The 144,179-nt window shown below is 38.1% G+C and overlaps 2 protein-coding genes across 8 annotated transcripts; both read left to right on the top strand.

The window, feature by feature from the left end:
- The first annotated feature begins 2,748 nt into the window (after positions 1–2,748).
- Positions 2,749–117,201, top strand: RFX3 (regulatory factor X3). 4 transcript variants are annotated; one of them, XM_032095698.1, is made up of 17 exons: positions 2,750–3,046; positions 58,966–59,090; positions 67,212–67,309; positions 76,438–76,696; positions 88,077–88,151; positions 92,171–92,352; positions 92,917–93,036; positions 96,184–96,305; positions 97,517–97,629; positions 98,413–98,528; positions 99,124–99,278; positions 103,979–104,076; positions 104,350–104,499; positions 105,972–106,180; positions 107,164–107,317; positions 109,409–109,451; positions 110,355–117,201. In XM_032095698.1, exons 2-17 carry the CDS (start codon positions 58,974–58,976, stop codon positions 110,591–110,593), a joined length of 2,250 nt encoding a protein of 749 aa, XP_031951589.1. In that variant the 5' UTR covers positions 2,750–3,046; positions 58,966–58,973; the 3' UTR covers positions 110,594–117,201. The 4 variants fall into 4 exon arrangements, with proteins under 4 accessions (XP_031951592.1, XP_031951589.1, XP_031951591.1 ...); XM_032095700.1 differs by lacking the exon at positions 2,750–3,046 and adding an exon at positions 3,277–3,353; XM_032095699.1 differs by lacking the exon at positions 2,750–3,046 and adding an exon at positions 10,836–10,983.
- Positions 117,202–136,601: 19,400 nt separating this feature from the next.
- On the top strand, positions 136,602–141,892 carry LOC116437948 (heat shock factor protein 5-like). Of its 4 annotated transcripts, none has more exons than XM_032096350.1 (2): positions 136,602–137,212; positions 140,919–141,892. In XM_032096350.1, the coding sequence occupies exons 1-2, from the start codon at positions 136,632–136,634 to the stop codon at positions 141,136–141,138; spliced, it is 801 nt and encodes a 266-aa protein (XP_031952241.1). In that variant the 5' UTR covers positions 136,602–136,631; the 3' UTR covers positions 141,139–141,892. The 4 variants fall into 4 exon arrangements, with proteins under 4 accessions (XP_031952241.1, XP_031952244.1, XP_031952242.1 ...); XM_032096353.1 differs by having other exon boundaries at positions 136,602–137,202; positions 140,919–141,037; XM_032096351.1 differs by having other exon boundaries at positions 137,759–141,008.
- The last annotated feature ends 2,287 nt before the right edge of the window (positions 141,893–144,179 follow it).

The following is a 144,179-nucleotide window of genomic DNA, read 5'->3' on the forward strand; positions in this document are numbered from 1 at the left end:
TGAAAAACTTTGATTATATTCTGATTATTCCTTATCCACATAGTAAGGTATAAAATTACTTTGAGATATGCAGCATATTCTGCATCTAAATACAAAACAAGAGGCCTTTAGCCTTTTAGCAACACAGCCACTTTTAATCAACACTGCTTTCATATTTAAATTTGGCAGGTTGTTTAATACTGTCATTAGTTACAAAAATTCTATTAATGGTGACTATTGAAGTGACTAACTGTTGAATAAGTCAAAAAAAAGGACTTCATCAAAAATTACAATGAGACATGCATTCTTTGATAAAGATCTAATCGATAAAATGTCGAGATAAAGATTTCCAGAAATTTATTTGAAATTATTTGAAACAGATTCCATTAGGTCCTGACTGATCCAAGTAGGTACAAATTAACTTTATAGATAGAAGCATGAAAATATTGAAATGATTAAATAATTTTCCTGTAACAAAAGTAGCTATTTCTCTTTGAGACAGAAATTTATCATGTTCTTATAGACTGAAATGCTGCTATAGATTAAAATATTTGCAAATATACTGGCTCAAGGAAAATATATAGGGATATTTATACATATATTTTAAATTTTTGCCAAGGCCTTGATTTTTTCTTTCCACACAGATAGATACATAAAGTTCTGTGATTTCAGGAAGAAAAACAACAGACCAGTGCTTTTATCCTCCAGCTTTACTGCATTTACCACAGCTCACCCTACTAAGGTTGCCAAGCACATAACAAGTGACAATTGACACAACAGAAAAGACAATATCCACAGTTATCCACAGTTAAAATACTTAAGGTCAACACTTCCTTTAGCAACATAGATGACATCAATGTTGCTAAAGCTTTACCATGGAATTAGGTCACATCACTCTGGTAACAATTTTCTGGTAAAACTACTCAGTATCTGACACCTCTATTTGGTTTTCACCCTGTTCATACAAAATTTTAAATTGCATGAAACCCAAATCCTAAAACCTTCCCATGTACCAGCTAAATTAAACTACCTGTATTTGCTAAATAGACAGAATGAAAGATGCTTATCAAAATACACTTCACCTTTAATTAATTGAATGCATTGCTATATATTTTTATTAAATTAGATTGCTTACAGTTGTGTCTCATTTTCATGTTTTTAAAAAGGCTAGTCATGCAAGTAAGTGTGAGCTCTTAAAACACCCAGACATCCTATGAGATTGAAGATCTCAGCTGAAGTTACTAGTTTAGCATCTCATGAAAATTAGGTTCCACAGCAGAAGTAGTAAGACATAGCCTCAGCTATAGGCATGCTTTAATTAGTTTTATTAATTCAAAATTTTTGTTATAGACTTTAAATCTCTGTCAGTCAAGATCTTGTTTGTATGTACTTAACCTTATTTCCCAGTATTTTTTAGTAAATAGTTGTTACAGCTTATGATGATTACACAGAGCCCTAAAATGAGAGTAAATCTACTAAAGTAAGAGCAATTTCAATTTGTTTCTGTAGGGACTGGTGGACTGGAGTTGATTGTAGGGCATTCCACACAAATGTCAGGTGCTTTTAGCAGGAGGTAGGAGAAAGATGTGACTGGTAAACCATGTGTTGGTAGAACATGTGACAACACAGACCACTACACAGGTCAAGAGGGAGCTCCATGGTTTACATGGATTACAGGCAAGCATTACTGGGCAGACAGACTGCTGCCAACTGTGTATAAAGCTTCAGAGATACTTTTCTGGTTAGTAAAGGGCGGCGCGGAGACTACAGGGAGACATAGTACCAGCCAGTAGATGCGGGGGCACTGTACATAACCTCAAGGTCATCTACCCACATGACAAACTTCTTTACCTTGAGGGTGGCAGAGCACTGGGACATGCTGCCCACCGAGGTCGTGGAGTTCTCCTCTCTCAAGACATTCAAAACCCACCTGGACATGTTCCTCTGTAACCTGCTCTGGGTGACCCTGCCTTGATCCCTTCCAACCCTGTGACTCTGTATACACCTGGAAGGAGAAGACAAAGCCTGACAGGAGAGCATCTGGTTATCACACGCAGTGGTAACCTCCCTGGAGGTGTTTAAGGAAAGACTGGACGCGGCATTCAGTGCCGTGTCTAGATGACATAGTGGCGTTCGGTCACAGATTAGAATCGACGATCTCAGCGGTCTTTTCCAGCCCAACCGATTCTGTGAGTCGGTGTGCCAGCTGGGACAACGGGCCAACGCCCGCACTCGGGCTGGAAAGCCACGTGTGCTGACAGCAGCCACCGGGCACTCCGGGGCCTTGGCTCGGCCCTCCGCAGAAGTCCAGGGTTGGCAGGGCTGCCGCGAGGCCACGGGGGAGCCGGCGGGACGGGGAGGACGAGAGGCACGGTGGCGGCCGCGCTCCCCCTTCCATGGCCGCCTGTCGCCGGCGACCCAATCCTCCTCCTCCTCTTCCTCCCCGCCTCGGAAAATGGCAGTGCGGGCCGCGGGCGGTGGGGGAGCGGCCCGGCCGCCGCCATCTTGTGGCGGGAGGGACGGCGATCGCCGAGCCCCTCCCGCCCGGCCTCCCGCCGGAAGTGGCGTCAGGCGGCCCCGCGCGGCCACGCCCCCCTCGCGGGCCCGGCGCAGCCGCCGCGCGCCCCGTCCCGCGTCGGGCCCCCCGTGTGCGCCCCCCCCGTGCGGGCGGAGAACCGGGCGGGCGCGTGCCCCGGGCCGCGGGGTCGCGGGAGCCGCCGCGCGCCAGCCATTACCGCAGGCCCCGCCCCTTCCGGGGCGCTCGGCCGCGCCGCCGCCCCCGCCTGCCTCCGTCCGCCCGTCGGTCCCTCCCTCCCGCTCCCGCTCTCCTTTTGTGAGTTATAGCAACCGTTGCCTTGTGAGTCGAGCGCCATAGTCACCGTAGTCCTGGCGACTGTTACCCATCAACAACAGCCTCTCCGCTCCCGCTCCTGCTCCTCCTCCTCCTGCCGCTGCTCCGCACCCCCTGCCTCACCGTCACCCACCACAACAACAACAACAACAACCGCAGCCGCCGCCAGCAGCAGCAGCGACAGCGGGAGCGCCGCCGCAGCCCGCCCCGGCACAGGTGAATGCGCTCGGCGGGCGCACCCCGGCCCTCCCTCCTCCTTCTCCGCGCGGCATCCGGGCCCGGGCTGCGCCCTCGGGCTGCGCCGGTGCTCGCGGGCCGGCGAGGGGACTCGGGGCTCCCCGCCGAACCCCCCCGGCCCTCCCGGGAGCACCGTGCGGTCGAGGGGAGAGGGGCGGCGGGGATACACGGGGATGTCGGGCGGGGAGCAGGGCCGGCCGTCGTGCGGGCTGAGGAGGAGGAGAGGCTGGGCGATGCCGGGGACGCAGGCACGCTGCGGGACCTCCAGGACAATCGCTGGGATGCGGTGGGTGTGCGTCTGAGTTGGGTCTCGTTTGTACGGGTCGGGAGATGGAGAAATCGGGGGACGCGCCTGCGGCCGCAGTCAAAGGTTACTGGCTTTAAACCTGAAAAAAAGCCGTAGGGTTGGGAGGAAAGATGCAGCCGGGGACGGATCCTGTTGGACAGCAAGAGTAGGGGTTGATTCCCCCCTTTCATTTACAGTGGCCTTGTTCTGATTTGATATGACTACTATATGTTGCAGGTTTTCGTGAACTTGCTGTATCTTTTAATGATACTCTCGTGCTATTGATCATATCAACCTTTTTTTTTTTTTGGTGCTTTCTCTGTGTAATTTTTTTCTTTTATTCATAATTGCGGTTTATTTTTGTGCAAGCTATATTTTCTTTGTATTGTGAAGTGGGGTTTTGTTTATTCAATACCCCTACCAATGCACACACAGAGTAGCAGGTTGGGGTTTTTTTCTCATTGCACTACTTCTGCAGGGAATTGTTTTTAATGGAACAGTGCATGTGTAGGTCTAGTTTATTGCACAGTGAGTTACGTTCATGTGGAGAGAATCCATTTGTTTCCTTAAACTCTCCACGATGAAGGAAATTCAAGACACGGACTGTGGGTTTCAGTGCGAGCAGCAAAGAAAGAAGAAAAAAAATATTATTAAAAAGAAGTCTGTGTCATTTTGTTATTGGGGCTGCTTTTCAAGAGTACTTTTGTGAAAGAGGAAAGGGGCAGCTCTTTACCTCTGGGGAGGAAGAGATGTAGTAGGACTCATATTATTAATGAGTATGGTTTGCTTCTTATTTTTAATCCAAAAGGCTTGCTTTCTTCATCCTTTTCGGGATTGCTTATTAAGATTTAAAGATTTGTGTTGTCATTGATGTCAAATCATACTTGATATACTTTTTGAATTCTTTGGATGAAGTGAATTTTTGGCATCTTTCATGGCAATGAAACATTTAACATCTGCACTCCCCCCTTTGACTTGTCAAATCATGTGATGTTTTGGCAGGCTTTCTTCTTTCTGAAGTAGTGGCTTATTTTTTTCCTTATTTATTTAGTAAAATAATTAGGAAAAAAATAATGCTCTTGTTTTTAATCTGAAGCCTCTGTTTAATTGTATATACACCTTTTCAATTTTTATATCTTTAGATATCCAGTGTAAGATATGAGATTTGTCTCACATTGGAACTACCAATGAATGTGACTGGGGCAATTTTTTCAAGCAGGTATTAACTACAAAATCTACTAATTAGTTAGTGCATTGTTGATACTGATATTCCTTGAGGTAAAGCATATTGGATTTTTTTTTTTTAGCATGTTTTAATACTTCATAGTTCACAAGAACTTAGAAAATAAATTATTTTGGATGATGACCAAAAGTGTCTACATCATCATCGTTTTATTTTTTTATGCCAAGATGAAACCACTGCTTGGTAACTTCATAGGTCCTGGTGTAAGTAAGTTCTAAATACATTAAGAATTTTCAGTGTGAGTTCTAGTATGGTATCAGTTATATGGCGCATCGAAGTCTTTATGAATTTGTTGTTAATTTCTGTGATTCATTGGTTTTGAAATAATTCCGGCATCTGCTGTTGTTGAAAAGAGAAGATGTCAGCTCTGCACCATACCTTTCTTGAGTAGCTGTCCTAGAGCAGCAGGACAGAATGCTGCTCAGGATGGGATCATTCCTGGGTGTTGAAATCTGTCTTTGCAGAACATGTATCCAGGCCCCTGGGTAGCAAAGGAAAGTGTGTGGCTGTGTGTGAGACAAAGGTTCTGTTCTAACTCCGTGGGGTGATGTGTTGGAAAAGGTCCGTGGACTCCGGCGGGAGGAGGAAGAAAATACAGTCCAGCCAATATGGTTGATAAAAGCAAGCTCCGTTTATTAGCAATCCAGAGGCACTTATATAGTATACCAGTTTGTTAACTCTTAAGTGGCTTAAACCTATCCAAGCGCGTTTCTCCTTCTACGTAATTAGACTACATTGGCAAGCTTCTACTAGTTATGTTATGATTAAAGAATTCAGAGTTCACCCTCCCCTCTCTGGGTCTTATCTGCACAGCTGCAAATCCTCACACTCCCTTTTTGTCCCCAGGCCTGTTTCTCACAGAGGGATTTTCTCATAGAGACAGTTTCTCACACTAACCTTTGCTTGCAGGCCTATTGCTTGTACAGTTCTTTTATTGATCCCATAATTCTATCAATGATCCATGTCCCGGATCCTCTAACCATTTCCCAACAGTGATGTGTACAGGTGTTTCTTAAAAGTCATATTAAAAATACATGATTTTGTCTAAAACCAAAGACCTTTATAGTACTATTAGGCTGCATTTTCCTTAGCCAGTGACTACAATTTGGAAATTAATAAAGGAGGTATAATCACTGCTTTTAATATTATGGACTTTACTGAGAAAAGTATTGACTTTTTATTCTCTCTGAGATACTGCAGTGACCATAAATGAGATCTGCATCATACATTCTCATTCCCTAATGCTCACAGCTGACAAAATAGTTGGAGTTTGTGATGCTAGCCTGTGTTCGACAATGACATGGCTTGTGATTTTTATGTATTTATTTATTTTAAATGCATAGGCTTTCATGACTATGAAAGAGTGTGACTATCTAATTTTGTTTCAACATATCCAAGCAGAACAGCATCAGGTGCTTTGTTCTGTTACTAGTAAGCTAACGTACATGGTACTAGTTTGGAGAAGTCCTTTCAGTGAGGTAGTGTAGGTAAATGAAATAAGCATCAAAGATACTGTTAAAAGTTGTTAAAGATTTTAAATTCATGATGCTTAATTTGATAATTGGGTTCAGCTTTGTTAGCACTATCCCATTTCGTGTTTCTGCCTGACAGGGTAGTTTGTTAGTCAAAAACTGCCTCCGGAAATACATGTTGCACTTTCTTTCCATTTACTAAACTTTTGAGAGGTAAGGCTGCTTGCTTTTGTTTTCTTCTCTTACTTGAAACATAAGCCAGTGTCTAAAATGCAATAGTACTTTATCATTGTAGTTCCTTTTAGTGTTGTAGCTAGTGTTTCTCATTTTCATGCTTTACTTTGAAAGGCTTTCTTCCCTCTGAAAATATCCTGTATTAGTTGTATTTTTTACCTGTAGTCTTCAACAGCTTACCATCTGCAGGTATGTGTCATACAGAATGCTTAAAAAATGAACAGGCTTTAAAAAATATGTATGACTATTAAAATGTTTTTTTTAAATCATTGTCAGTTGAAAAGACATGAATGCTCTACAAATACAGAATAAAAATAAGCTTTCAGTGGCTATGAAGTGTCCTTGTGGTTGGAGTTCCATTTCAAAATTGAACTCTCTGTCAAATGAGTGTATTATAGTACAAAAAGAAGAATGTTTTGAAATTATCAATGAAAATGCTTTTTTTTTTTTTAACTAAGAGTTAGGGCTGAAAAATTAATGAGGCTTTTAAAATGAATAAGTAATATTTCGGATGTTTTATTTCTATTAGCCACAAGTTTATTTTTCATGTATTTCGCCTACAGTTGGTTGTCAATCAAAACAATACTTCTTTTTTCTCACAGATGCTATGCATACCCATATTTTGGAAATTTAAGGATCAGTATATATACTGATTTGGCTAAATCTAGTTTTTAGGGACAGATGGCTGATTTAAACAGGTGTCACTTTCATTTCTTGTGCCTTGTGTTGAAACTTCCAGAGGTTTACAAAAGAGCTTCCTAAAGCAGATGGTGATCTCCACTTCCGTGATTAGAAAAATATACTTTTGTAGGAAATTATTTTCCCACTGACTAGGTGTATTTTAATAATTTGATGTGTCATATTATGCTTTAATGAGTTCATACTTTAATAGTTAAAATGTCATTGCAGAGTTTGAAGTGTTTAATATGTAATACAATAATTTAAAAATTTCTTTTCTCATTGGACTTTTAAAGGAGATGTGATTATTTTGGTGTGAAATTCAGCAGTTTGAGTGTGTGGATAGCTGTAGACCTAATAATTGTTATTCTTGCAAGATCAAGAGCAGATATATTGCTTGGTGTAACATTCTGTTTCACTATCTTTTTTACTTAAATATTACTTCACTTTAGGATATTTTTTAATAACAATGAATTACTGTTAAGGACACAGGATTCGTTTCAAACTTATGTATGTTTAACTTCTTTTTTTTCTGGCACCCTGCTGTATTAGCACATCTGCAGTTTTCTTTTAAAATTTTTTATTTAAAATTTAAAATATTTTAATAAGAAATAATGAAATTGGTCTTCTAATAATTTTTTTGTCATTTTGTTTCTAAGGATTCCTTTTTTCTTTTTTTTATGTTGACTTTTTTATCGCAATGACTGGTGTTTATTGTTAGTTGTTTTCTTTCTAGCAGATGCACCAGAGGGTGCTATGCTATTTGAAATACAAAAAAGAAAGAAAATCCTAAAAGTTTGTTCATTGAAATGCATTGATAATGCATATGGGACTTGAATAAATGTTACTGAAATTTTCACACCTTTTTTTTTTGTGCAATGCAATATAACAAACTTGCTGTTTTGACAATATTATGTTAAAAATCATAGAGGAAATTGGCTGTTCTGTATCTGGTTATGTCTGTGGGTGTAGATACACACACTTAAAATGCAGTTTCTGTTCATCAAAAGAAAACAAATATTTATATGTGAATTATGTCTGTATCACATATAGCTGAAACTATATAAGCTGTATACTTATTGAAGTACTACATTAACTTATCTGAGATACACATGCATTTTGGAGTGACCTTATTGCATGTTATATTTTTCATGTGTAAGTCTTTATTCACATTTTTTATAGCTTATTTGCTCATATGTGAACACTTCTTAAAAAATGCACGGCGGTATATAGAATTTTTTTCCTTTCTCACTGAAGCTCTTCCTAGATGAAACTGAGATTGCAGCATACCCATGTACTGATGAATTGCAAAAAGGACAGGATATTTTTCTCCATCAATCATTAGTTCTGGGAAAGAAAGCCACCAGCTCCCTCCTCAATATCCCCCTCAAAAAAAAAGAAAGAAAAAAGAAGAACCCAAACCAGCCCCAGCCTCTACATATTTATAAGTACTATTATGTTTTATTTTAAAAAATTCTCTATGGTTATATGAACCTGTCAGGTTAGAAATTAATTGTAATAACTTCTGTAGTTTAGTAATATCCATTTTTTTATCATACCCCAAAAGATTAATAAGGCAATATTTTTTTTCTGTGTGTAGGTGGTTAATGGAGTCTAGTTTAGTGTAATTTCCCTTTGGAAACATGAGAAAATATGCAAGCTGTGTCTAGGGTTGTACACCTTAAATTGCTTGGTTTTACACACTGTTGCAAACAGTTTAATTGTTCTACCTGTTCCACTATTGCAAGTTGTTTGGTTAGTTAGGAACTTCAGTTTTAGTGTCCTAAAATCAAGAGGTAGTGGATGGAATATATTGTAAATTCTATTTGATAGGGAGATTTCACGTTTTACAATATAAATTTTAGTAAGACTAGGTTAATTTCTAGCAATTCAGACTTCCTGTTTGAGTATCTAATTTATTTCTAACCTGTCTTCTTTAAATTCTTGCGTGACATTCATAGCAATGCTATGAGAATGCCAAATATTGTATATGAATAACTGAATTTGAGTGTACTTGTAGCATTTATAACTTCATTCAATCATCAAAGAGAGGAAAGCACATTTTTTAAAGGTCATTTCATTTACCCATAGACTCAGTATGTTCAGTACATCTCAGCTTCTCAGACCATCTCTGAGTAAACAGAGAACTGTGAAATAAATATATTTAGTTCTTTCATTTTCTTCTTATTGAAGACTGATTTCAAGTAAGTTTATAAGGTCTTTAAGGCAAGAACCATATATTTAGATTTTGTTCAGGCTTTGGATGCTGCTGCTACAACTAATGACTCAAAGCTGTGTTTACTGTTTATGTACCAAGTAAATGGATTCTCTCTTCTGTTTTACTTTCTCATTTTATTTAATCTAACTGTGCTTTCTCTTACATACCACCTCAGGGATGTTTTCTAAACTGAAAATCAGTATAGTTAAATCATGAAACATTGCAAAGTAGAAATAGAAACAAGCAAGTCTGTTAAAAGGTGAAGTATGTCACTTTGCAGGTGCCATCGAGTCAGATTATTCTACCTCAGTTAAGGTGGTCTGGGGTTTTTGTGGTTTTTTGTCTGATTATTTTTTTATTTGCTGTTAACTATACTTTCCTTACAAAGAACTTTAGAAGTATAATAGGATTCTGTGACAGAACTACTTACAAGGCAGTTATTAAGGTTACAGATAGCTATTTATTTATTCAAAAATTCATTTTTGGCTCCAGTGAGCTAGTTCATGTCTGCTGAATTTTCAGGTGATTCTTTAATACCTTAGGTCTGATTTTTCTTTCCCCCTCCCCAAAAATGCCTAAATGTGGGGTGGGAAGAAGAGAGACCAGTCTTGCTTATGTATCTCTCTTAATCTGACAATGATATTGGATGTTTATTGAACTTTAGAGCTGTTTCCTTTCTAGTGGGTTAGATGACCAGGACTGTCAATTTGTACTATTGTCTTTTGGTGTGATCTGCAGACTGCAGATTATCCACAAAGCATTTTAAAATGTTGCTGTTGTACTGTGTAGCCTCATCTTAACAAAATTAGAGTCTTACCAGCTGAGCTTTTTCTTCCTTGCATCATGGTAACATTCTGCACTGCAAAGGGCCGGGAGTGAAGTTAACAGTGAAAGTAACAGAATTGAATGGTAAAACGATAACTAGCATTTTCTGAGGAGGACAAAATCTATTCATTATTGGTAGGGGAAAGCAAAAATAACAAAATAACTGTAGTTCTCATGCCATTGGAAGCAGTGGCCAGTGTCAGGATTTCTGGCTTACATTAAATGTCTCATAAATTTGAAGACTTATTTTCTATTTAACTGCTGCAAAAAGTATTCAGGATTCTCCATTTAGAATCCTAACTGTTTTGTTTTCACGGTAAGATGTCTGCTGTATACTTACCTCTTTATTGTTCTGTGGCTTGAGAGTAGACACAAGAGTTACAGATTTAATGAAGGAGGAATATTTCCTACCTCGCATTTTTGCTGATGAGATGCACATTGTAGTTCTTCCATTAGGAAGGACATGAGGTTATACACAAAGGATTGTTAATTTGTCTTTCTAGTTAAGGTTTTATATATTGTGTTTATTATTGGAAGTGTTAATTACTTTGTATCTCAGAGAATTTAGAAGATACAATAAAGAATTAACCTTGCCTTGGAACTACTTTCTTTAATTAAAATCCCAGTCTTCCTTTTCAGTGTTTTTAAGAAAAATAGTTGCTCTATAATCACCATTTAAAAACTAAGTTTTCTCAAAATTTCAGATTGAAAAATCTAGAATAATTTAATGATCAGATGATACGCATTTTACAGTTAAGTTATAGAAAGTTATTGTTTAGATATATATAGTTCAATGGACTATTACAATAATTTATAAAAATACATGATTGATGAAAACTATTTAGATTACTTTTGCAGGGAAGTCCAGCTGTTTTCAAAGTTACATTAGCCGTGGATAGTGAGGAGCTGTTGAGCCACCTGTGTAGTAGCTGATTTATCAAATTGACTGTTAGCCATGAGGTGAGTTGACACACTGTAGTAGCTAAGATCATGTCAACATTTGTGTTTGTGTTTAGCATTTAGTTTGCTCCTATTTTGTTTTGTTCACTCTGTGTTAAACCACTTCAACTGAGTTGCAATTCGCAAAGGATTTGATAAATAACTCTTCCTTTTTCATTATATTGTTTTCCTGTCAGATTTAGTAAATGAAAAAATGTAGAATCCAGTATGTTTCTAATTCCTCAGAGTTGATTCTGGGTAATAGTAATAGCAACTCCCTGTAACTTCTAGGAATATTATTCGTTGGACTTTCTGAAAGGCATGGAAGCTCTTCTTTGAGCTATATCATCCTTGTTTTAGACAGTAAAACATGCTTAGTGTTAAGTCATAGATTTAAAGTTTAATATAATTATTATTTAATAAGTGGAGGTAAGTAGGGACAGAAATATGGCTTCAATCCCTTATTTTGTGGAAATACTTTTGAGCTCCAAGTCTGGGTTTTGAAGTGAGGGAAGAGTGAATTAATTAAGATAAAAACACAGCTCTTCATGGCATTGTCTCTTTTCAGGTGCTTTCTGACTGAAGGTTGTCATGAGTTGCTCTGGTTTTCTCCAACTCTGAAACTCCTTTCTAGTGTAAGGAGCACAGTCCTGAGAGGGTATTTCATGGAACACTAGTGGGCAAGTAAATGTGTAGAGATTTCAGTAAGCTTGGTCTGTAGTGGTGTGGAGATGAGAAATGCTTAGGGTTTTGCAAACCTTAGGCTAGTTCACAGAATTTAGGTTTTGTCCTAGCAAACTTATTTCACACCGAGGAAAGATTTATTTGCAGTAAACTCAGAATTAGAGATGGTCCTACAAAGCAATAGCATAATTTATCATGCAAGTAGTGATTCTGTCTTATGAAACAGACCTTCCAGTGTTTCAAAAGTTGTGGGTTTATGCTGATTCAGTTGTATCTGTTTGGTTTGGTGGTTTTTTTAATGCTGTTGTTTCAGGTCATTCAGATGGTCAGTTGTCAAACAGTATAACCTTATGAACTTGGGTGGTCTGGGATATCCAGATTTTATGTTACTGTCTTAAATCCATGTGGAGGCAGGTCCTACTAAGGTTTAAATTTCAGATATTAAAATTTTCTGTGGTGATCTTGATATGAGCCACTGAGTCAAATTTCCTGTCTTTAATAGGGCTTGGAGGTGTTCAGTATCTTCACTGCTTGTCCTACATTAGTATTTATTTCTCCTTATTGAATTCTGAAGAAACTGACATTACTCGAATTCAGGGAAGAGCTGGACACAGGAGCATGATTTCAGTGCAGTGACCAACTTCCATGACCTGATGAAGATAGAGTCTTCCTGTGGTCTCAAATCACAGGTTACGAGTTTGTTTGTCACAAACATGTTTCAGGCAACTGAGATGAAGAGGAGTTTTAGGATTACTTTGCATGTGAAATACTGCCACATAAGGGCTCCCACTGTTTGATTTCAGATGAAATACTAGGTTATTTGGCTAAGACTTGTAACAACTCAGTGCTGTAAGTCTCAGCAGCTTTTAATGGCTTGTGTCCTTAGCACAGTTGTAAGTCTGAGATACTCAAAAGTTCTTGTGTCAGCATAGTTGTGTTTTCAGTTACATGCTGTGATCCAAGGATGGTAACTCTTCAGACACAGCTGAATTTCTTGAAAGCTCAACGTAACAGACTGACCATCTGCAGCCTACTGAAAAAAAGGTTAAGCTAGAGCCAGCAGTTCATTTTTTTCCCTGTACTTGAAAATAATTAATATTTTGAAAAAATACAAGCATTTTCTTCCCATATTTTATAAAATGGGAAAAGATACAATGTCCAAGTCAGAAAAACGGATCTTGCAGATAGGAAAACAGAAGTTATGTTTTTGTCATCTGTGATAAAGCGGTGTACCTGTGTGTAAGTTTTGGTCAGAAATGCTTTAGTACTTGTCCCAGAGTTTGTAGTATAAGAAGGGGAAAGTTACAGGTTGTAGCCATTAAAAATGGCTTGAAGATGTAATTGGCTATTAATAGTGGGAATTGGGATGTTGGTTCATAATATGCTAAGACCTCTAATAAAATTACCCGTGTCATCTCCATAAAACAAACTGCATGGTCACAAGTATAACTTGTTACATAGATATGCTTCTGACCTCCCAGTGATCTATTCTCTTTGGCTAATATTTAGATTTTGTTTTTAAAAATATGTTCATTCTGTATGAAGTACTTCTGTCTTCCATATACTGATTCAAAAGCCTTTTATCTACTCTAGTTACAGCACTTAACTTGCTAGTATAGAAATGGTTAAATTTACCATAATGATGCCAGAATGATTTTTCTTCGGTATTTCCTTCATATATATGTATTTGTAGCTCTCTAGACTATTGTTGTATAGTTATATAGTTCCTAGGTAGCACCAGTACTCTTCCCTACCCTGATAGGCAGAAAGACAAAACACATTCTAGAGGCTCCAAGCCCCAGGGGTCCAAGGCCCCTATCCTGTCTGGGTTCTCCTTGGAAACCAAGGTTGAAACCAGCTCTTTGAGATACATTTTCATAAACAAATTTTAGTTCCTATCTAAGGTGGGGGCAGGGGGGGAATTAATAAAAGGGTAGAACCAGGAGGAATTACTTCATCGCTTGTACTTGGGGATTCTTTTCAATTATTTGCTAATTTGCTAAACTTATAAAACTGTGTTCACCCTATGCAGTGTGGGCATTTTTCCATACCTGCCCCTTAGAGGCCTCCAATAAAGACCAGCCATTATATTACCTCCTATACCAATATTGTCTCAAAAGTGTGTTGTTTATTTCTAGATCTTTAAAGCACTAATTAAACCAAAGGAACAGGAGATGCTTAGGGTACTCAGTGCAGTAGGCATGCAGTTTGTGGTTGGTTTGTATTTGGTTGATTGTTTGGGGTTTTTTTCCCTTGAAAAGTGAAAGAAATGTGGCAGATAATTTCGTAGGAATAGGAGTCATCTAGCAGGACATTTTATTTTAATCTAGGTGGTTCAACCTTGTCAAATAGAGTTACTTGTTTTAGGGCAAAGGGTAAAACTGGTGGTTTTCACATCACTGACTGGTATGTCATTTCTGTATTGAGCATATTTTCTCAAATAATCTGTTAACCATCCTTCACAGGGTGTTAGAAAGCTTATCTTTTTTTACAGCAAATATGCAGATTACTTATTATAAACACAGTTGTCTTAGTGAAATCTAGAACAAAGCGGTCACTGAAAAAAATACTCTTTTAACCTACTTCTACAATAATCTACTGGCCAAAAGGGAGAGGTATGCCTGTCCTGTGAAGCTCTCTAGGGCTTCACAGCCCTGTAGCTGTTAGTCTGCATACTGGGAACAGAGTGGCTGGGACTACAGGCTGGATGAGGCCATGAGGTCCATGGTGGGCAGGGAGCTGAACATGTGCTAGCAGTGTCCCTTGGCTGTAAGGAAGATTAAAAATGTGTCTCTTGGGCTGTATGAACATAGTTATAGGCAGGAAATTGAGAGAAATCTTTATCCAGCTCTCCTTTGTATTTATTATACAACTTTGCATCATTTCTGCTTTTCCCCTCACTCTTCTGTGGTTGAGGGAAAGCTGTTGGTTGGAGTAAGTTCAGCAAAAGGCTACTAAACAGTCAGAAACTAGAGTGCACATATCTGTGAGGAGGCACTGAAGGACATGGGCTTGTTCAGTCTTGAGAAGAGAGAGTTTCAGGGGTCCTAACAGCAGCCTTCTCTAGAAGTGCACTTCATATGGAAGTGCATGGTGGAAGGATGAGAGACAATTTAAAAAGTTGAAACAAGAGAGGTTTAGATTGGAGACAAGGAAAACCTTTTTCCCCATGAGGACAGCTCAACAATGCAGCTTGGACCAAGTGAGGCTTTGCCATCTCTGTCTTTGTAAATTTTCAAGCTCTGGCTGAATGAAGCCCTGGGGAGCTGGTCTAATGCCAAGGCTGAACCTGCTTTGGAAGGGAAGTTGGGCTTGGGAACTCCTGAAATCCAAGCAGCCCAAGCTATACTATGATTTTACTTGTGATTCTTGCTCTACACCAGAAGTTCCTAGACGTGATCTAGTTTGTCTTCTAGTCTTGTTGGCCAGTTCAGTTTCTTAGTGAATCCTTACATTTGAATTTGAATCCTCACATCTGGAGGTAAAAGTGGAGGGATAGAGCTAGAGTCACAAAGTAGTACTTGTGACATATATCACAAAGACCTGGATTGGGTGCCCAAGAGAGGATCTCCTTAACAATGCAGAACTCTTGGGCTCCTCTTTTTCTTCAGTGTGTTACACTTCTGTTATTTTGGTCCAACACTTCATTCTGTGGATTTTTCAAACTTAGGACTGAACATAGACTGAATTTCTCACATTTATTTATACCATATTTTAGAATGAAACCTCAAGACTTTTCACTGGAGTCCTGCAGAGGCAAAAAAATAAAAGCAGTAAACTGCAGTAGCAGGAAAAGAAATTTTTTAAAGTCTCTTCAGGAGAAGACAATGATGAACAAAAGGTTTTATAAAAGAAGAAAGGACCTTGGTTGAATACCTGGCAAAACCAAACCCCAGTTGCTGATTTCTGTGGACATTTATTTGCGTGCATTTATCAAAGTCTTAATCAGCAGTTTTTAATTCTTTTGTTGCAGCAAAAGAGAAGAATAAATTAGAAGAGGAAGAACTGCAAACAATGTTTTTTATTGGAAATTATTTAGAATAATAAAATAAACTGGATAATTTCCTTTCTTTGTTGAAACAAGTTCAGGGGTGTTGATGAATATTCTGCATTTGGCTAACTGCCTGGTGATTTGTAAGTGGTGCTCAATGTACATAACAGCTAGCAATCTGAAGAGGGATTCTTTTTTGTGATGAGGATATCTAAAATATTTTCCTGTAACTTGCCTATATCCCTGTTCATTTTGATAAGAACTGGATTGTGTCCAAATAAATGGATTTCAGAAGCAAGGACAATGTTTTTGAGTGTCTGTAAAGAGATGTTTTAAAAAAAATGCTTTATCATATAGCTGCAAATATAAAATTAATAGCAATTATAGAGATCAAGAGCGAGGATCTAAAGAAGTGTGTATTGCAGTAACTGGTAATTGGTGAAATCAGAAAAAATAGGTTGATAATCAATGCTTCTGTTGACTGAAGTGGTTCTCTTTGGGGGTCTTTTGTTTGTTTTGGCTGGAGTTTATCATGGTGGGACATCCATATCCATAGCTAAATTAATGTACTTTGATTTCTCTTACTCTTGTTTAGCACTGCTTGAGGGAAAGCAAAAACATACGTATACATTACTAATTATGATTAATGTAGTCTTGATAATCATGGCAGTATTAGAAAGTAATCCCTTTGTTTAAATGCAGATGTTTCATAGCAGCTAATAACCTGAGTTGAATCGAATGATTAAGGCCTGGATAAGCAAATACATTATTTAGAACTTGTGGTTTTTATTTTATTAATAATTTGTCAAACTTGCCTCTATCAAATTTGAGAATTTAAGTTAAAGAGGGATGTAGGATTTCCATAAAGTGTTTCCAGTGAATTTTTTCCAAGAAAAAAATCCTTCTTCTGATTGAACTGAATATGTGAATGCACAGTGAAACTCAAAGTGCCCTAAAAGATATAACACCATAACATAGTCAGTATCTTTTTCAAGTACCTCTATTTTATTGTGCTTTTCTTTTAGAATGTTCCTGTCAAGTCCTGCCTGACTTTTCAAAATCAGTGATTAGAATGAATATCGAGAAATTCAAGTGGTAGAAATCTTGCTGGGCAAAATAAAGAGCTGCAATAAGGAAAACAAGTGAAATAAACTTGAGCATATCTCGAAAATTATATAATTAGTGTTCAGTGTTGGTGTTCTACTTGTCATAGTTTAGATTTCTATGTTTCCATATTATAAATGAGATAGCTAATGGTATCTGTTTGATATTATTTTTACTGTTACTTGGCAATTATGGAAGAGCAATGAAATGGTATGTTATATAGTCATATGTCTTTATCTTAAGACTTAGAAATCAAATTCAGTTTCTGCTATTCATGACATAAATCTTGAATAATTGTTGCTGAATGTTCTTTATGTTGAATTGGTGTTTTATTCTCTATAGGTGCAGTAGGTTGGGACCTAATAAAAAAAATTACCAAATAATTATAATAATCAGTCACCATTACCTTTTGTCAAACCATCTTTTGAAAGTAATATTACTTAAACGTTCTGGGCATCAAGCTTTTTGTCTGGTTATATGAAGATTTCTGTTAGGAATGTCTTATAACCTTAGAAGCCAGAAAACAAGTAAACAAACATGCTTTGGATCCAATTGTGCAATTTTCAGTATTCAATTTGTATTAGAAGTACAATTACTGTGAACATAGAGATTAGTTAAGTATTCACTGTTATACAGTACCAGCTTAATTAATGACATTCTTTCCTCTTTTTTTTTATAATGAATGAATTTCCTTTAAATTTTTACTTTTTTATTATTTTTTATTTGCATTTCTGTGTGCTGGTATGTTTTTCATTATTCTTTATTTCACTTGGGTTTTACATTGTTCTTAATTTTTTTTTAACTCAGAGTTTTTTTGAGGGCAAAAAAGCCATTCTAGATAAACCTAGCTAATAAGAATTATTGTGTGTGTTTTCATTTTACATTTTCATGTTTTCAAATGCTTTCTACAGTCAGTCTTAGCTAAGTGCTTGGAGAACTGTTTCTTTGAGAGAAGGGTAGTGGTAAGTAAAGAGGATTTAATAATTTTTGGATATTATTTATAAATAAATGCCTGTAAACTGAAAATATAGGTTTAAGTGGTTTGTTCTAAGAAACACATGGAATAAAAATAAAATAATTGGTATCTATCCAGGAAATACAGGCTGTGGCTTGTTCAAATCACTATCTTTTCAGGTGCTCAGTACTGTTAGGTTGGAAAAGCAGAACTGAATGTTCTGTTTGGAACTGAGTATCTTTTACAGTGAGGTCAACAAAAAGCTGTGTGGGGGATTTTTTTGTATGTTTGGCTTACAGATTTTTTTTGGTTTAATTTTTGTGTATGAATTTGTATGTATTGTAAATGTAAAAATATATTTCATTTCATGTGACATCAAAAACAACACCAGTAGTAACAATGTCTTGTCAATAAGTATGTGCTTGTGAAAGCTAATGTATTGGGAAAGCTCACACAGGAAGGCAAACAAAGTTACAATTAATATCTTAAATAATGTTGTCAAGTGTAATAGTAAATTTCAAGCATGTTTGGTAAAATAGTATTTTTGGAGTGAGAGATTTTTTTGCCATTGCTTTCAATGTAATGCATTTCTTGTGTATTTCCTGTAGAATTGCTGGTGCTGATTTTGCTCTTAAATTGAGTATAAATTTCTTAAATAAAAAAAGAACATGGTAAACATAGTGAAATATTAGTTGCCTTGTTACAGTTACAGTACTTCAAATACATGTTTACAAAGCAAAGTGGTAGATTTCTAAAAAATATTTAAAATTCAGATGGTGGGGCAGGGTAAAGGATATCTATAGGACATAAAGCAGTATTTTATAATGAGACAGCTTTCTGTAAATGTGTTTCTAAATTTCTAAGTTTGTAAATGTTCCTTTCTGTCTTTCTTTATGTCAAATTAAAGTATATGCCAGTCTTGAAATTTTTTTTTATGTCAGCATTTTTTCCTTCCTTTGCAGTTTAGAATGTAGTCCTTTCTTGCTACTTCATTATATTATCATTGGTGACAGTGATATCTGCTCTACTTATATTTTGCAATTATTTTTTCAGTACTTTTGTGGCACTCACTTTTGGTTATTAAGCTCTGCACTTCAGTATCCACTGTTTGTCTGGTTTTTTTCCCTGTTCCTTGTTGGATGCCTGGCTTGCATGTGGTTTAATATTTAACAGTTTACCTGAGATAGTGGGGTGTGACAAGCCTGCTAAGCATCACACTGTGCTGACATATACCCAGTTGGTTGTAGGGATAACCTACAGGTGCCAAGATCGACTTTCAGGGCCTGCCTGATTTTTTATTTGCCAACAGTCACTTTGCTTTAATGTTTGCTAATCTCTAGCTTTCTCTTGGGATCCTTTAGCCTGCTTCATGGCAGTGTATACAAAATTGACACTAAAAATATGGAGGAATGTTCTTTTAGTCAGTTTGACGTAATTGGAAAGAACTTGAATTGAGAAATTCAGAATCTGTTTCTTTTACCAGCTACATGAGAACAGGTAAATCTTCAGACTCTGCGGAAAATAACCCCACTTATTGAGGAGAGGAATGCTTGAAGAATATCTTAAAATAAGATCTTTGGTTATTTGGGGGTTTTGGTGCTAGGGGTATATTTGTTGTTGTTTCAGGGAACTCAGGGGAGCAGTTGTGCATGTATTTGGTCTGGTCTAATTTTGGTGGTAGTGAATTATATCCTAAGAATAGGATTCTAGAATTATGTGAGAAACATTACCTTCTTAAGTCATCTTACTAATGCGGGATTTTTTCTTAGAGCCGAGGGAACGTTCAGCTTGCACCCCTTCTTTGAATGGCCAGTTTACAAGTGAGTTACCTTCTGTAGTAAAGGATGAAGGAATCTAGGGCTCCTCCTTAAGCTCATTATGGTGAGATTCTGGTCAAATTTCTTTTACTAAACTGTCAGTGAAGACAACCAGAGTGTCTCACCAGATTGAAAAAATCAAGGCCCTATTCTGTTTTTCGTAAAGAAACACTGATGTCTACAAAATTATTTTGCTTCAGTAACATTAAAGTAAATATACTTACAGAAGAACATTTAAGGAAAAATGGTAGGGGGACATAGCTTTGTATCTGTTCTCTTTGTCAAAGTCCTCCTTGTCTCTAATAAATTCTTGGGCAACACAGAAGTACTTAACAAAATGTTGACTGCAGAACTTAATTCAGATAATCAATACCTACTTTTTACTTCTAAACCTGTAGGTAGTTTTACAGCATAATGTGCCTCTATTACACTTTTAGCTATATCTAGTTGTTGGTGTTGTCCAAGCAGCCTGTCATCTTTGAGGTCATGATGACTAGGGTAACGTATTACAGTGATCTTTTTTTTATAAAATCATAAAAATAAACTAGCAATGGTGGTTATACACAGCAATTCTTTAGATTTATGGATTTGACTGTGGAAGTCGGTGGAATGTGTTTCATTCTGGCATTTGGTTGTGGGCTCTACTTGATTAGTGGCTATCAACTGTTCTAGACTAAATCCCTCAAGTACAGGGGGTAAGGCAAGTTTTTTGTTTGAGTGTTACCCAGACAGAGGTGAAAAGTTCAGTTTTGCCTTTGAAAAAGATTTCGCAGACTTTCAAGTTACGGAAAAGAAGCAAAGTTGTAGTTGGAAGAGTTTGAATTCGTTAATGCATTCTGCTGATATTTGCTGTTTTACCCCCAACCCTCTGAGATTTTTGTCTTCAGAACATGCTTCATATTTGTTATTGTTTTCAAAGTTCCCCTAAAAACATCAGCCACTAAGTAGTACAAAGCATTTTGAAAAGGATAAACCCTAGCATTTCCTTACCTGACTCTGGAATCCATTTTGTGGCACTGTCTGTTACAGCTGTTGTCTAGATAATGAATCTAAACATTTCCAATAACTTTTGGGACAGTGCGTGAGTTTCTTAAATTTGTACCCTTAGGGAAACAAAGTTGGTTTGGTTTTTTTGCTGATATGCCTGTCCATCTTATTCAAAAGAGGATTAGAAGTTTCAGAAAAACATACTAATAATACAAATAATTAGCTTGAAAAGGTAAGCAAAAATAGGTGCTACCCCTGAAGAAGAGGCATTTGCAACTTATTTTGCGCTCCCAGCATTCTGGAGAGTCAGGCAGGAAACACTCACAATCCATGCTACAGTGTTGTACAGATCCATTTAAAGGACCAAGCTGAAGGAAATGCAGTTGTCTTAACTCTGGTGCCATAGAACAACTTGTTCTTTGGTGCAGAGTAGAACAGCCTCAGATTATTAGAAAGAAAAGCCATAATAATAAGCTCTTTTGCATGTCATTTCTTAGCCATTCTTCAGCAGATTTACAAAAATATTGCTGAAAGAAATTAATCTGCAGAGATTTACATAGATGTCTAATATGTAGAATGTGTTAAGGTGACAAAGACACAAAGAACTCACTTGAAATCTGCTTAGAGGTTTGTTGGACATCTTTTGATATAGATTATAAATAAAAGTTATTCTGGCATTTTAGAGTTAATTAAGTTTTTTTTTCCTTGAAGTCCCACTTTTATGATCTAGAGTATGAAAATTGTATGAAAATATATTGTTCTGTCAAAAATTTATTATAAAATATCTTTGCAGAGCATGTTGAGCAACTCCATTATACTAGCTGGTTAGTATGTGAAGGTTAAACTTTGAAGGGGTTTGGACTTTACTGATTTTAATTTTGCTAATTTAAATTATGGATTAGAGGAAAGAGTGCTGTCTGCTTTGTTGTAGCATGCAGTATATGTCAGATATATTGCTTCTGTGTAATTTTTTGGGGTTTGTGTTTGTTTACAGTATTCAAATCTGTCATTGTAACATTTTTTAAGGGTATGCCTGGAATTGGGGTTGACTAAGGAGAATGTTAATGTATTTAAATAAACTGGTTAAAGCCATAGGAGAAGGCCTGTGGTGTTTTCAAGACTTCTCAGCCTGAAAGTGCCGCATAACCCTTTTAGGTTGCATAGCAACAGGCTCCTAGCAACAATAATAGATTGAATTTCCAATAGTGACCAGGCCGGATGTAATAATAAAGTAAGAGTACAAACAGTTGTCATGGTTTTCTTTTCACAGTAAACTAGTGTTGAATTTAGGGAGATTCTGTTTCTCAAAGTGGTGAACCTCTTTGCAAAATGAAAGTAATATTGAAAATTGTGGTACCAAAACGCTGACAAAGCTGCTTATAATGAATGACTTTGATGTCTAGTAGTTTGGAACATTGGGGAAAACAAAGAAACATTGAATTAGTTGTTAAGGAAAAAGAGTATTTAGTAATCACTTTAAACTGCTTTTAAATCTCAACTTCTTTTATAAATTGACCTGTACTGGATCTTCATAGAAACCCCTAGCTGTACCAATATACATGTTGTTTAGAAAAGTTTGGAAATATCTTGTCAGTATACTGTTAAAAAGGGTAATGAATAAAACTGAGTAACAGATTTGTTTTATGTCAATAATCTGTCAGTATTTCATATTTTCCAGACCTATTATGTGTGAAAGGTAGAAATACATGGATAAGGAATTGACTTGGAATAAGAGACAGAAATCACCTCATGAAATAGTAATAGTTGTAATTCTGGATGATTACATTTCAGTTTAAATGTTTTGACCTGGCTAGCAGTTGAAAATTGTAACACTGGTTGTTAAATAAAGGTGTAGATTGACACTAGATTAACACCTCTTTTCAGTTCCTGTATCTGTTTTTGGGATGGTGTTGAAGAGTCAGTATAGTAAAGGCCGGTTACCTTAACAAAGAGCCCAAATTAGTTATTTTTAATCTGCTATATTCCATTAAGATGGCACCCTTTGTTTTCTGGATAGATGAACACTGCTCTAAGAGTACAAAACTTTCATCTTTAGTTACTGATAAGAGGGGCAACTCTAGGGGCTGCGCAGTGTTGAAGGAAAAGAAGTTATTTGGAAGTTACGGACGTGACTTGAGATGTTTCACTGGATTTTGATGTTTCAGTATGTTCAGATGTTTATCAGTAGTGTTTTATTGCAGGAATTTTAAAAATTGAATTCTGAAAAAAGCTTTTCAGTGGACCTCTTAGGTCTGACTACATATGGTATTTTCCATTTTAACTCTTAATCTCAGCATTTTGATATAATCACAGAATATTAAGGGATTTGAGGGGACCTTAAAGACTGTCTAGTTCCAACTCCCCTGCCATGGGCAGGGACACCTCCCACTAGACCAGGTTGCTTAAGGCCTTGTCCGACCTGGCCTTGAACATTGCCAGGGTTGGGGCATCTACAACTTCTTTGGGCAACCTGTGCCAGTGTCTCATCAAACTCACAGTAAAGAATTTCTTACTAAGTTTTTCCTCATTTGACATTAGATTTCTCATGGTGAAGGGTCTTAGTATGGTGACGGAGATATTTTGGATATATTCAATGAAACAAGATGCTTTTATTGGATTGTATTAAAAAACAATTTAGTTGAACAATTGTATTGAGTTCTGTTATTTGAATTGTGAGTTAAGCGGTAGTCTGAACAACATTCTGAATTTGTATGATGTTTGTAATTTAGACTATCAACTGATTTAAACTCTTAAATTTTAAATCTTAAAAAATTATTTAGGAGTATAATCTAGTCTAAGTATGACATCTAAGAAAAAGCGTTTGATTAACGTTTGTGGATTGCTACTAACTTTATGCTCTATAGAGGTATTTATGTGGTAAAGTAACTACTGCCACAGCTGGAGACCTAGGAGAGTTTGAAAGATTTAGCAGAAGTAGAGATTTTTAACTTAGAATAAGGTTAAAAACTGATAATGAAACTATAGCTAGGATATAGAAATAGTATTGTCCCTGCCCTGCTCCATGGGGTCCCGCGTGCCCCCACAGAAGCACGGGTGGGTTCAGTGCTACAGTCGGTAGCAAAGAGTCCAGAAGGGCATTTGGGTGCGTTCTAGCAGGAGCATTCATTGCTGCTACACTGGCGAAGGTTGCAGAGGCAAATACGAACATGATCCCAAAGTTCACAGTTTTGTCCGGGGGCGGGGAAAAGGCAGGACCAGGGAACAGGGACCAGTGGGGAAGCTCTGGGGGGGTGACGAGGGGTAGAGGCTGACAGCCAACCAGGGAATCCAAACTGGGATAGATTAACAGAACAGAACAAGCATCTCGGGAGGAGCCCTCTTGGCCACCCCGATACAAAGTGGCTCCTGTGGTACGAGGGACTTGTCTTACTGAGAGCTCTCTGTCCCTTGTAATGTATGTTCACCGGCCACCACATATTAAATTTAAAAATACAGGAACATACCTTTTATAGTGTTCATAGATTGTATTTTTACTAAGAATTGTTTTGTGTAGTACAGTTGTGATATTTTCAGAGAAGTCAAAAGCATTTTAACCTTACATTATAACAACTAGTATCTAGTATTTATTATGGCAAATACATATTCTTAAATCAAGTAGATTACAATCAGAATTTCTGTAAGAATGTAGTTTACTTTCCAGAAGTGCAGTCACTAACGTTGTTCAGCTCCTGCCCTATCTCCTACATAGCTGATTTCTATATGTTGTATTAGTGCTTGTTTTTACTTTTAGACCAGACATGTTGCTTAGAATAGTTACTTACTAATATTGTTCTTGTTGGGCACGCCTAAATGACTGGATTTGTGGGTTAAGGCTTCTACTTCATCCAGACCTAATCTCTCAGGCTGCTTGCCTCATAATTTAAAAAAACAAACCCGTTTTCCATTCAAATCAAAAGAGCAGAGGTTAGATATTTGACACTGTGCCAGATATAATGGAAATCAGTATTTCTTTGCTTCCTATGCTTTTAGGGGAGTTCAAGTGAAATTTGCATCAGGAAAAGATACTTTTCATTTACAATTTTTGTGAAAGAGAAAAAAATTATTTAACATAATAACTAAAAACTGAGAGGACAGAAAACCTATTGTAGAGTCTTGTAGCATGTAACAATGGAAAATCTTGAGGAACAAAAATGGAAGATGAGCAAAAGAGAAAATAAAATACTTCAGATTTTATTTACTTCTTTATAACTGTAAGAATATGTAATTTTAGGAAATTCATTCAAGTGTTTGGAAATGTAAAAAGAAGGACTGGGAGGAAGTAGGTCTCTGAAGTTTAAAAGACAATAGAGAATAAGAAGTTTGGCAAAAAAATCTGTGTAGTCTGTTGGGCTGTACATTTATCCTCCTACTGAATTGCCATGAAATGTAATATGTTGTGGCATGGCATTGTGTGTTTACTCCTATTGTTTTTTAATTAGTGCTGTTGATATGCAAAATTATTTTCAGAATTTTCCATTTCATATAAACATATTCTATTCTCATGTTGATTTATTGTAACAATTACACTACAATTTAGTGTAAGAAGTCAAAACAATTATTTTTTTGTTTAGTGTCTGTAAGTTGAAAAGCACAGTTTGGTATAATTGACCAGACACCAATTCTGAAACAAATGTCTCATCTGCTTTCTGTTTATATTTTGTAGTGATGTCTTCCTTTTCTCTATACACTAACTATGACTAAAATAACAAATACAAACAATAATGTTGGTTTATGTAGTGTTACTGAAATGCCATGTAAAATTACATGTTTAAAAATGCAGAGTTTTTTAATGGGTAAAGAAAGAGGCTTAAGTAGTGAATGGTTCCAAGCAAAAAGCTCTATTAGCATTAAAAGTAATTGTTGCGTGGAGGACTACAAGGTCTAATTAATTTTTTGGACTTAACTGCTATTTATATGGTACTGGAGCATGTATGATACTCTTCTTGCATGAATTTACCCATGTACAATATTCACTGTTTGATTGTATATTGTTATTTATGCCACATTTATCTGCCAAGAAGAGTGAAGAATGTCAATGAGATGTTTTTCTGCTTAATTAAATACTTAACACCCAGCTTAATAGGTCTATATCATGTAAACAGCCTTTAATCAGATATAAGTACAGAATGCTGTTTGTGCATTGGACCTGAATTTGTGTGTTCTCAAATCTTCAAGGGTGTATCCGTCATTTTGATACACCCTTGACGATTTTAAAGTTATTTGTATTGGAGAGGTAGGTGTAGGAAGCTACTGTGCAGTATTCTTATGAATCAGACCTGCTTTTATCTAGAGTGGACAAAGATGTACAAAAATAATCTTTGATGGTGACTTTTTGAAGAGATAGATGGAATTTTCAGGTTATGAGATTTATGTCTGTTTATATGAGAGTTATGTCTTTTTATATTTCTGGAAAGTAGTTCTTGAGAATGCTCTTGTTTTACTTTTTTTTTTTACAAACCTGTCATTATTGGAAAATTCTGAGTTGCCTAAGATTTACAAATTTTGTTAGGTATTTTCCTATGTTTCTGACAATTGAGAATCTAAGATTTCTGTGGTATTCTGAGAAAAAAATATTCTTTTGCCATTTTTCTTCCAAATGCATTTTATGTTGTAATAAATAGGAGAGTATCTAAATAGTATTGCTAAATATTACATACAGCTTTACCTTTATAGTTTCATGTACTAATTCTTTGTGTTTCATTTGACTCATGTTTTTAATAGAATTTTTGACTTCTGAAAATGCTGACTATGATCATACAGTCTTGAATGTAGCCCTTGGGGCTGCCTATATTGTATTAGTTATTGATGAGAAAGATGTCATTAAGGACTTCTCTTTTAAGGATTTTACAGATATTGTGTGTGAATTGCTGCCTCTCATGATTTAATTTTTGAAGCATGCTAGAACAAAAAGCCCTGTGTTTGGAACTTGGGTAATTTCTAGGTCTTTGTAGAAGCACAGAAATTTTCTATTACAGTCATTGAAGGTGCTGACCTATAAAGCAAACCTTATTTTAATTTTCTCTTACTTGATCATGGAATATAACTACCAAGGCAAAATCAGTCAGTAACATGAAGTTATTCTTGCCTTGAAATAATATACCATTCAGTTTTTATGTGAATATGAGAATAGTGGTGATACCACCTTACAGTCATTTACCTCATTGAAATAAAATATATTAAGCCTCTAATCATTAGATAAATAATACTGTAATTACTTGAATTTTCAGTAGCTAGGCCTGTTTTTTCCTTTTCTGTAGAAAACAGTCTCTTTTGAACTTGAAGGTTGCTTTGACATGACAAATGTGACATTAAAATCAGTGTAGTTTCTTTGAATAATTAATTGGCATTCCAGTGCTCTTATAAAAGTGGCAAACATAGGACATATCTGGTGCTGTTATTTCAAAATAATATTAATTTATAACTGCAGTAATGCTCGTTGTAAAAACACAGTGTTATAGGTTCGGACGTACGTCAGTTCTCCTAAAAAGTTTCAGTTTCTTAATGTGTTTGACTAGGTTATTTTATCAAAATTTATGAACATGTTGTAGTGGGTTGAACCCGAGTTGATGGATAGTCTTTTAGGCTAATGATGCTTCTCACAATTTATATATTTAAACCACACGGAAAGGTGGGAATTGCCCTTCATTTGAGCTCACCTGCCGGAAGGTGCGGGAGCCTCTGAGCCTCCGGGCCCCACTCCTGCCCCCCCCCCCCCCCGCCCTTCCCCAAAACTCTGGCACGGACCCTGGGTCGCTGCGGAGGGGAATCTGTTCCAGAGCCTCAGGCAGCTAAAACCAGCCATGGACTGCTCACAGCTAAACCTGTCCGGCGCAGTTTCCTGGGACTGGCAGGTCCCTCTCCTCTCCATGTGGAGCCAACGGAGCCAACGGGCCTCACATTGGGCGCCACTAATTATTTGTGCCGGTTTGGGCAAATTTGCCTTCTCTGAGAGAAGGCAAGTTACGACCATCTCTCCCCCCACCAGGTTTGGGAAAAAAAAGAATTTTCCTCAAAGGAAAGTGAAAGAGATAAAACTATTTATTTAACAAATACACAGGAAAAAGATACTAATGCTAAATAATGAAACCTCTTGCTGTAGAGAGAAAACCTGGGAAAATTTCAGAGTTCTTCTGTAGTCTCTCTCTCTCCCCTCCTTGGAGCTGGGATGGGGTAGTGGTCCCACCTCCAGGGCCAAGACCTAAGTGGAAATTCCTCCTGATATATTCTGATGTTGAAACAGTCCAGCAGAGAAAATGAAAAAAAAAACGAAGTCCCAGGAAAACAAAAGTTCAACTCTCCGTCTCTGTCCGGAAAAAAAGAAAGCCAAAAATCTGGCTGGAAAGCAAGCAAGCCGAGTGCTTCCCTCCGCTCTCGCTCTCCTGCCGCAGCTGAATGCAGAGAGCCGTCTCTATCTCTGTGTGACCTTGAACAAGCTGCAAACTGCTTTGAAAAAGTACACTTTTCTCTCTCCCCTCTCAGGCTCAGTTTAAAGGCACAAAATTAATTTCTGGCCATAGGGTAGCGATATGGGATACATGTCATAAAGTCACCCCAAGACAGATGTCAATCGTGCTACATATTTGAGTTTGGGAGAAGGGAGAAAAGGGGTGTTCCCAAATAAATTTACTACTATTGCAGCTTTCTCTGATATTACTGTTTTTAATATCTGAAACAAAACCATTGTAGTGTTGAAAAAATATCTTTTACCAGGTAGTGATTCCTTAAATCTGGAGAGTTTGACTCCCAGCCATGTCTGGCTGCACCCTACAGTTCTTTGCTGCACTTTTTACTTCCATTCTGTATTTCTTGATCAGTATGTGAGACAAATGTGTAATGAAAAAAGGAAGTAGTTTAATTTTGAGCTGACTCAACAAAATATCAAACTATAGTTGTATGACTAAAAACAGTTGTGATGTCACGGTCTTGATACCCTGCAGTGAGTTTGATCACAAGGGAACAGCTGATCACTGTAAAAAATAAGCTGCTTTCAACACTCTCTTTGGGGATTATTTAAATATAGAAATGTGTGGAAGGGAGGATAGGGAATGAAATGTCCAGATAATAACCGAAGATGAGTTCTCTAGATGGAATTTGGGGCAGATCTAGTAGAAAAGGACATGGTAAAGGCCAAGGTACCCCAGGTACATTTTTCACCTTGGTCTTTATTGATAAGATCTGCCTTCAGGAGTTGCAGATACCAGTGGAAAACTTGTGGATCATGGAAGGTTTGCCCTCTGTGGAGGAGTATCCAGTTATGACTATTTAAACAAACAGGACATACAAAAGTCCATTGGTTGAGGGAAAATGCACACAGGAATGCTGAAGGAGCTGGCCGATGTCACTGAGAGATCATTCTTGATTGTTTGAAAGGTCATGGTGGTCAGGGGAGGTTCCAGGTGTGGGGCTGGGGATATGTGTTTAGCTGCATTTTTGATCTATGCTTCTGTTTGTAGACAATTACCACAGAAATTTAGTTGCTTTATGTATATTCGTACTAAAAATAACTACACTTTCTTCCACATGTCTTACTCCATTTTATTAAACCTTTTTTTTTTTTTCAAATTAATAGATATCTGTCAAGTGTTCACTTTTGCTTAGGATTGTACTTTCTTTTTTGGTACAATACTGATTAAAAACATACTAGCACTGGATAATTGAGCTATTCAGCTACCAGTTTCATGAAATTTATTCTGAATGCAACATGATATGATTTTGTTAATATGCTTTCAGTGCTGTTTTGCTATCTGGTTTATTAAAGATGCTTTAGGATAGTTTAGACTCTGCTAGTAAAAGACTAATGTAAGGAAGTAATTAAAGAATGGAATTGTTCATGATGAGTTGGATTTCATTAATTTAGTCAGTTAAATACCTTAATCAATTAAGCTAAATCTGAACTAAATGCCAGAGCATAGTGATAGTCTAGCTGCTAAAGTAAGTTGCATAGAGCTATTCCTTGCTTTTCATTTGTGCTGATATGATTAAAAAGATGTCATGTCAACGTTCCTGTGGCTTTGTCACTGCATAACTTACTGTGTGACCTGCTGTTCAGCAATGAGCTTATTCCTCGTGATTTGCTTTTAAATGGGAAATCTAAATTTTGCAGGTTATACAATTGCTATCATTGTCTATTAAGGAATATTTGAATTAAAATGATTAGGTATTTGGGAATTGCTTTATTGGTCATAAACATTAACCAGATCTTATTTCCATAGGAAATATTTGCCAGGACTCAATTACAGTCAACAGTTACAGTCAACAGTTTCAGTCCTACAAATCTGTGAATAATCCATTTTGTGCTGTATATTGTCATTTCTTTAATACTGGATATTACTGGTTCAGAGATGGGAAGGTTGATGGAGAGGATTGAATGGCTGAAGAGGCAAAGAGACATATCAAAGATCATGGAAAGGAGTGGGGGAAAACAGAGTACTGAATGTAAAGATTCTCAGCTCTTAGACAAGGATCTTCACTGCATGGGCCAGGACACCTGACAGTTATTTTGGCTTTTCTTGGCTAGAGGTTGTATAGAGAATGAAACATCTGCTGGATATATTGAGAAATTTTTTTTCTATGCTTAAGTCAGTGAAATACTTAGAACATACAAACCAGTAAATGGATAAATGGAGATAGATGTTCATTTTGTGTATATTACTAGAGTCTGGAGTTGAAGAGACTCATTTCTGCTGCTAGCTCTGAATTCAGCCCTCTAATGAGATGAATATACACACTTACGTATCACCTATTAGAGGGTTGAATTCTAAACATTCTAAAAAGGAGTGAGAAAAGCAAGAGGATTAGTACATTAGTTGCATTTTGAAGAAATTGGTTAACATCACCTGAGATTTATTTTTGTCATGTTGTACAGCACACACCTTCTGTAATGATCTTGCAGTTGTCCAAATCAGCAAATCTACTCAAATGGCATAATAAGCCACCACAATTTGTCCTAAAATGAAGTTTGTAAACAGCCAAAGTAGTGTTTCCATGGACTAGAACTTCTAGGATTAGCCACAGTTTAGGAACATTCTTAGTGTATTAAGGTCTGTGTAATTCACATGTTCATAATTGAATTTCAGAAGCTAATGTAATTAAAGTAATTTTTTGAAGTTTGTTTGTTCATGACTGTAAGATAATAGAGCTACATTGGTTTATCAGTTTGTCTTCAGTGATACTATTGGAATTGACCTAATAACATCTTCATTAACTAAATTTTAAAAAGTAAGTTTCATAAACTCAGTCACTGTAGGAAACTCTTAATGTAGTACATTATCTTGATGGTCAGATAACTGATTTATCAATATGATCTAGTATGGGAGAGATAACTACTCAAAGCATTTAAAATGACATGTGGGTAAGAAAGAGCATGCCAGTGATTATATTGTAATTTTCCATTATATTTCATTAATTTCAGATGTTTCATGTTTTAAAGAAATTTCTGCATACTACAACAAAAAAGATCAAAACCAAGCAAAGTTAAATAAATATTTATCATATGGCTTCAGATTCTCTGTAGGTATCAGTCAGTCTCCATTGGCAATCATGAGAAGGTCGGAAAAAATTAGGTGGTGGATTTCACACAGGCATGCATTTGGAGTTAAAAGGTGTGTGTGGTATTTCTGGTAGGTGCTTTTCATAAAAATAAGGATTGGTGTCTCAGCCTGATCTCAAATATCTCTACACTAGCTAATTTTATTTTTATGCGCTTGGTGTTTAAGGTTTCAGGGAGTTTAAAGACATCAACTTCCATGCCATTAACTGTTTAAGGATGGTTACGTAAGTAACTGTTTTGCTTTCTTTGAACTGCTTCTGTAGTTACATCATTTGCATACTATGGCAGTAGTGGTGATGGGCATTTTAGTTAGGAAATGTTAAGTTCTTATGTTTGGGGTTTTTTCTTTGACCTTGCTTGAAAACATGTAGACCCTGATTACTTTTTAGGCTGAACTGGAATACCACTATACAAATGCTAAACTAGAACAAAAACTAGGCAGCATTCACTGTAATAAAGATTTAGCAGAAACCCTGGAGTACGTGAACAAGTTTTTTTTAATTTAAGGGTAAGAGAGAACATACTTTGGGAACGAGCTATGCTTACTAAACTGCATCTCTAGATACTAGTTCTTGTAGAAAATGTATAGGAAGTATTCTTAACATTGTGTGGTTACAACATTATAATATACTACTTACCTAGTTTTCCACACTACAATGAATGTGTGAGGAAGCCATGTGAATAAATTGGTACCTTACCTCATTTATACACCTAACTTTTGTGTATGTGTATGAGGCTACTAGATGAAATGCTACTAACACTAGATACGTGTCTTCAAATGTGAGTCAGGAAGTTTTTCTTGGATTTGTGTGTGTGTGTGCGCGCGTGTCTTTTCTGCCACCCTGTGGGCCAATTTATTTTTTTTCTAGAATAAATTCTTCCTTTATTTACTAGAAAAGAACAGTTACGTTTTGTCTTACATGGATTTTTGTGCAGTTGTTTTCCATTCATTTTTGTTTTCAGATCTCAAGTTGAACAAAACTCCTCCTAGTGCTTTAAATTCAACATTAATATTCTTAGAATCCTGATCACTACAGTTTCTGCTATCAATGGCTGGAATTTCTAGGGATTCTAGCAACATGTTATTTTTTCAGCTAACTTTGTGTAGCACATGTTGTCAGTTTAAGAACAAAGATATTAAAAGTGGCCAGGAGTTTCAGTTTTCAGATTGACAGTGTGGTCTCTTCATTTGTTGTCCTCTTCTTGGACACCTTTCTCTATGGACAGTTGACTGCTACAGCAGTTTCTAAAAGGAAGATATTTTTGGTGCAGGATAGCATACATTAAGGAAGGTAAGCCCAACTGGTCCGTCCTGGAATATAGCATGGAGGATTGAGAAAGCATGTTGTAATAAGCACGTGCTGTAGATGGAGGTGGAAAAGGATCGAGACATTCAGTATAAGAATAGAGAAGGAAAAGTTTGAGAACTATTATAGCACAGATGGATTTCTACAAAAGATAGTAATTTTTAGTTTTTGAAAAATATGTAGTAAAAACTAAGTAAGATTTCATGAAAGCTCTAGAGGCAGTCACTTCTGTACCTTAAACAGTTAGAAAAGTGAAGACAGAAAGTACACTTTTCATCCTTTTCTTCCTGTCTGTCTACCACCCCTTCCTCTGCCCTTGCCTTCTCCCCTTTCCTGCCTTTTTCCCTTTCTTATACTGTGCTAGACAAGAAACTGTGATAGAAGACGACAGTGAAAGAAGAGTTTAAAAGCTCACACTTTGTGTAAGTGTCCTTAAAATTCATACTTTAACAAGACTTTAGGTTTCTCTTTGAAGTCTGAAATGAAATAAAAATTGAAGAATTTTCTATTTTTTTGTGAAATAACCAGCCTTTCTAGTCTAAAGGTTGAACAGGGCCACATGATGTTTAAATTTGCAACCACTATTCTTGCTGTGATTTTTAGATTAGATTTTTTATACAGAGTGATTCTTTACAACAAAATCCTAGATATGATACTCAAAAAATGAAGATATTCATTTCATATAGCATAGGCATATTTAAAATAATACAGGGAATTGTTTATTAAAAAATAAATTATTCTAGTTTTTATGTCTGATATGTTCACTCTTTTGTAGATACTTACTGTTTTGTAATAACATCCTGCTTTCCAGAAAGGAGACAGGGCAGAGAGCAATGAAGTTTAAATGTGAAATATATTTTAGTTCTTCAAAGCTTATGTTGACATAAACAGGTCTAGGTCTTTGTGGTTGACATTTGCAGTTAATTAGCTTTCTCTTCCTTAACAAACAAAACAAATGGAGTCACAAGACACTTGTTGCCTTTTCTGTCACTCTAATAATAATTTATGTATTTAATTTATGCAGGTTCTTCAGTTGTTTTTAGTACTAAGCTTCCTACATTACATGCAATGGAAGTGACAAGTAAAAGTTGCAAAACATTTGTGTTGCAAGAGAAAGCATGATTGACAGCTACATTCCTCTCTAAAGAAAAAAAGAAAAAAAAAGCATGTGGTAGAGCCTAAGGAATGTCCTAAATGTATAGACCTTAACACTTCAGGTTTCAGATGTTAGCTTTGAAAAATGGTGGCTACTTTGGTTTGCTTTTAGTATGGAAATAACAATTGCTTAAATATTACTTTGAAAATTAGGTTTGGTTTTGTTGTTTTCGTTTTGTTTCTTTTTTAAATTATGTCAGCAGTATCAGTAACGGAAATTACAGAGAAAAGAAAATTTATTTTATACTCTGAAATAACATTTTTATCCCACTTGAAATAAACCAATGTCAAAACTGTCAAATCCAAATAGGTACATGGAAGACACAGGAAAATAAACTGATATGTTAAAAACATACAGTTTTAATATAAAATAATTTAGAACTTGTGGTTTTACTGTGTGAGAGATGGTTATGATCTACAATAATGTGTTTTCCTAAACTGTACGCTTACCTCTAGTATCTCTCATGTCTATTGAAGAGGAAAGAAGATCCAGAAATAAGGGTGTTATTCTGGAAACTTGCAGTCTGTTCCCTGTGTTGCTAGTTCTGTATGTGTTGTCCAGAACTAATTGTTTAGCCTACATACCTAAAGTTGTTCAGGAATCTAATTCCTCTTAGCTGATCCTTAGTCAGAGTTTTTAATTATTAGAGGTTTTTTTAGTTGAGATATTTTTGCTTCTTTTTTTCTCAGAATTGTGAGTTTTTCTAAGTGTGTCAATATACTTTACATCTTGAGGTTTAGCACCTTGAATTTGTTGTGGAATTTAGAAGGAAATGGCTAGGATTTAAGAGATGCCTGTCTTATCTTTTTTCATTTTTTAGTACTTTTTACATATTTTTCAATCAGATTGAAGAGCTTTTATCTGAGGAAAATAATATATTGGTACACAATTGACAATATTCTAATCAGCAGAGAAGAAATGAGGCTAAATTGACGGCTAAAGTTGTTTAGCATCTATCAGTCTCCAGAAAAAAATGTTTTGGAACTCAAGTATAAGCGGTTTTTTTTAATCTTATCTATTTATTTCACAAAGATTGATCCTTATCATTGTTTGTCAATGCAAGAATGTAAATTGCTAAAATAATTTAAAAGGAGATTGATTTCCTGATGGTTTTTAGTCACTACCAACCACTATCTACAAACCAGTCTTTGCAGTTTTGTATCAACCACAAGCTTGCTGAGGTGCACTGTGTTCCATCCTCTAGGTCATTAATGAAGACATTAAATAGTACTGTACCCACTACTGATCCTTGAACTTTGTGCCACTGGTGACAACGCTCTCTTGATAAAATCCGTTCAGAGCTCTTTTGAAATGTGGGTATCAGCAAATACATCTTTTAGAACTTCAGAAATATTAATATGCATCCTTTCTATTCCTAAGAAGTCACTAGTGGGGCAGGCTCTCTCTCGGGCCTTAATCTTGTACTTGTATGCTTGTGTAAAAAGACTCACTCACAGGACATACTCAAAGTTGTATGTTCCCTGGTTCACTGACTGGTTCATAGGGGTTACATGACAGGCACCGCTGTCAAATTCTTACTACATGTGTTAGGCTGATTATAATTTTAATTGCTGTCTTTTTGCAAATCTTGTATTTTAGCACTGTTTTTTTTCTTTTCCTCTAATGATGGCTATGTTCCTGATGATACAATAGTACCAGGTTTCAGGTGTTTCCCCAAAGTAACTGTACTTTGGTTTTGAGCAGGAAAGGGCGGGAGTGTACTAAATCTTTGGGGTTTTTTGACACATAAGATTGTAATTATCCAAATCCATTTTTTAATCAGATTAGACAATCCTTTTGTTAAGTTTCACTTTCCTTGCCTTGTGCTTTCATCAGTAGTAGTATTCTTCCCTTTCCTTTTTGTGTTATTAATTTATTAGCTAATTATCTCATTTACTTAAAATAATGCATGAAATTACATAAATCCTGCTCAACTTTCCTTATTTTAAAGCTCTTGCTACAGCATGTGGCAATAAATTGCAAATCTGCATGGGATCTAAGCAAAACAATCAGTCACAATGAATTGCTGATAGTGACCAAATATCCTATAAACTTGATGACAGAATCAGCTCTTAAGCTATTACATTTTATTTAGATTTTATTGTGCTTTTGTTCTTCCTGCACAGTCTGGAAGAATCTGGGTAAAGATCACTTCATGTTCTCTAGTCCATGAGACATGTTGTAGAGGATACAGTTGCTACTTGTCTTGTTTCAGAGTCTATATTTGTTGTTAGTTATTACCTTCTCCTTCCATTTTGTCAGTCTGGTTTCTGGCTCTAAGAGAACAGTGCTTCAAATAATGTGCTGCTTATCCTAAACTAATACACAACAGAAGTTTTTAATAATTTGATTATCATGAAGATACATCAATCTTCATGCAAAAGTTAAACAATAACTCTTAAGACTGAAATGATAAAGTGCTAATATATTTTGACTTTAATATAATATATTAACTCCTGAATATATTCTTATCTGACATTTATTGCAGAGTATGATAACAGTAACAGTTTAATTTATGACAGCTTGCTAAAGGAAGTATACCCTTATTTGCTTGAGGTCACATTCTACTTCTGCACTTTGTATACTACTTGTGTACATACTTTCTGTTAAAATCGTCCTTTTCTTCAGTGATAGCTCTTGGGTTTTTTCTTGTTAGTTTGTTGTTGAGATTTTTTTTTTCTTTTTTTTCTTGCTTAGATATACCTAGAAACTTGTTAGCATTTGGAGGAAACGTCACAAAACCCAAAACCAACAAAATCCATTTTCTTGTTAACCTATGCAGCTTATCTGTATAAGGCAATCTAATACAAGGCAAGGAATAGTTGTGTGAAAAAAAAAAAAAAAAAAGGCAAAAATAGACTGTACTTTTGGAGTGCAATTCGTTTCAGTATCTGCAGTGCATAGGAAGTTCTTTTAAGAAGACAGACTGAATTCTTACAAATATTAATATGCCCCCTAAAATTATCACAGTTTTATCCCACTCCTCCTTTTTGTCCCTGGGAGCCACCATGAGTCATTTTAAAAGGTGCAGACTGTCATAGTTTGACCCCAGCTGGGAACTAGAGCACTATGAAGCCTCTCGCTCATTCCTCTCTCCCACTTACTGCCTCCACCCACCCACCCACTGCAGGGGAGAAAAGGTAAACCTCATGGATTGAGGTAAAAACACTTAATTAATTTAGAAAAAATATAATTTAGAACTTGTACCAAAAGAGGCGTGTGCAATATACCAAGTGGTTTTGAGAGACGCGCACTCTGGAAAGCTGCTGGATATTCATTCCAAGTGCGTGAAGGCCGCAGGCCGCGCTCCCAGAGGATGGCAGGTCCCCCGGCAGGGCCGGTCGAGCGCAGCCGATCAGGCAGAGGTGTCAGAGGTCCTCGGATCTCTCCCTCGGCCCTCCGCCGGCGGCCCCCTTCTCCCGGCAGCGGGATCGCTGCGGGGCCGGGGGCGCAGCTGGTAGCGCCAGTGCGGGGATGTGCCGCGCACCCTGGGCGCGGCCGCGGCGCTCTGCCGGCAGCCGGCCGGGCCGAGCACGTACTCCTGGTAGTCGTCGTCCGCCCGGACCGCGTGCAGGACGCGGCCGAAGCGCTGGCGGCAGAGCGGGCAGGCGGCGCGCACGGCAGCCCACTGCCGGATGCAGCCGAAGCAGAAGGTGTGCAGGCAGCTGTCCACGTGGGCCGCGTCGTCCACGTCGTCCAGGCAGATGGGGCACAGCCCGGCCGCCGCGGCGGAGCCGCTGTCCTGCAGAGCCTCCTCGGCACCGGGCGCCATGTGCTGCCGAGAGACGGGCGGAGTGCCGGAGCTTCTCTGGCGCCAGGAACCGGGCAGCAGAGGGGGCCCCAGGGCACGGAGGGGAGACAGGGGCCTCCCGAAGGTCTCCTTGTGGGGCAGGGAGGGGAGAGGAGACAGGGGTCTCCCGAAGGTCTCCCTGTGGGGCAGGGAGGGGAGACAGGGGCCTCCCGAAGGGTGTCCTTGTGGGGCAGGGAGGGGAGACAGGGGCCTCCCGAAGGTCTCTTTGTGGGGCAGGGAGGGGAGACAGGGGCCTCCCGAAGGTCTCCTTGTGGGGCAGGGAGGGGAGAGGAGACAGGGGCCTGCCGAAGGGTGTCCTTGTGGGGCAGGGAGAGGAGACAGGGGCCTCCCGAAGGTCTCCTTGTGGGGCAGGGAGGGGAGACAGGGGCCTCCCGAAGGTCTCCCTGTGGGGCAGGGAGGGCAGACAGGGGCCTCCCGAAGGTCTCCGTGCAGGTGACTGGAAAGTGGCCGACCGGCCCCTCAGCTGCCTCCAACAGGTGCCTCCCCACCTCCGCTCCCCCCAGGCACGCTGCCCCCCATTGCAGGAGAAACCCCCCTTCCACAGTGCTCCCGCCCGGGCAGTGGGACTCAGCTGGCACAGGGTACCTGCAGGAGGCGGTCGGGGAAGGAGGAAGTGGCTGGGAGCCCTCAGTGGTGCCGTGGACCCCTGAGCACTCACAGAGCCAGGACCAAATGCAGTGGCTACTGAAGTGCAGTGATTTTGGGGCTGTTTGTCCTACAGTGATACTACAAAAGTCTCTGGGCCTACACCACAACCAGCACCTAAGGAGGACAGCAAACACCCCGAAGTCTCCTTAGATCCCATAATGACTGACTGTTGCCCCTGAGTGTAAGGACTCAGCAACAAGCCGTGCAACAATGCAGGCAAAGAACTCTTGGTGCCTATGAAGCACCCTGTCTTGGCTCTTTAGAGATCTGGCAGGGAAGAAGGACCTCTTGCTTGTGGTAAGAAAACCTCAGCTGTGGGAAGTAAACTCTGGAGACTATTACTTCCAAACTCCTGCTCAAACAGGGCCACTTAAGAGTCAGTTGCTCAGGACCATATGCAGATGGCTTTTGAAAATCTGCAGGATGGAGATAACACAAGCCGTTCTAGTGGTTTTTCAACTTCACAGTAAAAAAGAATTTCCTGATATTCAACAAGGACCTCCTGTATTTCAGTCACAGGCTGCAGAATGGGTATCTGCTCCATTGTGGACCTCTCTGGGTTGCTGGGGCACAAACTGTGTCACTGTGGTTTTTACCTTAAGGTTCAAGAATCTCTGTTCCAGCGCCTGAATCACCTTCTCCCCCTCCTTCTTCACTTATCTTGATGCCTACAGGGTTGCTTGTTTTTCTCAGCTGCTGTTGCACAGCTTTTTTCACCCTCTCTTGATTATGTTATCACAGGGGCACTGCTACCTACCATTGCTGTTTAACTCAGCTTTGGTCAGTGGTGAGTCTGTCTTGGAGCCAAGTGGAAGTGGCTCTTTCTGAAGTTTCTGAAATCTTACAGAAGCCAACCCTGTAGCCCCCCTGCTACCCGATTGATACAGGAGCCCAGAATTGGATGCAGCACTCTTTAAGTGTGGCCTCACCATTGCTGAGCAGAAGGCAGTGATCACCTCCCGTTTCTTGTCTTCAATACTTTGTGTAATGCAGCTGGGGATTTTTGTAGCAAAATACAAGCTATCTTCTTTCAATGGGGAAAATTCAGAGTGGAACGTATTGTGCATATACACGTGCATATCAATAGTTTAAATATGAAAGTGTTTCCTTGGCACATGCATTGCTCAGGTTACATGACATCCAGCTGTAGTGAGGTTAAGTTTAAATATTTGGTGTTTTGAAGATGGTTTTATTGAGCTTATCTGGACTATCTTAGAATTAGTTAGAGAAAGCAACTTTTAAAATAACTTTATAATTTTTTTGGTGTTGTTTTTAGGTTAGGTAAGTACATGTGTATACATGTATATAAATGTTGCTAGTTATTTTTTCTGTCCTGTAGGTCAGGAACTTATTTTTGTTACGTCTGCACAGAACTTCCTGGGTTCTTCTTTTTAGTATTTTAGCTTTCTGTGTAACAACTTGTTATATTCATGGCATGTAAAAATACATGAAATTTATTTATATTTTAAAGCAAATTTCTGCTCCTACAGCAAAACCTGACAAAGATTTTAACTTTGTCACATACACCTTGCACTGAGAACTTCAGACACCTTTCCTTTTATTGTGCTGTGTCTTGCTAGGTGGTAATTGTATAATAGTTTCTTTATGTGCACCATCTCTAAGTGAAAACCATACAAATGCTGAATTGTTTCTGTTGATATAAAATATGGCACATTTCAAAGTGCAAATCTAATGCATTTTTAAAGGTTTGCATTAGATGAGAGTAACATACAGGTAGTCTTCTACAGTGTAGAGAGAACTTCTGTCCAGGAGCGTGAGGATCTTGGGAAGGTGTGAGGAGAGATGGGAAGGGAAAGAAAAGAAAAACAGCAATTCTTGTGAATATCACAAAACTCTGATAAGGATACTGTTGTGGGTTCCTCCTATTCTAGGAGATACACTATGTCTCTTCGAGTAAACAAATTAAAAGAAGGGAAGAATATTTCATTAGTATTTTGTTAGGTGTGTTTTCTTGTGGTGTGTGGTAAGTGTGCAGTTCATCCTGGTGTTCTAAATTTGTGTAATTTGTATTTCATAAGGAAATTTGTGTCTTGCCTGTAGTATTTAAACACTGTAGTTGAAAAAAGCAGCAAATATGACAGTCTGCTTCATTGATTAGTAAGTAGCCCTGGCATTTCAGATGTGAGTAGACCATTTAGATTGTGCTTATTTGCAAATATACTGTGAAAATACAGTGGATACAGCAGGAACCGGAACAAAATCTGTCCATTTTTCAACTCCTATATTTCCACTGATCTTATTTTATCTTTGGTGTGAGTTGAAGTACATTTCTTTGTCCTACCTTCTCAAAGCAATTGAGGTAGTTGTGCCATTATCTTGATTCACCAGAAATGGAAAATCACTAGAAACATACCAGATTTGAACATTTTAACTGAGTAAGTGTTTTAATACTTAGTTCTGTGGCTTTTTGTTTTTTTTTTCTTAGAATGAAGACAAAATAAATACTTGGTATGTGGGTAGTGTTGTTTACATAGAAGTAACACAATACAACATAGCAAACCAATGTTGACTCACTTATACTGAAAATAAATCTTGCAGTAGCTTGGAACATTTTTCTACTTTGTACTAAAAAATTTGAACCACAATCCACAGAATTAAAGGAAAGCTGCTCTTTACCAGAAGTAAAAAATCAGCCCTTATCTAAGCATGATGTAGTCAGTGTGATACCTATCAATTCATCTCAGATATTAAATGTAAATATAATAGCTGCATTGGCGTATGTGCCGTGAACAGTAACACTTCAGCAAACTTGTTTAAAACACACAGCTAATTATGTGAGGTCTGACAGGCAAGTTTTCTTTTGCAGTCAAGGAACTTGCCTTACAATGATTGATAGTTTTTGCTTGCCTCGTTGAACTGTAGTAGAACTGCCTGTAATATTTGTCTCTCTATATGCTAAATGAGTGAATAGTTGAGAGTAGTTCAGGCTTTCAGCTCTTCATGCTACACTTGTCCTTCTAAAGTTACCAAAAAAAAAAAAAATCCATGCTGATTTTATGTTGCAGGTGAAGTAAGAACTATTTGTTGTGAAATTGTAGACAGACTTGGAATATTAGCTCTATAACAATAAAACTTCTTTGCACTGAAAGGCAGTATACATTGGTTTATACAGTGCAACTTCCAAATGTTGGCCTCAGGATGTTTGCTCTCTTTCCATGTGAAAAGAAACCAGCATAGTAGCACCAGTGTAATTTTTGCAAAGTGAGGAAGACTGAGAGTGTAGGATGAAGCGTTATGGGATAAAGGCTGTAATAGGAATCAAACAGTTTTTTTCAGTAAGGATAAAAAGCCTGCTGCTGTAATGATGCAAGGATGTAAGCAGTGAAAGAGCAAATAATTTTTGTGTCTCTTAGTTGGAGACAGGCAGGTATCATGCAGTAATCCAAGCCAGGCAAATAATAATGTAGTGGATGGTGCAGTTCATTCTTAGTAGGGCAAAGTTATGTGAACTAGGAAGTATGCTAAGTTACTTCTTACACCTGACCAACCGTTTGAATTGTATCTTACTATTTCCACCTGTCAGATGGTGGAGAAATTTGACTCTTATTTCTGTTTTTATCTGAGAGCTTTCTTTTTTTCTCTTATTTGTGAAGAAGATTTACAGATCCAAGCTCATTCTTAATAGGAAGTTTTCTTACCTCAAAAACCTTCATCGTTTTTCTTATGTATATTGATTCAAACTTGATCTTCCAGTCTGCTTGCATTGTTTTTGGGTCGTACTATTCTTTTGTGTATGACCACAGTGGATCAGATGCAGACTGTTCAATCTGGAACCATACTGTCAATAACTTGTCTTAGTTTGATTTGAGTCCATTCTTTCTGTAACCAATTTGTCAGTTGCTGCAGCCAGTCAGTATGTTTTTTTTACTTTTCTGTGTACAGACTTCTTAAATTTAAGTGAACCTGTCGATAAGAAACTAAAACATTCCAGTTTTTCGATAAAAATCTGTGTTCTTGTGATGCCTGGAAGATACCAGTAGCTAAACAAGAATGTCTAGTTAACTTGAACACAGGTTAATTATTCAGTGGCTACTGGTTTGTTTTTTCCCCAAGATGTTAGATGGGTTAAGAAGAAATAAATGAGTTATGGGAGGAAGATTGTTAGGGTTTTTTTAGGTTGAATTAAGAAATCTAAGCTCTTTGCTTAAAGTCTCTGTTTTGTTTTTTTTAATCAAGGTTTAGGTTGTCTTAGAAAAACTACTTGATTACTGATTTATTTGAGAATTATAGTCACTGTGCTGCAGCTTAAGCATCATCTTTAGCATTTAGAATACATGTCATCTGGAAATTGGCCGCTTCTAAGATTGAGTATGTGGGGAGGCTATCTCAGAGAAACTCTGGTAATGCCATAATCTTATTTACCACTACAAGTGTTTGGATGTTTCTGAAGTTATAAAGGTATGTCACGAAATTCAGGAGGCAAGCAATTTATCTGTGCATTCTTCTTCAGGAAATTACATGTATGTAAACTTCTTCTATTAAGGCTGAACAAATCCCTTCTGGTCTGCCTTTCCTCCCACATCAGATATACTTGCTGCTTTTTTTTTTTTTTTTTAACTTCTGCAGAGTCCAAAGATGGATAGATGGATGGAGCATTCCAGATGGGGTCTAAAGGCTGGAACTGAGGCACTTGCTGGCTACCCCTTCCTGTTACAGTCAAATCTGCTGTTGGTTGTCTTTACTGCAAGGATATATCAATCTGCAGTTCTCATTTTCTTTACTCCAGTTATGTCTAAATACTTAGTCATTTTTAATGTGTCAACACTTACTAGTATTACAGCGTATTGTTGTTTAGGGATATCAGAAAGACATCTGGAATAAGTTAATGTCATACATGATTAAAACTATCAGCATAAATAGAGCATATGAGAATTTTTCTTCTATGATTAGTATTAAAATAGAGAGCACATAATATGCTGGGATTTGTATCTTTTAAAAATCACAGATATAAATTAATATACCTTCCACTGTCTGTTCTTTAAACAATTTAGTCCTTGCAGATTCTCTTTGCAATATAAAATAAAGTTGTCAAAGTATCTTGAAAGATTAATGTTCTACTATAGCAAACCCTGTCAAGACAGGAACAATCTTAAGTAGTCTTAAGAAGAGAGAGGAATGTTATCCATTGATAACAAAATATATCAGATTATGGCTTAAGAAAATACAAGCCTTCTGATAAATCAGAAGTACTAAGCCACCAATTTGTGGTTGATCTAGTACCTGAAGTTATTCAAAATACTACATTTAAAAAAATTTTTCTATTGTCGGTTCCATATTTTCAGGTTCCACAGCTTCATGTGAATTATTTGGTCAGTTCTTAGGTCCAAAAATTTGATTTCCTTGAAATAACTTTGTTTTGGTTTTGAAAGACAGGTGTCTGCTAAGGAAGGCAGAAGCCTCCCTTGAAATGGCAGATGTAACCCCTTTCCCTCCAAGGTATTATAATTTTGAAATCGAGGGCCTTTAGGCAAAGATGTGGGAAATAGGAACAACAGTTCTTTACTATTTTATATATATATATATATATATATATATATATATATATATATAAAACCCGTCAAACAAAACAGCAATAACTCTGGCAGTAACAGCAAACAATCACAAACCCAGCGCCAGCCCTCTCGGCTGTCGGGCCCTTTCCCCTCGGGTGCAGTTCCGCTCGCAGCCGGCAGGGGCGCTGGCGGCTCCCGGTGAGCAGGGCAGGTGCGATGGTTCCCCCGCGGCTGCAGGGGGCGCTCCGGAGCGAGCTCGGGGAGCACGCGGCAATGGCGGCCTGGGATCCCGGGAAGGGATGGGACAAAGGCTTCACAAACCCCTGGGCAGCCGATCCCGGTGTCCGGCCGGACCCTCGGGAACAGCAGGCTGGAATGGCAGATTGGAACGGCAGGCTGGAGCAGCAGGCTGGAGCGGCAGGGATGAGCACAAATCCCGGGTGGCAGACGCGATGTATCCAAGCGGGGAACCCCCCGGAGGTCGGGCAGGCAGGGCGAGCAGGGCTACAGCATAGCGAAGGCTCGAAGCAGCAGCGGGGCAGGGCGGCCACAGCCTGGCCTCCAGTGGGGCAGGGAAAGCAGCTTTGGGATCCCGGCGTTGTTTCCAGCAGAAAGAAAAACGGCCAAAAAAAGAACCAGCAGCTCCTTTCTCTGCAGCTTCTCGCTCCGAAATGGAGAGTGAACTGACCCCACACCCAGGTGAAACAAAGGAGTAGCCAGGCCCACCCCACTCCCAGTGGGCAGCTCTTTTGTCTTTCTTAAGTGCAGCCATTTGTCCCCTAGCAACATGCATATGGGAAAAAATTCCTTTAACAGGAAAAAAACTAGGGCTAAATTAAAACCCCAAGAAACTTTAGAAATTTTTTTCAGTTTGGGGAGTTCAGAGGATACATCTGCCCAGTATTGCACAGGCAATGAGCAAGCTATGCCAGTGTTCAGGGCTGACTGAGGCTTCAAGGCAGAGTTAGTTACTCTGGTGCTAAGGAAGAGTTTGCATACTCTGCCTAGAGCATTCCTCGTAATTCATGACTGAATGTGATCAGTAAAGGAGCTTTGCGCTGAAGTGTTCACAAAACTTTGGATCATTCCTCATGGCTTCATTGTCAGTGCTTCTGACAGATTGCAGAAGCACTGCATTTTATTCTCTGGAATATTTTTTGTGTTACGTATGGTTTAAATCCATCTGGCACCTAAACCCCATGCAGGTGCTCAGTCACTCCGTCACCAACAGGATGGGGGAGAGAATCAGAAGGGTTATCCCTGTGGTCATTTGGGGTCGGCTGTCCTGTCTGTGTCCCCTCCCAGCTTCTTGCACACCCCCAGGTGACTCACTGGTAGGGTGGTACAAGAAGCATAAAAGGCCTTGGTTCTGTGCAAGCACTGTTCAGCAATAACAAAAATATCTCCATATGGTTGACCCTGTATTCAGCACAAATTCAAAACGTAACCTGATAAGAGCCACTGTGAAGAAAATTAACTCTACCCCAGGCTAAACCTGGCACATTCCAGCCCTTATTTCCTAGCATTTACGTCGTGCTCAGGTCCCATACTACTCAGTATGACTTCATTAACCACCATCCCCTTTCCATTGTTTGATATAATACAGAGATAGCACTCCCTTAGCATGTGGACCACCTCAGCAAAGTGTTCATAAAATGTCCACAAAACATCTGTTGAGTTCATTCAGTCCATGACTTTGGGCTCCATCTGTTGTGGTGGTCACTCAGGACAGGGGAAGTGGTGTGTTACATGGAATAACTGGGCACCAAAGCCGTCTTAGGTCAGGTCACTGCTGCACTGGAACTGATTCTTGTAAGGCTTCTCCACCGCTGGTTTGAGTGGTTACTGTCATCGTAATTCCTATAACATGCAACTCAAATAATGCCTTACAACAAGGGTTTAAAGGTATATCCATTACTATCTCTGTCCCTTGTCCTTCTGGGCCAGGTTTTATGGTTTAACATTGCAGTGAACTCTTTCACTTGTTCCTACCCTGCCTAGCAGCAAGGGGTTCCTGCTGAACCTCCATGGGCTGCAGAGAGACAGCCTGCCTCACCATGGTCTTCACCAAAACAGGCTGCTGGGGAATCTCTTGCTTCCCCTCCACCATCATGGGGTACAACCCACAGGAGACAGTTCTCCACGAACTTTTTCAGTGTGGGTGCTTGACACAGGCTGCAGCTCTTCATGAACTGCTCCAGCCTGAATCCCTTCCACAAGGTGCAGTCCTTCAGAGACAGACTGCTCCACCACGAGTTCCTCACAGGGTCACAAGTCCTGCCAGCAAACCTGCTCCAGGGTGGGCTCCTCTCTCCATGCGTCCACAGGTCCTGCCAGGAACCTGCTCCTGTATGAGCCTATCACAGACTGGTCACAGCTGCTTTCAGGCATCCAGCTACTCCACTGTGGGGTCCTCCATGGACTGCAAGTAGATGCCTGCTCCTGGATGGACTCATCCTTCTGCTCAAGTTCACACTGGTGTTCCAGCCTGTCCAGTACAACAGCACGGAAAACAGCAGCAACACCCTGGCCACCTGCCAGCCCAGGCATTTTGCCATGGCTGTTTTCAGAATGCTGTCGAGCACAACACAATGAGGTGATCAGCAGCACAGGACTGCAGTGAGTAGCAAAAGCAATAAGTGGCCACTAATGAGCACTAGACTAATATTCAGTCAGGCAAGCAAGCCCCATGGTAAGCACAGGAGCCTGCTCATTACTAGCCATTGGCATTAGTTATAAATTCGATCTAGTACAGTCCAGTCAAATCTGTTGTTATCTTGAACCCTTTGTGCTTCACATTGGGCACCAAAACGGACTGTTACAATTTAACTGCAGCTGCCAGCTAGGCCCCGTGCAGCTATTCACTCTCTTCCCTGCCAGTGGGACTGGGGAGAGAATTGGAAAAGTGAGAAAACTCATGGGTTGAGATAAAAACAGTTTAATAGGAAAGCAAAAGCCACACACACAAGCAAAGTAAGAAACAAGGAATTAATTCAGTGCTTCCTATGGGCAGGCAGGTGTTCAGCCATCTCCAGGAGAGCAGGTCCTCATCACACATAATGGTGACATGGGAAGGCAAGTGCCATTGCTCCAATTGCCCCCTCTTCCTCCTTCTTCCCCCCACTTTATATGCTGATGTTCCAGCCATGTCTCCTCCCAACCTCCTGTGCACCCCCAGTCTCCTCACCAGCATGTCAGTGTCAAAAGCAAAAAAGGCCTTGGCTCTGTGTAAGCCCTGCTCAGCAATAACAAAAGCATCTCTATTTTATCAGCCCTGTGTTCAGCACAAATCCAACACATAGTCCCACACCAACCACTGTAAAGAAAACTAACTCTCTTCCAGCCAAAATTACAGAATAGCTATAGCCTTCCCTTCCCTTCCCTTCCCCTTCCCCTTCCCCTTCCCCTTCCCCTTCCCCTTCCCCTTCCCCTTCCCCTTCCCCTTCCCCTTCCCCTTCCCCTTCCCCTTCCCCTTCTCCTTCCCCTTCCCCTTCCCCTTCCCTTCCCTTCCCTTCCCTTTCTTTCATCAGGAACACAGGCAAGAGTAAGAATAACTTAGGATAGGAGGGTAATTTGGCAGAAAGGTATAAGGATAAGCAAGGCTTGTTTGGCTACACAGCTGCTAGGTGCAGAATGACAGATGTAAGTAGTATGATGAAGTTCATCTGGACACTGTGTGTCCTTATTATCTTCTACATTCCCTGCCTGTTGAGATCTTAATTCTTTTCTAATTGCATTGTATTCCAGAATTATCTTGAATTCCCAGTGCTTTCTTCTTCATTTTCAAGTGAGTTGACACGATACCAAGCAGAGTCCCAGTTGCAGCTAAGGTGTGAATTATTACAGCTATTATTACTGGGTAATTGGGGACTGTTGTAATGGGAATATTCTGAGAGACACTGATCAAATCTCCAAATTTCAGGCACGCATCTACTCCTAGCTGATTAGTCTGTTACAAGCTAAGAGTCAAGCATTAATCAAAGACATAGGTCTTCGGGTTTCTTCAGAGGGTTAATATCTATTTTCAGACATCTTTCTATTTGTCTGTTTCCTGCAAATAGTTACAGACTGGCACACAGTCCAATATGATAAAATACTGTACTTCTGATTCTAATTCATTCTTTTAGGTGTCTGGGTATAAGGTGAACAAGAATTTATTTAATTTTTCTGTTTTAAGCAAGCAGTGTAGTATAAAGAATAAAATTACATGTTTTCACAAATAGGGAAGGAAAGCTCCAAGGAAAGGTATAGCTGGTGCCTCAGTCATTAGCAAGGTAAAATAGTCACTAGCTTGTCTCTTGACATGCACGATATACATCCTTCTCTTACAAAATAAAATTGCAGGTTGAGGAAGACAGGAGTGGGAGAAACTGATGAGATTTTATCCACTCCATTCATTGTTTAAGTAGATTACATATAGTTATCCCTGAAGTAAGCCTGCAGATATCCCAGCTGTAAGCCTATTAGCATGTTTCCCAGGTCAATAGGGAAAGCATTTGTCATAGTTTGCTTCTTTGTTTTAAGCCAGTATAGTTCTTTACTGGTGTCAGAGTTACTATATTCTTGTTGAAATCTCCTTCCTTGTACTTTCATAGATAAAAGACAGCTGTATCTTCTGTGTTTAGTAACCAAATGGATTTCACATTTAGCCAAGAAAGCCATGCTGACTTGAATCAGCAGCAGTGTGGCCAGCAGGACCAGGGATGGGATTGTCCCCCTGTGCTCGGCACTGGTGAGGCCACACCTTAAATCCTGTGTTCAGTTTTAGGCCCCACTACAAGAAGGACATGGAGGTGCTGAAGCATGTCCAGAGAAGAGCAATGGAGCTGGGGAAGGGTCTGGAATACAAGTCTCATGAGGGGCAGCTGATGGAGTTGAGGTTGTTTAGGCTGGAGGAAAGGAGGCTCAGGGGGATCTTACCACTCTCTGCAGCTGCCTGAAAGGAGGGTGTAGCAGGATGGAGGTCAGCATTTTCTCCCAGGCAACAACAGACAGGACAAGGGGAAATGGCCTCAACTTGCACCTAGAGAGGTTCACGTTGGATATTAGGAAAAATTTTTGACTGTGTTTCAGCATTGGAATGGGCTGCCCAGGGAAGTTGTCACTATCCCTGGGAGTGTTCAAACAATGAGCAGATATGGCACTTTGTGCTATGGTTTAGTAGCTGTGGTGGTGTTTGGTCAAAGGTCAGACTTGATCTTGGAGGTATTTTCCAGTATTAATGGTTCTATGATTCTGTGATAATTTATCATCATTTTTCAGAGCCTAAGCCTGAGATGCTTAGAACATACTTCTCCAAATAATTTTCAGTGTGCCAACAATATTTTTTATTAGAATTTTCAAATCTCAGAGCAGTATTCTGTATCTTAGTCAAGAGAAGAGTATCATGTGGTAGAAACAGAAGCTGTGGAGAGTTGATGTCCAAAACCTGGTATAATACTGTCAGAAAATGTCATACTTTTAAATTTAAACTTCTGCTTAACATATACACATTAGTAAATTTTTCTAGCACAAACTTAGTTTTGTTGTGTGCTACTACCAAAACACTTTCTTTCAAAAGAATGTAAAATTTTAATTGTACTATAATGCAATTCTTCCAGCAAAAATAGAATTTAATCTAACTCAAAGGTGTTGTATACACAGGGTGCCATCACATAGTTATCCAGTTACTATAGTATGTACACTAGCCACTTCAGTTAAATATTGTGGGGATTAGGATTATATATCAGTATCAATGCTGTCTTGCATTGAAAATAATGTGAAATATTTGTGGGCCTATAACACCGCTTCCAATGTTTTGAACTGCTTCAACTTCTCATAAACTTAAATATTAAGATTTATGCATCCTAACTAAAACAACCCAAAATGTCAGTCATTGGAATCTGATAATTTTGTGATGTATGGATTTTGATGCAAACTTTGCTGTAGTTCAGAATAAGAGAAAAGATGTCTCTCTTCCTTTTCTTTTTCCCTTAGATGCACAATCTTGCATTAGAACTGTTGTTCTCTAATATGATGTAGCAAGACAGGACCATGCTGTTTAACCTTGTATTCTGTACATGTTCCAAAATTGAAAGATATATTAATATTGGACCACTTTTAGTTTCTAGAGAGGTGTAAATAGCCCTTTAAGAGCTTTCATCCGCTTTTATCCTAAGCTCTCTTTCCTATCCAGTGACTGTAAATTCTAGTTTGGCAAATGATATTGATGGTTGCTACAGTGTGGATACTGTAACACGCCTATATCAAACCAGGAGTCCCGTGGAAAGGAAATATATATGGACAGATGCTTGCTAGATGTTTCAGAGATGTTTATTTCCCCAGCCGCATGGCCGGGGCTCTGCCGAGGAACTGTTCCAGTCACGGGACCAAGGGTCCTTCTGCCCGCGCAGGGAACACAAACCAACCCATGGGAACGAGGCTGAGCAGGGGCAGGGAAGCCCCGTGTCTGTGCCCTCAGGGCCCCTCTCCCAGGGCTACACGGCAGGGGAGGGACCCCAACACCTCACCCGTTTCATTTTAATAAAAGGAGAATGAAAACAACTGGATAAACATAACAAGAACAGTTTCAAAACAAAACAAGCCACCCTCCTGAGTCTTTAAATGTCCAAACCGATTCTGTGGAACATCTTAGGGCTGACAGAAGGGAGACAGAACTCTCTGAGCATGCTTTGTGGGGAAACTGAGGCAGGAGAGGGTTTAATTCCTTCCCTCCCCCTTTTCATCCCCCCCTCGGCATTGGAAAGGGATTTTTGGGGAAACAATTGGCAAAGGTATGGTTTTGTGGGGGAAACCATGGATGAAAAAGCGGACTGGGAATACACTGGCAGTAATAGGACATAGGGTAAAAGGGAAAGGTGGGATTAGGAAAGGGAGACTGTAGGGGGGGCTTACAGTGGAGATATTGTCTAACATGACTACGATTTTTAGCATATATACTGCCTTTTACAGGAACACCATCAGGCCCAGTGACCTGCGATGCTTGTAACCCTTTTCTACCTTGTATAATTTTGAATTCCACCACCTCTCCATCTCCCAAGCCTGGGATGCATTTTTCAGGGTTATTCTTTTTAATAGCAGTTCTATGCACGAATATGTCTTGCTGGTTGTCACACCTTGTTATAAACCCATAATTTTGCTTAACATTATACCATTTTACTATCCCTAAGATCTTAGCTACTATGATCTTTTCCTTTTTCCGAGTGGCTGCTGTTTTCTGTCTCGCTGCGTCTTTGCTCTCTCTTTCGGTCGCTCCCGTGTTGGAATTGTCGGGGCTGCTGGTGCCTGCGCGCTCTTCCCGGGGTCGCGTTCGGGGCTGCGCGGGCCGGGCCGGGCCGCGCCGCTCAGTTCTCCGTGCGTCGCCTCCTCTGGTCGCAGCTTCGCTGCCGCTGCCGGGCGCTGCACCCAAATCTCGGCCGGGCCGCCAAGCGATGACCCCCCTGTGCCCTGCTCCAGCGCGCATTTCGGCTGGGCGCGGCTCCGTTCCACCGCCACTGCCGCCAGCCGCCGCCCGCGCGCCGCCCCTCTCGGCCGGGCATTCCCGGGGCTCGCTCCACCACGCGCTGCGCTGGGCCAGGTGGGCACTGCCGGGTCCCGCCGCTCCTCGCTCCGCCACCGACACTGCGGCTCGCGTGGCTCCGCCCGCGCGCGGGAACTGCCTCGCTGCTGCTCGCAGAGCGCTTGGTGCACGTGGCCTGGGCCGCACGGTCCCTGCGCCAGGCTTCCCTTCGCCAGGACACAGCTGACATTGCTCAACAGTCTCGGTAATTAAATAATATTCATGAAAATATTCTTCCATCGGCATATATTTTGACTCAAATATTAACTGTGTCCAAACGGCCTTCCAAAAGTCCTTCGTAAGAATTGAATCCCAAGAAACATAGAAAAAGTTCTTAAACAACCATGCCAGGAAGTGTTTCAGTTCTTTTTGAGCTTGAATCAAGCTAAAATTTACAAATCGTTGTTCAAGAATCATTTTAAGTTTAAGATAAATGTCCATATGCGGCTCTGAGAGCCAAGAGTCTTCCCACGGTTCTTCCATAGTTTAGATATGGAATAGCAAAACAAAACCAAGAAGAGGAATCCAGAGTTTCTAGGGTTTACTCACACAAATCAGTCGCTTAGGGATCGGGGATGTTCTGCTCTCAATTCTCCACCATTTGCTACAGTGTGGATACTGTAACACGCCTATATCAAACCGGGAGTCCCGTGGAAAGGAAATATATATGGACAGATGCTTGCTAGATGTTTCAGAGAGATGTTTATTCCTCCAGCCGCATGGCCGGGCTCTGCCGAGGAACTGTTCCAGTCACGGGACCAAGGGTCCTTCTGCCCGCGCAGGGAACACAAACCAACCCATGGGAACGAGGCTGAGCAGGGGCAGGGAAACCCCGTGTCTGTGCCCTCAGGGCCCCTCTCCCAGGGCTACACGGCAGGGGAGGGACCCCAACAGATGGTAACCTGAATATGATGTGGTAAGGTTGCTACTGGGTGAAACCTATGTGTTTCCCTCTATTTGTACCATTCTCTCTTTTTTTTCTCTCCTTTTTTTTTCTTTTTCTTACTTGGCTTCCCCCATCCCTATTCATAGGGGAACTGTGGATTGTCACATGTCTCTCTGTTTAACTTCTGCTGAGGTGATGGGCAAAGGAAGAAAATTAATAACACAGCCATTGGGGCAATAATTCAGGCATGAATTGTTTCCTTTTTCTTGTACCTGGTGATGAAATGGCTAAATGAAGCATTGGAAACATGTCAGTGTATTACTAATATCACAACATTTTAAGTGTTAAGTTATGATGTGGACTAAGGCAGAGCTGACTCTTTTCAGTGGTGCCAAGTGTAGGTAAAAGAGGCAATAACAGGTGGTCCTCTCTCAACCTGAACCAAAGGTTTTTACTGTGAGGCTGTCCAAGAATGGGCATAGGTTGTCCATAGAGGCTGTGGAGTTCCTTTTCTCGGCTATATTCCAAAATCACCTGGATGTGGTCCTGGGCAGATGGGTAGAAGCCTGTAGGTAGCACTGCTTGAGCAGATCCCTTCCGGTCTCTGGGACTGTACTGTCATTTGGCAAAAGTCCAACAGTAAGAATCACAAAATTTGTAACACAGAGGTGACACATGGAGAGCATAAGCCGTTTCCTTTAATACTGCTCATTCTGTTAATAAAGTAGATTTTTCCAGATATAATGTTTTAACTTTTAAATTTTATGTTTTGATCTACTGAGTGGTCAAAATAAATATAATCTCCATTTTGACATCACTTTTTCCTTCCTTTATTTCATTATTATCAGTTGCACATTCAGTCTTTCGATGAAAGGACTGCAGCACAATATCATACTCAGAGAAAAACCCCACCCAAATACCCATAACTCACTTCTGAAGCAACCTAGAGATCTCCTTTCATAACTGTATAAATGATACAGAAGCAAAAAAAGCTGGTTTGTTCAGGTAGTTCTCCTGCTTTCATATTCTTCCTCAGAAAGTAATCAAAATACATTTTGTTGTCAATAATTCTGAAAGGTGTGAAGAAGTAGCATTATATATGTTAGACTTTATAATTAATTTTGCTGCTATCGTTAGTGCCTTAGAAATTTCATTTGATATTGTAAGTATAATGCTGCATACAGATATTTTTGGGAGATTGTGAACATGCTCATTCCAGCCGATGACAGTTATGCTAATATAATAAAGACAGATGCCTCAGTATCTGAAAAGTATCTGAGTACTATTAAAGATGGATAATACTCAACTAACTGTGAATTAAAAGCCATAATATACTAGACTTAGCAGTGTAAATATCAGCTTAGAAAGCACAGTAAACTTGTAGAAGTGTTCTGTAATTTATTTAATTCTTTATCTAAACTTGTTTCTGGTTAAACACTACAAAACACCATGCCAACAAGAAGTTCCTGTGAATTTCATCCTAGATTGTTTCCTAAAGACATTTTTATTTCTGAAAGAACAAACTAAGGTCAGATCGCTTATGTCCCTCCATTGCTGTCGCTCAGTTATGTTTGCTATCCCAGCACATCACTGTCATCCCAACAGGACGATAGTCCTGCAAGTGCACAGAGGTCTCTCTTCCTCACGTTTATTCACCATGCTGAGTGTGAGGCCACTGTACACCCCTTCACATATGAGCTCTTCAGAAAAGCAGTTCAGCATGCTGATTTCTGAAGGAAGGTCTGTGTGGCTTCCTCATAAACATGCTCTTTGGTTGCTTCCTTGTTCACATGCACATGCTTGAGGTGACCCTGCTTAAGCCTCCCTTTTTGATTATGTGTTGCCTTTCATTCATGTCACCCCAGGCCTTTGCTTGTCCAACCTTCATAGGGCTGCTGGAAACTCTTTCCCTCCCCATATCACATCCTGCTGGCAAAAATATCTCTGCCCCAATTAATGAGGTGCATCCCATCTCTCCTAAGCTGTTGTTGACCTCAGAGAAAGCCCTGTGGTCATAAAAACCAAAGCCCTGTTTGCCAATTCCGGTTCTACAACCAAGTGTTGATGTGCAGTATCAGTGCCCTCTTCCTCACACCCTTTCACCCAGGATGAAGGAAAACACCACTTGGACTCTTCTACTCACAGAATCTCTAGTGGACAAACTAATTTAGTTTTAGAAGAACATAAATGTAATTGTTTGATGGTTTGCTAGTTTTCTCACAACAAAAATTTTGAGAAGCTTTATCCTGTTTGTGAATGTAATGTTGTTGCTGGTGTGTACTGTTGGGTAGGGCTCCTGTGTAATACTAATTTTCCTGCAAGAGTGAATACAATTTTGATGATTTTGAAGGTAAAATTAGGTAGATCAAAGTGAGAGAGTCATGAAGTAGTCATTCAGTCTAAGCAGCCATGTGCTGTGGTCTGCTGGTAATACGGAATTTCATTATGACTGTTGTTGACTAGTACTGTTCCTAGGTACTTAGTAAACTGATTGTCAAGACAATGCTTTTTATATTATGAACTTCTTTGAAGGAATTGCCACGAGTTTCCATTTGAACAGGTCCCTTCCAGTGTGTATCTCTATATTTCACCCTTCTGTTTGTTACTCTTTTACAGGGTTTTATTACTGGAAAGTATATACCTAAATCCAGAGAGACTGCTTCTATCTGTGCCACTCAGTTAACTATTACTCCTCCATAAATCTGTGAAAAGCTGAAAAAAAGAGTAAAGACATTTGTACTACTAACTGCAATATTTAGCATCTAGTACTAATATCAGGCAGAGTTCAGCTGCCTACTTTGGTATTGCAAAAAACCTTGGGAGATGACAAACAATCAAGCAGTGTTTAGTAAGAAACTGGGGTTCTAACATGAAAATACGTTAGTATCTAGAAACTATTTGTAATATTCTGTTCTTCCTCTGTGAATAGCTTGTGTAATCTGTTTTCTGCTTTGTAGCTAACACCGCACAATTATGAAGGCAATTATTCGTAAAATTTTTGTTTATACAAAAATTGAAAAGGAATGCTTATGTGAAACTAGTGTATTACTGAAAATTATTTCCATTTATACTCTTGTTCAGGAACCAAGCATTCTGTATTAATTGTTGAAACTTAATGTTCTGAGAAGTTTTCCTTTATTGTGAAACACATTATGTTGCTGCAAATTCTTAATTAGTATATTGGCTATTCATCATTATAAATAGATAAGATCTTAAGATTAGTCTTTTATTCTGACTATTAAAAGCCTGCCATTACTGCATGTGATTACGAGATCTAGTTCAGTTTACCTTCTGTGATGTTTTGTTTAGGCTTCTGGAGGAGAAAAAAGAAATTTCCTGCTGCACTTGAAAGTAAATTACAGGCTTTCATTTTCTGCATTGAATTAAAGCCTGCTACATTATTTGATCTAGACAATAAGGCATATGTAGCTGAACAAAACTTTGCAAACTCTGGTTGCTTAAAAGAGTGAATTAGTTCAGTGTGAAGTAGTCCAGGAACAAAATAAACAGTAATCTGACACATTTTAACAATCTCATTTGATAAGTAATAGAGCAAGTTAGACTCTTAAATCATTCTGTCTTCATATTTCAAGTCTAGAAAACAGAAGGATTCCAACTGAGAATTCGGTTATATTAAAAAAAAATCTTTAGGAATTTAACAGACAACATTAAACTCCACAGAATATATAGGAGAGGAGTAATTTTCAGCATAGCAGCTTTGCCTAAATTCTGCCCATTACACTGAGGAAATACTAACCTTGTTGCGTTCAGCAGCTGGGTCCCGACAGTATCTTTTCCCACTTGGAGGGGTTAATTAGTCTTCTTTCAGAATGTGGCCTGTTTAGCTTGTTACAGTCACATCGTGCAACAAGCGCTGGCTATACAAAGCAATACCATTAGCAGACGGGTGTGTCCAACTGCTTAATTAGGCAGAATAAAAAGGGCCTTGTCAAACATTCATCTGTTGCTTGTCATACACCTGACGGTCCAATTAGGCAAGGATGACGTCTTTTCTGCTGTAATATTCACTTCCTTTGCTTACATAGACTGTCAGTGAAAAAATGGGAGAGTCTTCATTTAGATTATTTTTGTGGCTTTAATCCCAGACAGCAGCCGAGCCCCCATAGCCACTCACTCACTCTCCCACCAGCGAGACTGAGGAGAGAGTCAGAAGGATAAAAAGCTGGAGAGCTCAGGGGTTGAGATAAAAAAAGTTTAATAGGGAAAGCAAAAGCCACACGCACAAGCAAGGGAAAACATGGAATTAATTCAGTGCTTCCCGTGAGCTGGCAGGTGTTCGGCCATCTCCAGGAGAGCAGGGCCCCATCACACGTAACAGTGACTTGGGAAGACAAACAACATCCCTCCAAATGTCCCCCCCCCCTTTCTCCTTCTTCTTCCCACTTTATACACTGAGCATGGTGCCACAGGGTCTGGAATATCCCTTTGGTCAGTTGGGGTCACCTGTCCAGGCTCTGTCTCCTCCCAAGCTCCTAAGCACCCCCAGTCCCCTCCCCAGTGTGGCAGTACCAAAAGCAGAAACAGCCTCGGCTCTGTGCAAGCCCTGCTCAGCAACAGCAAAAACATCTCTGTATTACCAGCCCTGAGTTCAGCACAAATCCAAAACACAGCCCCATGCCAGCCACTGTAATGAAGGTTAATTCTACCCCAGCCAAAACCAGTACTATTATAAAATTGTGTTCTCCATATTGATGCAGTGTAAAAGAATAACACTGACTGCATCACGGATGTGATGCTAGAAAAACTTCCAGTAAATAGGAATATACTTAAGGTTAACCATCAAACCATATTGTATGGCACCTAGACGGAAAAATCTGTACAGTGTACTGAACTATAATAAAACTTTGCATTTAGGATGGAGACCTAAACCAGAACAATGGAAGCAGTCCTGGTTGAATGCCAGGTGCTCACCAAAAGCACTATCACTCCAGTCCTCAGCTGGACAAGGGAGAGAAAATACAACTAAAAGCTCAGATAACAGGGAAAGATTGCTCACCAATTACCACAACAGGCAAAACAGACTCGACTTGAGGAAAATTATTTTAATTTATTGCCAATCAGATCAGGGTAGGATAGTAGGAAATAAGCCTAAATCTTCGAAACACTTTCCCCTCACCCTCCACTTCCTCCCAGGCTTAACTTTATTCCTGATTCTCTACCTCCTCCCTTCCAGCTGCAGAGGGGAATTATTTTCTTTTGTATCCTGATTTTTGTCAGGTGTGCTGGGTCCTGAAGTGCATCCACTGCTTAAAAGTAGAGGGTTCAGTTAACATGAAACTCTTGAGAGTCTATTGATTAATCAGACTTTATCAGAATTTAAATTTCAAGGATTTATCAGTCTTTCTGAATATTTCGGAAGAAGCATTTAAATCAATCAGGTGTGCCATAGGCATGGTTTCCTGGAGTTTAAACCAAGAATGGTCCCAACTGGCAAGGTCCTGGCCCTATTGCCTGACCTCATACCATATTTATATACCTGTTTTCTGCTCTGCAGTGGCTACGTTTGAATTCAAAGTGAATTAGAGATAGTTGGAGGGAGGAACTGCAGAAACCCAGCCTTAAATCAGCTTAAACTGCTGTGGAACCCAGCCTTGAAAGGAAAGTTTGCTGTTGACAGCTGGTTCTGTTGTCAAACAAGGAGAACACTGAAATTTTTTTGGTACAGTAATTAATTTCTCCTGCTATCTAGTGGCATGTCCCTGAATTTTTTATTATGGTTTTGTTTCAAAAAATATTGTAGGATTTTTAGGGGAGCTTGTTATTTGGTGGTGGTGGTGGTGGTAGGCATTAAAGTCCAGTTTCTTCACTGTCAGCCATCTGGGTCTCATAAGTTAAATTGAAAAAAAATCACTTGCATAGGTCATTCAAAGTACCTATTAGATTTTTTTTCATATAAATCTCTTTTATTGTGCATGATAAAGCTACTCATTTTTAGTGACAGTGGTTCTCAGATTGCCAAAGTATTCTGTAGCTAATACAGATTAATAGTGACTAAAGGCAGTGAAATTTCTCACAGAACATTCGGTTTACAGACTAGTAATTTGCGTTTGTTCACTGTAGTTCTTCACAGAAACATACAGCCTTCTGTTTTGAAGATGAAAAAGAACCTGCCTCTTCTGTTTATTATTTTCACTGGTTAATCATCCACTGCTTAAAAGAAATTTAAGGGGGGAATAAAAGGCTGATTCACAATTTTGAATTCATTTTGGTTTGTCACCAGTCAATTGTATTGTCATTTTGGCTGTGCAAAATTGAGGACTCTGCAACTCAGAATATGTGTTTCCTATGAAGGGATGTCACTCTTGGTTGTCTTTCTGATAAGTTTTCTTAATGTCAGGCATTTTCCTTGATTCTTGAACCATTTCTTTATTCTGCCCAAATTTTGTCATTCCATTTGAATGTCAGAGCCATGATCATAGGTACTTTTCTACCGTTTATGTATTTCTATGTGGTTTTAGTGTCAAAAAGTTTCTTATTAGATTTTAAATACAGTGATTGCTTTAATGCTTTCTACTAAAGAATGTTATTTGAGTTGTTTTTTCACTATGACTCATTAGATGCTTTTCAGAGTTTGCTTTCCAGAGTAGAGCCCTTCATTCTGTGGCCTGCTTCAAGTTCAGCTTTGAATTTTATTGTATAGAGACTTTAGTGTAATTCAGTAAGCCAGAGAAAAAAATGGTTTTGAACGCTGAGCAGTTATTTATGAGCTGAGAGAAGATCTGCTGCTGATTTTTCTGAATTATTCCTAAAGTGACAAAGCTCAGATAAGTGACGTTTCTTCATATGTAAACAAAAGATATTTCAAATATAAGTAAGATAAAAGTAATATAAAACCCTGTTTATACAAACTTGTGTGCTAGTAGGGGGAAAAAAATCTTTGGGCTCATAACAAGGTTGGTATTAGCTAATTTTAAAATATTAACAGAGATAAAGGACAAAATAGTATGCTAATGTAAGTGACAAAATAAAAACATTTATGCACTAACCTTTTGATTTTATGTCTTAATTTTACTCAGAGATCACCATGCAGACATCAGAGACTGGGGCAGATACAGGTTCGACTGTGACTTTACAGACATCTGTGGCTGGCCAGGCAGCAGTGCCCACACAGGTAGTACAGCAAGTACCAGTTCAGCAACAGGTACGTGGCTGTTAATTTTGAGATTTAAAAAAATTCCAAATAATAGTTCTTTACAATATAATGAGGAACTTGGTTTTGTGCAAGACTGCTAAAGGAACTTTTGCTCTACTTTTAGCAATTTTAGTTTGCTGAAATTAAAATAACCAGAGAAAAGCAAGCTATTTTCAGGATCTGTTCCTTAACTAGAACATCTGACAAGCTCTGGTAGTACTCATACATGATTCTAACTGTTATTTATTATATAATTCATGAAGTAGCTCACAGAAGTTTGCTTTATGTTACTATTTACATTTTTTCCTTTAAAAAATGCATATGTTTCTGAAGTTATTGACTACATAATTTCTTCATCCATTTGGATGTCCAAGTAAGTGCAATACAAATGTAAATATGAAAAGCACTGTCCTTTGCACCTCTAGGCTTGACTCCCCGCAGAGTGTCACTCCCTGCACAATGTCATGAAGATTTTTATGGTATGACAATCAATAATTCATAATGTACATTTGCCAGGGAAGGAAGAAGACTTGTGTAGCAGTCAGCACAGTGCACTCTTCTGTTACATGAGGTGGTTACTCCTGTGCAGCACCCATAGGCTTTAGAGGAAATGGTGGCAGAAGAAAATGGGGTGCTAAAAAGGAAAAGTGTGGAGGTAGAAAATGGGGACTCAATGTGAAAGTCATGTTGGCTGTCCAGGATTTTTCCAGAAAACACGGAAATTAGCTGTCCATGTGATGGGTATTCTGGATGACATCTGATGTTGTTTTTCATCAAAACTGACTTCACGTTTTCCTAATCAGTAATATGAGAACTAGACATATTTTATTAAATAGTGCCATTTGTTTCTGTGCTGGTGGAGCACTTTTCTCTAAATTAAACTCTTCAGCATTTGTTGAGTTCTTAAATTCCAGTGCATTTTTATATATGTGTCTCACAGTCTCATACATTTCACTAATATTTTTTTCTTGCTGTGTAGACTCAGTTTGTAATGCCTCGTAGTTCTATTGCTCTATAGTATGATGCTTGAACTTAGCTAACTTTTCTAGGAGATTTTGTCTATAACTTTTGTAAAGTTTGTGAGTAAAAGACTTTTTTTCTTTGTGAAATACAATCTGGATAATTTGTTTGATTTTTATCTTCTTTCATGACAGATGTTTAATAGACGTAGTTTATATGACTTGTTCTTTGCTATTCCTGTATTTCAGTTTTTCAGATACAAGATGGCAGTTTGTTAGGGCTACATGGTTGCTTGTTTTCAGCATATCGGATATACATCCAATGGGCTAATATTGCATACTGAATTTGTGAAGTACTGGTCAGTGTGAGGGACTGAAAACTGGAAACCAATTAGTGCCATATAGGACACTTTATAGCAGTTCTAGTAATTGTATTAATTGAACTGTAAGGTTAGGTTCTATGCATTTGTGTTCTATTCTTAGAGCAAAATGAAGAATGACCAGGACTTTGGCATTTGTAAACTTTGTTAGTGCAAAGTTTCTACCTTTTTGAAAACTTCTAGGATAGAATAGGCTCCTTGTTCGTTGACTGGGGCTGCCCACTGTGAAGGGGCCTCAGGCCCAGTAGTTGAAATCTCTGCATTGGGAGTGTCACTGACAGAGAGTCTCATGAATGGTCAGACTGGGAAGTTTCCTTAACATATTTTCCCACATAAATAATGCATTAATCTTTGTCACCAACTGTCTATATCTTTTCTGAATTTATGGTAGTTGTCCTTTAATAATGTTACACTTGTGTCAAAACATAGAAGCCAAGGACCAGATTGGTTTTTTTCTTCGATTATACCTTATGGAGAACAGCAAACAGTACTTTTTGTTGCCCTGAGTGTGTAAAACTGTTCCTGAACACCTTTACATATGTTCCTTTAGTACTGCTACTTCTGAGTATCACCTTGCATTGAATACACCATCATTATATTGGATTATTTTTCCCTGTGTACATACTAAATTATACTTTTCTGACTGACTCTTAACACCGACTGTATAATTGGCACAATGTTTGAGAAAGGAAATCGAAAGGATCAGAGATTGAAGATCCAATAAGAATATTGGGAAATCCAATGCAGACAGTACTGCAGTGATTGAAACACTATGGGAGATATGTGTAGAGAGATAATTAGATTATGGAAGTACTGAGGATGAAGGGAAGAGTGAAGATGTGAAAATGGTATGCCAGCAGGAAACGTGATGAAGAATGTAGGTGGGATAGGTAATTTCAATTGTAGGGTTTAAAAAAAAAAAAGGAATAGCAAATATAAAAACAATTGCTGTGTTGAGGAAATTGCAGGTGTGATGATGATCTGTGCTGAGGAATTATCTGTGTATAGATTGCATTGGACTAAAGTTAATATTGTCTCTATGTGCATTTGGTAGGAATGGGCCAATTTGCCTAAAAAGAATTAGGAGAAAGAGCCATTATACTGGTTATTTTAGTAAAGACATTCTTTTGATGGCAGAGGGAGGCCTTATTATTTCTGCACATTCAAAGTTACCAATGTTGAAAGCTGGAGAGAAGGTTTTAGGCAATAGTATGGTTTCTTTTTTTCCCTATGGTTTATAAGGGACGTGCTTAATTTCAGCTGTATCCAGATTATGTGTGAATATTCAAAATTTTATTATATTATCTTGTGAATATACGTTGCTAAAAACAGTGGGACACTTCTGGGATTTTGTTAAATTCAAGGATACTGTAGCATGAGTATCCATGTACATAGAACAATTTGATGTAAGCTGAAACTTCCATATTATGATTTGCTGTAATTTATTAGTGCTTTCTAGTGAATAATGCAATTTTAGATGAATTTATTTTTAGTGAATATTAAAGCAATGTATAGAATTTCATTTTTCTGGGGAGGTCTCTGTTTGCTGTGTTTCTGTTCCTGTATATACACCATATTTAAATGACATTTTGTGAATGCATTAATTTGGGATTGATTTCATGACATCATGTTTCTTTTATGAACACAAAACATACATTTTTTTCAAAATGAAATATTTTTGCCCTGAAGAAGAGCAAGCTGAATAAGTGGAAGGGTAGACTAAGAGCCTTCTCTAGAGCTTCAGCTGTGTTAGTACTCAGGCATCCTGTCTTTTGAACAAACAACAAAATACTAACTTTTAATATTTTCAGCTAAACAAATCCCTAATTTCCATATAGCTGTTACTGATACGGAATCTCATAAAAGTCTGCTTTAATGCTCCAAGAATAGGAACAATACAGGTACCATTTATGAAAACCTGGATTTGTCCTCTTGTAAAAGTGGCACTAGTGGCAGCTGGTTTCATGCAACATAGCAGAAGTCACTGTTGAGATGGGATAGAGGGCAATAATAAGCAAAAAGCAACAACAGTAAAACCAAAAATGTGGGAGTGTAATTAAATTCTGTTTAAATAGCCTGAAGAATTATCTTAGTCTTTTGTTTCCTTGAATACAGGGATTTTTCATTCATATATCAGTGCTTTTTCAAGAGGCAGTCTTCAGCACAGTGCAGTAAGCTTCTAAGGACTCAAAATTAAACTCACTTTGTAGTTTATGCCGTGTAATATGGAAGAATTGGAGAAATAAAACTAAAAATAGGCTATTTTATAAAAATGTATTCATACGTCTGAAGTTGGGCAAAGCATTTCCTCATAGTCAGTGTACTCAGTGGCCGTTGCTTTCACAAAGCATTCTATCATTCATTAACTGGAGCTGCAGACTTCTGCTAATCAAAATTGCTCTTAATGCAAAATCATGTTTAGCATATGAAACACATAATCATGAGCTGACATTAACCATTATATAAATATGAATGTGCTTAGAATATTACAGCATGTGCTATTTATATGTTACTTGCCAAAAGTAATACATACTAATGAAGGAAAAAAATTATTTTTATCTCCAAGGAGAGAAAATGTTGCACATCCAAGCTGTTTGCAAAGACACCGTGGATAATTATATGTTCTTTTTAAAATGGAATTTAAAAATCCTTATATATATATATAGCTCTGTTGTTCTAGTCTTTGCTTAGTAGTACTTTGAACAGAAGCACTTTTTATTGGAAATCAAAGTTCACTTCTTATACTTTGTTTTATGTTTCAGTGTAATTTCAGCATTTCAGTATGCTTTTATGCACTTTATTTTTGTTGACAAAGTTTCATAGATAAAATATAGCTTAGTCCCTCATTTGTTCCTCTGAGGTAGTATGATTAAGAATATAATTTATTTTTGCTTTTTTCTTCTTCTTCAGCTAGTAAATTCTCCCCTTGTTGTCCTGCAACATTTCAGCTGCTTGATTCTAATCCTATTCCAGCTTTTTATTTCAGGTTAGAGTCATGGAAGCAAGAGAGTTGAAAGATCTACTGTCTGACCTTATTTAAGTCAAAAATTCCTATAAGAGTTTGTTAATTTTCTGTTTTCCAGCCAGACAATAATGAAAATTACCATGGCTAGTTCACCAGTCCACCCTACAACATACAAATTTTGAACTTGCGTACTTTGAACTTGCTCTTTACTAAATATTTTATTGTGTTTTCTATTTTCAGCCCACTTCAATTAATTAATGAAGTATTTTTTAATACAGGAAGGCCATTTGGGTTTAGGTCTCTGGAAAACACTGGGAGAGTAGTCAACAATTTCTGCTCTGCCTCAAAAACTACATGACTTAGCTGATATCACTCCTTAAACAGCATAATAAATGGTGAAAGGATAATGACAAATAAAACAGAAGTGAAGAGAAAAAATTTTTTCATATTTTCCACATATTTTCCTGGTGTTCTGTTTCCTCATAACCAACTTCTCTCAAATAATTTTGTGGTCATAGAGAGTAAATATACACATTTCATTTCTTTCTGTTGAAGATTAAAAAGAAATTTCAGAGGCACTAGATTTAATTCCCATGAAAATATTTAAAAGGAAGTAAAATAGGAAATAAAAGTAGTGGAAATATCATATAACAAAGATTTTCAGCATGGCAGTATTTTCAAATAGAAGGCTATCCCAAAGGCTCCTTATTTATTTTATTTATCATAGCTTGACAGGAAAAATATTTGCCTCTTACCTTCTCCACCCTAAAGTTGTTAGTACATTGCAATACCATGTGGTGACTACAGCTTCCTTTGGCAGGATATTGAATTTAACTGTAGCAGTACTGAGTTTCAGAGAAGCTGAAGCAAAGTAAGTTTTTTTGTAAACTTTTTTCATTACTGTATTGGAAAGAAATTAAACTAATTCAGTGGCCCTCTTTTATTGAACTTCAGTGTTAAAGGAAGAACATTTTGATTTTCAAAACTAGATAAAATGTTTTAATAGCAGTGTAGCATATCCATTCTTAAATGTTGGTTTTAAAAAGTTACTTTCTATGCATAAACAGTCCTGAAGTTTCTAGTAGTACTACATATTAGGCTAGTAAAGAACTTTCATAAAAACTGCTGGAAAATTGAAATTAAGCGATGAAAATTTTAATTTTAAGAGATCTTAGTATTTTGTTTCATGGTAAATTAATTTTTCGTTGTTCTCACTCCAAATTAGAAGATAAGCACATATTGGAATTTTACAGTTTCCTGTCCAATAGACAGCAAACGTTGATGCACTGTACACACCTTGTCCCTGCAGTATCATTTCAGTTCTGCGGGAAAGGTCTTGCACTGTGCAGAATCTGATGTTTTTGAGATGGGCAGCAGCTTGTATTCAAGAATAATGGGAGAATATAATGCCTTGTATAGAATGGGAATGTGACCTCTCTGTTTTAGTGCTGTGTTTGTACACAATACAGAGTTCCATTTTATCAGTATATGCAGGTTACAGGGAGAAAATCACATCTCCTTTATTAATAGAAAAATAGTATGGGTTATTTTTAATAGGAACTAAGCCATATTCAATGTGTGTGAATAGGGAACAAAGTGCATTTTGGGAGTAATTGGATGAGAACATGGAATTCATACTGACAACAGCATCATTTCCACAGTGTTTCCCCAGCTGTGCTACTGAGAGAAAATGGGGCATATCCATTACATGTCAGGTGACAAGCTACTGGTTTTAAGAACAAAGCCTGTTTTCAAGATGTTTTCTCGCAGTAGAGGTCAAGTAGATCAGTTTGTTGTTCTGTAATAGACTGATCAACAATGACTCCCCTTCTCCCATTGATTGAAGATTGTAGAATTGACTCACCCAAAAGGAAGAAATACGCCTAGAGTTAAACTTAAAAAATATCACAGTAAGTTGCATGTATGTTTCACAATAAAGCACATACATATTTTGGCCAATTACTGCATGAATGGGTCATTTGTCAGAGTTTGGCAGATCTGAATATTGAGAGGTACAAATTACTGACAAGCTTACAGGTCTTTCTTTCTTACAGTGGATTTGGATCCAAGCCCATTCCATGAAACTGTGATTTTAATTAATTTAAGTTATGAAGTCAAAAGTGATGGAAATAGAAATAGTTTAATTTTGGAGATGTTTGCACAATACAGCTATTTATGTTTTTTAATTCAAAGAATTTTCTAAGGTATTAGTAATGTGCATAATTTTGATCAGAGTTTTTTGTGTTGACTTTGAGAACTGAATCTTTCTGTAAAATAACTAATTATTGCTGGGAGATGAAATGTACACAGTTGCATCTTACCTTAATAATTAAGCAAACATCTTCAAAGTATACTTTTTGAAGTGAGAAATTGTATTTTAGGTGTATTTCTCAATTTATGTAATGATTCATGTGGGAAGTCAGAATAATTTGGATTGTAATAGATATTTTAGTCATCATGTTCTGTCTCATTGCTGTTAATGGACAGAAGCATCTGATTTTTCATCATGGTAGTATAGCTGCATTCTAAACTTTGGCTGTTTTGTCTCTTTTTCAGACTTTAGGTTTTAATGTCAACCTAAGGGAAGGTTTCTGTGAAAATCTAGGTTATTTGTTTCACAGTCAGAGTCAATATCATGAAAAAGTAGGAAACGTGCTTATTTGCAGAACTTTTTAAAACACAACACAGGTGAAAGGATTAGATTAGGATATTTTTAAAGAGCTCTTGAAGGGGGTTCATCAAGTGCATGAAACCCAGACTGATCTGGGATTATAGTGTTTGCAGTCCTTAGAACGAACTGGATTAGATTGGAGTAGCATTATAACAATAAATATGAGAAAAATTATTGTCACTTAATGTTATATCTATTTACTAAATAAGTGCATTGATACTTTCTTGATTCAATTCCTTGGGTAAAATTGCGTCAATCTGTGAAGTCTCTGTAAGTCCCTTTTGCATGTTTTAGGTTCTAGACTGCTCTTGGACCAAAATACGGCTTCTCTGAAAGATGGAAAGTGTAAAAGATGAAAGTCTTCATCTTTACTGTGGCAGAAGACAAAAAGTTAAGACTGGAGAGAAAATTTGCATAACCTGAAACATTCCTACAATAGTGTATGAATCAAAGGAATTGATGAGTAACTGTCCTTAGCAATATATGTGAAGATAATTAATACCTTACTGCCTCTTGTTGTTTTGATCATGGAAGTAAAACCAGGTTGTGGTGAAGTTTTTAATAGCTGATAATATTCTGGGAAAGCGGTTACTCAAACTATGGGGTTTGGCCCATAATTGTACACTGGGTCAAAGCACTACTGCAAAAAAAGATCTTGTATCAGTGTAATTTAACTTCAGTTAAACAAGAGCTAAAGCATGTTACTGTGAATGTTTATTTCTAAACTTACTGGAACATATCTGAGCTATGATTTTAAGGCTTGTACTATTTAGGACTTAAGTCCTAAAGGACTTAGGAATAAGAAAAAGCATAAATATAATCAAATGATACTTTCTTCTGTAGTAAATGTAATTCTGCAGCTTGGTGCAAAGCAAAGTTACACTTCATCTCATCCTTATGCTTTCCAGTTAGTTATGTCTTTGGCACTGAAGATATGTATGCTTCGTGAGTGTGCATCTTCAGTATTAGGGCTCTGTTTACCAAACTTACAGCACAAATATTGTGTCAGAACAGTAATTTTCTTTGCCAGTGCTGTGGTATACCTTTAGTAATTTTGAGAACAGAGATACTCTGTGTTGTTTAGAAGCCACTGGGTGCACTGGAGCATTGGTACTTCTTTATGATATCCCAAACTTCTGGATTTCTTGTTTTCAGGTACAGCAAGTGCAGACTGTGCAACAGGTACAGCATGTCTACCCAGCCCAGGTTCAGTATGTGGAGGGAAGTGACACAGTCTACACTAATGGAGCTATGTAAGTTGGAAAATGATCTGAATTTTAATGTTCATTAAAATGAGAAGTTAAATGTATATTTTCAACTAGATTCTATCAACTACTTTATATTAAAAATTGAAAAGAAAAAATATTCAATTACAGTTCTTCTAGTGTCAGAATAGGTTTTTTGGATGAAATTGTGAATTCACACTGTTTTTATTAAGGCAGAACTTTTGTGTAAGTAGAATTCATGTGGTTGTTTTTGTTCCACCCTGTATGGCATAGTGTTGTTTGAAAAAGTATCTTCTAGTTCATGGGTAAGTTCTGTCTGAAAGACATACTGTAAAACTTCTGTCCTTAGGACAAAAGGCAGGGCCTTCTGTCTTCCTCGCTGCAATCCTAGTGGCAAATGGTAGAAAAGTGCAGCAGCTGTAGTTATTTTCTAAAGAAAGTAGTAATGCAATTTCATGCCTGTATTTCATAAAATGAGATCAGTTTATTTTTCCAAAGGAATGAGGAAGGGCAGAGGAAGGAAATTAACAGTCTCTTTTTGCTGCTTCTTTAACACCTTTTTTGCACATGATTGTGCATTTCCTGCTTTCCTGAACATGCTTTTCCAACATCAAGTCTCTTTCTTCAATACACAAGCTAAGAAAGATTAAAGAAAAAATACAGATTTCATGTGACTTCTGGACATAACCTAGTCAAATATCAGGCTTGGAGCACCACCAGCTTTGAAACTGGCTCAAACCTCAAAGTAGACTGTTGGTTGGAAAGGATCTTCTCAACATGTTTTTTTTCATTTACCATTTTTGCTTTGTAATTGGCTTTACAAAGAATTACAATTTAGAAAGCTTTTTGATTGTCTAAAGGTACTTATTTATTGATGGTAATCCAAAAGCAGTTCAAAAGAGTAATATTATTTGGATCAGAGACATATGATGCTAACACTTGACAGTGTTCTTTGGTCATTTCTACTAGCACATTTTGATTTATTAATTTTTCATGTACTGTCTTCTCTGCTTTTTTTCCCACTTGTAAATCCTAAACAATGTATTTTAAATATGCATTAGACTTCCCTATTGTACTGATTTTGTCTGGGATAGGTTAATTTTCTTCCTAGTAGCTAGTACCGGGCTGTGTTTTGGACTTGTGCTACAAATGGCAGTGATACTATCTACACATACAGCAGCATAACGTCATTGTGATCATGATAGTCTGCTGTTAACTTCCAAAAGAGGTCATTCTTGAATAAGCTATTTTTCAAGTTTCTCTTTTCTTTTATTACTTTTAACTTCTTACATGTGCTGTTGGGACTTTTGGCAGTGTATAAAAAGTGTAATACACTACTTATTACAGTCCTAGGGAAAAACAGAAGCAGATGTGACTGACTGCTTATAAACCTTCAGGTTTCCATTATTTTATTGTGTTTCTATATCTGAATCCCTCTGTCAGTTTCTGCAAAATCAGTAAATAGGATATAAAAGAAGAAAGCTCTTCTTAGCATGTGAGCCAAATCTAGATTGTTTTGTCCTCCTACAAAGAAGATTTTATCCATGTTGTTGTGAGCAGCAATGTAGTAGATGGGCAATTTGTTGTTCAATACTTACAGGAAGATTAGCCTTTCTAAAGATAGTAATTTCATTGATGGAGAATGGACCAGTCTGTGTTTCTACTCAGACTTTTTGAAAACTATATATAGTGAAGCACATTTCCCATATGCTTTTATACCCCAGATTTTGGGTAGTCTTTCTATGATTGTATGTTTGACGTATTTTATGGTCATGATAAATCAAAATTTTAATTCTAACTCAGAATCAAATACAGGATTCTTCCATAATCTATCAAGCAACAGTACTGCTCTAGCAATAGCATAAGAAGTCTGCAACCCATAGTTAGGGTGAAGATATTAATTCATATGGGAATCTCTGGAATAAATTGTCACAGCATGCCTGATAAAAGACCCCCCCTTCCACTCTGCTCTCATGAGACCACACCTGCAGTGCTGTGTCCAGTTGTGGGGTCCTCAGCAATTAGAAAGACATGGACCTCTTAGAGCAGGTCCAGAGGAGGGCTATGAAGATGACCAGAGGGCTGGAGCACCTCTCTTATGAGGTCAGGCTGAAAAGCCTTATTGTGACCTACCAGTAATTAAAAGCCTAAAAAAAGGTGGGAGAGGGCCTTCTTATGTAGGTAGTGGTAGGCTAAAGGGGGAATGGTTTTAAACTAATGAGGAGAGCTTTAGATTAGATTAGATCAAAATATATGAAGAAATTCTTGGCTCAGAGGGTGGTGAGGCACTGGCACAGGTCATCCAGAGAAGTTGTGGATGCCCCATCGCTGTCAGTGTTCAAAACCAGGCTGGATGGAGCTTTGAGTAACCTGGACTAATAGAAGGTGTCCCTGCCCGTGGTGGGGGGAATTGAACTAGATGATCCTTAAGGTCTCTTCTGACCCAAGCCATTCTACAATTCTGCAAAAGAATTATCCTTTATTTTAAAACACAGCACTTGCAAACTAGCATTGATTTAAATCCATATACAATAGCAACGAAGGATGCAGTTAACAATATATATCAAGAAAAACTTACCTGATTCTTTGCATTATAAAAGTAAGAAGTTTGTCAGATTTCACAGTCTTTGTCAGGTGTAACTGTTGTATTCTTATAACACAATCCTTTCCATGCATTTTATGTCATGATTTGTCTATGCTTAGAAGTTATTTGGTTTTATTATAATTGGAGGTAATATAATAACACGAGGGGTGTAGCCCACAACTTGTCACATATGTTGTATGATACGAGAATATTTGAACTATGTTATCTACATTTGTCTCTAGTTAACAACAGTTTTGCTTGTCAAGCATGTCGCTCTATCCTGAAACTAAAGTGCATTGTTGTTGCAATAGCATGTACAGGCTTACCTGGCTGTTCAGAATCTATTAAGACTATTATTGCTGCACTTATGTTAAGAAGTCAATTGGATCCGCATACTAGACATGAACTTTCTTTGTACAAATTGTAACATATGAATCAAATGTAGCCATTTACCTGGTCGTTCTGATGGGGCAAAAAGGGCTTTAATTGCTGGGATTGTACAAGAATTGCTATTGCTGGTGGATCTAAACCACGTTCTTCAGCAACTTTTTGTACAGCAATTTGTGGGGTTTATGTTGGCAAAACACACCATTTATGCAGACCCAAGAATTTACTTTTACCCTAATCAAAATCTTAACTGTTAAATAAAGTAATTATTACCAATATAGGTAAAGTTGTTATCTTCCTAGTAGTTACTAGTATCTATCCCTTTTTCTCTGGCATTATCCTTTTCCTTTTACTACCCTTATGCATACTAAGATGAATGGCTCCAGTCTGAGCTACAGAGAGTTACAGCAATTTACCACTAGCACAGGTGTTATGTGTGGACAATGTATGATGGGTGGTGAGGGCCAATCCACAGTGTGTCCACTTGCAGCTATTTTTAATGTGTTCTAGCACAGTCTCTACCTTATTTGTTCTTCATTGGTTTCCATTTCTATAGTATGTCTGAATTTGTTTTATGTGATCTGTTTCTGCTAGAGTGGATACTTCTTGAATACTGTAATGCCAGCTTATGGTCCTCTTTGCTACAGTTTTAATCTAGGATCATGGATTGTTTATTCTCTACGGATTAGCTATTTGATATTATTGTCTGTTACACAGAACAATGCCTCAGCATTTTAATTATAGATTTCATACCACACAGTCATAGAAAGCTAAGCTAAAATGGAAGCAGAATAAGTAACATTTATCTAATTGTTCAGCAATCACTGCTAGAACAAACCCCTAGGCTAAGACAGAGAAGTCTAGGCAAAGAGAGCCTGACAAGCCCAACTCCTGACGTCTTGCAGATGTAGTACGTACCCTTTGACATGTTCCTAACAGTGGCAATACCATATTTCTTGGACTTCAGGTCTGCTGTGCTTAATCAGAATTTCATAGATCTGTAATTAATGTTTCCTTACCTGTGTAATGTACAGATCCTGCAAATAAAATTTATAGAATTGCACCTTTGTTTTCATTTACTCTCTTTCCCAGTTTGCAGCGTTTTCTGTAGCTGTGCATAGTGTGTGCTTTTATTGCTTTGTTTCCATGTGGAAAATGGTCTTGGACTGAGTGTTAAAGATCTCAGTTCTTTCTTATGGCTAATAAATGCCTCTCTGTTATAATTTAATGGCTGTATCATGTTCTCTTGCGACAGTCTCAGGGTGTATGGCACTACCTTTTCTTCCCTTTGCTCAGGATACACCCAGAATCTGGCAGTGATAAGGCCTTCCCTCAGTATTAGATGAAGGTTTCTGTTCTCTGTAGTTTCTGTGAAGCTCACTATTAGCTTAAGGACCACAAAATTATCCTAAAAACTTAAAGGAGTTTGAGGATATGCTTCTGGCATGAAAGAATTTCTTGGTTTGGAGGTTTTCTAAAATGTTGCAATTCCATAGCATTATCATGAGCCTTAGCTACTCTGCACACAAATAACTGTATCTTGAAATATTTATTTTCATCCAATGTTTATCATATTTGTATCCCACAAAATAATACCTTAGTTAATTAAGTATCATAAAAGCCTCACTTTCATTACAGAGATGACAGTGAAAAAAATACTTGCATGCATACCTGCTAAGCTGTCTCAGTAATCCATACCAAAACCCACAGGAGTAATTCTGCATCTATTAGTTGCTGAGTAAGATAGTAATTATTGCGTTACTTGTCTGTTTGAATTAGAATTACAGAAAAACAAATAAAGAATGGTTTTCTTGTTTGAATTACGAGGCTGTTTGTGTACGGCCACTGTGCAGGAACGCTGGTATTTCAAGCTAAACTGTAAAAGCTATGCATCTTCAAGTAAAAAATTAGATTTATATGCATTTTGGCCAACACCTGAATTTTCCAAGATGGAACTTGTGATAAAAATTTTGTAGTTAATTACTTACTTTGCAAGATACAGAAATTATTGGAATATATTTTGAAGAAGATCTGGGACCATGATCAGCCAATGTAAATCACTGAAACATGATGGGGTGGCTTGAACACTGATACATAGTAGTCAATGGATCAGGTATTTACATAGAATCTGATCACAGGTGCATCTGGGAATAAACTGTTTCCCAAATGTGCACGTGCACACTGAAAACAAAGGGAGGACAAGAACAAGTTTACTCTTTCTGAGCCACTGCTTTTATTTGTCTCCTTTTTTCAGAATGTCAGTGTCTTTGAAGAGACAAAAATGTCTGTAAAAGCTGGGCTCAGTAACATTATATTAGAGTTTGTAATATAGGGCAAGACATCGCACTTAATCTGTGTGGTAATTATGGGGCTTACTGAATGTAGAAATTAATTATTTTCTGTTTTCATGTGCAAAAAAATAGTTTTAAACTACTTTTTACCACAACTCTGTCACTTTTATTTCTAGCAATATAATGTATTATATTTTGTAAATAATTATAAAATTTATGTAAGCAAGCAATGAGGCATAATAGGAAATGCCTTGAATTATTGTATCTTGTAATGCTAGTCTGACTCTTGCTGGTATCGTTAATTTCTAGTGTGGGATCTTAACATCAGGTACCTGTTCTGGGCTTGCTTAATCTAAATTGTATTCACACTGTGCCTGACTTTGTGTCACTTGCTCTCAGGGTAAACATGATCTAGTTTGCACAGCCTTCTGGAAACTGGGATTCTGGAGCCTATCTACTTAGACTTTAAATTTACTTGTAACTGATAAACTTTCTAATGCCACATTCTAGTAAACACCAAACTTCACAGTGTTTCAGTAGTAGTAACTGTCAGGTTCTGTTGCCTTCCTTCTATCTCAAGCAAGAGCTAATCATCAATGTGTTTTCATAAAGAGCAAGAAAACTTTGAGATCAGTCCCTGTGCAATCTTTATATCCAGCTGTTAAAAGGAGAGAAGACCTAAAAATGTTTCTACAACCTTTACAGTGGAAAAGAACTGACTATGATATATGTTAGGCTATTTGAGAAAGTATTACATATTTTTGCTACAAGTGCTGTGGAGAAATAGATAATCACTTCCTTATTTGAAGTTATTTTCCTCTTTGCTACAACTTTATTTTAAAGGGTCATGTTACCATGTGCAATGACCTTAAAACATTCAAGTCTGCTTTCTAAAAACATCATTTCTCAAAACTTCTTTCTATAACATCATCTTATCCAACTGCATTTTTAATTTCCAGATGGAATAGTTTTGGTTAAATTAAACATCTCTTTGCTAAGTTGCAATTACTGTTGCATGTAATAATAATAGTTTCATCTCAATTTTAAGTACCCAGTTGATCTCTCTTGTGAAAGGTTTGCTAAATCATCTCCAATGATCAGGTCTAGAAAAACCTGCTGGTTGTTGGGCCAAATGGACGAGTGTGTTTATTTTGGAGTCTGATGCATTGATGTGTCTCATTGATACAGTGATACAGAGTACTATTATAAGCAGAAATAGGTGCTCTGTTACAATCAGTCCTTATTTAAAGCCTATGCGTGATATACAGGTCTACAGGTGATACGTATGATGTACAGATACACCTAAACAAGGTAAAAGCAAACAAATAATTCATCTCCTATTCTACACCAAGCCTGTGACTTAATTTTCTTCAGAATTTGGAGCATTCTCTTGGATTTGCATTGCTTCCAAAATTCAATTCCACTTTTGCAAGTGAGATTTGTTCTCCTTGCATCTTTTGTACAGTGCATTTCCTCTAGCCTTGTCTGCTTTTGCTGTCAACAATGATCTTATCCTTTCATTCCTTTCCTTACTGACAGCTGATACCAAGATTTTTCTTTCCTCTTTTGGGAGAAATTACAGTGTTCAGTGACTTGGTGATCATTTCCATGAGCTGTTTCCCCTGAGCCTACATCACAACATTTCCCTACATTTGTCCTCTGCTGCATAACAGTGTTCACAGATGTAAGACAGAGGCAACATCCAGCCTGGTAGTGGTTATCGTGCTCATCACAAGATAAATCACCTCAAGGTGTACCAAGGGAGAGTTAGGTTAGATATTAAGAAAAAATTTCTTCACTGCAAAGGGTGATGAAGAAGTGGAGCAGGCTGTTTGGGGAAGTGGTGGAGTCACCATCCCTGGAAATGTTCATAAAACATCTAGCTGTGGCACACAGGGACATGATTTAGGGATGAAGATGGCAGTGTTCAGTTAATGGTTGGACTCAGTATTTTTTTCAAACCTTAACAACTCAGTAGTTCTTTTCTACGGTTCTAAAATAAACAATATCCCTAAGGTATCACAAGATATCTCTATGATACCTTGGTTCGAGAGAGCAGATTAATCAGGACTTGCACAGTACCTAAGTGCATACATAGATTATTGCACGGCAAAGATCAACTGATTTTCACTTCCAAAAGAAAGGTTAATAGATTACATGTCTGTTTGAGCATTAGTCCCTAAAAGAACTATTTTGCTTTGTTTTCAGCAGACTGCAAGGCATTTCTTTTACATTAGCTTCAAGGTTTTTTGCAGCTGATCTTGAGGCTTTTGAAATACTCAAAATAAAATGGAAAGTGTTTAAGTAACTTAAAGAGGGGTAAGAGCAAATAATGTAGTATGAGGCTTATGAAACATTTCAAATTTTAAAATATAAGTTTTGGAGTTTGTGGAAGTCTCTGAAGGCAAAGGGAGAAACTGTTGTGGCCATAGTTAATAAAGCAAAATTTCTGACTTCGGTTGTTGATGGGGTGCTGTTACATTCCTCAGTTATTTAGAAGTAACGGTTTTCTGAAGGTAAAGAAGAAATTATAATTTCTGAGTCTGTTGTTTACTAGTAAAGTAGTCTTACATAAGCTTTCATAATTCAAAAAAATAACAGACAATAAATTGCCTTGAATTTTTCTCCATATTAATAAAAAAATAAACATTGTAGAGATAAAGGAGAAGAAAAGCCTGCCATCAGGTTCTTGCATAGGTATCTTAATCATCAGCTTACTGCATAAAACATGAGTGCTGCATCCACCTCTTGTGTTTCTGTACAAAAGTGTCTGGGGTTTTGTTGTTTGGTTGCTGGTTGTTTTAACTTGTTTAGTTACATGCTGTACAAATCGATATTGCCTTTGGATTTATGTAGATTTTTATGCTTCAATAAGAGAATTAATGGTTGGGTAAACAGACTGGTTTTTACTTGTTGTCATGCTTGACAACATATGATACAGTCTTTGAAATAATGAATTACATTTATTTTATAGTTTTGAAATAGGTTGAGTTTAATATCAAATTTAGTACATGGGAGCAAATACAAATTCAAAAATTATAAATAGATTATAATGCATGAAAAATAATGATTCAAGATAAGTAAATAAGAATATGAAACACAAGATAGAAGATTTCAGTAGCTGAGTAGTTTGTTAGGGTAAACTGGTTAATGACATGTGAATGTTTCACACTTGATAATTATTTTAAAATGTTACTGTTGCATTCCTGTAACTTCTTTAATCTTTGCGACTGTTTTACAAGTCGTAGTTCTGTTTGGTTTTATTTCTTAAGTGCAGTTTTTTATCATTACATGAATTCATGTCTAATTTTGAATTTGCCCTGTAAAAATGACTGCATTTCCCAAAATACCAGCAAACTCAGAATTTCAACCTTCAGTCAATAGCTTCAGTGAATTTAAAAACAATAGACAATGTAGGATTCTTGAGCATTGGACTCTGTTAGCTGATATTTGTATGAATTATTTGTAATTTTGTAAACTGCACATTATGCAAAACATGCAACATCTGACTAGAAATCAAAATCCTATTGTCAAATTTTAAAAAATGTTGATACAGGCAGAGCTTTGTAAATTACTTTGCAATATATTAATAATTGGATTAGCTCTATGTGCCTGCCTTCAATTTTTGTTATTCCTTTCTCTCTTCCTCTTTGTATAAGACTGACAGCTTTTCTATAATATATGGTAGATACTTGGTTTAACATTGACACTGAGTTAGTTACTTAATGCTTTGATTTGATTAAATATTCTCTGAGGAGACAGGGACTGTTTGCCAACTTTATTTGATTTTATTTTAGTTATTGTAAATAAATTTCTAGAGTTATAACATCACCCTCAGATAAATGAAATACAAATAATGTATTTTCCTTTTCTTTTATTTTCTTTTCTTGAAGCCGATCAACAACTTATCCTTACACAGAAACCCAGATGTACAGTCAAAACACTGGGGGAAATTATTTTGATACTCAAGGAAGTTCTGCACAGGTGACAACAGTGGTCTCGTCTCATAGCATGGTGGGCACTGGAGGGATTCAGATGGGCGTAACAGGAGGACAACTCATTAGCAGCTCAGGAGGGACCTATCTGATTGGCAATTCAATGGAAAATTCTGGTCATACAGTGACTCACACAACGCGGGCCTCCCCAGCGACAGTAAGTATTTCAGACTGATCCCAAACCTTTGAGACTAGGCTCTTAGTCACTCAGATGTTCTTGCAGACTGACACAGTTTTTGTGACAGAATGCATTGCAGTATTATGTTGTCAGAATAAGGACTACATAGTACTTTTTGTAAAAAAAGCACTATATATGTATAAGATACAGGAGTAAGAATGCTGTGAAAACTTAATCATGAAGGCATACCTTTTCCTTGACAGCTTGCAAATAATTAAATCTCGTATGTTAAATTTTAACAGTTTATAATTTTTCTGAATGCATAAGAAAAATACAGTGTTGTTGAGTGTAACTATGTTAGATGTAAATGTTAAATAATGTGAGTTACAGATCAGTATCTGTAACTTCCCTGCATTTAATGAGTTTTTCTGCCTGATTTAGTTTAGTTTTGGTAGGTTATTTCAAAAAAATTTCTAATTGTTCAGAATACTGAGATCCTATGTTTTAATGCTTTATTCTTACTTATCTATGGTGTATCTCCAAATTCTGTTCCAGATTAAAAGCTCATTGTGGGAATATCTGACTATGGGAAGACGCATTCTGTTACTATTGTGGTATAGAATATTGTGGATACATAAACATGAGCACACAGAACCTTACCTAAGAGCTTACTCTATATTTCAGTTAGGAAAATGGGTTTATACTAATCTACCTTTGCTGCATAGCCCTAAGGAGTACTTTTACCTCATTCTTCTGAGTTCTCTGGTCTGGATGTAGAGGTTTGGCAGTAATGGGGAAGAGAATTGTGAAACATAGGGTAGCAGCAGTTTTAAAATATGGAAAGGAGATAAAGCATCAGTAATAATACAGATTCATCAGTATTCAAAAAGTTAATAAAGTTAGGGGACTTAATTTTTAGGAACTGATGTAAAAATATTGGATAATTCAGATGATCTGAAAATTCTCTCCTTTTGATTCTTAAGGTGATTAGTATGAATAAATAAAATTTTTGGTACCATGCAAGAAATTATTACTTTATCCAAAAAACCCATGCAGTATTATTTTCTGAAAACAAAAATTGTGAAGAGTCATAGTTCATGAATAATATAACTGTCTCGCTGGAACCTAGCAGGAGCTTTCACAGCAAAAGAGAATTTTATACTTGAGTTACAAAAACCAATGTATATTAACATTTGCCTGTATTTTACATGACTTAATAGAAGAACAGAGTTTCCGAAAAAAGTGTCATTCCTCTTTCAGATTTCAGATGCTTAACTGACTGTGAAAACAAGTGAGGCTTAAATGTATCCAGTAAAAACAAATGAGGAGTAGTAGAGTTACGCTGAAGTTGAAAATCCTAGAATTATTTGAATATCAGAACTCCACACTATATTTTGCAAATTAAAAACTGGTTTGATTTTTTTTGAAAAATTAAAAGTAGAATTTGCCAATATTGAACAAAAGCTAAAGTTCATGCCTTCAGCAGCAACTTTCTCTTGCTCTATATGTCAATGAAATAGCCTGTTTTAGTTGCTCAAAATAAATTCTATGCTGCTGTATCAGTTCAGTGTTAAGAATAGAAAAAAATACTGCTAGTTAAATGACAATTATTAAATTGCATTTTGGCACTAAAATAATTTCCTCTGTTTCTTAGAGTGTTATTTCTTCTGTAAAATATAGTTCTATAGGTATGATATATTAGAGTACATCAGAAGTACATTTCTTGCTAAGGATGTGGGACATAACATGATTTTAGATCATAATTTTAGGCTTCATGTGTCTCAGCTGAAATATTCAAGAATTAATTGAAACACTAAAGGTTCAGTTTAAACTCACTTGAAAGCACTAAGTCTGTTTTAATTTTACTAGGGGGCATAATTAAACTGAGTTAAATAAAGCAATGTAGTACTTTAATTGGATTGCACCTTAGATAGGTAGAGCTTGTTTCACTTGTGATCCTCATTTGATCTTTACCATCATAACTTTTTTCATTCTTGTATAGAGAATTTATTGGAGCCATCAAAACAACTTGTATCCAGACTGGTTTGCCAGCATAATACACAGAAAATTTTTCCAAATTTTGAATTAGTTTGGAGAATTTTCATGTAGAGAAAAAGGATATAGAAATTAATAAAAATTTATTTATTAATATATGTGGTCATCACAAGTTCTCTTTATTTTGCCTTAGAGGTATGACTTCTGTTTACTCTTTTCAGCTGATAACTTCACTTGTTTTGTCATTTATCACCCTCACTGATCAAATCATTACATTCTGTAATAAGCAAATTAATTGTATGAATGAGCTTATCTCTTTCTGATACATCTAGCTTAAGTTAAAAGAAAGAAAGAAACAAAAGAGTTTCAGGTTAAAAGTCAAATGTATAAAATAGGTAAATTTTATTAACTGTCTTTCAGATAAATTAAGAATCTAATTGACTCTGCAGCAGGTATGCGATTGGTTTTATGCAGAATTCAATAAAAGGCTTTTTAACTTAAGTTTATTTTCACTTTTTTCTTTATGGTTTAATGTAATTCTGAGTTCTGCTTCAGGATTTTAATAAAGAGCTAATATTTTGGTTGTAATATTTAATTTGTTTTAATTTTCTGTCAAACATTCATACAAAAAAGCTGTCCTTACTAAACTATAGCATGTAGTAGTACTGCTTTTATAGCCAAAATATCAAGACTTGTGATCTGTCAAAACTATTCCAACATATATATGGTAGTGGTTTATGTTGGTATGCATTAAGAACATTTGTTGGCTTTTTCTTTACTTTTTTCATTTCCATTGATTTCACTGCTTCTTCCCATTATATCCCTTACTGGCCTATTAAACTACTTCTCTACATGCTAAAAAGGATTTTTTTTACTAAAACAGAAAGGCATTCAGATTACAAGAACTTCTGTATAAGATGCTCAGTAGATAAGCAGCTTTCCAAAATTATCATTTTCATGTGAGTATGTTTGTGGATTGGTGAAGAACATATTGTGATTGCATTGAAGAAGTGATTTAGCCTAGCTGGATGTCTATTTGAAATGAATTTGCATGTTGAAACTTGTATGAAAGAGTCATCTGTTTGGTTAACTGGTAGCTCTCATTAAAGAAGAAGCTGCTATATTGAAGGGACTCTCCAAAAAATTGGATTTCCATGTTAATAATGAAATATAAATCACCTTCCATTTTTTTTCCCAAATGTAAACACCCAAGATTGTTGTTGTGATGAAAGAAGGTGATCTAATCACCATATTTTGTAATATCACGAGGTTAAAAAATTCATACAGTTTCTAGTAATAAATGTGTTGTTATGCTTGTCAGTCAGTGAGAGGCTCCCATCTATTAGTCTTGTTTTCTAACAAGCTTTATGACTGATCCTCAATTTCCAGTTGTCATTCACCAGTCATCACCAACCATAGGAGGTCTCCACTCACGCTGTTACAGAGATCCATCGTATTTCAGTGCAAATCTGCGTGAAAATAGAATCAAAATTAATATGGATATAATGTAGCACCACAAACTATTAGTTCTGCTAGTAAGCACAGCGTGCAAAAGTTGATATTAACTTTAAAGAAAGGATGGTACCTGCCAAAAATATGTTGTAATTATTGGAGAGAGAACAAGAAGAAGTAAGAAGGCCCAATGTAAATACTATATCCTGATAATGCAGTTCTAGTGGAAGTATTATAACTATTTCAGAAAAACGATCAAATCTTCCATTAAAGGCAGAAAGGTTGTAATTTGGATTTAAATTTGAGATGAGGTTTTATTTATTAATTTCTTTCTTGGTACAGGAGCTTTTTCCTCCTCCATTCCTCAACTTTTCTGATAATTTTGATTTAGCTAAATCCATTTTAGCATAAAATAAAACATTTCTGATCAAATCAAAGATGCACAAACTTTTATACAAAAAGGATTATTAGATCATTTGGTCTGACATCATATAAAGGCAAGATATTTACTTATCATTTCTGCAACTGAGCACAGTGACTTCTTTTGTGTAAAAAAGGTATCAGGTGGATCTTGTGCCTTGATAAACCTCTGCCTTCTTCTGCTCTGTTTTTTGCTTCAGAGCTGTGGAGCATCATGGCTTCTCCCCCTCTTTTCCAGAGGTTTGAGTGCAGCGATGTCACCAAAACAATTTATGTTTCTCTCTGTCCCTTTGATTGCCTTGCTGCTCCACTGTAAAATCTTGCATTGAGACTATGTCTTCTTCACAAGACAAGGAATGTGGGGGGAAAGGGAGAATGACGCTACTGAGGTCAGCCACACCTACTCCGACTGCATTCTGGCTTCATCTGTCTATGCTCCTTGCTTCTCTTCTGATACAAGCCAGCCTCGTTTTCTGCATAAAAGCCCTGTAGCAGCTATAGTGTTTCCACTTTCGGCAGTTTAATGTTTATTCTGGTATTTGTTTATCAAAAAACCAAGTTGTTGGAAACTCACTTTATTGCAATGTAATATTCCAGTTACTGATTTTAAAAGGTTTTAAGAAGCACAATTTTTTAATCATAAGATGTCAAAAATAGGTATCTTTCAGTCCATGGGAAGAATTTCTGTTAATTCTTTTTATTTAAAAATGCCTTTTAAACTGGATGCCAGAAGACTTGACATGATGCTCTCAAAACAGTCTGGTTATCAATGGCATAGATGCATCACCTTTCTAAAGGACTACTGCTTTTCTTTGCGACTGATTAAATACACATTGGTCCTAATATGGCCACTCTCTCTATCTAAGGCTGTCATGCTGTGAATGTTTTCAAGTTTAATAGCAATCTGAATTGAATTTTCTTTTTAGTTTCTCTATTTTGGTTCTCCGGTGTGAGTAATTCTGATGTGTTTACATGTGTTTTTCGATGTTAGGTGGAATGTATATATTTTAAAAGTCCTTATGATGAGATTGACAAGGGATTTTTTTGTTTTGTTTTCCAAATGTGAGGGAAATGACCACAGAGAAAAAGGTTTAGAATATATTTAAAGATGTATATAATAGACATTAGGTATACAAATAACTGGATGATCTGGGGAAAAGATGGTAAATTGGTCTGTTTGACCCTATGTTTGAGAACTTCTAGCAAAGAAGATTAACATAGAATCATAGAATGTTGAAAAAGGTTTGGAAGGGGCCTTAAAGATCCAATCTGGATCCAAAAGTCCAATCCCCCCTGCCATGGGCAGGAACACCTCCACTAGACCAGATTGCTCAAGGCCTTATCCAACTTGGCCTTGAACACCCCCAGGGATGGGGAATCCACAACCTCTCTGGGCAGTCTGTTCCAGTATCTAAGTACCTTCACAGTAAATAATTTCTTCCTAATATCCAACCTATATTTCTCCCCTTTCAGTTTGTACCCATTACTGTACCCATTTGTACCCATTGCCCTATCACTGCAGTTCCTGCAAGAGTCCCTCTCCACCTTCCCTGCAGCCCCCCTTCAGATACTGGAAAGTTGCTGTGAGGTCTCCATGCAACCTTCTCCAGGCAGAACAGACCCAGCTTTCTGAGCCTGTCTTTGTAGGGCAGGTGCTCCAGTCCTTTTATCAACCTCATGCCCTTCTCTGGACTTGCTCCATGTTCTTCCTGTGTTGGGACCCCAGAGCTGGATGCAGCACTGCAGGTGGGATCTCACCAGAGCAGAGCAGAGGGACAGAATCCCCTCCCTGGCCCTGCTGCCTACGCTGCTTTGGATGCAGGACACCTTTGGCTTTCTGGGCTGCCAGTGCACATTGCCAGCTCATATTGAATTTTCATCAACCATCACCCCCAAAGTTTTCTCTGCAGGGCTGCTCTCACACACTTCACCCAACCATGAGGTTTGCACAAGCCCATCTCAAATGAGTCAAGGTCCCTTGGGACGTGGGCAGCAGTGTTTCAGTTGAAAATTTGGGAAGGAAAAGGTAATCTGACTTAACTCCAGGCATTTTTTATTTCTCCAGTCTATGACTGCTAGGTGTGCTTTTTCTCCCAAATGACTCTATATATTCTTTTGTAATCACTAGAGAGCATGCTGTATTCATTAGTCAGTATGCAGGCCTTATGTACCTACAGACTACTGGTGGGTGTGCATTTGCAGCAGGTGTTTGGACCAGCATCTGTTATGTATATTAGAGTTTCATATTTACAATTAATAAGGGTTTTTTTTAGGAAAAAAAAAGCACATATTTTGCTAAGTTTCTAAGGTTTATCAGCATTCTTTTAAGGTCAGTTTTATGTAAAATACTGCACTTATTTTACATCTTTTTTTTGCTCTTCTTTTTCTGCATATTTACATTTCTCTCATTCCACAGACTTAAGGAAGTATCTTTCTGTCTGTCTTCATAGTATTGTTTCAATATGTTGAGCAAAATTTCATAGAACCTGTTTGTAGGTGTCGCTACAGCTTTTTCTATTGACAGGAATGCAAATCTTTTAGATTTAAGTCTCCCATCTGTGTGGGCTGGATTGGAGTTCTCCTCATGTGGTCAATACAATTTCATTTTCAAGCTTCTTTTTCTTGGGGAAGCTTGTCTGCCTAACACAACTCTCTGGAACAGGTTTCAGAAAACAGTATGACATACATGAATACTCTGTTCTGAAATAGAACTGAAAGGCGCCATAAATCATGCATGTTTGTGGCGTCCTAAAAGGGTGAAAGTGTCACATTTTCAAAAGCCCTGTGTCCATTTATCCTGTATTTTCAGATTAGTTCTGCCTTATTTAGGTAGGCACAATTGCCACAAGTACCCAGGACTTAGCTAGCTGTACCAAATCAGTCTTTCTTGCATACATACGATGAATTAGTAATTCCTTCATAATGGAGCATTGTGATGATAGCTGCTTTAGAATTTCACTTCCTTTAAAGCCTAAAAGGGTGAACCTTTGGAAGTGGATAAAGGGCATTGTGAATGAGAGGTGCCTGTGGAAAAAGAGACAGGAGCTATCTTTTTTCATCATGTTGCAACAATATATTGAATTCTAAGATACCACCTGCCTTCCCTGCCGCTGGTGGAGGGCGGTTTGCAAATGCAAACAGATAAAGAAAATTAATTGTAGGATACCCAGATTAATCACTATACCAGGACTTCAATTTCTGCAAATTGTTTTCTTTTTTTTTGTCCTGACCTCCTCAGAGCAACTTACTATAAATATTTTGTACTAAGTGTTAAATTGTTAGTTGGTCGTGGAAATGGTTAATTGAATCATATGGAAAAACACTATTTCTTTCTTCTTCCTAAGAGGAAGGGAGTTTTTTTCGAAGTGGGTTTAGGATAGGTGTTTGCTATGTCTGTGCTATTTGCATCTTAGACTATTAGGTATAATTTGTTTATCTAGTAACATGTTAATGAATACTAAGATATAACCTAGGAAAAACAGTCAATAACTTCCAAATCAGTAGATCATGTAAGGATTACATTATAGATGCATATACTGGGCTCAAACTTCTGAATTTTTTGACCCCAGGAGAATATCCTTATTCCTTAATGATTATGTCAGAGTATAAGGCAGTGTTTTATCTGTCAAACAAAGTAAATTGAAAAAATTCACAATCATAGTTTTCTCATCTGTAATGCTCTTAATTTAGTGACTGCCCATGTTTGTAACTGTGCAAACTGATTAGCATTCCTACATGTAGTGTAACATTTAACATGGTTTAGTTGGAATTGCAGTGGAAGTGATAATGTACATTTCAGTTATCAGAACTTTTAAATGAATGTCTTAGCCTTATTAAGAGAAAAATGGGGGAAGTATGAGCACATATTCAGATAAGTGAAATTCTTGTTATTTAACTTATCAGATATATATGTAGTAAGTTATGCCTGGAATATCTCACTGCTTATTGTTAAAAATGCCTGGGTATCAGTCTTCCTTTTGTGTTTACACAGAATATAATTTTAAATGTTAAAATTACTTTCATCTTTCCACAAAATATCATAATAATACACACTGTATTACCTGTGTAGTTATTCTGTGTTTGTGCTTAAGTGCTGTTGTGAATAGAGATGTAATGTTCAGTTTTTCTAGAGCCTAAATAAAAGTCCCTGGCCAGAACTTAGAACTTCAAAGCTTGAAAGAACAGATCCTTCACATAAGGAACTTTTTACTTGGGTAGCTTCTATTTCCTGTACATGTGGTACTCTGTGTCACATAAAACCTCTTGAAAACCCAAAAGCTTGGAATAAGAGAGTAGAAGAAAATAAAATATTTCAGCTGTGGGGGACCTACAAGAATCGTTTAGCCCAGCTGCCTGAGCACTTCAGGACTGACCCAAAGGTAAAGCAGGTTGGGGGCACTGTACAGATGCCCTTTACACACTGACAGGCTCAGAGTATCATCAGGCTTGACCAGGCTCTCTATAAAGAAATGCTTCCTGATGGTGAATCCAAACCTCCCCTGGCACAGCTTTGAGCCATTGCCACACATCTATCACTGGATCCCAGGGAGGAGAGATCAGCACCTCCCTCTCCACTTCTCCTCCTCAGGAAGCTGTAGAGAGCAAGGACGTTGCCCCTCAGCCTCCTTTTCTCCAACCTAGACAAGCCCAAAGCCCTTAGCAGCTCCTCACAGTGTCCAGTCCTTCCACCATCTGTCTTGCCTTCTGCAGACACCTTCAAGGACCTTCCCATCATTCTGAAATGGTGGAGCCCAGAGCTGCAGCCAGCACTCAGGGGGAGGCCCTGCCCCAGCGCTGGGCACGGAGGGCCGGTCACCTCTTTGGACGGCCGGTGACGCCGAGTTTGGTGCACCCAGGATGGGTTTGCTGCCCTCCTGGCTGCCAGGGCACGCTGCTGGCTGCCGCGGAGCCTGCTGCCAGCCAGCACCCCCAGAGCCCTCTCTGCAGCCCCAGAGCTGCCCCTCTCCCAGTTTAGCCTCGTGTCTGGCATTTCTCTATCCCAGGTGCAGAATCTGGCTTTTTGACTTGTCATTTGCATGTCACTGGTGATGGCCCAGTGCTCCACTGTATCCAGATCCCTCTCTCTGCAAGGACCCTTGTCCCTCAAGAGAGTCAACGGCATCTCCCAGTTTGATATTATCAGTGAACTTACTAATGGTGAATTCAACTCCTATATGCAGATCGTTGGTAAAAATACAAACACAACTGGCCCTAGAATTGAGCCCTGCAGGGTACCAATAGAGTGAAACAAGAAGTAGCCATAAGTTTTCAGAAAGGGCAAGTGAATCATTTCGTGTCTAGAAAATCTGTCTTCAAATCAATCGTATTTTATGCTTAGAAATAATTAAGAAGTAATTTTATAACCTACATGCAAAGAGGGTTTCTGGCATTGTAGAGACATCTGTCAGATAAAGGTGAAAGTTCATTTTATCAAAATGAAGTCTGAAAATGGTGAAGAAAATAATTAGTAGTGAAAGCCATTTCTCTTTAAGCTTGTCCTAGTAGAATATGGTGGAGACTCATTTTAAATATAGATCCCATTTTTGAGTGTGATAAATAACATGTTTTAGTGGTAACCAATGTCGCTTGGCTTGTGTTATGCAGTAAAAGTGAATACAGATTTTTGCCTTCAGTGGTCATACTGATGAAATCTACTAAAAGAAACTCCAGCAACAAAAAAACCCCAAATGACAAAAAGCCCAACAGTTAGCACCAAAAGTCATGGAATCAATATGGCAGTGAGGAATGAGCATCATCTGTAATGCCACTTTTCTTTTTAAGTGAAATGACTTCTTTTTAACATATTGGTTCTCTGAACAAAGAAGGCCACAAGTTGCAGCAACAAAATGAAAGTAGGGCAGTAGTGGGAATGAACAGAAGGCGGTGTAACCCCAGTGTACAGTACTGCTGTGGATAAAACACTGTGGTACATGTGACGTAACAGTCAGATATAGGATTTAAATGTTGGTACAGTCTTCATTGTTTGATTGTAGCATTTTGTTAGGAAGAGAAACTCTCTGGCAACAATATATAGTAAACTGACCATATGATGATCTTTTCAGCTTGTAGTTTTTATCTTGCAGCATGCTTTTAAAATTTGCTGTGTGACTGAATACTTTGACCTCATAGTATTTGCCACTGAAGCAAGTTGGTGAAGAAGTCACGCTGTTAAAAGAAAAACATTATTGCCAAGCAAGAATGTTTCCTTACGTAAGAATTGTGTATAGTTAATAATTTACCTTTTTTTAAAGACTTGAAAAGCTAATATTACACAGTTAAAAGAAATTACTCCTCACAGCAGATACATTAAAATACTTGTCAATTGCCCTGGAAAAAAAGGAGAAACTAATTTTACAGGTAAATTCAAATATCAGCTGTAGTAATTTTCAGTTTCTATTATACAGAGAGTAAATTCAGCCAAAATTGATAAATTATGTCACTAAAATTATGATTAGTACTGTGATATTTGAAGTAGGATAGAGAGGGCTCATTAAAAATGTTTACAGAGATAATTACAAGTGTTTTTAAAAAGTGTAAGTGGTGGTTTCCATTGCTTTCATTTTGGCCATTCATTGTAGCTAATAATTGTGTGCCTTTTCTTACTGTGCATTCCATTGTCTCTGTCATTTTCATTGTTGGTTTTTGCTCTTCTGGCCCCCGAGATAAATTACACTTAGGTTTTTTCTTTAATATTGTTGTTACCAAACTGATCAAAATCAAAATATCCATTGTTATTAAAAAATAAAAGAAAGAAAATGGATGTGAGAGTAATCATACCTTTGCATTTGAAAAAATTCTACTTTGTATTTTAGTAATACTGTGTTTTCTTTTCCTTTTTAAAAGCAAAATTATTGTGAACAAATCTGCTTTTCCAAAGGCTGGATCCTGCAGTCTGTGTAACTCCTGACTTTCCATTTACTTTGACAGCTGGGGATCTTCAAAGGGTGCTGGCAGCAGTAAGGGTTGATGTCCTGTCCCAGTGAAACTAATAGTGGTGTAAAACCTATTGCCAGTGAAGCTAATGGTGTAAAAACCTATTGAGTTACTTTGGTTTGGGACTTGAATCTGTGATTTCAGATAGTTAAAGTTTTGTTTCTAATTCAATTCTTATTGCAAGCTCTGCATGTCTCTTCCTGATCTAGTTGAAGGGAAAACATATGGAGGCCTTTCTCAAAATCATGTAGGGATTTTTTTATTTAACTTTTTTTTTACTTTAGTGATTATATTTTTGTTCAGTCTGGGTTATTTTTATTTCAATGCAGCTCACCAGTAATTCTACTCCTTTGAGCTCATTCTGAGCATCTTGGAAGGTAAAATGAACTTTGAGGCTGTGATCCTGCAGTATACATACAAGCAAAATGACTTTCTGACCTCATTGAGGAGGCTTGTGTTCACTGGGACTCTAGAATGAGGCCTTTTAATAAAATATATGCCCTAGCCAGGAATAAAGCAGGCATTTCTGTTGATCTATAAGGAATCTGTCAAAACTTCTCTGATCAGGCTTTTTTACTATCCCATCTTGAGTCCTTTTTTTAATGACATCTATTATCAGATTGAAATGGCGATTGAGACACTGCAAAAGTCTGATGGTCTGTCCACTCACAGAAGCTCTCTTCTCAACAGCCATGTAAGTTGTCTCTTCTTCACATACACTCTCTCTTGCTTGTTCTGCATGCTTAGCCTGCCTCTAAATGTTTGTTTTATTTTATTATTACTTTTTGCTCTTAATCTTCCCATCTTAGTTGCTTGTAATCTTCTACTACACCTCCCATGGCTTTATTTTGTCAGATTAAATGTCTTTATGGTATATTGCAGAGTGTTCCCTGTTTCCTATGCTCTACACCTGTGTTAGAACAAGTTAACACATTTGACTGTTTTGCGGGTTACAGTGTAAATGTCAAGCTAAGGTTCAATTAATTCTAAATTAGCTGGCTTTTGACATTTTAAACAAAGTTGTCTACATCATAAGAAGTGTGTACCATTTACTCATTCTGGGGCGTGTGAAGAGGAGGAGAAGAAACAAAGAGCACACCTAGATAATATACTTAGGTTATTCCTAGATGTTTCTTCATTTTTTCTGACTAGAGTGTTTATTTTGAAATTACTTATTTAAGAATCCTAAGGATCCTTACAATGGCCTGGTAGAAATTGAAAGTATTGTCTTAATTTGAAGTGCACAGAAATGTCTTATGCATCTGCCGTTTACTTTGTTCTTACCCTGCAAGTCTTACAGTTAAGAACTTTTCATAAACAAAGCTAAAAAGATATTTCAGCAAAAACATGATCTCCAAATATAGTGATAAGTTCACTATATGTAACTTTAAAATAAGGGAAAAAGCCCAAGATAATTTTAAACTTATTATATAGGTAATATTATTACTTTGCAAGTTGTTAGTCTTTTCTGAAATGTTTTTTTTCTGTTGATATTTATGGTTTTGCATTTTGTATTTTTGCCATGTTGATTGGTTTGTATTCATCTTACTTTTTTTTTTCCTTCTCAGCTTTACTTACGATATAAATTCAAATTCCTTTATTGCTTTACAGAAGAAATTGAAGTTTAGTTTGCAGTCTGAATGTAGAATATGATGGTAGAGATTGTCCTTTGGAAAGCAAATTAAAAGTGTATGCTTTAGAAGATTTGGGTTTGGATTTTGGATTTTTTTTCCTGTAGGGTTTGGTTTTGTCAAAGTTAAAATGAAAAGTGTTTTGTGGAGAATTTAGGCAAGCTTTTTTTTTCTTAAAAAGATCTGAAATTGGAAGAGGAAAGCTGTAATATAAAAAGTTACAGAAAATTATATACAGGAGGACATTTAGATTCCACCTTGTGTGTTTACAAAATAATTACTTTGAAGATAAGACAGTATCAAAACTATCATTTAAATAATAATAGATAGTATTAGACCGATAATATCAAAATCATTGTTTAAATGTAATTTTTAACAGACTGTAACTTTTTTTGGCTTTAGAAATCTGTGGAAAGACTTAGAACACTAGAAGTTTCTGCTTAAACCTCTTAGGAAGTCCATAGTCTTGGTATAAAACCAAGAAAGATTACAAGATAAGCTGGAGTGCCTTGGTAAACTGTGTTTCACTCGTTCCTTGTTCTAGGCACTATTCACAGTGTCTTCCTAATAACGAGATTTGCACAGAAGATCACAGTCTTTCCAGCTGTTAAGGCTTACAGTATTTCTTTCTTGACTGTGAATACTTTGTGAAAAGTATTGTGATAGAGATATATCTTTGACCTTTGACAAGCCTTGTACAAATTTTTGTGGCAATAAATCTTTCCTAGTTTTGGTCATTTCGAAAGAAATTTAAAACATAGATCAAGCCTACTGGATGTTTTGCCTGTTTTTAAAGCAATGCTTATTGTCTTTAAACTCAAGGACAGTATGGAGGAAGTTCAGGTGTGGATGTAGTCTTTGTCTCTTTACTTTTCTTGACTTTGCCTTCTAATGATTTGGTTTGGCCTTTATTAAAATAATAGTGGATTTTAAAATAGAATTCGAAATTGTGTTTTTAGTTAGCATACACTTTGCAGATGATAAATTAATTTGTGGGAAAATTTTATTTTGGGATTTAAATTTTCACCCTTTGATACCTCAGTGAGGTTTTGTAGGATTTTTTTTTTCCTAAATACATGCGTTCTCATTTTAAAGAGTTTGTAATTTCTCCTCTGTTTTCTTTTGTTTCTTGATGTATTTCTGCATGAGATCAACTTAATTAATTGATAGTTGACTGCTTTATAAACTTTGCAGCTTAATTGAAGTCACACTCAATTTAACAGATCTGGCTCTGTAAATATTTCATGCCTTTCCCCGTCTTACCAATACATTATGGTCAGTACTACAAATTTATAAGCCAGGACTCAAACCTGAATAGTTTTAGAGTTGTATTTCAGCTTGGTAGAAAAATGTTTGGGTTCTTTAAAAAGTTGCTTACAAAAATGTTTGCATTCAATTTTCTCTTAAAATCATGAATTAACTGCACTTTTTCTTCCAGGCTATAATCTATCAAGTAAGGATTTCAAGCCCTTGCTACTAAGTAACTCCTTCCAAGAGCAAAAATTCTTATATTGCACTTAACTTTTGATTTGGTTTTTTTGTGTGTTGAATAATGCAAGTTATGTTTGAAATAACATCTGTTAGAAATTCATGTAATTAATGAAGTGCACTTGAAGTGATTAATAATAGATTAGAAACCATCTGGAGGAAAATATCTTTAATGCTACATACAGAACTTAATTACAAAATAATTATTTTTTGTTTGTCAGTCTTTTGGGATTGACAGAGTTTTTCCTTTTGGTGAAAGCAGAAGTACTTCACATTCTGTATTGTTGTGATTCAATTCTAGATATAATAATATATGACAAATGTTATATAAATGTATTAGTAAAAATACAGATGTAATAACAGATTTTCAATATGGATAGATTGCAGCCGTTGAAAATTATAATTACCTCTGTTTGTAAGCCAAGACAGGCTTAGGTCAGGTCACTAGTGAAATTAGTTTAATACATTCACATAAAAATCAAATGTTTGCAATTATACCTTTTCTTCAGCTTTATTTCAAAACGACAGATGCTCAGTTTGGAAGCACTTGTGAATGTTAGTACATATAAAATAATGATATGATAAGTGATGATTAACTGTACTTTTTCATTTTGTTTATTTGAAATGCAAAATTACCTGCAAAAGAAGCTAAAAATGTTATGTCTTGGAAGCATTTTCATCTTTCATCTGTATTTTTCTAGAGCTTAGAAAATTCTAGGGTTCCATGACAAGTACTGAGAAAAATAAGGAAAATGTTGACTTATAAAAAAAACTAAACCAACCAAATTTTAATGTATTCTCAGACTATATTAGTTTTGATCTATTTTGTCATTTTCCTGTGATATTAAATTTAGGACTACTAAATTGTCCCTTTTACTTTTTCTGGATATTAGCAACAGGTAGAGGTGTTTCATGAGTGTGCTCTACTTAGAACATCCAGTGATGTTACATAAAGCCTCTTCTTGCATGTTTTTAATTATCTACCACATTACATGAAAGGGTTACTATTTTTCCAAGAAACTCATTCTGTTCCTTCTGGAAGTCAAAGGCAAGCAGGCTACAGCTGAAAGGGTTTGTATCCGTAATGATTTATAGATGTACCAGTTATTTTCCAATGTTACGCAGTAGCTTTTTTCTTATGTGTATCTTAATGTTTTTTTAATAACAGGCAAAGAGAAACAGTGTAATATTCCAGGTTTACAAACGCATTAACTATTTTGTCCAAGGAGTTTGTTTTCTGCAATTTATGTGTATTACATTCATAATTACTTTATTTCTTTGTGATACTAACAATTTGTCTCCAAAGCTTAGATACCTTTATCACGTACTGATGTGTGATACTGAATCAAAAATATTTTATGAAAAGGACACTTTCCTGAGGTCACAAGTTCAATGAGTTTTGCTATTTCCTGGTAATTCTGAAGATACTAAAGCATTTTTGTATAACTAACGTTTAAAGACTCTCTGAGGAAGGATGTAATTTTTCAATAGACCTGAGGAGTGGTTCCAACTGTCAGATGTTAATGCTGTATGGCTACAATATTTTTAATAAAGTATATAACAGGGTTTTTTTTCTGTTTTGTATGTGATATAGCTTCAGTGGCTTTTAGACAACTATGAAACTGCAGAAGGAGTGAGCCTTCCAAGAAGTACCCTTTACAACCATTACTTGCGACATTGTCAGGAGCACAAGTTGGATCCAGTCAATGCTGCCTCCTTTGGAAAACTCATACGGTCAATCTTCATGGGACTACGGACTAGAAGACTGGGAACTAGGTTTGTGCAATTGAAATCCTGAATTATAATAAAAAAATAAAGGTAATAATTATGCATAAGAAACTTGTCTGCTAGGCAAAATAATACATAAGACCTGCATTTAAATATTACAGTGTTTTTCTGTCAGTTCTATTTCGTCATGTTGAACAGTTTTATATTTTTTCAAAATTATATTATGGTTTTATTTCTTCTGCTTTTGACAGTTTATGTGTTGATGTGTTGGTAACTATACTTCAGATTTTTATCATTACAAATAAATTATAGCTTGCCATTTGGAAATCACTAATAATGCTGTTTGCCTATAACTAGATAAGTTGTATTTATTTCCATTTTATTTTTCTTACTCAAGTGAAGTGCAAGTTAATATGCTGATAGTATTTGTTTAAGAGAGTGAATTAATTTCTCAAAGGTAGTAAAATGACACTCATGTAAAACCAGTATGATGGGAGAGCCAGACCTGATTTGGGTGTATTATTTTCCAGTCAATGTAAATTGTAAAGTAAATGTAATGTAAATATGTAAAACTAGTGTTACTGCTCTTTTAATTCTTGCTTTTTCATAAAGGGGGAACTCCAAATATCATTACTATGGGATTCGTGTCAAGCCAGATTCTCCTCTTAATCGACTACAAGAGGACATGCAATATATGGCCATGAGACAACAGCCCATGCAGCAGAAACAGAGGTAAAGTGTGAAACATAACTACGTGCTAATAGTTCTAGTTCATCAAGTCTTACTTTTCCTTATATGGACAAGTTGAAATTCTAGTTCAGCTTTTCTGCTGTGAAAATAAAATGTGCTGGATATGTGCAGTTGATGTCAATGACATTAGGTACAATGTGGAAGAATATTTACCTAGAAATTTGCAAAAAATAAATAATAATAGAATTACCTGTAATATGAACAGACTCTTAACTATATTGAATTCTTGTCTCACAAGCTGAATAAAAGCAGCTAAAATTGAAATTAAGAGCTTTAATTTCAAATATTCCTATTTCTTTTCATTGCTGTATTGTTTCATGTACACACTTCTTATCAGAGAACGTACTATTAAGTTGCTTGATACTTATTTCATCTCCCTGTGAAGAATTAATGTGAACACAATGGTTTGCCTCTAAGTACGTGTAAGTATGTTCCCTTAGTATCTGTTATTCCTGACAAACCTGTGAAAGCTCAGAAGTAGTTGAAAGCAGTGGCACGGGACTGTACTGGTGGTGAAAGAATGTCTGAATATGCATATTAAAAACTATGTTAAACAGAAAATTTTAGGTGAAAAAGATGGAAATGAGTAAATTTCTTTGAAATTAATTTTTATTTGAGTGGTGTCGCTAGCCTCCCATATTACCTTAAAGTAAAATACATTAGATGCATAATTTCATGGCACTGATAGATTAGAAGAGCAGCATATCAAGCAAGTCACCTTTAGAGCAATTATTCCTCTCCAAAAAAGTTCAGTCAAATGAACAGTTTGGTATAGTGTACCAAGCATATTTTGTCTCCTTGGACACAACTGAGATATGGAAAACACAACTTCAAACTTTAACTTCGAATGCAAAGATCACTTTGATCTGAAATTATTCTACTGTCATTTCCAGACAGTACAGATTAGTTACAGCAGTAAATGGAAGTTCATGCCAAGATACATGTTCTTAACTATCTTTTGCTGAGCATAATACAGGAGCATGAGATGTCTCATAATACGTCGTGTAGAAAATTCTTGTTACGAAAATCATGGCAGGATTATATAGTAAGGAGATAGATATTTACAAAATCTCCCAGCAAGCTCAATCTCATTCACTTAGAGGTTTCATTCACTTGAACTGAAAATTACATATGTGCACCTGACACTTTAGCGTGCCATGAATCGAGTCTCTCCTGTTGGGAGAGGATTTGCTGAGAGTCCTTGCAAGGCGCTTAAAAGATAAAACGAGATGTCTTCTGTAGTTTCAATGCTTCTAGATAGTTGTTTATTAAGTCTTATCAGAGAAACTTGAGCCACTAGCATGACCCAGGTACAGCATGGAGGGAGGAAAAGCAGGAGTGAGAGCGAGAAGGACTGCTTATCAAGATTTACACAGCCTTTCAGAGACATTTTAACCAATAGTTACTAAAAATGCACATTATTTTTACTTTCTTACCAATTATTCAGTAACATGACTAGGAACTGCAGAATTTTCTATCCAATCGATCCAAACTACTTTTACTGCAAAATATGGAGTGGTAGAAGAAGGAGAAGAAGGTTTAGAGAACAACAACAATTCTCCATTTTGATATTTTTTTACTCTTATCTATACACTATAAAGAGAAGCGTAAAACCTCTAAATTTTGCACCCTGTGGCAATCTTACATAGTAGTCTATAACCTAATTCACACCACTGTATTTTCTAGCTGTTGTCTGACTGTTGGTAATTTTTTCCAAGGTTTAAAGCTAAAACAGTGGTGTCCAGGGGGGTAAAAACCCTTAAGAACAGGCAGAGAAATAATCTCGACACTCTGGGTTCCTACATGCACCAAAACATATGCCACAATGGTCTAACTAGAATTATTTCTGGAAAAATGGTGCCAGTCAGCTAAACATTGTCACATCTCTTATCTTCTTGATTCACAATGACAAAGTGATTTTAGAATTTCATTATATAACTGTTAGGAGTGGACATTTCTTTTTGTATTATTTGCTTTATTATTTTAGTTAGTAACACCATATGTCTTATATAGTTCCCTTGTTTTCCTTACCTAAGTACATTTGGTGTCATTTTCTTAACTTCATGTCAGTTAAGAATTGATTATATCAGAACAAAATCACACAATACAGCACCATGTGCAGTTAGTGCCCACTTCTCCTGTGCCCCATGTTTTGCACTTGCACACATGTACCTGCACCAGCATGCACCTGTTCAGGCTGAATTCACACCAATCCTAAGCTCTGCTGTGAGAATCTGTGAAGGTGTTGATGAGGGGTGGGAACTGCAAGGTATCATTATGCTCAATAGGTAGCTGTTACATGAAAAATACTGTGCTGTAGGAGGCTTAGTATTTAACTTCAGTGTTTCATATGTGTCTGTATGTGTTCTTATCATTGTTATCCAAGTGTATTCGAAAGTTCTAGCATGATTAAGAAAGAACTAAAAGACTGAATATTGTAATTTTCAGAATGATGGTAATGTTGCTCTTTTGTCAGCTTATTAATATTTCTAGTGGTTCTTTTGTCTTTTAAATTAGTGGTAAATTGCAGTCAATATACTTTTTTCTTGGTAGTTATACCAATTCTCCCATCTCTATTAGACACATCTAATTGGATAAACACTTCTAGTCCTCCTCAGCAAAGGCTGTAGACAGAATGTGTGCCACACATCATTTTTCTTCTTTCCTTTTCTTAATTTGGGAACCTTTTTTATTTGCGTAACTTCAGTATCCCAAAGTGCTTGTTTTGAAGTCTTCATTATCCTCAAACAGTAATGTTGTTTCTTCTTAAAGTAATGAAACATTATCTTTGTATTACAAAATTATGTCAAGCTGTTTGGAAAGGGATATATTTGATTCTTTTTGGTATAAATTTGGTGGTTTTATATTATGCTGTTACTAAGCTAAATTCTACCAGAAATTTGGGAGTGCTGCTGGAATACCACCTTTGTGAATTCTGTAATGCATTGTTAATACCCTAGCTTTCCTTAGTGGTTGTTTCTTCTGTTATTTACAAAAATAAGTAAGAATCACTAGATTCTTTTGTCACTTGTCCTGAAAATTTTATTTTGAGATGGAAAAACCAAACTCTGTGTTCCATTTATGAAGAAGTAAACAGAAAGGATAATTTTGTACTTGATATTTTTGCAGGTATAAGCCTATGCAGAAAGTGGATGGAGTTGCAGATGGCTTCACAGGAAGTGGTCAACAGACAGGCACATCTGTTGAACAAACCGTAATTGCCCAAAGTCAACACCATCAACAGTTTCTAGGTATGAAAGCAGGTTTTATACTGCTATATAAATAAGAGGAACTTTGTTATCACTCTGAATATCAAGCCACACAAGTGCAATAGTTTCTTCTGAAGTTATCGTGCCCTCTTTAAAATCCTTACTCACAAAAGAACAGAAAGGCACTTAAATTACATGTGAGCTTTATGTAATATTTAATATGCATCATGTAAGTATAAAAGGAAAAATAGGGTGAGATATACTTCATATTACATAAATGAATTTGCTTTTCATAATTATATTAAGTGTGCATATTGAAATTCCTACCATGAAAGTTGTTTCCTTCATGTGCATTACAGTGATTTTTATTTCATAAAAGCCAGGGTAGGAGGATGGCATTGCACTACTAGGCAGGTTAGCCACTCCCTGGGCTGTTTTGAAAGGGTGTTCTAGTGTTGTAAGTGGAAAGAGACAAAGAGTTTCAACTGAAATCCCAAAGGTCATGTTTCAAAATATCCAAATTGTGGATTTGTTGGTCCAGTTAAGCATGTATTCCAGTCATGGAAACAAACTGTAATTTAGTTAATTGTTTATGTAAAAAGAGTCCTTGGCTGTGCTGATAGAGTGTGCTATTAGTGTAGGTTGATTTGGTTGGGATTTTCAACCACCAAATCCTTTGGCCTAATTTTGCTGTTACTAAAACCGTTTGTAGCATAAGGGTAGCATTAAAATGTTTTGAATCTTCTTTTCCAGGTATGTTTCCATCCAGCATTTTTATCTTAATCAGATCTCACAGAAACATTTGTGACAAATAGTAAAAGCACACATTGGCTCTACTTGAAAGTCTAGTAAATGTCAAATAAAAACATATAATGAGTTTATTAAGCCCCATCACACCTGGCAGCATAGAAACTCTTCAGCTGAACAACAAAAAAATTATTCAGGGATTAGTCTCTCCTGCGCTGACTTAGATAGTTCCTTGCACCCTGTAATAGTCTGAAAAAGTGTGTGTTAGCTTCTCTGTATAGGTGTAGTATGTACATGATAGCATTTTATTCTATTCAAGTATAATTTTGTACTTATTTTTATTAAAAGTAATAATTTATTTACTATTTTGGCATACAACAGGTATGAAATACATTCCTCTTTGAATATTATGACCGTTGAGAATTAATTTCTTCGTATAATCCTTAAATTTTTTTCTTAACCATACTGTAACTGGCACCTCTTTCATTATGTTGTCATGACAACAGATGCATCTCGAGTACTGCCAGAGTTTGGAGAAGTTGAAATATCTTCTCTGCCAGATGGTACTACCTTTGAGGACATCAAATCACTACAGAGTCTTTATCGAGAGCACTGTGAGGTATTTCCTAAAAAACATTTATTTTTGAAAGTTCATGACTTTTAGTGAAGGCCAGTACAAGAGAATAGTGCCAAATATATTGCAGCCATGATTGTGGTATGTGACTTTGCCCCAGGATATTTACTTATTTCATTGAAAAGGATAGCAGAAAGGGTTTTCTGGAGGATCCCCTTTAGAGGGGAAAAGAATAATATGTAATAGATACTGAGAATGAAATGTCACATGTATGTTTTTCAGAATGTTAGACTTTAGATAGTGCATGCAGATACTTGGTTTAGTCAACAGGAAATGTAAATCAGGTTAGATTATAATTTTATTTTCTTTTACATTAAAAGCAGTAACTTTTTTCTCATATCAAAGAGATATTGAGACATTTAAACCACATTTGATACTGAACAATATGTCTTTTAAAATTATTTTTGAAGGTGGTTCCAACTTATAAGGAATTATGAAAATGAGTAAAATGTCAGGTTTACTCTTTTATTTGCAGTATCAGTAAATATTTTCTATGCTTAAATTCCTCTGATATGTTTACATAGGCCATACTAGTTCCTGGAGGCTTCCATGCAAGCCTTATGCAAGTCTCTGTGCACAACAGTTTATGGTGCTGGAAAATTTATGGATATCAAAGGTATTAAAACAGATACCATTTATAACTTGAGAATTTACAGTTTGCCTTGGTTCCACTACATGATGAAGGAAAAAAGCTATAGATCTAATTGGAGTTGGGAGTGGAGGGAAGCTGGGTAAAAGACAATATGATCTCATGTTTAATTTTTTCAGGCAATACTGGATGTTGTTGTTAATCTTCAATTCAGCCTGATAGAAAAATTGTGGCAAACTTTCTGGCGCTATTCTCCTTCTGCTCCACCTGATGGCACTCCTGTTAATGAACCAAGGTCAGTAAATGTTTCTCTTTGCTTAATGTGTCTCATGATAATTCGAATGTGAAATAAAAAAAATTATATTAGTTTTAACTTAACAGTAATAATTTTTTCTCCTATGATTATTTTCCAAGTTAAATTTATGTTGTCTGGCAGTTTTGTATAGCCTGGGTTTATGCCAAAGAGCAGTCTAAAAACAGTTGTGTCATCCGTTGGGGTATTTTGCATGGACAAATACAGTGAAGGTGACACTTACCAATATTTTATCCACTTCTTTTAAGCCAAAAGGATCATTCATATGTCTGCACTACTTATGAGCTGTAGGAGAATTATGGAGATATTTCTTAAATCCATTTCTGTGTGAGACAATGTGTAAATAAGTTGTATTGGGTAGAGCTGAGACATCTATGATGCCTGTATAAAAAAATACATTTTAACACCCATTGCATGTTTTTACCTGCTGTAAATCATGGAATCATAGAAACTTTAGGTCAGAAAAGTTAAATTCAACTGTTAACCTACCACTGCCATGTTAACTGCTAAACCATGCCCCCAGGTGCCATAAATGCATTATTGTTTATTAATTTGCTACGGGTTTTTTTAACACCAGCAATCTGAGTGAAATAGAAAGTCGACTTCCTAAAGCAAAGCTGATTACTCTGTGCAAGAATGAGTCAATTCTGAAATGGATGTGTAACTGTGACCACGTGATGTACCAGGCTTTGGTGGAGATTCTCATTCCTGACGTCCTTAGACCTATTCCTAGTAAGTTGAACACCTGAAACATTTGTAACGATTTTTCTGCAAGCATGTATATGGTGGAGGTGTACTTGTGCCTCACAGGACAGCTTAAGAAAAAAGTTTTAAAGTTACACAAGTAACTGTGTATAATTTATCCTCAGTTTTGTTGTGTAAGGAGTTGTGCTGGGAATTGACATACGCTTTGAACTCTAAAGGTTGGAAGATCTAGTTTTTAAGATACAGTGTCATATTAAAATTTCTTCTTTCTCTATATCTGTTATATCTTCAGGTAAAAATGTTTGCCCCTTACCCTGGCTCTAGGGTACCTGATGGAAAGAAGTCCTGTGGCCCTGTGCACTAGTATCAGTCAATCCTTCCACTAAATTCAGTAGTTTTCTGTTTAAACATCACATATTAATCTTTGATTAGTCTGAAAAAGAAATATGGTCTTTGTGATTCCATGTTTGAAGTGTTGGTCCTTTGTTCCTGACTGCTGAAATAAATTCTAATGACTGTTAAGGCAGTGAAGAATTCCTAGTCCAATTTATTATTCCAATCTACTGTTTTTTCTGTCATACATCCTACATGAAAGAGTGGGTAATTGTCCAGTCATGCCACCATAACCAGGAGCAGAGATTTCTTTTCAAATTTAATTTTACTAGAATCTGTCATTGCTCTAGCAGTGTATTTTTATGGCTATCTTTGGTAGAAAACAAATTTATGTGAAGAAAGTTGAACTCCTTCATGAAGTATTTATTGTCTCACATACACTGTCCTAAATATAATAAAGAAATCATGTTAGCAACCCACTAAAAACCTCATACCTCCTACATATTATCTCCTTCCCATGAAAAAAAAACCAGTATTCACTTTAGAAAGTTTAAAAATATTTTTAAAAATATTAATCCAAAAAGTAGTTTTGCAGATAACAAAGCTATATTGTCATGCTGTGAACACCTCTTCTGCTATGGTGACTCCAGCAGTAATAAGCACTTCATAAGAATATTTGGTGGTAGTGCCTTGCAGAAAAGTTTTATTGACTTCTTGCTTGCCAGTGGAATAAAATCAGGTTTTAGCAAATTATGTATAATGCAAAAAAAAAAAAAAAATTGAAACTGGAAATGTACAAAATCTGAAGGTTTGCCATTTACAAAGTGTGTTTTACCTTTTTTTTTAAGGAACGAGTAAGTGCTTGTTAGCAATTGACATCATTTGGGCATCTATATGTGAAAATAAAGGAAAAATGTTTTCTCAAATGCATGTAATTATTGACAGCTATTACTTGTGTAAATTATTTTGCATTGGTTTATATTTAATGTTTTACTTCTCTCGTGACAATACCATTAGGTAGGATTTTAGAGTAATATAGCGTTTCACAAAAAATTAGGCAGTGATAAAAACCCCCACAAATTTAATTATAACATTTAATAGGCTGAATGAAAACTCTCAATTGCAAAAGCAAGTTAATTTCTGAATAGAAAAGTAGTGCAGACACAGTTTTTCATCAAACCTGCACCTCTCCTTTTCAGTTGCTTTTCCTGCAAAGCCTGGTAGTCTCTAGAGGAGTGTTCAGATGACAGCTATACAGCTCATGGTGTCTTCCTGCCTTGCTTCATGAGATGCATTGGGCATTGCCAATACAAGATTTCAAGAAATGGGGCAAAATCAATTAATATCAATAATTAGAGGCAACATGTCCTTTTCACACTATTTCTTTCTTTCTAGAATTACCAATCGTATTTGAATAATTGATACCTACTGTGTTTGACATTCCTGTTTTGGGGATGGTCATCAGACTGTTGGATTCAAACACGTCATCTAATCCCAGGACAAATTCATCCTAAGAGACTTCTGCCTCCTTTTTGTGAACAGTCCAGTGGTTTTCTGCTCAGAATTGCACTCACTGAGCTACCTTTGGAAGACAGCTAACGTATTTTCTTACTTTATCCTTTAGAACCAGCTAACTAAATGGCCTTTTTTAGCAGCTTTCCTTTAATGATGGGCCATCCAGGTTTCTTCTTCACTGTTAAATGGTTAAAATCTTGTGATTTTTTTAACTCCTGCTTTTGAATAAAAGCATCTCCAGTCATTACAAGAGACTGAGATAATGGCTAAAGGTTGAATATAACAAAAATGCAGCTGGGTGAAGCAGACAAATTCATCATCCTCTGTAGGAAAATAGCAATTTGTAGGGAAGTTTGGACTCTGTAGAGGAGCTGGGACTGTAAATGCTTCATTAAAGGCATGTTTATGATTTTTTTTCTTGAGTAAATAGGAAGAGAGCAGCAGCTGCTGCTCAAAATAGGGAAAAATACTAATTTGAAAGGGGCTTGAAGAAAGCATAATTTTTTCAAGTTGGGGTTTTTTTGTCTAGATCTTCAGTGTTTTTTCTTTTAGACAAGTCATATTGTTGATACATACTACTGGAGTAGAAAAAAAAGACTGTTGAGGAAAAAATGGTTTTATTTTTAACCTCTGTATTAAATTTGTCAGCTGAAATGTTTAGCACCCACAGAATGAGTGAAGAATTGCTGTGTATAAAACAACAAAATTCCTTTTCCTAAGAAAAGCAAAATGCTGTCCATTGAAGTCAGGAATAAAGCCCATCATTATGTAGTGTCTTTGACAATAGACCAGAGCTATTATGTTTTAGAATGGGCATCTTACATCTTCACAAGGGGCAGAATGGACAGTAACAAATTTGGTGTTGAGTTAGTTTCCATGATGGGTGGAGAATTTATGCAAAATACACTTCCACACCATATTATACAATTCCAGACAGGCAAAAAATTAGAGTACTGGAAAGGCTGTAAAGCTCAGTTTTGTACAAGTCAGAGGGGTTTTGGTTCAGAAGTCAAGCTTTTTAGGTGCTTATTCAAATCAAACTTTCACTAACTGCCATTGCCACATTATGTAGTGTATGAGTAGTAACACTTAATGATTTAGGCCATTTACTTTGCACCATGCTTATCATGCAAAGATCCTTTGAAAGGGTTCAGATGAACTTAACAGTTCAAGGATGTAGGTACGTAAGGTTTTGGTAGTGGCTAGATGTGTACTTAAGGATATGAGAAAAAATCTGTATTTAATGTAACTCCAAAGCTCATTAGAAATTCATGGTTGTTCTATACAATAGTGATGCCTGATTAGCTACTTTAGCTATTTTATTTCCTCAGAACTTAGAATTCCTTTTATTTGTTCCCTTTTCTTACTAGTTAAAGGTCTTTCTTGAAAGGCCTGAGCTGCTTTTCTATATTTATTTTTAAAGGAGATCAGCATTACAGTGATGCAAATAATTTTGTAATATATATACTTGGGTAAAAAAGAATAATGAGAACATTAGAGGTGAAAAAGCAGTAATATTTTTCTTAAATGTCTAAGTACCATTCATACAGTATTTACATTATTGCTTCCATCTTGTCCTGTAGGTAAGAAAAGATGAGTGAATACATAGTCAATTAGTAAGTGCACAGAAATAATTTACAAAGCAGCACAAGTGAGCTAGAGGATTGACAGGGTTGAGGAAAAAAGCTTGTTCTTCATGTGTAAACCCTAAAGGACAAAAAAAAAAAAAAAAGATAACAGGGCTGAGCTAACACAGATACTTTGTAAGATCAAATTGTGGTCAGCTAAGCATCCATATGCATGGTGAGTTATATAAATTGCCAGTATGGGTTCTACTGCTTATGACTGCAAGTTTGAAGACATGTGAAAAAGATATCACAAAGAATACAATTTCTTTTTTAGTAAATTTACATTTCTGGTAGAAAGCTTTATTTTAAAAAGGTATTATTTAAAAAAAGGTATTATTTCCTTAGGTTTTTTCCTCTTCACTTTTGTAGTTGCATTCATTCTCTGGTAGTCTTCAGAAACCTGTAGTTTTTTCTTTTTGTCTCCTACTTTTTGCAGCAGTTTGAGTGTTGCACTGTTGCATTGTTATGTCAATGTGCAAGGGTTAGGTGTGGGAAAGCTGGGTTTTTATCACTCAGAACACATGATTTTATTTTTTCCAGGTACAGTTCCTTGGGACAATACTTTCTGTCTTCCTCTTTTGAAAAATTAAAACTTCTGTATTTAGTAATGCAGAATACTGTAGGAACTTCTTCAGTGTCTCTCTAAGTCTCTGTTAGCCACTCAGCATTTCTGTGGATGGTATAGAAAAGAAACAAAATGCACACAGATTTCACAGTCATTTGAATAATTTCACTTTCTGTCAGTGAAACACTCCTATATCTTGCTTATTGATGACATCCTTAAGCACTGCATGTGAATGGAATTTGTTCTTTAAAACTGATTTAAGCAGCACTATGACATGGTTTAAGATTACTATGGACTTACTTGAGGAAACTGCAGTGTTCCTATAAGTGGATTTTTCCCCAGACTTTTGCTTTTTAAAAGAGGTGCTTAGGTAAAATGGAAAGTGGAAGTTTGTGATGGAAATTTAGTGTTGTTCTCCTATAGGAGTGCCCAAAACAATACTGCTAAGTCACAAACTTCTTTGGAAGATTGTCTGGTGAAGAAGTCAGAAATGCTTATTAAACCAAAACTAAAATAATTTTTGTGTAATCTTTATCTCAGTGAGGCATTTTGAACCCAGACTAAATTTGTCTAGTAAGTAAATGCAGCAGGCCTGAAAGTTGAGTACAAGAGTTCTGAGGATGCAAAACGTTTCAAAACAGGTGCACTCCTTTCTTTTCATTCTCTTTTTATTCTCCAATCTATAGGTGCCTTGACCCAAGCCATTCGCAATTTTGCAAAAAGCCTTGAAGGTTGGCTTTCAAATGCCATGAACAATATTCCACAGAGGATGATACAAACCAAGGTAGATGAAACTATTGAAGTATTATTCTTGCAAGTGGCAAACCAAGTGGGCAGTAGCATCTAAAAGAAGCAGCATTTTCACTTTAATGCTGAATTTCATGTTTAGCATCAAGCTTCAGATAGTGGGAGAGGAAATAACATTATTTGATCTGCAACATGGTATAATTCAAATATGAGGACTCATTAATATAAACTGTTAAAATGAAAGTAAATACTCAATCTGTGGAGTTAATCTATAGAGTGCAATATTTAAAAATACTAAATTTCTTCATAGGTTGCCGCTGTAAGTGCCTTTGCCCAGACTCTGCGAAGATACACATCTCTTAATCACCTGGCTCAAGCAGCTCGTGCTGTGCTTCAAAATACTTCTCAAATCAACCAGATGCTCAATGATCTCAACCGTGTTGATTTTGCCAATGTTCAGGTAAAATTTAGTTTTGAATAGCAGAGGTTTTTAAGTGTTATTTCCTCTGTGATTTTGAACATTATTGTTAGGTGTCATTCTATGAAGAAAGTAAAGTGCTAATATTTCACTCATTCATATATGTAGTGATTCAGTCCAAAAGTGACATTGCTTTAGGAAAATAAGAGCTCAGAACCATTACCTGATTCCATTTACTCTCTTGAAGTGCACGTATTCTTCCAAGTTCTGTGCAAATGTAGAGCAAATACTTTCTTAGAATGGGTACCATGAATCGTGTCTTACTAATAGCAAAAACGATATTTTAGGATTAGATCTCAGTAGCATATCTTCTGAATGTCTCTTAAAGTTATTAAATGCCAGCATTTTCAGTAGAGACTGTCTCCATTATTTAAAACCCCATACACGAGTATGTTTTATCTAAGTGCCTGTGCTAAAATTTACAAGATCTCCTGAATAATGGATTAGATTAGTATGATTAGAACCTATAGAGCATAAATTATGTTTTTACTAAGAATAATTTCTCTATATGTTTCTGCTTGTCTGAGGAAAAATACTGCTGTCCTTTTGGCCAGCAAAGTCAAAGGTTTCAGATTCTTGGTAGTTCCGTGTTTGTCTTCTTTGTGAACGAGTGTTTTAATATACATGTTAATACTCTTAACAGAAATCTAGTCAAGAGTTCTGGACCAAAGATACAATATATTAAGTACAGTAATATGTTGACATGGATACAGAGTCTGTGAATGAGGTGTTAACTTGGCACATGACAGCTAGAGTTTAAATGGAAATGGCTTGCAGTTAGTGAGCTGTCATTTTTTTCTCATTTTCTGAATTGAACAGTTAGCTTTATTTAAACTTGGTAACACTGACTAAATTGCTGATTATTGTATGCATACTGTGTTTCTCCACTTGTGTGCAGCTTATGTTTATGTAATGTGTCATCTATTACTGCCTAGAATCAGCAAACAACAATCCTTGTTTGTGTACAAAGCTTCTTTTATAAGATGATATAACAGGATTTGTCTTTAAGCTTAACTTCTTCAGAGCAAAAGGAATGTTGCACTTGATTTCTCGCTACTTGTTTTATTACTTTAGTCCCCTGCATTTGACTCTTCCTGCTTGCCCTGCCTGACATCCCAGAAAAAAATGACAAGTTATAAGTATTTCAGTAGAAAAATGACGAAAGTGGAAGCCTTTTTTCACAAATGAATGTAGGAAACTACAACAAACTTTTGTTGCTTACATTGCTTGTTCTAATTCCTTTATTTGATGTCTGTTCTTTTATGCTATGCTTTCCCCACCTATTTGCTTTCAACAAAACTACAATAGCTGTAAATAACAACTACTTTGTAGTCTGTCTAGTAAGTGGGTCCAGTCTCTTTCATCCATTGAACAGCCTAATCTTTGAGATACAACTACATTCTGTGCTTTGGCTTATGTATTGTCAATTCAAGATCTGCCATGTGCTATAACAGGAGCAGGCTTCCTGGGTGTGCCAGTGTGATGACAACATGGTTCAGAGACTAGAAACAGATTTCAAGATGACTCTTCAACAGCAGAGCACTCTGGAGCAGTGGGCTGCCTGGCTTGATAATGTAATGATGCAAGCATTGAAACCGTATGAAGGAAGACCCAGCTTTCCTAAAGCAGCACGGCAATTTCTGTTAAAATGGTCTTTCTACAGGTAGTATTTAATAGACTTTAAAACATTCTAACTCTTCTATTATTTGCTGAACTGTGCATTGTACTGAAGTTGGCAAATCTAATATCAAACAGTGGCTTGGTACATCATGAAAAATACGGGTTTTTTCCAGAGTACCTCTGCTATTAACCTTGAACTCAGGGCTATCGGCAAATGAACAGGGACCTAAATGACCCTTGTTTATTGCTTTAAAAAGCATCTGAAAATGAATGCAGGTGTCATTTTGTCCAGAGTTAGAAACATACTATGATTTTTTTTGGTTAAATAACTATGCAATTATTAAACCACTATTTTTAGCATTACTTACTAAAACATTGTGGCATCAATGTTTATGAGATAAGAAAGACAAAAGCTGTTTTTAATATATGGAAAGAACATTAAGACAAGCATTCCATGTTAGCTGCTTATTGAAACAGTTATCAGAGTAAACCTTGTTCTTTGAACCTGACTGTAGCAACTGCTTGCTAAAGATGCCAGAATTTGTTGATATAATATGAACACACAATTCTATCGTTTCTGAATTTTAAGTTTCAAAACTATTTAAATTCTGGCAATTAAAAGCTTTGTCCTGGAAAGATTGACACAACAGACACCATTTAAGGAATAGTTTCTTAAAGAACCAAATAGTTTTCTTACCATTTTAGTTGTTTATGTTTTCAACAAAGTTTCTTTCAAGTTTTACACTTGCTCAATTATTGGTAGTTATGCATAGGTCAAAACCAAAACCAAACAAGTCTGGTTATTTCTTATGTGGTGTCCAACAGTACCTTCAGAGAAAGGAGAGAAGCAAATGATTGCCCTTTCCGGTCATCCCTTTCCAAAGACACCATAAATCAGACGTTTGTGGACACTGTTGCTTTTGAGAATATTGGTTTTGAAGTGAAATGTCTGTCTACACGGATAAATGTTAAAATGGCTGTGACATATAATACATAAACATATATATATTTTTTATTTTTGAATAGCTCAATGGTGATTCGGGATTTAACCTTGCGCAGTGCTGCTAGCTTTGGCTCTTTTCATCTGATCCGCTTGCTTTACGATGAATACATGTTTTACTTAGTAGAGCATCGTGTTGCTCAGGCAACAGGAGAGACACCTATTGCAGTTATGGGAGAGGTAAGAGACTAGATTGATAGATTTAGTGATGATTTGGAAAAAGTGTTTTTTAAGCATGTACGTAGAATGGTAGGATGTTCTGCAGTATAACAGTAGACTGAGTTACAAATATATACAGTGGTTTCAAACTTGATTCACTGGTTCATTGTCAGAGTACTAAAATCACACTGAATTCTTAAAATCAATTATTTCTAAAATAACTTACTCTTTTACAAATCTGCACACAGATTCATGTGCATAGTTTGAAAAATGTTGATCAACCTACAACCATTTTCCACTCTTTGAGACCTGAATATTATATGTGTAAATAAAAGAGCATAGTAATAGGAAAATGTTGCTTGTGTGGATCCATTTACATGCATTTGCACACATAATTCCCACACAAAATGTATACCCTCTTTGACATTAGAAGGCTGGTTTACGTGCAGAATTTTGGCTTGTACAGTACTGTTCACATACCAGTGCAGACATACATAGAGGTTTGCAACACATTTGATTTTCATACAACTGTTTCAAAGACTATTGGTTTAAAAAGCAGATCTAGAGTCTTAATTCATAACAATAATTTTATACTCAGCTACGGCATCTACAAAGCAAAGTCTTTCTTATCCCTCTTCAGTAGTTCATCTGACCTTTAATTTTGAGTGACACAGTAAGGAAAGCATGAATTGTTCCCAAAGAATTATGCTTCAAAGTTGCTGGAAAATGGATATATTTGAAAATATGCTAAATTGTTAATAGGATAGATTTGTTGCATTTTTACACTTGTGAGTCACTCTATCATGTTCTGTGTTACCTATAAATTGCAGGTAATTTTGCTAGTTGATTTGGCATCGGTTGTCATTCTTCCCACAAGATATATTGATAGATTTATTAAATATTATAAAGAGATAATACACTTTCAAGAGAAATTGGAAAATGTCTCAGCTTTCTTTGTCAAATTATTCTATATCATGTGTCATGACATGTTTCAGAAAAATTAAATAGTATTTCTACTTAGTAGAAAGGCCCACCATCAGTATACATGCTGTTGTATTTCTTGCCTTACATTTGCAGAAAGTATTATACAAGTATAGGTACTACATTCTTCTTGTCTCTGCAGACTTTATATCTTAGACATAAATGTAGCATAGGGTTTTCTAAAAAGTTTACAAGACTGAAGATGGAAATACTATGAGGAAGTAAGTATTGCAAAACATTTGGAGGTGAGGAGCAGAATAGAAGTTAGATGCATTAAATGTGTGTTTTCTTATGTTTCTGTGTATTCAATGGCTGTGACTGAAATAAAATGAGGAAGATTACAGTGCAACAAGCACTGTAAGACAGTATAAACTGGTTGCAGCTGAGAAAAGCATTCTCATACTTCTCCCTTCCTCTTCTTCCACCCTTGGACATAGGTATTGGCAAAATTCTTCTGGAAAAGACTGGTACCATCATTTATGGTTAGAAATGTATCTGTCTAAACAATGTGCTCCTTTCATTTGATATCCGTTGGTGGCATTTTACTCTTCCAAATTTCACACAAGAGAAATGGAGAAAGGAAAGGGAAGAAGGTTTCTAACTTACACGCAACTTCTTTTAAAAGGTCTGGATTTTGATGTAAATCAGTTATCAGGTTATAAACCCTTTCTCAGCAGTGCCTTTCATCTACCTTACAGGTAGATTAGCAACACTGCGGCACACCTTCATTTTTGTTCCAGCACAATTAAAATGGTGCCTGGGAAATTTTAAAAAGAGCTTTTTGTTAAAATATTGGCAGTTCAGAATGAATATCAATTATAATTTATGGCTTTATAAAACTCAGAAATAGCTCACTTCAAACAACAAAGGCCCTGATGAAGCAATCTTTAAAAAAGGTTGTTCTTCTCCATTCTAATTTTTGAGGGTTTACTTAGTGATAATTGTCTTAATAAGCACAAGACTGAAATGGAATGGGAAATTGCTCTGCTATGGATGTGGCTGCAGCTAAGATTATTCATTTGAATGAATGCAGCTGTCAAACCAGTGGGGGACAGATTTCCTACATCATAGATATTCTAAGATCACATTTGCTTAAGACTGTGTCCATTTCTCTTATTGTTTATTTTGCAGTTTGGTGATTTAAATGCTGTGTCCCCTGGAAATATGGATAAAGGTAAGCATTTTAGTATCTCCAGGGTCTAATTCTGTGTAGAGCTAATGTGTCTCTGAGCAAAATAAATCTTTATGTTTTAAAAACACAGTCAAACAGAATTTAGAGTCGTATCATCCTTTAAAGAGCATGTATATGTTGTATGGATACATTGATATAATACAATAGCTATGTATGTAATATCACACATAATAATGACTGGAATATTGTAGGTTTGTTTTAAAATAAGAGTATTTAAAAGATGTTTATTATTGTCACAAAGGAATATCCAATTTTAATGCAAATTTTGTATTATCTAATAGGACAGAGGAGGGTAGCAGCTGTGTGAATTAAAACAAGAGTATACTTATGGATGTTTAACTGTAGTGAATGTTTTGCTATGTCAAGAAGCAGAATTGTATGCAAGTAGTCAGGGAGAAGTTAGTTCCTTACAATCCCTTCATGCCATATTTTGACATGCTTTCTTATACTGATTGCCTGAGTGATTTGAGGTGATTTGACCTCAGAACATTCAACTAGTGAGTATAAGAATGTTTGTCAAAATTTGGATCAAGTCACTCCAACTCTTCTTGCCCCTGTTTCCCTATCTGTAACTAAAAGTAACAACTCTTGTTCATCATGTTTAGGAAATTAGGCATTTTCCAATACGAAGTTAACATTGATTGTTAGACCTTTTGAGATTGGAATTGTTTTTTCCACAACAACAGTGCATAGCTCAAGGGATCAAACCTGAGTCTGTTTATCTATTTGAGATAATAGTTGACTTTTTGCCATTAAAATGTTAATTTTCAGTTTGTGCTTTATCAGATTGCTCCCTTGTATTTCAACTATTACTTGCAAAATAAAGAGCTTTGTATTAGAAGCTTTTTTCCTTTGTGGTAGTTACATGCTGGTATGTTTGTGCAGATGAGGGCAGCGAAGTTGAAAGTGAAATAGATGAAGAGCTGGATGAAAGTGGAGAACCACAAGCCAAGAGGGAGAAAACTGAGCTAAACCAGGCATTCCAGGTGGGCTGCATGCAGCCAGTGCTTGAGAGTGGAGTACAGCAGAACCTCCTGAACCCAATTCATAATGAGCACATTGTTGCAACTACTCAGACTATCAGGCAATGCAGTGCTACTGGAAATACATACACTGCAGTCTAACATGAAACCTCCCCTGGCCTCCAACACATGCCCCATTGCATTAGCCTTTTAGGTTTAATATGAAAAAAAGAAAAAAAAAAAAAAAGAATAAGTCCGAAGGTTGACTGTTGTCAAATGTAACTGTTCTGATCATAATTTTGTTGGAGTTGTTCAATGGAATGGATGTATGTATTTTGCCAGGTCTGTTTAAAAAAAAAATTTTTTTGTAAACAAAATCATTTTACATTGGCCACTCAATATGAAGAGGTTTCTTTGTATCAAATGCAAGGAAGATCTTTGCAAAGTTTAATGTTAATGTTTCGTCCTCTTATAATAATTTAATTTTTTTCATAGTTTAAAAATATTTTAATGTTAATTATTAGTTATTATGCTGATTTCGTATAGATAGGTTTTTAATTAGATGCACTTCTGTGAAATATCAAAAGAACTATTTTCTTTGATTTACACTGGAGGCATACTTATTTGACAGCAGATGTATCAAATTTGTTATAAAAGGTGCTTTTCATCGTACTACGAGAAGACACTATTTTGATAAAATTGTGAGTATTCAGGGGGATTTTTTTGTAATAATGCTGGAGGGTTGAGAAGATCTCCTAGTTTCTTTCTGTAAGGAAGAAGCTGTTTAAATGACAGAATTGTATCAGAATGTGGTAATCTGTATGGCATAAATGTACCTAATAATCTGAACATGATGTAAACAATGCAAGCTTCGTTTAAAATCAACAGTTTCAGATATTATTTGCATACCGGTTCCTCTGTTTTGAAGACTACTGATTCTGTGTCAGGCCACTGAACAGATGCTTTTGATTGTTCAGTGGCACTGTAGTTGTTAGAAACTGAAGCTAAAAAAAAAGTGACTTGATTATTCTTAATTTTAAGTGTATGTGCTACTTATGCTGAACTGGACATACAGGAAAACATTCCATTTGAATGACTTTCTTCTATTCCAGGTCTTTTCCTACTAGTGGTTCAATCTGCTGCTCTTAGAAAAGATGATTTATAGAATGCAAGGAATGTAGCAACCTGCATCATTTTCCTTTCAAAAACATTTCCTTGTTGGTAAAGTGGATTTAAATTTTTACAAAAATTAGACAAGGCAGTGTAACTGGCACACCTCACTTGTACTTATTCCCAATTGTGTAGAATTTGAATAGGTGGCTAGATGGACCATTGCCATTTAAGAATGTACATCAGGGATCATTGTACCTCGGCTATTACATGGTGCCTTAAACAGAACTGAAGCTAAGACTTAGTACTTTTTGTTATTATTAACTCTTAAATTAATTCAACAAGGTGTGCCTGTCATTTTCAAATTCCCTAAGAAGTAAGGACAGGTTACATAGCCTTCAAAAGAATAAAAGGATTTTTTTATTATTAAATGATTTTAATATCCCTCTTAGAATGACAATAGACCTATTTTTTCTCGTTTCTAGCTGGATTTCACTTTAATACAAATAAAATTTGCTTGGGAATTTGGAAAGCAAAACTAGCTTTAATACCAACTTCAAATGTCAAAATAGATTGACCATAGTCCCAAGCATGACTATATATTTTCTAAACCCTTGCCTACTTTTAATTTTAAAAACTAAAAAGAAATAAATGAGCAGGTACATAATGCAGTGCATGTTTTCAATTTCTATATTTTGTGGTGTATCAGCCAGATATTACATTTTAATGGTTAAATAATATCAGTTTATAGAGACCATATTAATTGACATTAAAGAACTCAAGTTTTTCTTCACAAACATTTCATTATGCAGACACACGAATTTGCTACACTAAAGTAGTGGAATTAAATAAGAAAAAAAAAAGCCAAAAAATGAAGGAGAACACAAAAAGATTGACTTTACAGAAAAGACTGTAAAAAAATTAGGATTTTTTTATTCTGGTTTATCTCGTGTGTCTGCAAATGACTTTAAAGTCATATATACCAAATGGGAGAAGAGCATGTAAAATGGAAGTGTATTTATAGCAAACAAGTTTGTTGCTAGAGTTTACATATGCTCCAAATACAGCTGCACATAAACTAAAATGTCCTAACATTATTGGTGCACAAAAATAAATTTTAATTCCTTTGCAGAATTGTGAACCCATCCAGCTCATTCTGTGTAGGCATAATTCCTACTAATGTCAGTAGATGGCTTTTGCCTCAGTAAAAAGTAAAAGTGAGGTTTATATTCATTATTTCTAAACTCATAAATGCACTGAATCTCATTATAGATTTTGTTGTCACATATATCGCTCAGCGTGTCCTGATTTTTCCTTAGAAATCAGCACATCTGTACCCTTCACCAAAAATGCTAAAACTAAGCTGTGATAAATATTTACTCCCCTTCATTGTGCATTATAAGATGTTTACAAGTAAAATAAAGTGAAATAATTCAACTTTTTTTTCATTTTCAGCTTTTTTTTTTAATACTGTAGTACTTGTTTCAATTTTTGTGTTGGTTTGTGTTTTCTTATCCTTTCTTGGTTTAATGCTGAATTTGTTGTTGCTGAGAAAAGAGTACAATTGTAAAAGGTAAATCTAGATTGCTAAATATGGTGGGACTTGAGTATCTTTCATTATTTAGCTCTCCACTCCACTCAGTTGTCACAAAGTAAAAACCAAAACTGAACAAAAATCTGAATACAAGAAATGGAATGTATTTCATAGCTTCTAAAAACAATGAATTATCAAGACAAATTGGAACTTTCACACATTCAGAAAACTGACTGGAGTCTGTATTCTTATGCTTATATTCTAAAGATTTTACCAGATTTTTTTAGAGCATCTTACTGTGTTGTAAACTTACAGATTTGGGGGTCTTTTGTTTTGTTTTTCCTGAAGTTTTAATCAAACACTTAGATAAAACATTTTGCACACTCTTGCTGTTTAATAGTTGGGTTTTAGTAATCATTGAAGTAGAGAGATGCGGATACCTCAGTGTGTATTCTGTAATGTGTAGCGTGCGGCTGCATTGCCACACCAGCTCTGGAGTCTGTTGTCAATGCTATGGAGAGGTGTAGCGTGTGTCCACAGGGTAGACATTATGAGAGTTGACATGATTTATGTGTTTTATCTAATCTTGAAATGGAATCAAGAATAGTTATTTTAGAGGCATTTCCCCCATTAGCACAGAATAGCACAGTGAACAGTGTGGGGGAAGAGGTCTTGTTGAACTACCTTTTCAAAGCACAGGGCCCAATTTTCAAAAGTTTTATATTTGTTAAAATTTTTTGTTACATTTTCATCTTTCTTGTGGTGAATCAGTTTTGAAGCATCTTTTTTCTTTTTTTCAGTTTTTTTTCTCTTGTACTGTAGCATGCTCTAAGCACCTTCATTTTTAAAAAGTTCCATAAAAATTTGGAAAATAGATGTTAAATTATTTGCCTATAAAATGATGATTTACAGCATTACTGCCTTTAGTTCAAAAAAAAAAAAAAAGAAAATAATGTTCTGTCATTCAGGAATGCATAGGTCTATATACAAATTTAATTTAAAGCGAGGTATTTTTAAATATCTGAAACACTTTTTTTTTATCTTGTTTTCCCTAGGAGAAATGATCTGATATCTTTGTCATTCTCACCAACTGACATCTGCACTGTTTAGAAAAAAATTCATGTTAGAGATGCTCTGCAATCCAATTTAATTCAGAATGCTTTTACAAAACAAAACCAACCACTGAGAGCCATAAACGTGCTGACAAAAACCCCAGGTTTATTAGTAATATAAGTATACGACAATAATTTTAGAGTTTAAAATACAAATTTGAGAGAGTAAGGTGAATTTCTGAAAATTGGGCCCTTGTCACACTAACAGGACATGCTCTTTGTATACGGTTTAAAGCAAATTGATACATGGAATTCTAGTATCTCTGCTAATTTGTTTGGTGATTTAACACTGACAATAAAAACTGGAATAGAAGCATAAACACACAGTGCTTAGTTCTAGTATTAGGAAATTAATTTGATATAATGCCTTGCATTAACCCTTTGAGCATTGTAAGTAACATGATGGGAACAAAGATTTTTAGATAATTTACCTAGTCCACGGAGCATATACTTTGAAATAGCTTATAGTGTTGTAAATTTTTTTTAATTATGTCTAAAGTAAATACTTGCATACTATATGGGGATGTTTTTTTATTAATAGGGGGCTCAGTAGATGTAGGCAAAATATTCATTGCCATTGATATGTACTGTGTAATAGAAAACAGTACTTCAGCTCCCTGGTTTTCATAATTGCATATATATACAAAGAAAATCAAACATGATTCTACAGATAGGAAGTTGTCTACTTTAAGATGCCTTTAGAAGATAAAGGTTTAGAAAATATATTCAGCTATTTTGAAAATCTCCTGAGATAGATTAGTATTGGAATACTCTGGTACTGTAAAAGAGAAATCTTTAGGATTAAAAGAAGGTTTAGTAATAATAAATTTTGCAGAATATTTGATGTGTTTGCATTGAAATTTTTGGCAGTGTTTGTGAGAAACAGGAACAAAAAGTGCACAATTATGTTGATATTCCTTTTAAAACTCAGTCACTGCAATAATGACTAGCTAGAAGATGAAGGTATTTTATTAAATTTCACATACAAGGGTACAGTTTGGATGGCCCTTACTGAATGTCAGAATTTTACAAGCAACCTAGAAATTGCACAAGCAAATATTTTTAAAAACCCCTTTTGTTCTTACAATTACTGCTTACAGGAACAAGGGAACGAGTGTAGCAGCAAGTAAAGATTCTTTTAACTTAGAGATACTGATGCCACCTTACTAAGTGAGAATACAGTACATTTTCTACTGGTTTCTTGCAATATCAGTCAGCAAACACTAAAGCAGCTGTACTTATTTAAGTCTAGCTGAGGGCAAAGAAAAAGGGTATCATTTAAAGTTATTTAAGGGAATTACGTCAGTAGTATAGTGCAAGTAAGTTGTAAACATTTTTAGTCAGTTAATGCAAATTAATGCATAATTAATTAACATAAATGCAATACTCAAAGGGTTTTTATTTAACAACTTTTTTTATTCATAATTTACTGTAAATGCTTCTGAGTTTGCATGCCTTGATCATTGCTGCTAGTGATTTTATGTGCCAGTAGACCTGAGTTTAATTTACAAGTTTAACTAAGAAATAGTAAAAGCCACTTACAAAGTGACTGCCTAGTGTTTGTTTGAAGTAAAATATGCCTTAGTTTGAAAATGATCATTTTAACTCTTGTTTTATTCCAATTTTTTTCTCCTTCTCCTGTTGAAAAAAATAAATTGGCATTTTGGGATTGGAAGCCCTGAGTAGTTAAATATTTGGTAAGAATTGTTCTTGGAGATTGCTCATTAAGGCTGAAATACACTGTAGAAAACAAGGCCCAGAAAAAGCCTGTGGGCATCAAATGAGCCTCACTTAACACTAATGCAGGAAGATGTTCTTTGTATGTTCCTAAGCACTTTCTTGGTTATGGTGCAAACATCTTACAGGAATTTTCAGTTCTAGATTAATTTTACTCTGAAATAATAAATGTCTTTTTAGGAGGAATTTAGACTTCAGAGGAACAACCTTGAATGGATTGGTTTTTAGCAGGAACTCAGTTCAATTCTTTCTGACTCACTGATACCAGCAAAAGCTTTTTACACAAAGAATATTTAATGGGTTCCCCAAGTAAAGTTTCCTTCCATACAATATTAAAGTGACTGCCTTGTATTTGAACATTAGATACGCATCTTAAAGTAACCCAGTTACGCAATTTAAAGTATGTTGGGAAAATATCACTTTGTACCAAAGCAAGTTGCCCATCTCCACTCATAGCCACTGAAAATTTGGATTTACAGTTAATAACCAATGAGGCTGTTAAAGAAACTTCGAGTGCCTTTCAAAAACTTGGAAAATTGTGCCTGAGGTGGTAAACTTTAATTAGGTTAATTCTAGAGCTACCAATCAGTAATTTTATCATCACTCAGGGCTTTCTTACCTTCTAGGAAACTTCCTTTGTTGCATTTATTTTATACTGTATTTTTTTTAAGTGCCATCATTTAAATTTCACTTAGTAAGTGGCAGATCACATTATCCAGTCCCACAGCACAGAAACATCATAACACTAGGACATATTCAAACTCTTATTTTCCAGTTGACTGAATATATTATGTAAATGAGGTAAGCAACTTTTTGTAGATTGTATGTGTGAGATAATGTAATGTTCTTTTCCAGTTTTTGGGCTACAGTTGAATATACTTTTTAATTATTTAAAGAAGACATCTTTACAGAATAACGTGATGGTTTTTTTTGTATAATGTATTTGATTTTGTAAATACGTATTTCCTGATGTGATTTTTGTGACAAATGCTAAATCTTTTAGTATATAATGTCCTCTCAAAACTGGCAGGAGCTAAATAATAGTTTGTTGGCAATTTGTATTGTGTACTGTACAATAACTGGGGACCTTTTATAATTATAAAAATATATATTAACTTTTAGTGTGTTGTATAAAAAATGACTGGAACATACTAAAGACAGTAGGATTTTTCTGAATATTTCAGACTTGAACTCAGGCTAGCTTTCTTGTGTTTTTCAAAACAAAATTGTGTCTTGTCTTTTAAAATCAATAAATTTGTTTTCTTGTTACAAACATATCTGAATTGCTTCAGTTTTTATATAACTAGATATTTTGGACTGTGGTACCGATGATTTTGAGAGAAAAATTATTGCATTTACACCTTTGAAATAAGACCACATTTTTTTATTTGAAAACAGAACTAAGTAACACGTGTGCCTCAGATAGCAAAAAACCCCTAGTATATTGAATCACAGAACTGTTAGGGTTGGAAGGGACCTCTGGAGATCATCTAGTCCAGACGACCGTCACCTAAGAAGTGTCTGTTCAACTGATTTGCTGTCATATTCCCAGTAAATAGAGACTGTAATATACTTATTCATTTCAGTGTTAACAGTAATTTTCCATTACAGACTTAGGTAGTTAGCAGCTAACAGTGAGGGGGCGTGCAGACTTTGGCCTCCAGGAATTAGTGGTGCTAGTTTGGTACCAGCAGAACCTACTTCTGCAATTTTTGCTCTAAATATTTTGCAATATGCTAATGTGTTAGATGTTTTGACAATTTCACAAAACATAGTTGAAGGCCTAATCTTACCAGTTCATGTGGTCTCTAGTATGTGTTGCAGGCTCAATGTATGTTTCATATTATGTTTCAAATAAAGAAATGCTGAATTTTATTTTAATGGGGGAGGACCCACCAAGTAACAGATGCTAGAACATTGAAATAAAAATTGGATACCAAGATTAAAACAGGTATTTCACACAAAACTGTGGTAAAGGTAGAAGAGTTGCATCCTGAAGCTTACTTTGCTCAGGATGTTCAGCTGTAAATTATGGTCCACTCGTTGCCTATTCTTTAGTTTCAAATAAAGACTAAAAGCTCAGTATAGTACAATACTGGTCCCTGCATTGCATCTTACCAAACAAGACTACAAGTACACCAGTGACTAGTTGCAACTGAAGAGTCATGGAATTGTCAAGGTTGGAAAAGACCTTCAAGATCACCCAGTCTAACCATCCACTCAGCACTACCCTTGTTACCCCTAAACTACTAAACCACATCACCAGATCCAGATGCCTCTTGAAAAGGGACAGTGACTCCATCATCTCTGTGGGCAAACTGTTCCAATCTCTGACCACCCTAACAGTAAAAAAGTTTTTCTAGTATCTGAATCTCCCCTGACTCAGCTTAAGGTCATTTCCTCTTGTCCTCTCACTGCAAGCACAGCAGAAGAGATCAACCCTCACCTCACTGCAGCCTCCTTTCAGGCAGCTGTAGAGAGCAATGAGGTGCACCCTGAGCCTCCTCAAGATTAATAAACCCAGCTCTCACAATTGTTCTTCATATGACATGTTCTAAAGCTTTCACGAGTTGTGTTGTCCTTCTGTGGGCACACTTCAGCACCTCAATGTTCTTTTTAAACTGAGGGGCCCAGAACTGAACATTGGATTTGAGGTGTGGCCTCACCAGTGCTGAGTACAGGGGGACAATCCCTGCCCTGGTCCTGCTGACCACACTGTTGCTGGTACAGGCCAGGATGCCATTGGCCTTCTTGGCCACCTGGGCACACCCTGGCTCATGTTCAGCTGCTGGCACCAGCACCCCCAGGTCCTTTTCCTGTGGGCAGCTTTGCAGCCACTCTGCCCCAGCCTGTGGCACTGCCTGGGGTTGTTGTGAACCAAGGGCAGGACCCGGCACTGGGCCATGTAGAACCTCACACCACTGGCCTTGGCTCATTGATCCAGCCTGTCCAGATCCCTCTGCAGAGCCTTCCTACCCTCCAGCAGATCAGCACTCCCACCCATCTTGGTGTTATCTGCAAACTGACTGGGGGGACACTCAACTGCAACAGCCAGATCATTGATAAAGATGTTAAACCTGACCATTCCCAAAAAGAGCCCTGGGGAACACCATTGGTGACTGGGCACCAACTTGATTTAGTTCTATTCACCACCACTGTGGGCCTGGCCATCCTGGCAGTTTTTTACCCATCGAAGAGTCCACTCATCCAAGCCACAAGCAGTTTTTCTAGGAGGATCCTGTGGGAGACGGTGTAAAATGGTTTTACTCAAGTCTAGATAGACAACACCCACAGCCTTCCCCTCATCCACTAAGCAGGTCACTTTGTCATCGAAGGAGATCAGGTTGGTCAAGCAGGACCTGCCTTTTGTAAATTGATGTTTTCTGGGCTTGATCCCCAGGTTGCCCTGCATGTGCCACGTAATGGGGTTCATGGATCTCTTCCATAGGCTTGCCCAGAACTGAGGTAAGACTGACAGTAACAGCCCTGTAGTGGCCGGGATCATCCTTCCAACCCTTCTTGCAGATGGGCATTACATTTGCTAATTCCCAGTCAGCTGGAACTTTTACAGTAACCAGAACTGATGACAGATGTTTGAGAGTGGTTTGGCAAGTTGTTTTACCAGTTCCCTCATTACTCTGGGGTGGATCTCATTGGGGCCCATAGACTTGTGAGTGTCTAATTGGCACAGCCGGTCACTAACCATTTCCTCCTGCATTACGTGGGCTTCACTCATCTTCCCATCACCAATTTCCAGCTCTGGTAATTTCTCGAGCTGTTTATCCCAAGGACAAGTGGGAATGATATTAAAGACCAAGGCAAAGAAGACATTAAGTACCTCTGCCTTTTCCTCATGCCCTGTCACTACACTACCCTCTGCATTCAACGAATGATGAAGACACTCCTTAACTGTCCTTTTGCTATCACTGTATTTACACAAACTTTTTTCTTGTCTTGTAACTGTTGCTGCCAAATCAAGTTCTAGCAGGGCTTTGACCCCTCTAATCTTTTCCCTACATGATCTTGCAACATCCGTACAGTCCTCTCAAGTTATTTGACCCTTCTTCCAAAGATAATAGATTCTCTTTTTTTCCCTAAGTCTTCTGTTTAACCAAGCTGATCTTCTTCCCTGATGACTTGTCTCTCTATACAAGGAGACAGCCTGATCCTGAATATTTAACAATTCCTTTCTAAAGCACATCCAGCCTTCCTGGACTCTTTTGTCCTTCAGGACTGACTCCAAAGGGGCTCTGTCAATCAATGTCCTAAACAGGCCAAAGTCTGCTAGATGGAAATTCAAGGTGGAAGTTCTGCTGGTGCCCATCCTTACTCCACCCAGTACTGAAAACTTAATATTTTGTGGTCTCTCTGCCCAAGAAAGCCACCAGCCACGACAGCACCCACTAGTCTTTCTTTGCTCACTGTCATGGTTTAGGCCCAGCCAGCAGCCAAGCCCCACACAGCCACTTGTTCATTCCCCCACCAGCGGGATCGGGGAGAGAACTGGAAGGGCAAATGGAGAAAACTTGAGGGCTGAAATAAAGACAGTTTAATCGGGAAAGCAAAAGCCATGCACACAAGCCAAGCAGAATCACTTATGTTATAAGCATGATGCCATATGGTCTGGAATATCCCTTTGGTCAGTTTGGGTCACCTGTCCCAGCTGTGTCTCCTCCCAACCTCCCCAATCTCCCATGCACCCCCAGTCCCCTCCCCAGTGTGGCAGTACCGAAAGCAGAAAAGGCCTTGGCTCTGTGCAAGCCCTGCTCAGCAATAACAAAAACATCTCTGTATTATCAGCCCTGAGTTCAGCACAAATCCAAAACACAGCCCAATGCCAGCCAATATGAAGAAAGTTAACTCTACTCTCGCCAAAACCAGCACAGACACAAAAAAACCAGGTCCAGCAGGGCATCTCCTCTGGTAGGCTCTTTCACCAGCTCTGTCAAGAAGTTACCTTCCACACACTCCAAGAACCCCCTGGTCTGCTTCCTCTCTGCTATATTGTATTTCCAGCAGACATTTGGCAAGCTGCAGTCATACACAAATAAAAGGGCAACCATGAGACTTCTGCCAGCCACTTGAAGAATGGCTTATCTGCCTGTTCAGCCTGGTTGGGTGGTCTGTAACAGACTCCCACTATGACTTTGCCCTGCTGATCTTCCCCCTATCCTTACCATAGGCACTCAGCCTTGTCGTCTTCATCATAATCATCAATTTCAATACAATCACTCCCTAACAGTGCTACCCCATGCTATTCTATGTTTACAGAATACTCCTAATTGGTTTGCTAATTGAGATGAGGCTTCATTTTCTAGCAGGTGCCTTGCTGAGACACATACATGGGAAAACAATCTGTAGAGGGACATTGTCCCTAGAGGGATCTCACACCAACCAACTCTTGATAAAGCCAACAGCCTGCATTGCTCAGCTCTTTTACACTGACAGTGTTACCAGGAAAACCCTGCAAAATTCAACCTCTGTTGCTGTTCATATTAATTGAACTGATTTAATTACGAAAGTTTTGTTCACAGTAACACAGATCCACAGATCCAGACCTCAAAGCATGTAGTACAGCTAAAATGTAGGAGAAACTTGAAAATACTGGGTATTGTAAAAAAACAGGAGTGTAAGAAAGGTAATAAATTATTTTTATTACTTCTGTAAGATAATTATCTGCACAATGTTAACGTCAAATAAGTAAGATACATTCTACATCAAGTTATTTTAAGTGTATTTAATTTGACTTACCTAAAGCATTCACTTTAATTATGTAAAATCACATAGAGCCTGCAGTAATCCAGAGCGCATCAGTTGCTTAATTCTGTATCAAGGTCTATGCCAAAAACCACATGAAATATAAGCCGGTTATTTTTCCACAAAAGCATCTGACCAAGGCAAGGAAGAAACCTTGATCTATTTTTGGCACTATTAACATTATGCTAGAGAGAGTTTTTATTCTGACTTGATTCTGCTGGTCTCATTCAAAATTTTGCTAAATCCCATTGTACATGTACTTCCCCAATACATTAGCTAACGTAACATGTAGGACTTTCCGGTTCAAAAAACAGAACAACCCCTTCTTGACCGGAATGTTCTAGTGCTGACATTTTATTCTGAATGTTTTATAAGCAGAACTGTTCTAGAAATGAGTAACTCTGTGTATAGGCATTTGCCACGGGCACACTGCGCACAAGGTCTGCTGCTGCTTTTATGATCAGAGTTCATGGTAGATGTTGTAGGTCAGTACTTATTTAGTAACTTAGTTGTTAATAAAACAGACATATTTTCAGAGATCTAGATGGAAGAGGTATCAAAAAACTGCTGTCTCAAGCTCTGCAGCTGGATGTTACCCTTCCCCAAAACAGATGATGTCCTGGCAGAGTGTGTCAGAAACAGCTGAAGAAGCTGCTATAGCACATGCTGAAGTTAGGATCACAAATTGTGTCCTTGCAACACAGGCATTGAATTTACTGGTCCATGTGAGTGACATGGTGACTGTTTCTCAGAACAGTAGCAAACACTTCATCAATTTATTTCCCTGGTCTTCAATGGTTCCTAATGCTGAAGAAAAATTTAGACTTCTCTTCTTCCTCCAGTTTCACCCAAGAAGTCATACAGCCAAAATCAAAAGGTTCAATAATTAACAATGCAAAAAAATGGGACAGCCCTAATCATCACCACATAAATGACAGCATTCCCTTCCTGCGTACTTCTTGGTGGACCATTTTGTGTCTCTCTGGGAAGCATAATTCTTCTATCTGTACACTTTACCTCCATCTACTTATTATGGCAAATTCAAATCCAAGCTTAACTACACCAACAAGTAGACAAAAAAAAAGCCTTGGTTTTGGATGTTTCTGCTGACAAACTTGCCAGAATAACCAACCATATCTATGCTGAATAATGTATCCCAATCAAGCTTTTTTTGTCTTTTTCCTATTAAAGAGAATTTAGTTGATTTAAATTTCCTTAAAGTGTGGGTGGACTTGGATTTTTGTTAAAAATAAAAAAGTGGTCAAATAGGTAATTCATTATAGCGAAATTCTGTTGTGATGCCTGAAGGGGAAAGAACTGGTCTCCTTTAACACCACCAGATCTGATACCATTAAAGCCACTTAGCAGGATTGTGACTGTACTTGCTCTCGACTTTAAAAGGAACGAGGCGCTGCAGAGACAGCACTCCAGCTGGGAATGACTGTGAAATTCAAACCTAATTCTGTATTACAGCACAGGGTATGCCTGTAGAACAAACACTGGTTGATCTGTTCTAGCCTTCAATGTCAAAGCAGCAGCACAACAATAATGTTTAATAGAACATACTGTTGCACCTCTAGACTTAAACTTGGTTCTAACTATAAAATATTTGCTTTAGCAAGAGATACTGAAAATCTAGTGTTTATAGCATTAGTGGCAAGCTAGTTGGTAGCATTAACTTGATGTTACTGATACTGCTGCCTTTGTTGATGGCCAATGAAAGACAAAACGGAATTAAAAACTGTTTTCCTATTACTTCCACAGATCAGTTTTGAAACAAAAATGGTGCACACACAATAAAGCATTCACAACAAGGTAGCAGTTTCAGGTGACCAACATCTTGTATAGTGTTTAGTGTCAAATTTTGATGGAATTCACCATATGAGGGATATGGTAACGACTTGTTTGAGCAATAATCCTTGAAGTTATTTCCTCAGATTCTTGAATAATATCATAGTTTAAAGAGACTGATGGAGATCAGGATAGGAAATGGATCAGAAATTACAGTGGCAGAACATAAATTGATACTCACTTGGTTTTTTTTGCTGATTCACCTAACAATTCAAGGTGTGCATTAAAGGCTAAAAGGAATGATCAAAATTTCCTGTCTTCAGTAGTCCAAGTTCACACTAGCTGTTGTTCAAATTTATAGGGACACAGGTGGGTTTTTTCAGACACATTGTCTTCTTATTTGGTTTGATAATTAATGCCTTCAGAAAATACACTTGCCCAGTACACATTCTATAAAGGGCAGCAATGCAGAAATTATTTCAGACCTCTTCCCCGCATGTACCCTGTTCTCCGCTCCCCTCCTCAAAACCACACATATTTGGTTCAGGAAGCAAGCTTGCTACATTACACTCACTGTTGCAGCTAAAAATTACTGTACCGGAGCCACAGGCATAGAGCTGTTCAGTGGTTTAGTGGTGCTGCCTGAAGCTGGAACCAAGGCTGCAAATCGAAGCTGAGGTGGTAAAAGCAGCAATGGCCATCGCCTGAAGTTGGCCTCTTCTGTGGGACACACTGTTTGTCTTCTATGGGTGTGAGAAGTTGCTGAGGACTAGGTGGTCAGTGTCACACTTCTACTGAGATGAGGTAGTCATCCAGCAAAGCTCCTGGTAAAGAAAAGATACTCTTTTGCCTTGTATGTGCGAAAAAAACTTACCCCTCCAAAGTACCCTTGCCACCATCAGAGCATTGTGAGCAACGGCACAATCTTGCCTGTTGCTCCATTTTATTACTGGTGCGTCATCAGGTTCTCTCATCTAGGAGAGGTAAAATCTATCTGCATGTCACTCTCCTGCTTATCCACTAGACTTCTGCAACTCTTGGCTGGCATTTGCCCTGTATTCAGCTACTTATGGTTACCGTCTTCTGTGCTAAACAAATGCAGTGTTGCCACATCTGTATTTATTCAACCTTTCACTGCAATAATGAATTTGACAGTCCAGAAATCTCCGCTATTTGGACTAGATGTTAATTAAGAGCCTGTGGAATTCGCTTTGGCTGTAAGTAATCCTGTTGAGTGCCTAAGCACTTACTGTGTGCAGTAAGCTATGCACCTGACGGCACATGCAGACAGCCTTGCTCCTCCTTCATACAGGGGTAACATCAAATTCCCTCATAAGAATGAGGAACTTACTGTCATAGATGACCTCTCTCAGTCATTAGTGCAAACAGAGGTTCAGGCAACATGTGTGCCACTTCTGTACATTTTGTGGCTAAAGCCTTGCTCAGAGGAACAATTCTCTGACAAAGAATTCTCTATGTAGATGGAGATCATCGCTTTGTACAACTACATGGTACTTTGAATGCAGTCAGTGTGGGTACATCTGCTTCCTTTCCAGGCAGGATAGCCCAAAAAATTATTTGGGTCCAGACAGTACTGACATACCTACACAAAAAAGTCTGGAAACCCAGTGAGCTGAGGCCACAGTACTTTTAAACTCAAGAACACTTCTCAAATATTAATTAACCTTCCTAGTGTATTTTTGACACAAAGGAGTGCATACGAAAGTAATTAATAGGGTTTGGGTGGTTTTCTTTTTCCTTTTACCACGACGGGGCGGGGGTGGCACTACCTAACTCCAACAAAAACCACACAATCCAGGAAAAACTTTTATAGCAAAACAGCGACACCCACTGCTGGATATCACAGTAACGCCGTTACGCTCGAAAATAAAGTGAAAGGGAAAACGCCAGGGAGGGGAGAAGCCAAATTTCTAAGGGGTTCGCGAACCTTCTCCCTGCATCGCTGCCAAGAACCTCAGGTTCCGGTCTCAACACCGGGCTGCCGCCAAACGCCGTGGTCTTTCAGCAAGGAGAGAAGGACGGAGGGAGAAAGGGTCTCACGGTGTCACCGCCTCCTGGCCTCGCGTGCGCCGCTGCCTCCCCTGGGCACAGCGACACGGACAGAGGGGACAGGCAGGAGGCGCGGGCTCACGGCCGTATTGTCTCCGCAGCCGCAGCGTTGAAGCGTGGAGATGCTTCTCGCTAGGGGGGAGCTGCCGGCGGGACTGCAGTTCGCAGCCCCGGCCAGAACGTCCTGCAGCTGGAGAGAGGAGGGCGCGGACGTGACTGTGACACTCGGGTAGGTATCGAAGCCCCTCGTCTTCTTCTCCCGCGCATCGCCGCCCAGGGCGGGCTCCGCAGCCCGCTCCGCCGGGAAGCAGCTGGCCCCTAAAGGGCACTGGGCACTTCTTGCTGACGGCTCGGCGGGAAGAGGTGCTGTGGGTCACGGGCTGTCCGCACCGCACGCAGCCCCTGTGCTGTGCGAGAGACTCCCGCCGCCTTCCCTCGCCTTCCCCAAGTGCCGGCTGCGGCCGTGAGCGGGGCCGAGGGGCACCTGGACCGCGTCTCTCCCGGTGCGCGGTGGCTTGGGGCTCGGCGCGGGCGCCGGGGAACGCCGGGGTCGGCCGCGGCAGCTCGGGCCAGGCCGGCGTCAGTTCAGCCCTTGTGGCTGTGCGAGGGGCTTTCCTCGGGGCGGGCGTTGGTGCTGGTGAAGAAGATCCAGCTGGCACTCGGAGGAAGGTTAGGCCGGCAGCCGCTGGGAGCGCGACCCCGCGGGGCGCTGCCCCGGCACAGCTGTCCCGGCAGCGGGGAAGCGCTTCTCGGCTGTCGGAAGCTGCTCCGTCGGGGAAGGGTACAGACTGGCATGTCAGGATCGTTTCTCCTCCGTGTTCTTGAGTTTGTAACTTCAGGCAGGGATGGTCGGAAGAGGTCTTTCCTCCTTACCTGAAGGACAGAGTCCACTTCCTATGGAGCTAAGTGGGAGAGACAAAATAACCAGCTGGAAAGGGAAGGAAGTAATGGAAGCCAATCTGTAATTGTATGAACGTAACTACGTTTGGTTTTCTGCTGCTGCTGCTTGTTAGACTGCTGTGCTGAGAGGGCAGCAGAGCACAAGAGTGCCTTGGGACGCAGTGTGCTGCTGGGAAAGTCCAGACTGGTTCAGAAGGGTAGTGCTTACCCCTGAAGCAATTCTCTCTGGCTCTGCTATTTGTAGGTAGACTGGCTTAAGATGCACGAGTGATGTCTGCATGCACACGTTTACTGACTTTCTTGAAAGCAATCTTTCTTTCAAATTCGTGTCTTTACAGAGTAATAGCACAGCTGACATTTTAAAATAAAACGAACTGCTTGAATCTGAGAAGATGGTGAAAAAAACCCCACCTGAAATAGGTGTATGTATAGAAAGTAATTAGAAATGCCCTCCAGTGAGGTAGATGAATGAGACCAACCTGGAGCTGTTCTAGACATGCAGTGCTTGTTGTGGCTTTGGTTTTTCAAAATTGATCTCAGTAACTTCTGAAAGGATTGATGGAATAGATGTTTTACAGTTGTGCTTGGTTTTTGGTCAGCAATGTAAATGAATCAGTATTAGTACTGGCATATGAACTTGTGTATTCAGTCATCTAATGTCATTTAAGAAGGCATGAGTGACATAAACTGACCACTAATCACAGCTGATACGGGCTTCTGTCTTACACTGTATTACTTAGAAGACTGATCTGTAGTTAATGTTCTCTTGGTCTTTTCTTTTATACACACATATTCTTGCATGTGAAAGAAAGGCCTGCTGGAAGCAGAGGGAAATTCAAAATTAATAGTTTGTTGGTTCAGGGATTTTTTTATATTGATGGAACAGTTCACATAGGACACAACTGAAAACTTTGATGCTATAGTGTGGGTATATTGTGTTTTTTGTGTCCAACAACACTGGGCTTTAGTTTAATAACACCACATATGAAAGTTTTGGATGAGGGTGCAGTGGTGTGTCATTGTTGCTAAAAGAAGGGAATGTTGCAAACCTGTTTTGAGGTGCAGGCTGTCTTCTTTCTTCTTCTCCTTTCATATGAAGATGTTCAAGCTATGCCCTATCACACCCTATGGGTAATGCGAAACTTTTTAATGGTATCTGGTAGTTCAGCAACTTCATGCTTGAATACTTTGTGTGTTGGGCAAGAGAAGAAGTCTGCAAACAGCTAGATGGTACAGCCTATTATTAGTACTGCTAATGTAGTGTGTTTTTCTAGCACTAGTATCTGCTTATTAGAATGATCTTACTAGTATTTGTAGTGTCTCACCTAAGATGGACAATTTTGCTGTGAAAAGAAGAACTTCTCTTACAAATGTTGAACAGAATTGATCATACTCTAGTGCCTTATGTTGTTGGTGGTACGCTATATGTTATTTAAGCAATAAAGGAAATTGACATAATTTAAAATCTTGACTTTTTTTTTCCCTTCCCTGCTTCACACTGAAGTGATGAAAACTACTTTCTTTTCAAAATTCCTACCTAAATATATGTCCCCAAACTACGTATTGGGTAAGCCTGGAAAGAAACTAATAGAATTATCTTAGAGCTCTTTTCCAACCTAAATTATTTTGTAATTTAAGTAACAAAAACAAACAACAAAATGAAAAAAATCTAGCTTTCAAAACCATCTACTTCCTTTACCACCAAGATAATATTTTTTGCAAAATATTTTTATAGAGAATGAAGCATGCACTTTTTATGTGTATTTTCAAGTGATAAAAGACTTCTGGGTCAAACTATCTGGTCAAAAATTAATCCAAGTTCAGATCCATCGGGACTGGGTGTTGTTACAGCACTCGGTTTATCTGTAGTTTTTATATTTCATGTATCACTGCTGCATGTCTGCATTTTCTGTTACTGTCTGTAATTTAATAATAGTAATTAAGTATAGAGCTAACTAAGAATATAGACTATATTGCATAGCATAGTGTACAGTATATAGTTTATTACTGGTACTAAGAGTGATTTTAAAGTCAAACAAATGAGTGGGTTATACTGTGGGTGATTGACTGCTGGACTTCATGCTCCTTACTTGAAGTTGTCTGTAAGAATTCCACCAGCTCAGGCCTTAAACATTTACCCTTCATGTGGATGCATGCTGGGGCAATACAGCGTCTAAAGTCAAGGGATATAAATACATCCACTTTGTTACCCAGAAAGGAACCCTGAAGCAATAGAATTTCTCCTTAAGTGGAACAACTGGCTACTGCAAAAACTGACAAATAAATACAGGATGTTAAAACAAGGAAAAAAGGTATCATTATACTTTATCAGGCAATGGACCTGTTTCAGGTGTGGGACAGTGGAAAGCAAGAATCTCCACAATGCAGTATTCATGTCTGTGGAGAAAGAAGGAACACTGGACTTTCTCAAGTACAGGTGCCACAGGCAGCGGGTGAGAATACTTCCGAGTGCGGTGCAGAGGAGCCAGCTCTGAGCTGGAGCTGCAGCGGTTTGGGAGGAGCATCCATCAGGGAGACCGTAGTTTCTGATGAGCTATGAACCCAAGGAAAGCTGCAGACTCTTGTGCTTCTTGAGGCTTCTTGTGGAGCAGAGACATTGTCAATAAGACAGATGATCACTTGGTCCAAATTATTATCTGGGACAGTTCATCACTGCTGATTTGGAAATGAAAATGTAATCTGCAAAGTGACTCTTGAAAGGTAGGCTGCTGCTGCTGAGAGGACTCTGACCTTCAGGAAAAATATTTTTATGGGTGCTGAACAGAAGAAATCCTGCTGTCTGACACAGTGCATTGCTTTGGGATGTGATATTAAAAATGTAATTTATATCTGGTTTATGGAATGATCATAACAGAATTGCAAAAGTTCTGGTAAAAATAGTGAGAACTTCTCAGAAGAAAGTAGAAAATTGTTGTGCAGGGAGTGTTCCCAGAAGGCCACAAGAAAATCCAGGGCTGCAACCTACTTGGATCTAAGGAAGCTTAAGAGCAGATAGCAGAGTGTCCTAAGATGCAAATATAGCAGTGTGGTGGCTTCTCTAGGGCTGCTAGGCCTCTTGGATTACCTATCCTGTGTAAATTGATATGTAAACAGATCTCAGTGATCTTAAACTGAGGCTACTGAAATTATTGAAATGTTCAAACTTCGGCATAGCAGCTCTAATTCAGTTTAGTGTTGCTTAATTGCTCTGAAAGACCATTAGCTACAGTTTGTTGGAAGTATTTTTTTTTCCACTTTATCTGACAAAAGAAGCTTTCTTGAATACTTTTAAAAACATACTGTAAAATGCTCGGAATCTTGTAATGATTTTGGTTTCTTCTGTTGATTTTTTACTGTAATTTCTTTGCTCCTTACAAGTATCAAGGATATAAACACAGACAGGACTTAAGCTTCCAAAGAAAAAAATACATCCAGCTTTGCTGTACCTAGCAGAAGTAGGTAACATTGTGCTCAGTCATGGTGCTTTTAATAGGAAACAAAGTTTACAGCTGTTGAAGCTGAAAAGAAGGACCTCTTAGCTAACAGCTGCAGAACCCACGTATTTGTGCATTAAAGTGCAAGTTGTGTACAAAGTGTATTACACCAGCTCTTCACTCATTATTTGTTTTGCCTGAGGTTAATAGGAAAAACAAAATCCCCGATACCTTTTTAACAAAGAGTTATTAGCTGTTATTAGTAGTTTGGAATGAGTGAGGGGGAGAGAAAGTAATATTTTTCTGACACAGCAGATATTTTGACAAAATTCAACAGCAGCCTAGAAGATAATGTAATTTTTCTGTCTAGTTAAATACAGAGTAAACTCACCAATGCCTAGGTAAGCTGCTTTTGCAAACTGTCTTTTTATTAAAAGGACATGGACAGGATGGTTTAGATTAAACTGGAAGAGTAGTCCTTATTTTTGTTTTTAAAAAATGAACAAATACTCTTTTTTGAAATCCTCTTTTTTTTTTCTTTCCCCTTACCTTCCATGTATGAGTATCTGCAGAAGTCTTGTTAGTTGTAAATGACAGACATAAAAGCTAAAAGGGCAGCAGATTAGTTTTTCTCTTATCTGTTTGCAGTTATAAAAAGGTTAGGAATTCTGCAATAAATTTGTGGTTTGGTCCTTATATGTGTTAGGTCAAGTCAAGACATATAAGGAGTAAAACTTGGGCATTACATATGCAGGAAAGACTAGTAGATAAATGCTCTTTTTTAGACTGTTAGTGTCTTCATTTATGCAAGGCCATGAATTTTGTAAGAGTATAATTAGTGAAAACCTCAGGGAAGGTCTGTTGTATTTTACCACGTATTATTACTTCTATTTGTTTAAGATCCTTCACATCCTCCTATATTTCTTTAAGGTTTTTCACATCTTCCTTGAGAGTTGCCTCTCTGAGCTTTATGATTTTGAATGAGTCAGGTACAAATCCTCATCCAAAAATGTATACCAATAATTGTTCTGCTGTGATTTATTGCCATTGGCTTCAGTTGGCATATACCTGGAAGTATCATGGGTGGCATTACACATGCATGTGTTTATAGGATTAGGTTCTTTTATGCTGAAAGCAAATTGCAGCTGTTTAATTTAGATATCTGGAAAGCAAACCATCTATGCTGATGTTATGATGATCTGATCATTTCAGTTTTGCTCTGGTTGAAATCTAAAGGATCAGAAGTCATATATCATCACAACCTTTTCTTGGTAGTTTTATGGTAGCTCCTTCTCTGAGTCTTATTTACATAAAACTATAGTTGAAATGTAATGATATTCTCAGAAGAGTGTGGACATAGAATTAACAAAAATAAAGTAAAAAGAAATATATCTGTAATTAGAAAAGGAGTGTGGCCTTCCCTTTCTGCAAATCTGGTAACTTTAACCAGGCTCTTCCCCTCCAACATTTTTTTGTATAAAGAAGCAGGTGCACTGACTCATTGAGTTGAGTAGACAGCAGCAGTGTAAAATCAATTTACAAATAGCAATATGAGGTTTTGCAGGAACTATGACTGGGTACTATAAAGTGGCTGAGGAGCATAGCTACTGGTTGCTGTGTTTCGGAGGTGTCTCAATACTAAAAATCACTGAAAGAGCAACATTTCTAATTTTACCAAGAAGGAAGCAAGGCAAGTAAGCATACTGCATAGAAAACAAGTTATTCAAAATAGAAGAAAAGGAAAAATCCTGCTCTATATCACATTAGAATGATCACTGAAAGATAAAGGCCCTCTTCCAGCACCACAAGGAAGTATTTCTAGTGCATGTAGCTGGAATAGGTGGTACTTGAAATTATATCTTTGACAGTAGATACTGCCCTTCCACTGCCTTCAGAAATACATCTTCTGGTGCTCAGTGAAGCATTGCTAGCTGTACAATGAATCAGATTCTCCCAATGGAAATATACCAGGAATCTTCTCATTAATTGGTCTCCTCTCTTATTGTGGCCTGAAAAAAAGGCTTTTAAAACCGGATGCTGCTCACCAAAGCAGCTAGATAGAATTCTGGTTGCTTCTTTTCTATTCAAGGATCAGATGCTTGAGTCTTTTAGGCTATTTCTAGCTCTTCCAAAACTGTGTTTCAGATAAATGACTACCCTTATCACAGACACTGTGGCATTTGCCTTTTGACCTACCAGGGAATATATATAAGGTTTGCTTGCTTTGCTCTCAAAGTGGGCCAGATGATACCACTTTAGTATGAAACTTGAATCTGGTTATCTGGAGATTTTTTAACTGCCTGTGGAAAACTGTGGACACTGGGAGGTTCCGAAAAAAAGCAGTATTGATGAGGAATAGAGCATGCACTGATAGGCAATTTGAGAGGGAATTTATGAAGAATCGAGGACATGGCACCAGGACCATGTAAGTGCTGAAATAATAGTGAATGTGTTATCTCAGTAGCTCATGCACTTAGAGGACCAAGGCTACTCATACAGAAGCATAGTAAGAACAGTGTGAAAGTACTGGTGTTTAATTACGTAAAACAAAAAAGTTTCTGAAGGATGCAAAAAAGGTCAGAGCTGACATCTCAGGAGGATTTAATTTCTCACAGCAAACAGCAATCTAGACTGACAAATACCTGCTCTGTAATCAGCTCAAGTACTTAATTCAGGAACACTGACAGCTTTAGGGGTGCCTTTGTTTTTGGCAATCCCTGTCACTTGTCCTTAGATGTCCAGAGCTTTTTTTTTGTCCAGACCATTGTCTGGCAGAGGCCTGCAAGTCCAGCAGAGGTGTTTCAGGAGCATCGCACAGCACGACACCTTAGGCAGCACCTTGGCTTCGTTACTGTCCTTACCACAGGCACTGACCTGATGTGGGACAAAGAGAGAATGACAAAAGTATAGGAGAGATAAGGGACTCGATTCTTGCTTTTCCTCCTGTCATAATCAATTTTATACCATTTCCAGTACAGATGAACCTGTCCATTTCTCGCCAGAAGGCAGTGGGGAAATGTGGATCTGATAAGGCTGAGCAGACGAGATGTGGGAGCAGTGCAGGCAGAGCAGCAGGATGAGCATGCAGCTCTTGCACGTGCTCTGAGCACGGCTTGGGCTAACTGCACCAAGGACTAGCTCATTGCAAGGCTTGTGAGTAATCACATCTTGCAATCCATAATGAAAGTTAGATAGATCAAAGCCTTATCTAGATCCTCTAGATTCCTCTAGGCATTAACATGACCTGTTAAAGTTTGTTGATACCATATCTTTATCAGGTTTTATCTCATCTAGAGCAAATGTGGCTGATCACAAAGACCTTCAAAGTGGAAGTTCTTCATGGAAGTAAGGGATTTTCAGAGGTTTGCAGACTCCTGAAATGTAGACTCTGTCTGGTACAGCAGCAAGGAAATATCTGTCTTGTACAGTCTTGTAACAACATCTGAGTATTTCCACCTCTTCCTGTACTCAACTGCCTTAATAAATAAGAAAATGCCACCAACCCTGTCTTACAGAAGAAACTGAGGGATGGCACAGCTATGGCTTACTACTCATTATAATAAGAAGGTTGGTTTTGGGACCCTTCTGCCACTAGACCAGTGACTCTGATTTTGCTTGTGAAATGATAAAGAAGGGGCAGCAGGGCATGTGGGAAGAAAGAACTGTCGAAAGTCTGTGAACTACGGTATAAGTAAAGTTAATCTGACTTTAGCATTCCAGACATCTGTCTGATTCTGCTGCTTTAGTTGAGATGATAAATGACCCCCACAGCTAAATCTGAATATAGCTATACCATAGCAATGTGCAATCAGTTTTCAAGCTTTTGCCTGAGCAAGCAGCAATTTGTTTGAGACAGTTTGCAAATCAGGTATTTTTGATTAGCCATTAGAAAAAGTCTCAGACATTGCTTCCAGACTATTGCATTGGATGCTTCAATGCCTTTGAAGATGTGAGGTTGTGCCAGAGCAGACTGAGCTTGCTTGGTTCACTTATTTTATTTAAGGAAGTATTTTGTTAAAGATGAAAAGCGCCTCCTATGTGAGGACTCCAGCATGATGAAATAGTGTTTTGTGACCTCTGACAATTTGTTGGGCCTATTTCTTAAAAAGCAAGTTGAACCCTTTGATCAGCTTCACAGAGATCACTGGCTGGGCTCTGAATTGCAAGCAGCTGTGCAATGTGGCTCAGCGGGGAGGACAGCAAAGCTCTATCTGTGCTGGCCCAGTGCCAGGCCACCTGCTTTGTAAACTAAGAACAACTATTTCTAGTAAAATTTAATTGCCAGAGCTGATCTTGGCTGCTGCTCCACTTCACTCCTGCCAGCTGCAGAGCCACTGTACCTCCTGCTCCACATGTGCAGGAAAAATCATAATACACAATTGGCCCAACATCGGTCTGTGAGTTTATGCAGCCTCCACCTTCTCTCTGGCTGCAACCTTGACCAAAGTCAGCAGTCAGTAGTGTTTTTTCAGGTTTGTGTGATTTTCCTGCTGTGAATCCAGAGAACAATTAGTTTTTTCAGGGTAGGAGCAAAAGTGCTGGCCCAGGCAGACTGTTTGGTAGGTATCTTTTTGTAAGCTTTAATCACACAGCCAACACAAGTATCCACAGCTAAGGTTAAATGGAGCAGACAACCACAGTATTTGCAGGTGACAGTGGGAGTGCTGTCTCCACCACTCATTCTATTTTGCACGTAGGCCTCTTTTGCTGGAAAGGCAACCACTTTGCAATGACAGTGATCCCAAAGTCCATACAATACTGCACCAAAGGATTAACCCCTTTACTCTTCAGTACCTTCTTGGCTGGCTAATCTGGTTCTATTGAACTTCAGCCAGAGATTGCCCACATACTACAAGACTGTTTCTCTTTTGACTAATAATAGCTGATCTGTCTCTCCCTGACATACTGCTGACTCAAAACCAGTCTCCTTCTTACTCCATATTATAGAAGGAATTTACCTTTGATCCCCAAATTAGTCAGCATGCATGCATGCAAAAAAACCCCAAAAAACCAACTACAGAAGACAACCATTTAAGGACCTTCTGGACTATCAAGGCATAAAAACAGATTCTGATTATCAACCCACAGCAATTGCATTAAAATGTGGGTCTATGAGCCTTTCTTTAGCATTTCATAATTGTGGGCCCTGAGTAATATTTGATAGATAAATATGCAACACCTAGCAAGTAGATACCACATGGTAACAGAGGCAATTAGTCATCCATATCACATCCCAGCAACTGTTTTGCATGTTATTAAGATAACTGCCCAGGACATTGCAACCAGCTGCTGATTTATGTTTCACCACTTCCCTTTCACATTCTGAGTTAGGAGCATCAGTGTCTTTGAGGCTTTTGTGAAAGTCCCTTACCCCATTTTACGGTGCCTACATCACTCCTATTCCCTTTGTTCTGCCACAGAACATTCCTCATTGGGTTTTTTTCCTGCTTCTACTGAAGATCTGGAGTCACTGACCTGCACTGTTCATTACTGGCTCCCAAGACAGAGGCGATGCTCTGATGCACCTGGCAGAGGTGACCTTTGGGTCTGAGGAGTGGTTGATGGTCTGTGCTACCATCGATCCAGGCAGTGCCCAGTGCCTCTCCAGAGTGAGCACAGCCAGTCTGTCATGCCCACGGCCAGGCAGGGATTTCCTCTTACCGGCACCAGGATTGTTCTCCATGTCCCATCAGCTCTGAATCCATTCCTGCCAGGGCCCCCCATACACTCTGCATTACCTTCTCAGGCAGGTCACTCAAAGGAAAAATGTGCTGGTGGCACTGGGGCACTGTCCTCCTCAGGGACGTCAGGGCTGAAGGAACTGGAGATCCGCCGAAGGGAGAAGAGGCTGAGGGGGCTGGGGGCAGCTGAGGGGATGGTGGGGCTGAGGGGGCTGAGGTAGCTGAGGGTGATGGCAGAGGCTGGAGGGCTAAAGGGATAGCAAGCGCAGAGGACTGAGGGCATTAGGGTGTGGGCTGGGGACACCGAGGGGCCAAGGGGAAACTGATGACATAAATACTCAAAAAGCATATTGTTTACAGTATCTCAGTTGTGACAAGAAAAACTGAGAGACACTGTTTAAAGTTTCATAAACCATAAAAAAGTTTTCTTACTAAGGAGTTGCTCAACCAAGACAGCAGGCCATCAGCCAACTCGGAAGTCATGTCCTCAGGTGAACTTGTGGCCATGAAAGGATAAAGTGAGGTGGGGGCCATCCCACAAATGACCATCAGACCTTTTGAGACCATTCCCCAAATTGTATACGCATGCCCAGCCATAAGGCGTAGAGCTTTGTATATATAAGTAAGTTCTAAGAAGGGGGATGAGAATTCTGGGAACTTAGATTAGCAGGTATAGTTTGTATAGAAAAACGACAGCTTTGGAACTTTGCTGGCGTATGTTAGGAAGAGTGGCGCCCCATGCATCCAGCAGTGAGATAAAGTAACGCCTGTTTTCTAATACTGAACGTACGGTGTTGGAGAGTTGTACTCTTCCCGACCTTTCAGCGACGCTGAGGGCGATGGGGTCTGGGCTGGGGGTGCTGCGGGCAGCGCGGCGGCGCGGTCCGGGCGCTGAGGGACGCGGGGCTGACGGGCCGCGCGGGGCCGCGCTGCCGCCGGCACGAGTCGCGCGTCGTGCGTCGGGCGCGTGCCGGTGCCCGGCGGGGGCGGCGCCGCCCTCGCGCGGCGGCCGTTGTCGGCGCAGGGGCGTTGGGCGCGCGCCGCCGCGTGCCGCGACAGTTGCCGCCCGGCGCCATGGCGAGGCCGCCGCCGCTGCCCGCTGGTTTCCGCCCCTCCTCTGCCGCCCTCTGGCCCCGCTCCCGCCTTGGCATCCCCCGGCCCTGCACCTTCCCCGTGAAGCTGTGGCTGCTGGTCAACAGCCCGTGCGTCCACTCGGTGCGCTGGGACGCCCGCGGCGAAGGGCTGCTGATCGACCAGGGGCTCTTCGAGCAGGAGGTGCTGGGCATGGGGCTCGTCTCCGCCGGGGAGGAGGAGCTCTTCAAAACCAAGAACTTCGGCAGCATCGTCCGCCAGTTCAACCTGTACGGGTTCCACAAGCTGACAGCGAGTCCGGCCAGCAGCGCGGCGGGGTCCCGGCCCACGGCGGGGGGCGATACCAGCTACGCTCATGGGCCCCTGCACCACTTCTGGAACCCGGACTTTCGCTACCACCGCCCCGACCTCCTGGTAAAGATCAAAAGACTGACCAAGGCCAACAAGGAGAAGCTGGACGCTGGCTTGGAGGTGACCAGCCGCCTGCCCGACGACTTCCAGCACATTACTGGACGGGGACTTGCTGCTGCCGCCCACGTCCCTCGGCGAAGCCGTAAGGATCGGTGAGACAGGGCGGGTGATGGGGGGCCGCGGTCGGCCTGGGGGTGGCATGGACTTAGAAATCGGCACAGCCCTGGGGCAGCAGCGTCACCTGCTCTTGCTGGTGGCTGCTCTGTTGGCACGGTGTAAGAAAAAGATTGTTCTTCAGGAAGGTAGATCTGCTTCCAGTAAACACAAGGAATGCAATTACAGATTGCTACGACTGTGCTGCCAATATATAACTACCCTAATATCAATATAGGTATCAGATTATTTATATACCTCTAACTATATTGTTCACAGGTCCTGTTTGTATTATCTACAATGAATTACGTGATTCGCATGTGTTTCAGTGTGCCTATAGGCTGCCAGCAAGGACCTAAAACTAATACATATGCCAAATTGTCCTTAGATAAAAGGTGCCAACATGCATTCTTCGGTATGTTTAAAATCTTCATAACTAAAAAAAAAAGTTACCCAAAACACAAGTTCAGTTTGCTTTGAAAATGAAAAGACGAGGCCAATCAAAAGAAAGCAACAGTTCTGCTTTTTGCATCTTGTATTTTCAGCTGTGGGAAACTATATACAACATACAGAAGAATTGAATGGAGAAAGGAAGATTTTGAGATCTACTTTAGGAAGACACCAATTTTCAACATACTCTAAACAAATTCAGGAAAAAAGTTCCTAGAAAAGTCAGTTATTATCTCAAAATGTTGCTCAATGCAATATGCTAAGAGCTATTATTCAACACATTCTTCCAGTTTTCTAAAATATAAATTGTTAAGTAATACTCATTTACATGAACTGAAAATATATCCATGGATATTTTGTAAACTTCAAAACCTTGCCTTTTCCTACAAATAATATCTTGTCAGGCTCTGTCTCTCTTCTTCGTTTATTTTGTTTGAAATTAGATTCTGATCTTAATTCACATCACTCACATTACATAGCTCTTGACCATATTGCTTTGGCAACATGAGGCCTGCCTTTGATATCTGAAAGACCTTTTTCACCTTTCATCCAAAGAAAAGTTCCGCAGCCCAGGCCATCGCAGACAGTAACACAATTACCTGGTCCAGCACCCTGAGGATGGGCAGGATGCTGATCATGCAGCCCAGCAGAGACCAATGTGACACTGGTGCCTTGCACTGGCACAACAAGGGGAAACAGATGAGATAATCCAGATTTTCCTGATTTTGAAATGGGAATGAGCTCAGAGAGCCTAGAGTTTCTGTAAAGCTTGTGCAAAAAGGCTGTGTCTGATTCACATCATGAAGGAAGCTGTTTCTCTGCAATATGTACAGACTGGCTGTGGCCAGCACTGCCTCATTGCTCTCTGCTCCTACAGACACTTCCTACCCAAAATCTTCAGTCTGTGTTGTCATCTCTCTCCTCTTAAGACCATTTCATAATGGTGAGGAGCAACTGAAACTAAGTGAAGTAAGACACTAAAACCTGCAAAAAACCTTTTTTTTGAGGCTTGAGTACAGTATCCAAACAGGCACCTAATTCACAGCCATGAGGTGTCCTTCCATGAGTTTACTATTGCAAATCACTAAGTTCTGGTGCTACCTAAGGATACCATGGGTCCTCTAGCTCTCGCAGTTGCTGTGCCATACCTGGAAAGAAAAGCTGGAGCAATTTATGTAAACTTAATGTGTTCAGGGCAGATACTATTAGAGACGAACTCTATGGCTTTTACGATTCTGGGGTTCAGATTAGATGATCATAACGCTGCTTTTTGGGCTCAGCTCCCCTGAATCAGAGCGAAAAATCACACATGGGAGGTTCTTTAAATAAAGATTCAGAAGTCTAATTGTTACAACACAGAGTTCATCAGTTGTAAGTCACTGACGTCTTTTGGGTTTTTTCCCCCTGATGTCCTCATAGTGGACATAAACGAAAAACTTCTGGCCAACACTGTCTGCATTTTACCTGGAGTGGTCATGGCAAATCCCTGCATGAGGAAGATGAATGAAATTATCATGAGCCACAGTTAACGTGCCTCTGACATGGTGAGGCATTTTAACTACATTCTTAAAGACACATTCCTCTTTTGGGGGAGTCATTCAGACCTTAATTGTACTCAATGCAAACATATTTTCTAAAGAAGAGAAGGAAGGGATGGAATGGGAGGATTTCTCAAACTTTTAGAAAGCACACAGAAGAGAGATGTCTAAAGAAAAGAATGCAAAATGACTAATGCTGCATACTGTCATCCCACCAAATACATATCATCTTACTTTGTGCTGCAAGTGGGAACAGCAACTGGCAAGTACAGTTGAAGTGTGTTTAAAAAAACCACCAGTCTACCAGAAGATTTTAAGTGTAATATTGTCAACGAACCTTGGAAACCCACTGTGCAGGGGACCACTTAGAGCCACAGCAAACATCTTTGCTGGCTGCTCAGGGTGCAGAAATATCAGGATGTGACAACAGCCACAACAGAGTGAGTACAGCCAGTGGTAGAAAAGGGGAAAAGACCACAGCCAGACTCCAGAAACACCAAAAGCCTGGAAAGGAAAGCATCTTCTGAAAATTGAGGCAAATCAGACACATACAAGAATAAATGCTTATCTGAATTGGAAATAAATTCAAAGAAACACTGGTGGCCCTACACTGTGTCTAGGACTGCTGCCACCCAGCAGAAGTTCTGTTCTGTCTCACTGCCTCCCGAGCATGTTGTGCCTCTCCTCCTGAAGCTGATGTCACTGTCAATGCTGTGACATTCCTGTCCTTCATTCGCACAAGTCCCTGTAACACAGCAGAGCGAGCAGAGTTCACTTTGACCTGTGACCCGCTGGGAATCAGGTTGCTTAGGGATGATGCAATGTCCCTGCCTCTTGTTCGGCCTAATGAGACCCCACACAGTACCTCTCACTGCATACTGCGATGTGTTTATAGTGCTGCTAAGTCACAGGCATGACATCTGTGTGGCAGACAAGTTGTGTTTGTCACTGATCTATGAAGATACTGAGAAGCAGAAGCACAACAGCTCATTCAGTGCCAAATGCAAGTTTTGCTGGCTGATTTAAATTACTTATCTTTCAGCTTCTTAAAGGAGTAATAGTGTACTGTCAAACTTGTAACTGGAGACCTAAAAGTAGGCTAATGGGTGAATGACCCAAGGATGGATGGATGGATGGATGGATGGATGGACATGGATGTATAGGAGAATGAATAGAATGCTTTCTCCGTCCCTAACAGCATTATTCCAGCACACTGAAATCCTGCAAAAGCATACTGTACCATCTCAAGAGACTTCTGCTAAAATGCACAGGGAAGGAAGAAAACCTGTGAGACATTATTCTGTATTTCAAAAGAAAGGGATTGTTCTTTGGTGGTATTAACTGTTGCAGCTCCATTGATTTCTTTACAAAGAGCTGAAAATCTAGTTTTAGAAAAAGGAAAAGACTAATGAGAGATTTTAAAAAACAATCAATATGGCCAGAAAACTGTTGCCAAGCTTTCCAAGTTTAGAGAACCCAAAAACCTAAGAACATAAAACATTCAGGTAATTTTTTTTTTGATGGAGCAGTCACAGTGTTGCCCTGGAAATGTCATTTAATCTGTATTCTGTATTTGAATTGAGACATTTATAACCCCAAAACTAGCTAGTGTACAATATACCTTGATTCAGGTTTCCTACCTCCCAGGAGCTAGAATCAAAATGTAGGTAGCAAATGCATGTAGATAAAGGACTTGACTCTGGTAATCTCTGTGCAGGACATTTCCAGTGGCCAAGCTGATGTGTGGTCATGTGTTCCCCCTGGAAAAGAGAGACGTAAGTTGGATGAGCAACAAGACAGAAAGACAAGGGAGGCCAGGAGGAGCTTGTCAGGCTTGCAAAGGAAGAAGCAGGGACATACCTGCATACCACACTGTGAAGGAGCAGAAGCAAAACTCACTGCTGGATGTCTGTAACAGGCAAGGTTTCTTAGTTTAGGCAAATTGCCAGCAGGGATGAGAGCAACACGAAGAAACATCCTTAAGTGCCAGAGAAGAAGGTGGTATATATCCTACTTACTGAACAGTCTGTTGCTGGCCTGTCTGCTGCAGGTCCATTCATCACGGGCAGACTTACAGCAGAGAACGGTGTTTGAATGGTCTCAGTGACATTTTGGCTCTACTTAAGGTCAGTGGCCAAAATGCTACAAGGCTCAAAAAGGTTAATTCTCACCTTCAACCTGTAAACCATTTATAAATCATTTATTAAATACAACTCTTTAAACTGTTGGACTGCTTAGTGTTTTCACTGCCATGTGTGCATGACATTAATAAAAGTGCCATGGAATCCAGCTAGTGGGAGGAATATAACTATGTTATGTTATTACTGCTGACAAAAGAAGTATAGACTTTTCCCAGGATTTCATTGTCCCACTTGAAAATAAACAAAGCATAACTGCACTGTCTTTTTTTTCCTGAAACGTAAAAATCACAACAGCAATTTTGTTTCTGAAGAACACATTTGGAATTCCAAACTGGTTCATTAGCTTTAAATCAACAGTGTTTAACATTTGGATCAGTATTTCAAATAATTCTGTTGAAATAATGGCTTTTTCTTCTTTATTCATTAGTATCAGCCATTGGACTGCTTAGATCTTACTTCTATCAGTGCTTTTTCTTCAGTTGTGTGAATTTTCTGTAATTGCACCTGTGATACCTTACTGTAATTTAGTTCTGTTGTCCTTATTTGTAAATCTGTTAGTCTGTTTATTTATCAGCATTACGATCAGAAAAATAATGGATAAATATTCACTTACAACTAACAGAGTAGGAACAGAAAATGGTTTTTAACCACACTTAATGGCTCTGTAAGGGGATAAGACAGTACAGCAAGTAAAGTTTAAGGGCGGCATATGAGGCAAGCCATAACATGAGCTCCATTGGACATTCTGTCTATTTTACTGTAAACATTTGATTACGTTCAGACGCTACACTAAATGTCACTACAAATTGCAAAGTCAGCTTCTGAGACTTTGAAGGCATGTTGGAATTTATGCATTGAAAGTTTGCATCCAAGAAAAACACTGGAATTAAACCCCATCTCACTGCTTAGCTTTAAAAAACCACAGTAAGGAAAATTGCTCATGGTCACCATTGCCAGAACTGGATAGAGATTGGAGGGCAGCCATTGCCGTACCATAGTGAAGCAGAATTTGAATGTGAAGGGACATCTTATCTGTGGGGTTTACAGACATTTCTGACAATAAGAACAGAGAGCATTGGGAATCCCCAGTCTGAAAACACACAAAAAAGAACTTTCCAGAACAAAACGTTCAATATTTTTAAAGCAACTGAAAATTAAGTCCTATAATGCAAACTACAGTGTAAATTTACTCCATTGACTGCTGAAGCTGTTAGTTGCAAAGTAACACTAGTGGAGTCCTAACCCAGAACCAAGGTCACAAAGGCTCTGAATGAACAGACAGAAAGGCAAATACATATACTGAGAGCTGTTACCTTTTAATCAAAAGACAGAAGACAGAGTAAGACATCATGGGTGCCCCAGATGGGTGGGGGCAGAGGGCTGTCCTGCAGATGCTGACAGGGCCAGGGGTGTCTAGACGCTGCAGAACCCAGGACTATGGCCCCATGGTCCACATGAACTTCAAGAAGGAGCTCTGCAAGTTCCACCTCAAGAGCTGTACCTGTGTAGGCAAGTTCAGCAGGTGGGATTTTTACAGCCACCTCCAGGTGGGGAACCCTTCTGCCTCCCCCTATGGCTGACCTCAGGGGACAGGAGGGATTTCACCCTAGCCTGAATCTTGGAGGGTGGGAAGTGTTTCCTCAGTGTGGGAATGCATCTTGGTTTTGTCTTGTTTATTATGATTGGTTTTTTGCATTGTCAGTATAACTCCTTCAGGAGAGAGAACAAGCCTGGATCCTCACCTGTACTACAACACAATGCTGGCTGCTGAGGGTGGGTGCTCCCTGATATGGGGCTATAAGGCAGGCACCAGGCTGGGCTGGAAGGGTGTGGAGGCTTGGGAAAAGGGAGACCAGTTGGCCTGGGAGAAGGCTGGAGCGATGACTTCCCAGCAGACCTGGAGACACCTTCAGGGGATGGTGGCTGGGGCAGGGAGAAGTGTTGGCCCGCTAACTGGTACCCTTGTGTGGTGGAATGGCAGCAGCATGGCCCCAGACACCCCACTCCATGGGAACCCTCTTTCTGGAGATGCTGGGTTTGGTGGGACCTCCTGGACACACCCCCATTGCCTGAGACCTCTGGTGTGGTGAGACCCTCTCTCCATGGGACAACCAGGGTAGGGTAATGACACCTCTTTCAAGGGGGATGGCTGGGCTCATCAGGACCCTCAGGTCTGTGACACCTCTCTGGGATCCCCGCAACCATCTCCTGTCTTTGGGAGAGAGGGGGCTCCTGAGCTTTGCAGGAGCTCCAGGGCTGTGACAACCCCCCCTTCTGGGGGAACAGGGCTTGGCAGGACCCCTAGGGCCATGGGACCTCAGCACTCCTGCCAACCCTGTCCCCTCAATAGATGTGGTCATCCTGTCCCTGAAAGGGGTGCAGGTCCTTAGCATGAGGGTTCCCACTTCTCTCCCCGGCAAGTGCCCTCCAGTGCCAACTGCTTCAGTCATCCTTGGTGTGCCTGTCCTCCTTGCAACTTCCTCAGCTCCCTGCTGAGTGAATGACATTCCAAGACACTATACCGTAGGGAACAAAGGATAATCATCAAGCTACAAGGAACAATCGTTTCAGGCAAGTGAATGATTTCTTAGTAGTTTTAGGCTATAACTTACTGTTTAGTATCATTTCAAAAAAGAAAAAGGTATGAAGTGTTGGCCATTATCTCCTGTGGCAATATTATCAAAAAGATGTGCAGGAGTGTTTATATCACAAAAACAGTTCCTTTAGGAAAGTGTAGTATGGCATGACTCTTACTGCTATGGATTTTGCATTATAGAGGCATCTCAGTGATACTGCTGTATAATGGTGGCTCATGGCTTCTCTGAATAGATTTTTTT

This window comes from Corvus moneduloides, chromosome Z (assembly GCF_009650955.1).
Source record: "Corvus moneduloides isolate bCorMon1 chromosome Z, bCorMon1.pri, whole genome shotgun sequence".
Lineage (NCBI taxonomy): Eukaryota > Metazoa > Chordata > Aves > Passeriformes > Corvidae > Corvus > Corvus moneduloides.

Coding starts and splice junctions, on each gene's coding strand:
- RFX3 (XM_032095698.1), top strand. CDS start 58,974: ATGCAGACATCAGAGACTGGGGCAGATACAGGTTCGACTGTGACTTTA. Junction 76,697..88,076: donor CGCGGGCCTCCCCAGCGACA/GTAAGTATTTCA, acceptor ATCTATTATCAG/ATTGAAATGGCGATTGAGAC. Junction 99,279..103,978: donor CGTCCTTAGACCTATTCCTA/GTAAGTTGAACA, acceptor TCCAATCTATAG/GTGCCTTGACCCAAGCCATT.
- LOC116437948 (XM_032096350.1), top strand. CDS start 136,632: ATGGCGAGGCCGCCGCCGCTGCCCGCTGGTTTCCGCCCCTCCTCTGCC. Junction 137,213..140,918: donor CGGCGAAGCCGTAAGGATCG/GTGAGACAGGGC, acceptor ATCTCTGTGCAG/GACATTTCCAGTGGCCAAGC.